General features: G+C 35.5%; 5 protein-coding genes across 16 annotated transcripts; 2 read left to right on the top strand and 3 right to left on the bottom strand.

Annotated features, from left to right (window-relative positions):
• The first annotated feature begins 11,627 nt into the window (after positions 1–11,627).
• LOC128548855 (EMILIN-1-like) lies at positions 11,628–16,795 on the top strand. The gene is made up of 4 exons (XM_053524374.1): positions 11,628–12,339; positions 12,726–12,850; positions 13,924–13,966; positions 15,204–16,795. Exons 1-4 carry the CDS (start codon positions 11,817–11,819, stop codon positions 15,611–15,613), a joined length of 1,101 nt encoding a protein of 366 aa, XP_053380349.1. The 5' UTR covers positions 11,628–11,816; the 3' UTR covers positions 15,614–16,795.
• A 13,731-nt stretch (positions 16,796–30,526) lies between these two features.
• LOC123557479 (uncharacterized) lies at positions 30,527–36,679 on the top strand. 2 transcript variants are annotated; one of them, XM_053525564.1, is made up of 6 exons: positions 30,527–30,651; positions 31,160–31,258; positions 32,192–32,724; positions 33,621–33,779; positions 34,721–34,933; positions 36,298–36,679. In XM_053525564.1, the coding sequence occupies exons 3-6, from the start codon at positions 32,197–32,199 to the stop codon at positions 36,385–36,387; spliced, it is 990 nt and encodes a 329-aa protein (XP_053381539.1). In that variant the 5' UTR covers positions 30,527–30,651; positions 31,160–31,258; positions 32,192–32,196; the 3' UTR covers positions 36,388–36,679. The 2 variants fall into 2 exon arrangements, with proteins under 2 accessions (XP_053381539.1, XP_053381538.1); XM_053525563.1 differs by having other exon boundaries at positions 30,529–30,655.
• Positions 36,680–40,744: 4,065 nt separating this feature from the next.
• On the bottom strand, positions 40,745–69,673 carry LOC123529390 (ELAV-like protein 1-B). 11 transcript variants are annotated; one of them, XM_053525553.1, is made up of 5 exons: positions 69,550–69,628; positions 61,965–61,984; positions 59,343–59,407; positions 57,392–57,454; positions 40,745–44,177 (listed from the first exon to the last, which is right to left on the bottom strand). In XM_053525553.1, the coding sequence occupies exon 5, from the start codon at positions 44,163–44,165 to the stop codon at positions 43,071–43,073; it is 1,095 nt and encodes a 364-aa protein (XP_053381528.1). In that variant the 5' UTR covers positions 44,166–44,177; positions 57,392–57,454; positions 59,343–59,407; positions 61,965–61,984; positions 69,550–69,628; the 3' UTR covers positions 40,745–43,070. The 11 variants fall into 11 exon arrangements, with proteins under 11 accessions (XP_053381528.1, XP_053381527.1, XP_053381530.1 ...); XM_053525559.1 differs by lacking the exon at positions 40,745–44,177 and adding an exon at positions 47,452–51,299; XM_053525557.1 differs by lacking the exon at positions 40,745–44,177 and adding an exon at positions 47,452–51,296.
• Positions 60,998–61,948, bottom strand: LOC128548820 (ELAV-like protein 1-B). The gene has a single exon (XM_053524310.1). It carries the CDS (start codon positions 61,946–61,948, stop codon positions 60,998–61,000), a length of 951 nt encoding a protein of 316 aa, XP_053380285.1.
• A 7,136-nt stretch (positions 69,674–76,809) lies between the features above and the next one.
• Positions 76,810–143,954, bottom strand: LOC123557436 (E3 ubiquitin-protein ligase COP1-like). The gene is made up of 21 exons (XM_045348890.2): positions 143,556–143,954; positions 131,033–131,092; positions 128,669–128,766; positions 127,069–127,133; positions 126,307–126,420; positions 123,847–123,915; positions 122,718–122,777; positions 121,771–121,812; positions 121,099–121,185; positions 116,956–117,067; positions 115,798–115,933; positions 114,491–114,634; positions 113,912–114,020; positions 111,169–111,250; positions 110,565–110,681; positions 105,703–105,820; positions 99,085–99,209; positions 89,162–89,250; positions 87,442–87,501; positions 83,450–83,494; positions 76,810–82,273 (listed from the first exon to the last, which is right to left on the bottom strand). The coding sequence occupies exons 1-21, from the start codon at positions 143,672–143,674 to the stop codon at positions 82,256–82,258; spliced, it is 1,869 nt and encodes a 622-aa protein (XP_045204825.1). The 5' UTR covers positions 143,675–143,954; the 3' UTR covers positions 76,810–82,255.
• Between the last annotated feature and the right edge of the window lie 225 nt (positions 143,955–144,179).

Here is a 144,179-nt window from a genome sequence, read left to right as displayed (position 1 = left end):
TTAGTTCTGATATAGCAATGATCAATCTGATAAATGACCGTGCATGCGCTCAAATTCCAATACAAATACGTGAAAAAGTTTGGGCTGGAAAGTATATAAATCTGGCATTATTGCTTAAACCAGCATCAGATTTGAATGATATTTGCCAAGGTGCTCAGTTAGTTTTATCTCCAGAGGGATTCCTTGAAACAAGGCAGAAATCCTCAAATGCAAAGATCCATTCAATTGAGCAATGGACCGATGCCTTCATTATTTTCATGGACATCTATTTAATCCACAGACCTCAATCTGCAGCCGAGTTGTTGGCGTACATGTCTACAATTCGTCAGGCGGCATCACGTAGAACTGATTACGCTTGGCGAACTTATGACGAGCAATTTTGTATGCCTCAGTTCAAAAGCAGTTTACCCGAATTTCAAATGAATCACCATGTGTTTTCTTTAATAAGGGGCATTGTAGCGTTAACCCTTGCAAATTTAGACATGTGTGCTCATTATGCGGCAATCCCCACCCAAGCATCAAATGTAGCAACAGCGCGAATGCCAACAGCTTTTTTCGCCCCAAAGGGAAATTCAACAAGTTCTCGGGAAAATTTAGAAACTAGTCTGTCACTTGCTCAATCCCCAATAAAGGTAGATAAACTTAGTTTATATCTAAAGAATTATCCTGATCAGGTCGTAGCTACACAGCTGCTCAACGGTTTTGCCTCCGGTTTTCCCCTTCATTATATGGGCCCACGTGTGTCAAGACATGCAAGAAATCTACAGTCGGCATATGAAAAGCCGGAAGTAGTATTTGACAAGTTACAGAAAGAAATACTTGCCGTTAGAGTTGCCGGCCCATTCAAAAATCCACCTTTAAAGAATTTCAGAGTGTCTCCGGTAGGTTTAGTGGCAAAAAAGGGGAAAGACGAGTATCGTTTAATACACCACTTGAGCTATCCAAAAAATAAATCTGTCAATGATTATATTCCCGAGGAGCTTTGCTCGGTTCAATACACCCATTTTGATGAAGCCGTAGAAATGATTGTAAATTTAGGCAAGCATGCATTAATGGCAAAGGTTGACATCCAGTCAGCTTTCCGTCTGTTACCAATTTCACCGAATGATTTTGAATTGTTGGGCATTAAACATGAAGGGAAATATTATTTCGATAAATGTCTTCCTTTCGGGGCATCCATTTCATGCGCAACATTTGAAAAATTTTCAACATTTTTGGAATGGTGTATTAAAGAAAGGGCAAAATCTAAGAACATCAAACATTATTTAGACGATTTTTTGTTTGGGGGTAAAGAAAAACTCTAGACTGTGCACACATTTTGACTGGATTTTTTGAAATATGCCAAGATCTTGGAGTCCCTTTAGCGATAGACAAAACCGTTCAGCCGACAACTGTGTTAGTTTTCCTCGGCCTTGAACTTGATTCAGACGATATGGTCATTCGTATTCCCTTGTCAAAATTGAAAGATTTAAGAGAAAAAGTTGAAAATATGTTGGTAAAAAAGAAGACAACTTTATTGGAAATGCAGTCATTGATTGGTAGTCTTTCTTTTGCGTGCAAGGCTATTCCTTTTGGCAGACCCTTTATACGCAGAATGATAGATTTGATAGCAGGTAAAGCACAAAATAAGAACCATCTTTTAAGGGTTACGCTTGATATAAAAGAAGACCTTAAAATTTGGTCCTCTTTTCTCTCTGAACACAATGGGGTTTCAGTCATACACGATAGTGAATGGTTATCAAACCAACAGTTACAATTGTTCACAGACAGCTCTAGCAAGGGTTTTGGTATTTATTTTAAAGGAATATGGTCATACGGGGTTTGGCCTAACAAATGGATTTTGCAGGATATTGCAATTTTGGAAATGTTCCCAATCGTACTGTCAGTTTTCATGTGGGCTGATTATCTAAAAAATCAAAAGATCGTGTACAGATGCGACAACATGGCAGTTTGCTATATAGTAAATTCACTTACAAGTAAATCAAAAGACATTATGGTTCTTGTCAGACTGTTTGTGCTTCAATGCTTGAAATTCAACATACGCTTTAAGTGTGAACATATTTCTGGTACTTATAATGCAATAACAGATGCTTTATCTAGGCTTGATTTTCAGCGATTCAGAAGGCTGGCACCAGAAGCAGATATATTACCAACCAAAGTGCCGGCACATCTATGGCAAATCTTCAAGTAATAGCTAATCATCTTGTTTCAAATAGTTTGTCAGGTAATACAAAACTTACCTATAGCAAAGCTATTATTTCATTTAAGCAGTTTAACACAGAAATGGGGCTTGAGTTTACACTGCCAATACCTCCGCGGGTTTTGCTCTTGTACATAGCTTGGTTGTACAGGAAAGGCTTGTTATCTAACTCTGCTAAGACATATATATCGGGAATAAGCTATGTTACACCTCAAAATGGTAGCAACGCGTTTTGGTAGTCACTACCAAAATTCGGCCGAGTATTGGTAGCGACAAAATACGTTGCAATGGTACATATGATATGTTAAGGATCATGGAATGGAACGTATTTTGGTAGTTTTTTTTCTACACCGGGGGCTGAGCTCATTTTTGCATTACGCATAAAAGAGAGAGGTAAAAGGAGTGAATGTCTCATAAAAATGGTCGGAGAGGGTGTTCGGAGTTCCTCTCCCGATATATAGTTTTCGTATAAAACAACCAAAATGTAGATTCCCGAGAGTGTGAAAGGGGCCTCAAAAGACGTTTCCTTTGCAATAACGTTGTGTTGTTTTAATGTGTGAAACGGTGTATATATGTGAAGAAGGCACGTGGGTCCTCCACCAAAATATTTTTTAAAACATCCCACATAAACATAAATGGCGAATTCTGTGCGTGTTAAGGGGTCTCAGAAAAATATTTCCGGCAAAAAAAGTTTTTTTCTCTTTAAAGGTGAGGGGTTTCAAGAGTAAATCACAGATATCTTTGAAACACAGCGTAAAAATGATAAAATGTGGGCCTGGGCTTACTTGACTGATTTTCTAAAAATTGAATTCTCCGTCGTTAGATTTTTATTTTTATTTTGGTGTATACATGCGAGTGGTATTTTGGGGTCCTCCTCGGGCAACACATGGAAATGGTGGGTTCTGTGTGTTTAGATGGGTAAGAAATATATAATTTACTCAGAAATGAAGCTTGCTCCGCAATGAGGTATACAATGTCATGTATCTTATTATTTATGTACATATATGCGAATGATTTTCTCTTAATATTTATAGCAGATTTTGGCTTTCTTCTTCATTTGTATACGACGCATTGTGAGAACACCTGCGGCGGGCGGGCGGCTCCAAAAGTTGTTCACTGTCTAATTTGAGCATTTTTTATCCAATGTTCTCTAACAGACTTGGTCAGAATGTTAACATCTGGGACAAGTCCGATAATCAGCCGGATCGCCCCAGTAGCTCTAGAGTTTCGCCCTTTCAATTGCTCAAAATTGCAAGTATTGGCAGCGTCCACTCTTAAACTTAATCAGTCTTATCCAATATCCACCAAACTTGGTCAGTATGCTGATTTGCATTAAATCTTAGTCAATATCTATAACCACTCAGATCATCTCAGTAGCTCTGGAGGTAGGTCCTTCGAATAACTCAGAATTGTGAACGTTGACAGTTTCCGCTCTCTTACATGAGCAGTTTTTGTCCGATGTTCACCAAACTTTTTTTTATTGTTCACCAAACTTGATCAGAGTATTTATGGGCATAATATCTCACGCAAGTTTGATAACCAGCAGCAAAAACTAAATGCTTTCCTTCAGCTTTGCATAGATCTACCCTACAATTGTTTAAATGTTTTGTAATCAAAATAACGTATATTTTGCATGTGTTGTAAAAATGATTAATTTCCATAGAATTAAACACATTAATCACATGATCAGCATTTTCCTATTTCTTACAATTCTTGATTGTGTTTTTCATACATTTTAATTCTTAAACTTGACAGCAGATCTACATACCCTACAATTATTTAAATGTTTTGTAATCAAAGTAACGTATATATGCTTGTGTTGTGAAATTGTTTAATTTTCATAAAATTTAATTAAGAAATAATATATCTCATCCAGTGATTTGTCGTTGAATAAATCATTGTTTGGAGTTCAGATGCGAAGGAATTATATCACGAGGGCGCAGCCCGAGTGATATAATAATTCGCATCTGAAAGACAAACAATGATTTATTCAAGAGCAAATCACTGGATGAGATATGTTATTTCGATTCTAACACGTTAACAAGTACATCCTTGACAACATTCATGAAATATTTGCCCGTTTTCAATCGGTTTCTTTTCTAGCGCGCCGCTATGCCGTTTGACGCCATGACGTAATAACTGTGACGTCAGAACAGTGATTTGTTGTATTATAATTCACTGTTTTCTGCCTTCTTTGTTTAATAAGAAAATAAATCAGATCGTGTTAGAATCTAGAATCAATGGTTATGGCGACCTGTATGATGGTGATAATGGTAGTGATGATAATGATGATAATGAAACTGACAATAATGAAAAATGATGATTGTGGTGATGATATTGAGGATGAAAATAATGATGACGACAGTTTATCTTACTGCGAAGTAAGCTTCGTATAAGATTCCTCAAAACTACATGAAAAGATATATATAATATAGTATATCGTATTTCTGATTTTCGTTTAGATATGTTTAAGACCCCTTATGCACGCTCAGAATTCAACATTTTTGGATTGAACATTATTTCCCCTTTTATCTCTCCCATTCGTGTGTATCATTAAAATGAGCCCAGCCCCTGATGTAGACGAAACTACCAAAATGCGTTCCATTACCGCGCCTCAAAATGGTAGCAACGCATTTTGGTAGAAACTACCAAAATTCGGTCGAGTTTTGGTAGTCACTACCAAAATTCGGCCGAGTTTTGGTAGTCACTACCAAATTGCGTTAGACTGAACAAAGACTAGTGTCTTTGACCATCTTGGTTCCTTTATCACATTTTTTATTTCTAAAATTAACCGCTATTTCTTCCACATTCTAAAAGAATCCTCTAAAGGCTGACTCTTTGCGGGACTTCCTCTACTATTCCTTCGAAAAGGTAGATGCTGGGTCTGAGAATTCCTGTTAACTTAATTATTTCTCAAAAATGCTCTACTTTATTTAAAACAAATCGTATTTGATGGATTCTCCTTCAGACAAATTTTCACTATTTGAATTTGTACGTGCAATGGTAGCATATCAAAGCGAAATATAGAAGGAGTACGCAATTTTTTATTCCTATGACGCAGTCTCTCAACTAATCGTAGCAAAGTTAAAGTATCGGGCTGAGAATCTGTATTCTCTGGCTGATGATCGGTACACTTTATCTGAAAATCAGGAGAATCTGTACGCTCTGGCGCTAAACTTTCAGTATTCTCTGGCGAGGGATTTGTTCTCTCTGGCACTGAATCAGTATCCTCTGGCGAAGGATCTGCACTCTCTGGTACTAAACTTTCAGTATTCTCTGGCGAAGGATCTGCACTCTCTGGAGCTAAACCTTCAGTATTCTCTGGCAAAGGATCTGCACTCTCTGGTGCTAAACTTTCAGTGTTCTCTGGCAAAGGATCTGTTTTCTGGCACTGAATCAGTATTCTCTGGCGAAGGATCTGCACTCTCTAGCGCTAAACTTTCAGTATTCTCTGGCGAAGGATCTACACTCTCTGGTGCTAAACTTTCAGTATTCTCTGGCGAAGGATCTGTTCTCTCTGGCACTGAATCAGTATTCTCTGGCGAAGGATCTGCACTCTCTAGCGCTAAATTTTCAGTATTCTCTGGCGAAGGATCTGCACTCTCTAGTGCTAAACTTTCAGTATTCTCTGGCGAAGGATCTGATTACATGTAAATTTATAAGCGGACGCCAACTTGGACGCACCCGCCCGCTTAGCTCAGTAGGTAGAGCGTCGGTCTACAGATCGCGGGGTTGCGAGTTCGATCCTCGGGCTGGGCATATGTTCTCCGTGACTATTTGATAAACGACATTGTGTCTGAAATCATTAGTCCTCCACCTCTGATTCATGTGGGGAAGTTGGCAGTTACTTGCGGAGAACAGATCTGTACTGGTACAGAATCCAGGAACACTAGTTAGGTTAACTGTCCGCCGTTACATGACTGAAATACTGTTGAAAAACGGCGTGAAACCCAAAACAAACAAACAAAACAGACCAACTTGGACGCTGGTACCGAGGCCACCTCTGTGGAGGTCCTAATGTGATATATGGTTCTCGTTCCAAGTCGCATAAAGTATTTATCCTGAATATTCAGTTATTATAATAAGGCTCATGTTTCCAACATACCAACATTTAGTCGAGTAATGGACAGACGCTTAGCTAATATGCAGCTGAACCTCAACTTTAAAACAAATGTAACAATTCAGGTGTGTACATTTGTGCATTCAGTCCAACGGCAGTCCTACTCCCCGGGGTGTACGAAGCGTTTTTTCCAGCACCAGGTGAACATACGAGAAAGTTATGCCCGGTATACAAAAATACAAGTGCTTGATATTTACTCGGTCAACCTCGATAACTCTCGGTGAATAAATTAATCGGTAACCCTCGGAATTAAATTCACTACGGGATTGGATTATTTAATTGCATTTCACTTCTCTATATTAAACAACATTGAAAACTTCTAAAGAAATTTGGTGGATAAATGTCGCATGTCTACCTTGCATATACTTTTAAAGGTATTATACAGATCATCTAATGTGACCATTTCTAGTGAATCGCTAGAATTTTAACCTCAAACAGTTTATACTTACTTATGAGCGTTTGTGAAACCTGTCCCAGGGTCGGGTCATGCGTCCGACGCATCAAATAATTGTGGTAAACAGTTGTGCCAAGTTCCTTCAATACCTCTCGATATATGTCAAAGTTAGACTCACGTGTGTCCCAACGGTCTTGCTTGACAATATATTTTCAAGATTAAAAGGTCAAGGTCGGATGAGCGATTAGGTTCCATTATGACACTCTTTGAAATAATATTCTCCATTTGTCACAAAATATCTTTTTTTTTTTGCAAATCATGAGATTTTTATTAGTACCGTTTTTCGTTGGATGTGTACATATCCGACGCATTTTGGTACTACAATTCTGTAAACTACCAAATTTCGTTGAGTCTAACGCGTTTTGGTAGTCACTACCAAAACTCGGCCGAATTTTGGTAGTGACTACCAAAACGCGTTGCTACCAATTTAAGGTGCAACAAAGCTATGTGCACAAAATAAATAACCTTACGGATACAACTGCGTCGTTCTATTTTCAACGAGCAATGGTTGGTTTTAGGCGCAGTGGATCACTAAAAGATACCCGCATTCCGATATCAATTGACGTCTTACGACGTCTGATTTCAGCGCTTGATAAAGTATGCACTAGATTTTATGAAACTTGCCTTTTTAAGGCAGTATTTCTCATCGCATTTTTTGGTTTATTTAGAATAAGTGAACATGTTTTTACTTCGTCCGCATTACAGCATTATCCTTTGCGAACAAAAGACATAAGACTGATCCAGAATGACAGTAAATCTTTTGTGATACTGACGCTACGCCATTCTAAAAAAAACCAAAGCGGATCTAGTCAGTTTCTTAGAATAGGAGCTATAGCTAATTCAAATTTGTGTCCATTTTCAGCTGCGGCAAGGCTTTTGGATATCCATCCTGCCAGCGAATATTTATTTTGTCATTCAGATGGTAAACCAGTCACAAGGTATCAATTTAGTGTTGTATTGGAACGTTGTTTGATTTATATTGGTTTGCTAACAAGTAGAATACTAACACATAGTTTCAGGATTGGTGCAGCTACTTACCTCGAGTCCCAAGGAGTTCCGCATAATGTTAACATGAAAAAAGACCGATGGGCTTCAGATGCTTACTTGTGCTATATTCGTTAATTTTGACCGGTAATTTGTTCTTAATGTAAATTTCAGTTGCATGGATTGTGGGTTCGTCTATCCCATTCTGGGCTATGAAACGGGCATTGACACGCTCCTCTAACAATCTAGGCCTCGAAGGTAGAAACATCAAAATCAGATGGCTCACCAAAAGAGGGATGCAGTGGAATGAACTTTTACCGCTTGTAAAATTAAATCTTAGCAGAGCAGCGGACTACCCAGACGTTATTGTGATACATTGTGGTGGGAACTCATTAGTCAGGACACCGAAGGCAAGGCTTATTTCAAAAATTTCTTTCGATATTAAAAAGATATGGAAGTTAACTAAAGAGTCTGTGCCAATTGTATGGTCGAACATATTACCCCGTCTTCGCTGGGGTTCTCTCTGCACTTTACTGCGGTGGTGCCTGGCTCAAAAATATTGAGCTCACCATGGACTGCCCGGGACTGTTCCGGCGAGACGGAGTCCATCTTTCTGACATTGGCCTCGACATCCTGTTATTATCTTTTAAAGAAGTAGTCGAGTCATGCGTTTTTCTTGATAACGACAATGACAAATTCATATTTGACTAGAAACTAAATAATAGTCTTTGCAACATTTAAATAGATGGAACAAATTAATTTAATGATATTCGTAATTAAATTAATTTTAGTGGCTCTTCAACACACATTAGTGCATTTCAGACATGGCATATGGCAGTTTGATTAAGTGTTTATGGGTATTATAATCAAATACTGAAGAACGCTCCGCTATTTTTGGAATATACATGTAACTTTTTGCTATTAATTTGTACCTTTACAGTTGTCGTTGGGGCAAATTGTTGTTCTCTGTTTTTTATGTGAAATTTGATATTTTCTTATTATTTTATATGATTATAGCATATTATGACATAATGATAATCTATATTCTTGCCATATGCCATGATTTTTATAGTATTCATCTTAAAATAAAGTCGCGGCCTTATTCCTTAAGTTGGCGGAAGTGATGTGTTTGCGGGAAGTTTGTTCATGAGCTGCTAATAAATAGAGAGTAAACACGTCTGGCATTGTATTCTGTTTCTGGTGTTTGGTGTGATTATATATAGTGTAGTGTAGTAGTATTGTTGTCACATCCTATGCATATTGTGTTTCTGACCTTTTAACCCTTAGCACCTAAGTTTCTAAAATGTACAGGTGCATCATTCAATTTGGGTAATACCATTTATCATTCGAAGGGGTGTTTACTCAAAATGTACTGACTGAATAGCGAACAGTGCAGACCATGATCAGTCTGCACGGATGTGCAGGCTGATCTAGGTCTGCACTGGGCGCAAAGGCAAAACCAAAATAAATCTAAAAAACATGTCTTTGCTGTTCCTCTAACAACCTGGGTCCCACAAAAGAGGACCCCCTTGAAGAGTTTCCGTCTGTTTGCTTAGTGCAGGTCTGCGCCTTGGTTAAACTCTGTGCTGTTTTTTCCCATTATCCTTGCGGCGGAGCAATTAATTTTGTTTGAAATTAGCGGATTAAAAAATCAGCAATTTTGGTTTTAACATTCTGATTCATCTTGAGTAGTTACCCGCTTATATATATATATATATATATATATATATATATATATATAATATATATATATATATATATATATATATATATATATATATATATATATATATATATATATATATAAGTAATTGAATTTGGTTCAATTCTGGACGTATGGGTTTTTCATTTGGCGTTCATGTGAGTTGTGTGGTTTACTGTATATAAGGAACTATTGTTGTTTCTCCTTGATCTATGTAATATATTAAGTTTTTTCAAATGATTATTGAAGAACGCTCCGCTATTTTTGGAATATAAATTTTTGCTATTAATTTTTACCTTTACAGTTGTCGTTGGGGCAAATTGTTAGCATCAATTTTGTTCTCTGTTTTTTATGTGAAATTTGATATTTTCTTATTATTTTATGTGATTATAGCATATTATGACATAATGATAATCTATATTCTTGCCATATGCCATGATTTATATAGTATTCATCTTAAAATAAAGTCGCGGCCTTATTCCATTTTATAATGTCTTATAGTTGTTTTTAGTATAGTTTCCAGTGCCTGCTAAAAGCTTACCTGCCTTAAGTTGGCGGAAGTGATGTGTTTGCGGGAAGTTTGTTCATGAGCTGCTAGTATAAATCTAGAAAGCTTATTCTTTGAATTCTGCCAAGTAATAGCTCATGCATTGGCTATCCGATTACAGCTTCACTAATTCTTGCCTCCTGTCCATCTACGGCTTCGGCCAGTTAATTATTACCAATGCGTGGAAGTTGATAGTTACTTCCGGTGAATAGACTGGTACTAGTATGGAATCCAGGAACAGTCAGGTTGAATGTCTGAATGCAGTTTGCAGTAAAAAAAAAATAATTATACTTACTCGTCCTTGATAAAATAAATAAGATATAAGATTGTCCTTTCCGAAGTTAACTCCTACATGCTATATCAAGTACCTCAATTTTATAACGTTTTATTTTCATTCTTAAAGGCAATAAACAACGGAAAAGTTGCTTAAATGTTTGAATGTAAAGACAGTGACTATGAGTATTTCATTATTTAGGTAAAATATGTCCCCAATATTACAGTCTACTCCAAAATTTGTAAGACCTTACTTAGAATTATACGCGTATATTGATTTGATAATGGAATACTATTTTAAACGTGAACTCTGATAAGAAAAAAACAATCTGGTTTTGATTAATAGAATTAAAAATAATACCTAGGAGAGATCTCCATACCCTCATCTGCAGAAGGGGGAACCCTCCTACCGCACCTCCACCTCTCCGTTTCCCGGCTCGTATTTGCACTCCCTTGTAGAAAATCCCGGCTACGCCTATGTTTCTTATTCCTGTGGTTTATGTGTCTGTTTGGAATAATGAAATGTTCACGCCAGACAAAGTTTTATCCATGGCCTTGGGCAGATAAAAAAACATAATCCAGTTTCTGCACATGGCTGAACTAGTTTAAATTCAGAGAACCTGCATTAATTTGAAGGACATCCTGTTTCTAAATTTGCTCTTGTTTAAAAACACATGTGGCGGGTAATTTGTTTCCAGGAATAAAGTCTTATTGCGAATTTAATGTACCAAAATTAACTTTTTTCTTTTTGATATACGATAAAGGCCACACCGGTTTTAATAAATATATAAATAGCTCACCAACTGCATGACTTATTACTTCAATGCAAAGGTATTAGTGTTTAGATAACTATTAGAATTTTGTTTGAAAATATGCAGATTATGCATTTTCCAAATCTCCTTACTGGTAGTTTGTTAGAGGTTATATATTCTAACGATTAACATGTATGTAAGTATATGATACGTATTTTTAATGAATATTTGAATAATGAAATATTTGCCTCTTGACTTTAATATCAGATCATTGTGAATCCTGGGTTCTGTAATAAACAATTAATCGCTAAGATAATACACGTTCGTATACATATCATGTAAGAGACTTGTTGTCTTTCTGGACTGCTTTCTCAGAAAGTTTTTTTTTCTCTCTCTCCAAAACCTTGCCAAAATAAGAAAAAAACTATGCAAACACGTTCATGGCCGCTCTAAAAAATGTTGTAAGTTCGGACTGGCGCTAGTTCAGAAACATATTTCAAAGAATGACGCATGCGAACCTGATTATAAGTTAAAAGAGAAAATTTCATCGTTCCTTTAGTTGCAGTGATGCAAAAACATTAGCATGTGTTAAGAAGTGTAAAAAGAAGAGAAGTCAAAATAGTTTTATCATCTGATACAAGGTAGCATTCGTGATATAAGCCGTCTACAAAGTGTTGGCTAATACATTTCTTAAATTTGCAATTCGCCAAAGTCAATAAATCGACTATTAAATAATTGAAAAATATTTTACATGGATATTATTCAAAGCTGAGTGAAACGAATCATGAAACACGTGTATTTCAAGTCCTTTTTATGTGGAGTTCTTTTGTCTTTGTGCTTCGCTGAACATACACCTGACATAGTTTATGATGTTTTATCAAGCAGACTGGACAATGTTTTCTTCGATATCAGGAGTTTAAGAAGTGACATTACTGAGATAAAAGAAAAAGCTGGACAAAGCGGACAGATTCATACAGTGGAGGAGTGCACAGAGTTAAAGCAAATGTTTGAGACTTTCAAGACAGAAATGAATGCAAATTTTGCAAATCTAGAAAGCAAAATAACACAGAAGGTAGATCAATATTTGTACGAAAAGATTACATCGATTTTGGAAAAGCAAAATGATCAAACAAAGCAAGTGGAGAAACAAGATGAAGAAACGACTAATGAAATGAAAACGTATTTGCATGGTATTCGCGGTATAAGAAAAGCTATATCAGTTGAAAAGCAATTACTCCGAAATATAACCAAAAAGTTCAATATAAGAATTGAAGATGTGGAACGGAAAATGTTTGCCTTTGAAAACGGTAGGCTTACACTTTTTGTTTATATGAAGGTGTATCCGGACGAATCAAAATTTTAGTTTCTAAGCGAAAATAACAATAGTGTAGTACACTGTTGCTCCCTAAATGTCACATGGCGGCAATACTGGATGGTTAGAGACCGGCTCTATGGAATACCGCCCAGCTGCTGTACCAAGTACGAAGCTTACACATTTGGCTCTCCGACTTTATAATCAAGTAGTATTCTGCGACAAAAACATAGAAAGCAAACAAAAATCCTGCCTTATTGTGACTTTAACATTATCTAATTTGAATAAAGCCAAAACCCTAATATTCGCTGAGAATTAAATAATACTAATATTTTTGTATGATGAATTTTCAAAATGAAAAGCTTGCTCATTATTTTACAGCATCATGGAAAGGTGATCAAGGCGAGGTCGGTCCTCGAGGTCCCCCCGGGCATAGTGGTACCAAAGGCAGCAAGGGGGAGCGAGGTATTGGACTGGCAGGGCGAACAGGTCAGAAAGGGGAAAGGGTGAGTACACCAGTATAAAGTAACTAGTTAGTGTATATTTCTTAGCAATAAGGGACAGCCTTTAGATGTGGCATCCGTGACATGATGAGAAAAATTATCGAAAGATGTAACAAATTGTCGTAACTGTCAAACCATTACTTCAATAGAGTTTCAGATCGATTGTCCTTACCTTATTATGGCCTATTGTCTTGGGTCGATTTCAAATAATGACAAAATTTGTAAGACTTTTATTTCAAAGAAGTTCCATTAATGCACATCATCACATGTTTCATTATCGTCTAGTAGTATCATAGTATTTTATTTTTTTAATTTTTATTGTAATTTCAAAATAAGAGCCCGGAACCCTCATAATGCTACTCCGACGAATCATATATATTCTAACACGACCAGCAAATAACCTACATACATGTAGAGCAAAACCTATCTCGGGTTATTCTGCAATAAACCACTCGCGTGCAATGACGTCATCCGATCCAGGTGCGTAGCACGGTCGTAAAAAGTAGTTACCATTTTTTCTAACGCTGTTGATACTAGTATGTCGTGTTAGAATCGAAATAACAACTTCCGTTTTTCGTTCATATGCGAAATAATATATCACTCAGGCCTACGGCCTTCATGATATATTCTTACGCATAAGAACTCAAAACACGGGTTATTCTACGATAAACCACGTCTGGGAACTTATTATTTCTTAAATATACTAATTGAATAGCTTGCCGGTTAAAAGTCATATCTATTAGCCTTCTGTCATTCGGACTTCCGGCAGTAGTTTAGACAAATGACCGGCAAACCATTCAACAAGTGATTCATAACATTATATCAGACATCACTTTTCATATTTTTCCTTCAAGATTTCACTTTACCCCAGCAAAATTTGATGTTGAACTATAGACAGGTCAATTGTACAAACTATGTACAGACAACTATTGAAGGAGTCATGTAATAATTTTGGTCATCGACTGTTCTACCAGGCCAAACATAAGTTTGAAAATAGGTGCATTTTAGATAGTTCTCTAAATTCAATGTCACATATGTTTGGTACCATTTTTTACTGATTTGCCATTATATTTCAGGGATACACGGGTTCAAAGGGTCAAAAGGGATCACCAGAATCACGTAAATAAACTTTGACTTATTTCTGTATTTGAATGCATTACAGTTTACATTCTCATTTCAAACTAAGATTAAATAACAAATAACATTTGAATACATGTACATAATTCTGTGTCGCCATTCTTGTATTTTTCTGAAATTCTCACTTCTGGGAAGGGCCTAATGTAATGTTGATAGAACTTGTTGTCCAACCCATTTGCTTTTGTATTGTTGTAATTTTATGTATCTGCTTGCATGCATATATAAGCACTAAATATGGTTAAATCAATGCATTGTTTAAATCCAGAAATTTCAAAGTATTAAGTTAAACATAATTTGTGACCATGTAGACTTTGTTCTATATATACCTATACACATCAAAACGAAACGCTGTGATCATTTGCTATACATTTTGTATAATCTTTAAGGCATGTATACTGTTTAGCATGTCGTCATGGACACGTTATATCCATTACATTTTTGTCTAAAATAAGGTCATTTTTTTCGAAATAAATTAAATATTTCTTTTCGCATTCTAATATGACTAGCAATGCTTAAATCATTACTACGGTATTAGATTGACGTCACTGCCACTTGATATTTAGCGCCATGTAAGCATAAAGAAATAGCGTTTTCAAATTTGATCAAATATTTTACTTGAAAACATTTTTAAAGCAAACTATCACGTAGCAAAACTGTCTTGATCAATTCACACACACACACACACACACAAATTGAGTTGGTTATTCACTGTGTAGCATAATTCACCATTATTTGCGCCCTAATGGAAGTATTCCGCAAGACGTACTACAATATCCTGTCCCTGGGTGTATAAACAAAGGGGCGTGATAACCTACCATTTTGCGCCATACATACGCCAAAACAGTTCTATTATATTTGATCTGAATTTTACAATAAAAGACATATTAGAATCGAAATGATTTATAGCAAAACCCCATTTGAACACTATTTATACACTTGGATGGTTATACGTCGTACGCGCAGCCCTCGTGGAATTATTACGCCCAACGTTTAACCGTGGTTTGCTATTTTTAAAACGTTCGATGTGTTTTAACGTTATCATTTACAGTTCTGAACTTCTGTTCACTGACAGACAAAACCTTGATTTAAGACCAAAAATGTGGAGAAAAATATTCGTGACGACATTTTTAATAAAAATATGTAATTATATAAGTATACATTTCAACATGTACAGCACGTATTTTGTCATGTCATCTGTATTTCTCTTTCGATATTCCAGGATCTTCGGTGTACTTTTCGGTGTCGCTTAAATACGACCAGGTTTTGTCACAAAACACCATTGTAAAATATGACAATATATTAAAAAATAAAGGCGGTGGATACGACCCCAAAAGTGGTAAATTTACAGCACCGAGCAGTGGAGTGTACCTTTTCCTCTTTTTCGTTGAACCTGGGCATGATAAGAATAACATGGCTTTTCTAAATTTATATGTGGATGGGGAATATATAGCGTATGCCATTCACGAATCGCGTCATGATGACCATAACACTAGTGGGGGACAAGCGTATGTTTCCTATATGTCAGCAGGTGACCAAGCTTGGATTCAAACAGGAAATCTCGATCCGAGTGAAGGTAAACATAACATTGCAGATTATGGGACAACATTCACAGGGATTCTTATAAACTGAAACGATAGATGTTGTATTTTGCGGCTTGCATTTTCATTTTTCATATATTATTATTTGGTGATTTATAATGTTATTTATTTACAAGTAATTATATCACGTAGAAAAGTCATTCTGAGAATAATTTTAAGAAATTTGGGTCATTTAAGCGATTGATGTTGGATGGCCATTATTTTCACTTGGCAATTTGAATATATTGTGTAAACAAACTAGACGCTTGCTGTTTCATTAGCAAAAGTTTGCCTAGTGTATGTGAGTATGTGAGTATGCATTTATATATTTGACGTGATACTATTTTAGTATTTAATTAGCATTCTACTTATTCCTTCTCTTTCGTTACTTCTCAAAGTTTTATCAGTGTTTTAATGATATACAAAATGTACTATACTAGTAGTACTCTAGATTAAATTTCATGATGTGTCATTTTACATAACCGTTGGTGGAGCAACATAGTACCGACGCGAGTTAATAAAAATCCTATACTTACGGTAATTTTGTTTACACGTCTTACATTGTAATATACAGGAAGGGGCCTCCGGAGCCGAGTGGTTAAGGTTGCTGACTTCAAATTACTTGCCCCTAACCGGTGTGGGTTCGAGCCTCACATGGAGTGTTAAATTCTTCATGTGAGGAAGGCATCCAGCTGGCTTTGTTACTTTTTGTAGTAAGGTATACACTTTTTAAATGGAAATAGCTGGCCTGAGGAGGTTATTAGCACAACTGCACATGCATTTGCACGTGTATGTAGCCCGCGTGTCTATATAGGTTTAAGTGTGCCAGTAAACGCGTAAGGTACGGCACTGCATTTTAATAAGACGTTTATTATATATCTAAACATAATAACGATTACTCCATTGCTTAATCATATAAAACAGCAACGTAAACGATGGCATTGGGTAAATTGACGTCAAAAATGACGTCACTCTCCCCTGGCTGGCCAATAACCGGTTGTAATGACCTCTTCCAATACAATGCCCACCTCCTATTTTTAAGCCTGGGCTACAGGTTTGTCCTATGTAGTTGTGTTACTATTCATAGAAAGGTATTTAATAATAAACCAGATTAAATCTCATGATGTCTCATTCTACAAAATAGTTTGTGGAGCAATATACAACTGAGGCCAGCTGATAAAAGTCTTAATTCCGATCAAAGTTTGCTACATGTCTTACATTGTAATATTAAAATGCAGAAAAACTGATAAACATAGTTGTATATATGGTTGTTCATTATTGGATTGATTCCAGTTTTTTCTTGGTTTATGCATGTATAACATGTAAATTAGATAAAAACTTTATGAGTAACATGTAATTATGTCTCTGAAATCTCGACATTTTTCCCAGCTCGCTCGCTAAATAGTTTTTTATCGTCCCACGCCCACGCTGTTAAGCTACAGTTACCCTGTTACCCCGTCGGATTACATGTGCGGTATACATACAAGTGAGATACATATGAGTATTGGAAAATGAGTCTTCGAAAATTACACATTTATAAATTCGTTTCCTTGAGTTTGTAAAGTTTAATGGCGTTGATCTCAAATTGAAGTATGTGTATGTGTATATTCATGAGGTAAAATATGAGATTTTCGAGTAGGGAAGAATAAAAGAATAGAAATACACGAAGAAAAGAAAGGAAGTGAAGTACACTTGTAAACTTAACTACCGAGGAATTATTCTGTATCAACAATCATACTGAAGAATTGTGCAAAAATCGATTCTATTATCTTTCCTTGTTTATTGAGATCAACGCTATACCTTGTTGTCTCCCTTCGACCGTCTAGCTAAATATCGATCACTATCGGATATTTTTTAGCGAGTGTTGCAGATCGTTATGGTTCGGCTATCTCCGCTTATCGTATCACGGGAGGTGCCGATAATAAAAAACAAGGATTATAGATTAGAGATCTACTGTAAAAACGTAGTGGGAAGGGTGATTTATTTTACACCAATTTTAAGAACTGGTAAAACAACAACAGCAAATATAGTCATCAACTTGGTTTAATTCTGTTTTTCAATAATGAAAAATACGGAACGGAAAAAAAGAAGACACTACGTTATTTAGTAATAGGCGAGCATAACATACATGTAGATGAAACTACTATTATCTTAAAAAATAGAAAGCAGGAAAAAGTTATAATTTTTAAAAGTACTTACAAACTTGACAATTTCATGTGAAATGCGTTTTTTTATTATTATTACATTCAATGGAGTGAAAAGTTAAGTAATTAATCAATTTATTGCGGAGTGAAAATTTAAGTAATAAATCAATTGATTGCATTTAATTATATTTAACTTGTCAAAATTAATTTTGCTATGTAATGAATATTTGAAAAACAAATTGTCACATACTAATGAAAAATGAACAGAAAAACAAACTAGCAAACATACTTGACAATGTAAAAGGTATCTTTTTATGACACCAGAGCCTGTTAATTGGAAGTGTGACCTATTTGCCCCCGAGCCAGTCATTGTGTAATGAAGTATGTGCGAATTATGACTTCTCAAGGTTTCTCAAAGGGACTGACTTTAACTGATTTAATAAATGTCAGATTTTTTAAATAAAAAGTGAAAACCTAAGAACAAAACAAGCTCGTCATAGCAAAAAGTATTTTAGGAAAGATTTAGGATAATGTGACACTAATGTAGTGTAAAGGTTATTCATAATAATTATCACGAATATTTTTACTAAATGAACAAGGGATTACAGGTTTTTCATATCTTTTAGCGCGTGCTGTACCTTCTTGAGATTGGCTGTGCATACATTAAGTTCAATTCAATTTCGATTTATTGCACAAATATAATGCCTATAGCAAGCGAAAGCATTATATGATATGGAGCAGAGAGAGTACATAATAATTTTCAGGAGGGACAATAAACCAAAGAGCTATAAAAATCTTTGACTAAACTAATAAATTAATAAACGACAATTTTTCACAATGTTGTCACAAAACTTTTATAGTATGATATTTTCACTCTAAGGCGAACCTTCGAACCTTTCCAATGTGTTTTTAATATCGAACAATTAACCTGTATTCAGGAAAAAATACTGTTAATCAAATACAAGTAAAAACTCAATCTCTGTCACATTATATATATAGTTGCAACGTGCATCATGTCTTATGATTTTTTTTATTTATTAACATGATACGTCAGCATCTTTCCCTGTAACATTTATTTTGCGGAAAGCTAGTAATTCCCAAAAACTATGGTCCGCCTTGATATAACTGAAATTATTCCCGCACTGTTATTATCACTTCTATAATTATCTGCAAGAATAAAACGTATTTTCCAAGTTGCACACCTTGTTAATTATAATTGATCACATACCGCTCCATTTGCACAATATCTTTGTCGTTAAACCAGATCAGGAAGGTCTAATACGTATCAGTTGTTCCAGACCAGATTAAAGAAATAATCATTTGAAATTATAGATAATTTACATACTCAAGTTTTAGTAAAATATTTTGCAGAACAATCTTTGGAACACCTAACTTACGGGCGTAATATGAGGTAACAATTTATCTAATGTTTTATACATGCATTTCAAAGACCCTCTGGAATCTCAAATATATGCAGCTGGCGAGGTTATACTATATTAAGAGTAACCTGCAATACATATAAATTCTCTTTGGCGACTTATTACTACCGAGGGACCAGTAAAGGTGGATACTCTGTTTTAACATTAAAACCTCTATATAACACACGACTATCAAATCTGAAGTTGACTTCCTCTTTCATTATGTTATTTATAATGTAAGACTTATTTAATATAGGTCTTTTAAAAATGCTTTTCAAAGAACTCACGTATCTACGTAAGACACAGCTTTGGGAGTTGCACTTTATTAACACAAATATACAACATATTTCTGGACCTTACCCTGCCTGTTAGACGTGATGATTATGAGGTTTAACTCTGTTGCATATTTGTAAAAAAAATGGTTTCCGAAATTTACACCCGAAAACTATGGGCATGTTATTTCATTATAAAATTCGAAATATCAAACATTTTTTTCTTTTTCTTTTTTTTTCTTTTTGTAAAACAAGACGACAAACGACCTTCTACATTAACCATATCCTATATATAACAGCTGGAGGAGTTTTCTCCGATCAAAAAAAATCTTATATGTAATTTTAAACGCGGGAGTCCAGTGTACATAAACAAAAATGACGTCATGACGGCCTAAGGGCGTATTAAATAAAGGGTTCCACAAATAGTATATCCTGAACAGTGATTTGTCATTGAATGAAATTATTGTGTTTAGATTCGAACAAATAACATCACTAGGGCGCTGTCTGTTTTCTGTTGGTTTCTTTTCCAGCGCGCCGCTATGTCGTTTACGCTATGATATAATAATTGTAACGTCAGAAAACATGAATTGTTGCATAACAACACACAATTTTCGGCCTTCTTTGTTTAAAAGGAAAACAAATTGGGTCATGTTAGACTTGAAAATATCACCCAAAACCTTATGGTGAGATTTTTTGTTTGTAATATACATTTTAGCACAAAGCGCAACTTATGAGATCCAGATCTCGAATCGAATACAACATCATCCAGCTGTTACAATAACACTATTAGGTCGATCAGTTTTCTGATGTTCTAAAATACATATGTTTGACTTAAAGCATCTTTTGCGTCATATACATAGCATAGGTCAACTTAACTATTATTACCAGAAAAAAGTAATATACACTTCAAATAGCATTCAGACCTTTGGAAATAGTTTTAAATATTGCACTGCCAACGATTCAATAAGTCTTTTATAACATGACATTAGAAAATTATCTAAACGTTAAGCTTCTCAATGTTTGACTCAGTAAATTTGTGTAGCACTATAGACTATTCATTAAACCCCTAACCGGGAATGGTAATAAAAAGAACAATATGGAGATCCCTAACCGGGAATGGTAACAAAAAGGAACAATATGGAAATCCCTAACCGGGAATGGCAACAAAAGGAACAATATGGAAATCCCTAACCGGGAATGGCAACAAAAGATAAAATATGGAAATCCCTAACCGGGAATGGCAACAAAAGGAACTATATGGAAATCCCTAACCGGGAATGGCAACAAAAGGAACAATATGGAAATCCCTAACCGGGAATGGCAACAAAAGGAACAATATGGAAATCCCTAACCGGGAATGGCAACAAAAGGAACAATATGGAAATCCCTAACCGGGAATGGCAACAAAAAGGAACAATATGTAAATCCCTAACCGGGAATGGTAACAAAAGGAACAATATGGAAATCCCTAACCGGGAATGGTAACAAAAAGGAACAATATGGAAATCCCTAACGGGGAATGGCAACAAAAGGAACAATATGGAAATCCCTAACCGGGAATGGTAACAAAAAGGAACAATATGGAAATCCCTAACCGGGAATGGTAACAAAAGGAACAATATGGAAATCCCTAACGGGGAATGGTAACAAAAAGGAACAATATGGAAATCACTAACGGGGAATGGTAACAAAAGGAACAATATGGAAATCCCTAACCGGGAATGGCAACAAAAAGGAACAATATGGAAATCCCTAACCGGGAATGGTAACAAAAAGGAACAATATGGAAATCCCTAACGGGGAATGGCAACAAAAGGAACAATATGGAAATCCCTAACGGGGAATGGTAACAAAAGAACCAATATGGAAATCCCTAACCGGGAATGGTAACAAAAAGGAACAATATGGAAATCCCTAACGGGGAATGGCAACAAAAGGAAGAATATGGAAATCCCTAACCGGGAATGGTAACAAAAAGGAACAATATGGAAATCCCTAACGGGGAATGGTAACAAAAGAACCAATATTGAAATCCCTAACCGGGAATGGTAACAAAAGGAACAATATGGAAATCCCTAACGGGGAATGGCAACAAAAGGAACAATATGGAAATCCCTAACGGGGAATGGCAACAAAAGAACCAATATGGAAATCCCTAACCGGGAATGGTAACAAAAAGGAACAATATGGAAATCCCTAACGGGGAATGGCAACAAAAGGAACAATATGGAAATCCCTAACGGGGAATGGTAACAAAAAGGAACAATATGGAAATCACTAACGGGGAATGGTAACAAAAGGAACAATATGGAAATCCCTAACCGGGAATGGCAACAAAAGGAACAATATGGAAATCCCTAACCGGGAATGGTAACAAAAGGAACTATATGGAAATCCCTAACCGGGAATGGTAACAAAAGAACCAATATGGAAATCCCTAACCGGGAATGGCAACAAAAAGGAACACTATGGAAATCCCTAACCGGGAATGGCAACAAAAGAACCAATATGGAAATCCCTAACCGGGAATGGTAACAAAAAGGAACACTATGGAAATCCCTAACCGGGAATGGTAACAAAAGGAACAATATGGAAATCCCTAACCGGGAATGGTAACAAAAGAACCAATATGGAAATCCCTAACCGGGAATGGTAACAAAAAGGAACAATATGGAAATCCCTAACGGGGAATGGCAACAAAAGGAACAATATGGAAATCCCTAACCGGGAATGGCAACAAAAGGAACAATATGGAAATCCCTAACCGGGAATGGCAACAAAAGGAACAATATGGAAATCCCTAACCGGGAATGGCAACAAAAAGGAACAATATGGAAATCCCTAACCGGGAATGGTAACAAAAAGAACAATATGGAAATCCCTAACGGGGAATGGTAACAAAAGAACCAATATGGAAATCCCTAACCGGGAATAGTAAAAAAAGGAACAATATGGAAATCCCTAACCTGGAATGGTAACAAAAGGAACAATATGGAAATCCCTAACGGGGAATGGTAACAAAAGAACCAATATGGAAATCCCTAACCGGGAATGGTAACAAAAAGGAACAATACGGAAATCCCTAACCGGGAATGGTAACAAAAGGAACAATATGGAAATCCCTAACCGGGAATGGTAACAAAAGGAAGACATGTAAACCCTGACCCTGAATAGCAACAAAAGGAACGATATGTAATCCTTAACGAGGAATGGCAACAAAAGGAACGATATGTAAACCCTGACCCGAAATGGCAACTAAAGGAACGATGTGTAAACCCTAACCCGAAATGGCAACAAAAGGAACGATATGTAAACCCTGAATTGTAACGAAAGGAACGATATATAAACCCTAACCCCGAATGGTAACAAAAGGAACGATATATAAACCCTAACTCGGAATGGTAACAAAAGGAACGATATATAAACCCTAACCCAGAATTGTAACAAAAGGAACGATATGTAAACCCTAACCTAGAATGGTAACAAAAGAAAACGATATGTAAACCCTAACCCTGAATTCTAACAAAAGGGACGATATGCAAACCCTAACCCTGAATTATAACAAAAGGAACGATATGTAAACCCTAACCCAGAATTCTAACAAAAGGAACGATATGTAAACCCTAACCTAGAATGGTAACAAAAGAAAACGATATGTAAACCCTAACCCTGAATTATAACAAAAGGAACGATATGCAAACCATAACCCTGAATTATAACAAAAGGAACGATATGTAAGCCCTAACCCTGAATTGTAACAAAAGGAACGATATATAAACCCTAACCCTGAATTGTAACAAAAGGAACGATATGTAAACCCTAACCCTGAATGGTAACAAAAGGAACGATATGTAAACCCTAACCCTGAATGGCAACAAAAGGAACGATATGTAAACCCTAACTCGGAATGGAAACAAAAGGAACGATATGTAAACCCGGAATGGTAACAAAAGGAACGCTATATAAACCCTAACCTTAAATGATAACAAAAGGGATGATATGTAAACCCGGAATGGTAACAAAAGGAACGATATAGAGAATAATAGGTTAGTGCCGTAGATGAGAAAGTTTATCTAGCGAGGCGGAGGAAGTTATCGGGTGAGCCGAAGGCGAACCTGATAACGTCCGGAGCCGAGCCAGATAAACTTTCTCCTTCTTAGGTACTAACCTATTATTCTATTTATCTTGTCATTACTTCATTTTCCGATATTTGACAATTTATTTTACAAAAATAAATGTGCGACAACCGTTTAAATGACGTCATATTCGTAATGACGTCACTTATATAATGACGTAACATGGGCGTAGGAGTGAGTTTAACTTTGGGGGGGGGGGCCAAACCGTTTCGACCCGCGGGGGTGGGGGCGGGGGTTAGGCGGCAGCAAGGTTTCCCCTGTGCATTATTCATGACAAAGCCTCAAAGCCTTGTATAGGGCCAAATGGGCCATAGGCCCCCTCAAGCCTCTATGTTTTAGCAATCTTTGAGTTATTCTGATGATACACATACGACTAGACACTGAACTGTCTTAATCAGTCATATTATGTATTGTTCTAATCAAGTGTGCCATTATTTTTACATTCTTCTGTTGAAGCCCTGGACATACACTCAATTAGCACTGCATTTGTCTAACTGTGATATAAAGTTGTGGAAATATCATTTCCCTTGAATGGACAATGAAAAAAAAAATACATAACGTTTACATGCGTAAACAGGCTTAATAGTTAGGCCTACATAGATTTTGCAGACGCTCAAACCGAAACTGTAGTGATTGCGCTCAATGATATATAATTTTTTATAAAATGTAATCAAACAATCCTTGGCGTGGTGCGTACAGATTTCAATACTCACACTATGGAAAAAGACAAGTCAGAATACAAGGGAAGGCCAAATGCAAATCAGAAATAAGGTTGAAAAGAATTATATGGTGCTAAGTAAATGTTGTATTAGACAGCAAGTTATATCTCTTTTCCAAAATAATGGGGGGTGGGGCAAACTATAGTTTGCCCCCCCCCTTCTCCTAGCCCCCCCCCCCTGCTCCTACGCCTATGCGTAATCACCGACGCAGTAATGTGGTTACAATTAAAAATCGCAATAACTTCTTCGTTTTTGAATAAAAACTCATTATTTGACCACTCATTTCCTTAGTTCGGACGTTTCCAACACAATAGTGATGGTTTCAATGCAAAATTTCTTATCACAACAATATCGATCATAAGGTCACATGATCAACTGACCGTATATCACTGGTCACGTGTCAACTGACGGTATATCAAGAAAGATATATGGCACCCTGATATCGGGTCGAAAATACTGCAAGTGACAGGATAAATGTAAAACCTAACCCTAAATGGTAACAAAAGGAACGATATGTAAACCAGAAATGGTAACAAAAGGAACGATATGTAAACCCTAACACTAAATGGTAACAAAAGGAATGATATGTAAACCCTAACCCTAAATGGCAACAAAAGGAACGATATGTAAACCATATAAGGGGACAAAAAGAAAACCTAATGAATCATATACTCGCTACCTTGAACTCAATGATTCTGCAGAAGATGAAGCAACAAGAATAACACAATACGGATAATAGGGTTAAATTAAACAGCACCGATGACCATTATCAAAACTCAATTTCAGTCTTTAAAAGCGTCAGACTTCAATAGGTCTGAACATGAAACATGCCATGTATTTGAACGTAATAAGATCGTGATCGCATATTCCACCCACACAGTTTTTGTACATGCAGCTGCGTTAACTTTTGGTGTCAACCCGGTATTGAAGTACTCCCGGTTTGTTGTATTCAGGAAGTAGTTCTTTGAAATTGGTATGAAATTCAGCGAAATAAGATTTACGCTTAGGACATCAGAGACGATATTGTGACGTCAGAACGGAAAAACTCACATTAAGTTTTGTTACAAATTTTGCCTTAAAATCCAGTTTACTTACAGTTACAGACTATCATATAATCAAATATTGGCCTTTGCTTGGGGTTTCTGGTCTTTACGTCATTCAAATGTCCATTTTTCTATAATTATAGTGGGCAATTTATACATTTTTACTACAAATTGCATGTTTTAAGTACATGACTAATTCTCACGTAACTGCATTCTCATCCATCAGATGTTTGTCAAAATCCCGAGACGGGGAACCACGGTAGACCTCTGGTATGCGAGAATGACGGAACTGCGACAACTGCAGCTTTCATGAATCATTTTATGACCGTTTTCGGTTTCATTCCTGTTTACAACATGTCTCGGCAGTATAAATAAAAAAAAATCAGCGTAACTCGATAGTAAAATTTATTTTCATGTGAGAGAAGTTAAGTCACTGGAATTTTGATACATGCTGTTTAAAACGTGCAGCTCATTAAAACACCTTAAATTTCAGACTAAAAGCATGAATTTTGTATCTTCAAGAAATAACATCCACATTGTACCAAAGGAATCAATAATTTTCCGTAATATTTGTTCAATTTTTCTTACGGAAATAATAAAAAAACAAGCAAACACTTTTTGAGAACTATCTTATTTCGGAGTGTCTACTTCTTTCAATAGCCATAGTAACATGGACGCAATTACTGTATAAGTATATAAGTGTAGGAATAAAAAAGTAATGGTGACAAATGCCCCCGCAGCACCTTGACCTTTGACCTGGTGACCCCAAAGTCAGTAGGGTTGGTGTACTCAATAAGTACTATCAGCATGTGAAGTTTGAAGGTCCTGGGTAAAGTGGTTCGCATGTAAAGTGCCTTCATGCAAAAAGTTAACGTTGGCCCCTGTGATCTTGACCTTTGACCTGGTGACCCCAAAGTCAGTAGGATTGGTGTACTCATTAAGTACTATCAGCATGTAAAGTTTGAAGGTTATGGGTGAAGTGGTTCGCGAGTAAAGTGCCTTCATGCAAAAAGTTAATGTTAGCCCCTTTGACCTTGACCTTTGACCTGGTGACTCCAAAGTCAGTAGGGATGGTGTACTTAATAAGTACTATCACCACGTGACGTTTGAAGGTCCTGGGTGCAGTGGTTCGCGAGTAAAGTGCCTTCATGCAAAAAGTTAACGTTGGCTCCTGTGACCTTGACCTTTGACTTGGTGACCTCAAAGTCAGTAGAGGTGGTGTACTTATAAATTACTATCAGCAGGTAAAGTTTGAAGGTCATGGGTGAAGTGGTTCGCGAATAAAGTGCCTTCATGCAAAAAGATAATGTTGGCCCCTGTGACCTTGACCTTTGATCTGGTAACTCCAAAGTTAATAAGAGTAATGTACTCAATAAGTACTATCAGCATGTGAAGTTTGAAGGTCCTGGGTGCAGTGTTTCGCGAGTAAAGTGCCTTCATGCAAAAAGTTAAGGTTGGCTCCTGTGTCCTTGACCTTTGACCCCAAAGTCAGTAGGGGAGGTATACTCAATAAGTACTATCAGCATGTGAAGTTTAAGGGCCTGGGTGCAGTGGTTCGCGAGTAAAGTGCCTTCATGCTAAAAGTTAACGTTGTGACTAACGAACTAACTAACTAACGAACGAACGAACGGACGGAAAGTTGAAAACTAATATGCCTCCCTTCGGGGGCATAAAAACGTCATCATAACACAGTGTAGTACAGTGTCCCTAAAGTGATATGTTACACACTTTTTTCCACTTAAGTAATGTGAGACTTTTTATTTCGTTTAAACGAAATTTCCTTTTTTAACGAAAGAACTATTTCGTTTTAAATGAAATCATTTCGTTTTAACGAAATAAGTTTAAACGAAATCATTTAACGAAATCATTTCGTTTAAACGAAATAAATGTTATTTCGTTTAAACGAAATAGTTATTTCGTTAAAACGAAATTATTTCGTTTAAACGAAATAATTATTTCGTTCAAATGAAATGATTTCGTTTAAACTTATTTCGTTAAAACGAAATGATTTCGTTAAAACGAAATGATTTCGTTTAAACGAAATAATTATTTCGTTAAAACGAAATGATTTCGTTTAAAAGTGTGTAACATTTCACTTTAGGGGCACCGTAGTAATGCTCAATTCAAATCAAAAATCAAAGCTCGGTCTCGTAACTTAGTACTGCTTGTCCCGTAAGTTAAACTTGTGTCAGTGCATATAAAATTGAATATTCATGAAGTTATACAACATAATTATAAATAAATTCATCTACATACAGTACTTCTTAATATTTCCATGAAATAAAACCAGGAAAAAACGATTATACCATTTACAATTTTTGTAACGTAAATTATATAATTACTTATTTAGATAAATGATGTATAGTTTTAACTTAATTTTTATCTCGTCTTGATACAGTATTATATGAAATTTATCATTACACAATGTCTAAAAAACAATCAACTGTTTGCATGGTATAAAACATATTAAACTAAACAACTTTAGCAACAGTATTGTCTGGAACATTTAACAGAACTACTTCGCACTGTAATGCTTAAAATCAATTACTAACATCGCTCTTTAATAGATTTTCCTTCATCATTTTTGCTGGGGCCGTATTCATAAAGCATCTTAAGTATAAGTATAAGAAATTGATTATTTACTTAAGCATTACTTAGTACGAAATTTATTTTACTTACGTATATTTGTTATTCATAAAACAACTTAATAAGTAATTCTTGGCTTTTATTGTGGACGAAAACATTAAAAAAACAACATTAATTTCTGACAGATACAACATGCACAATATGTTTAAAGTGCTTTCATCTGAAAAACAACACTGTAATCGTACTCACGACGCCATTTTGTTTTCTGACTTAAGTCATTTCTTACGTATCTTAATGGTAATCCTATCTACATCCTATCTACATGACCTACAAACTCATCAAACTCTTCATGTGACATCCTGTCTATATAATTCATATTCTTTCTTTTCTAATTTGCAGTTTTACTTTTTTCCGTTGCTGAGACATCATTTTTTTATTGGGAACCTTTTCTAACAAAATTTTAAGGCTTTCCGATGAGAGCTTTTACATATCCACAAACGAATTTGGGCTTGTGCAGGTAGAAACATTCATGTTTTTCAGGCACCTCTGAACAAAAGTTCTGATGTTTCGAGCAAAGACATACACTTCGAGATGTGAAAAATTGACTGAACTGATCTATTTGGGCCTTAATCTGCAAAAAGTCGAAAACCAATTTTTTTTTACTCTGATTCTTATCTGATTTAAGGTGAAGGTTGTGAATATAATCGTTTAGAATCCATTCCTTTGCTGTTTTGATGGACCGACTTTTACGGCATCACCTTTACCGAGAAGCACGCTAGAATGTTCATCTCTGTTTGGAAATTGCAGGAATTCGCATTTGATTTTCTCAGTCTTTTCTCTAAGTATCTGCTTCTTTTTAAACTTTGAACAGTTCCTTATCAGCATGCTGTAAACGTCTGTTTAACATTGTCATTTTTTTTACGATGTAACTCATTGCAGACTTGGAGCGGTCTTCTGCGCATGCCCGAAAGTGATTATCAATTGTAGCGCACGGCAAAAATATGCATATTTTTGCATGTCCGCATGCATTTAGTGTACAATATGCATAAAATACTGACTAAAGGTTAGGGTTAGTATCACCATGGTTACAAAATACATACATTTAAGATATTTTCGTTCAAATTTAGTTATTCCGGTATGTACCGGAGTCTGTAATTTATACCGGCGCTCCAAGTCTGTATTGAGTCACAGTCTTTTTTTTAACACATGACTTCTTCTTATATTTCTTAACCACCTTTCCAGGTACGGCTTTCTGTACAGCTGGCATTATTATCATTATTAAATCACGAAAGGAAAATAAATTACTGAAATAGTAATATGTGAACAAGCAAGAACCAACTCATTTACGGTTACAACTTAAGGGTTTGTCTTGTAAATTAGAAATATACTTAAAAATGAATATCATCAATAAAATCTGAATACATAGTTATACCTCACGTATTTAGCTTAGTCTGGTTTATAATCTACAAAACACATGGTAGAATCTCTGGTTTTTTCTTCAGTCTCCAACGACCGATAGTGTCTGAAAATAAGTCCGAGATAATTGAGTCGGCTGAGAAAGAGATTCTACAATAAAATGCCGTGTTTTTCGACCACACAATGTTTGTGGAAAAAGAGTATTTTCCTATAGAAATTTATCACTATAATGTATCTATTCATTTTTTAAATAGATGCGAGAATGTAACGAGCGAAACTCGCGTTTTCTTTCTTTTGCATTTGCGAAGGGCGATGGACGAGATCGTGATGTCCCTAACAGGATTCCGTAGATTCGTATCTTTCAAAAGTTAAGATGTAACATTTAACCATCTGACACGTTTTTTTTATATATATATGTCTTAAAATCAACTTGAACAGCGCATATATCTTTAATCATGTGCAAAATAGAAACAACTAGCACAAGGACCTGTACATTTTATTTCACCATATTATAGGCCATATCTTTATTTACGACTGTGCGAGGTTTCATTAATATCTACATTGAAGGAAAAATTCTATTTACTAAAATATTATCAAAATTATGATTTCCCCATAGATTCCCGTTATGAAACTTGTGTGAGATCAAAATTGTTCAAATCAGTCTAGCAAACAAATCGAGCAAATGATCTTTTTTATTTGCCGAACTTTCTAACTGTATACTCTCAAGTCTAGAAAAATCAGGGTTTAATTGAATTCTCCAAAGTAGAAAAATTTTGATCCGGACGTGCAGAAGTACCTTAATATAACCCTGAGATGCCCACTTTGTCATTGGTTTTTGTTTTTAGTTTTTTTTTATTTTCTTTGACCATATTTATATACATTGTATACGTATCTTTGTAAAACTATTATTTAATTATTATATATACACTGCTGTAAGATATTGCTTGTTTATTGTCATACAAAAATGCAGACAATAAAAATGCAGGTCCGGCGAAACTGTTAACTTTGAAAGTGTGCGACACTGTATCAGTAGAAAGTGAAAACAATAGATAAAATATTAAGTAAATTCTACCTACCATTAAATGTTTAAAATCATGTTTTTTTATAATATGTGTAAAAATAAACCAGGCTGCAATGTATATATAATATTGAAATCATTGGTCCTTGACAGAATACACATAATTCATGTGTAGTTAAGTTACGCTATATCATATTACATTAGCGACCGGCATGCGCACTAGCACATTTGAAACAGGGTACCTAGAGACAATTTTGTCCGCCATATTTTATTGAACGTATAAATGGCAAATATAGATATGTGACACTGTAAGAGTAAAGGATATTGCTTGATTTAATGTATGTGAGTAAGGTATTTGTTAATAATCAATGTATAAGATATGTATTTTCATGGGTATAATTCAACTAATTTGCATACCAGTGTCTGACACCTATGTGATGAAAGTTTTAGATTTATTAATTACAAAAAAACAAATATTTTAAAAACTGCATATTAAGATAAAAGGCGTGCGTTATTTGATTAAATCCGTTATTTGAAGTGTTTAATTTTGGGAGGTCAAAGTTCTATATATGGTTATAAGGTAATTGGATTTGGCATCTATTTATAAAAATGTTCTAGTTTTCTATTTATGGTAAGTGTATTCGGTAAAACCAGCTAATAATAGCTAACATTTTGGAAAAACCTGAAAGCTCAAAGATCTTTGTTTAAGTTCATTGCAAAATACTAATTTTAAAATATTATATATAAAGGAATAGGAAAATATAGCATAACTTTAACTCTGTAAGTAGTTTAAAATTGTAACAAGATGTGAATTAGAGTAAGATATTTGTAATTCATCTACTTTAGTACACCGGGTGGGGACCGATGGATTCCTGCACTGAAAGAGGTACTGGAGACGTGGAAGTGAAGGACTGTTCTATCAGTGTGCAAAGACGGTAGAAACAAGTGAGTTCGCCATGTTGATGCGCTATATTTTAGATTTGGTTTTCAAATTTACTCCGGTCCTTGATTGTCGTTTCAAGTTATTATTTATTTCTTAAGCGGGTGTCTCTTGAGAAAAGTATTGATAATTTATCGGTATCTATATATAACTAATTTCATTTTACAGTACTAATTTTTAATTTGTGAATCGAACTTTTTGTTGTTGTTGTTGTTTTTTTGTTGTTGTTTTTTTTTTTGTTACATATAAAGGTGGTTAATCAGATTTTTGTCAAACAACAGATTTCTCTTGAGGCTTAATATAGATTAGATTTTTAATGGCAGCGTTTTAAAATTTAAGTAAAAAAATGATATTTTTAAACATACTTTGCCTAAGGACTGTTTAAAAACTTGCATTAACATATTTTAAAGATTTGCATTAACAAATATATAGCCGATATTCATTAGAATGCTAGTTTGAAAATTTATTATTTCCTTCCTTTGCCTATATACGTTGTGCAACCAAGACAGTACTGGAAATAAATGAATTTAGATACTAGACATCGTTTAAAAATATCCCGATAACCGTCAAATTTTTAAGACTAGAAATAAGGTTCAAACAAATAGAAATACTCAACTTTAAATATTTTTTTTTAATTAATCAAACTGTGAAACATACACTAGTAATAAGGATCTTACACGATGTAGCGGGTCTTTGTGTTCATTAAGATAAATTTCTCACAGAATATACGAAATATGAAAAATGTCACGAAATGCTTTATACGTGTGATTGACTACCTGTAAGATGCCATTTATTGCGTACTGCTTTCTTTATTTTTTGTTAGTATAATGCAACATTTGTTACAGGTAATAATTGTGGAGGGTTGCTTAATTCCAAGTTCTACGATATTATTTTACTACTTACATTAAATGCTAATTATTTTGGAAATTCTTTAACAGCAGACATGTCTGATCTTGAGGACCCTCTCTACAAGAACTGGGTGAGATCGGCACTCAGTTTGAAGTACCTAAAACATGGCATCCATAGTTTTGTTGACCGAATAGCAAAACAACACCACAAGGATCTTCTCTTCGGTTACAGAAAAGACACCGGATGTGCTGCCAAAAGTTGCTGCGAATGTACTTCGGAAAATCTATTACCAGACCATCCAAGAAATGGGTGTATACAAAAATTCCGGTCAAAGTGTTTTTGCAACAATACAGGTGGTCGAAGAAAATGTCCTAACCACTTCTGCAGCAGGTTCTATGATCTTATAGTTCGTGCTCACGACGAAAGAAACCCCATCTGGGCAAACACAGATCCAGCAAGATGGTTCGGAGATCACTGGGCAACATCTCAATGTTTTCTTGGTACTACCGGCTATTCCGATAAACATACAGCTGTCGAAACGGACGCCTCGGGACTTCTTTCCATTATTCTGAATAATATTGAGCTCCGAAGCCATCTTGATTGTCCGGATAATGTGTCAAAGGTAAGGAAAGTCTATATGGGTAGACCTATTAAGTAAGGTAGATAGTTTGATTAAGCACATTAACAAGAAATTTGCAAAAACAGAAACATGAAATAAAAAAGTGATTTCTTCTAAGTTATTCAATAACCAAAACTTATTTTACAAATATGAAATTTGTGAAGTTTTTGGTTATATCAATAACTGATATGTCACAAAATTATTGATCTGTTAGGATTTAATATGTATTAATAGTGAAAAGTCGATACTTTGGTTTTATTGACAAACAATATCTGCAAACATTATATACCATTCTCAAATGCGCTCATTTGATTGGTCGAAATTAGTGCAAGCGCGGGTCCGCAAAAAAAACGATATTGACCTGCAAAGGTGATAATGACTCTGTGATATCATTTTTGTATGAAGTATGGGCCAGTCAGATGAATGCATTAGAGTAGGGCATATAATGTAACAATTAAAGACTTATGTTATGTCAAGATATGTTTTTACGGATCTGTAAGAATGATATTGACCGAGGGCTGCGTCCTCGGACAATATCATTTTTACAGGTCCGTAAAAACACATATTGACCTCAACATGAGTCAATAACTGTATAATATCATGATAATGAAAAAGTCATACCAGTAAAAAAGATCTAAACTTTTATTTTTATACACAATACTTACGAAAAACAGTAAAATGATTTTATCATTTGTGATTTTATTTTAAACGTACTGTCACTGTTATTGGAATATTACACTATGGGATATAACATTGAATTATTGTGTTTCATCCACGGTTTCGGTAGTAAAGGTCACAGATAGAATTAGAAAAGGTGTAATTAAAGATATAAAAAGCGCAATAAATCAAATGATACTGTATGTAAGTAACCATCTCATGGCGCACATACTTTTTTTAAGGCACGAGATATTCGAAATGAAATTATGCACTCTACGTCCTTCGAAGTTGACGATGAAAAGTTATGTTGGTATGTAGATCAGATGATACTTGTTCTTCAAGATAAAAAAGAACTGATAAATGAAGAAGCTGCCAAAAATGCCGTTGTTAATCTGACAAAGGTAAGTTTTACTTAATTAGATCAAATCACTTCTTTTCACATATTTCCACAACAAATTGATAGAAATTATTTCTACACACTGGATGATCAAAGCAACATGACTTTCTTAGTAAATCTTACTACGAAAACGTAGAGTTTTGTGCTTTACCTTTTACAATACATACTTTAAAAATTTGGACCTCAAGCAAGTTTTCAGCATGAGAGTCTATGGGAAAATCACAATTTTGATAAGTACCAATTTCGCGTGTAGAAAACTCGCAGCTGTAAATGGATAGTTTATAACATCGTAAAGCAAAATATGTAGGCGCATGTGCTAACGTGTGAGTTATTTGCCAGTTGTATACATAGATCTCAAAGTGATATTGTTTGAAATTATTTAACCTGTAAACACTTTTATTGTCACATTTTATATGTATTAACATATTCTTCGTTATTCAGTGTTGCGTCATTACTTCCAGCTAAATTGCTAAATTACCGTGCATTTGTTTTGGGCGGAAGGAGGGGGTAGAGTCACACCGATACAATGTAGGTTATGTAGGTTATATGGCAACTCTTATAGCTTTTGATGATGGAAAAAGAACCTAACAGCCTCTCTGAGGATTGTTTTAGGCATGGGCGGCCACTGGGTAGAACCATCAGCCTTACATGAAGAATTCTAAACTTTAAGTGTGCTCTCGAACCCATTTCTATGAGGGGCAAGTGATTGGAAGTCAGCGACCGTAACCATCCGAATAGGGTAGCCCGAAGAACATATATAGCTACCTTAACGAATCATATGAATTCGTTGATATATTAGAAAGTACTGTACGCCTTAAAACATGAAAATAGATAAACACGCTGACTACAGAACCCATTTTCCATATCATCGTGGTTGAAAAAATAAATAATAATCCATAACCTAAAACATAGTCTTTCTTTCAAAAAATATTGCGATTATTTTAGCTTAAAAGAAACCAGATATATATCAGCGAAGAAGATGTATCCGAAATGCGGAGAGGGGCATTGAGTGCTGCCCAGGATGGAATAAAACATATTGAGAAGAAAACAGATGAAGTTATGCACCGCATTGAAGTGAAAAGGAAACAGGTTCATGAAGACATTGATGCACACTTTGCCAAAAAAATGCGTGAACAAGATAAACAAATGGATGACAAGGTATTAATGAAATTGAAATTTTGCCTTAAAGTTAAACACATTTTACAGTACTCTATGATTGATCCTGTACAGGGTATGGTGTAAAAGTATTTAAAAATAGATACAACTTTTATAGTTGGTTAAGTTACTATAAATTATTAATCTGGTAAATGTTTCTTTTTATAATTGTATTGCTTATAGCCATATACTCGTACTAGTATGATAATGATTTAACTACACACAATATTAAAATCACTTTGAAACGGATAAGGCTTAATCTCTTAAATTGCTCCGACAAAAGCAAAACAAGCTAAAACGGCTGTTCTACTTAAAGAGTGCATGAGGACTTGTATTTTCCCATTATTTGTGTTTTAAGTAAATCGATAAATACCTACTAAAGTTAACGTCAGTTTTTAATGAAAACAGTATCAAACTTTTTTAAATCCAACTTCCTCTACTGCAAGACATTTTAACTGAAAAGAGACCAAGCACGTTTGATCCGAGTTTAAATTCAAATTACTTGGCTGATGCAATTGACAAGTATATATAAACGATTATTGAAACCCCCGTTTCTTTTTAAAGTCTTTAAATTCAACAGATTAGTGAGTTTTCTTAATGGAAACAAAAATACAACATTAAACAACGGCCAAAACAAAATTTGAAATCACGATATTTATGGAAGAGACAAACTGGTAAAAATGACAATTACTTCCTTATTTCTGGACAAAAATACGTGTGGCAATATATTTTCTTAGTCAGATTATTACCTATACAGTTATCAGTGTTTCAGCCGAAACCCAAATGTTTGATGCAGACTGTCGAAGCATAAAAACTCAAATCACGTTTGATAAGTGATTATTGTTTTATTTACCAGGAATGATTTCTGTATTTCCATTGTTATTTTGCATAATATTACGTTCTGTTGCTTGCATATTTTTCAGCAAAACGTATATACTATTGCGTTCGGTCAAAAATTGACAGAAGCTATATATAGCAGTGCATATGCAATGTATTTATATAGATCTATGATAAGCAGATACTCACGTGACCACGAATCTACTTCAAATAGCAAATTGACTATCCTAGCAAATAATTTTTGGTGCAGAAATAGGGTTGCAAAAGAATATTTTGTCAATGGTAGTTTTACTATTCGTTTGATAACACTGTGGCGTTATTGTTATAAAATACAAGGTTCATCTTTAAATGAAACTTGACTTGGTATACATCATCAATATAAAGTGCACATGTGCATATTGTCGGGACATACTTGTTAGATTATATATTTGTTTTGAGTTAGCCCCTTTTTACTTCATAATTTTATTCTATGAAGCATTTACAAAGGATATTTGTCGAACAGAATTGTCATCGTTCTGTTACTTTTTCAGAATATACAAACAGTAGATGAAAGTGATGTGGATAATGAAGCTGTTGAACTGACTGCAGAAGAAAAAGGTAAACGTGTTGAACAAATATAAGTAATTTTTCATATACTCGTTCATGAGAATGTCTAGTATATTTTCATAACGCGCATGACAGTGAGGATATTACCCAGCCAACATTCTATATCGGCCCGATATCAAACCGACGTCGTTGTCTATAACGGCCCGATACCGGCTTCATTTTCGGCTGCAAACAGGAATGATGTCGGCCCGACGTCGACAGACAATATCGGGCCAACATCATAATGACATCGGTCCGACATTGACAAACGATATTTGGCCAACATCAAAATGATATCGACCCGATATTGGCAGATCATATCGTTGTCGCGAAAAAGTGTGACACGCAGTGTTTCATCAAAGTGTTCTTCAAATATACACTTCATAAATTCTCAGAATAATTAACTTGAGAACAGATGTGTCTCGCATCATGTGTATGGTGGTTATTTGTTTTTATTAATATAATATTTTTTACAACTATACATACTACATGTTTTATACAGTTACATAAGTCTTCTGTATATTCTTAACACTATTAAAATTGTTCAATTAGAATTTTAAACATATTTATATTTTCATTTTTTTTGTAGATATAAATATTTCTATGGCGGCATTCTACATAAAATAAAAATGCATCTTAATTATAACCTCCCTTTATTACATATAAAATTTTGATAAATACCGTCTACAAATTTTGTTTGGAACCTTGTTTGATTAATTCTGGCATACATCATATTTGCATAATAAATTAGCACATATAAACACTTAGATTACTTTTTCACGTTTATCAATGTTTTGAAAAATATAGCTATATTAGAGAATCCAATATCGGCCCGATGTCAATCCGACTTACGAAATAGTTACACTGACTGATGTCGATCTACCGATTTCAATAGTTTGCGGCAGTTCAACGGTCCGATCTCGGCGATATATGACCAGTTTGTGTCGATTTTTATGAAAATTGGTGAGAATGTGCACCTTGATAATATCTAGGTCAAGATCAGAACTGGGTCATGTGCCTTCAAAAACTAGGTCATTAGGTCAGATAATAGAAAAACCTTGTGACCTCTCTAGAAGCCATATTTTTCAATGGATCTTCATGAAAATTGGGTCATGTGGAGACAGGTGAGCGATTCAGGACCATCATGGTCCTCTTGTTCACTTCTGTGACATGTACCTCATACTAAACTGTACCTCACTCTGTTAAATTCATTTTCTTTTCTTTTTTAAGTTTGTTAACTCTCCCTGATTTTATAAAATGTGATTTTATGCCAGGATGTAAAAATTTTCTTAGACCGACGTTACTTGCATTGGTTATTCTCGATGTTAGCAGTGAAGTCTGAACTTTCCTAACTATGGTGCCTCTAAATAGTGCAATAAGTTGTCTGTGTTTAGTGTAAAAAACAAATGTTATAGACTTTGTAGGTGAAAAATTGACCTCGGTATTGCAATTTTCATACAGTATTTTAAATATCTCAGCATAATATACGTCTACCGGTACATACATTTTAAAAACTGCTGCCTGTGGTTTATGTACAACTTGAAAACTTTCTTTTCTTCAAAATGAAGAAAGAAAGAGATTATTTGCAATTATTTTCCAATATTGTACTTGCTTATGTAAAGAAGTGTTAAGCTAAAACTGTTAATACAACCTGAGAACTGCATGAAATATGTGTTTACCAACAGAATGTGATATGTTGAAAGCATAAATAATTTCTGATCAATATGTTCTATGATGAAGACTGAATTTATATCACCTGGTTGGGAATTTGACATTAATTTAAGTCAGTGTCAGATGTGAAATCAAAATGTATATAATTTTGTATGTAGCAAACAAGTAATCAAATGTATAATCTGGTATACAGCTATATGTGGTATATGATCATGTAAGTACTTGGCTGATTGTGTTTCAATGAAATGTTTTCTGCTCAGTATGAGCATATTTTTTCCAGTTTGTTTGATTACAGTACTGGGGAACTGGCCTTATCTACCATCTCACTGGCTGTTTAATTAGGTTTTTTTAACTATACATGTATATCTGACTTCAACGTACTTTGGTAGATATGATCAGTTCACAGCCTAGTGGTATATACATGTATTCTGCAATTCTTTTTAGAAAAGTTGTGGCCCTTGTGTGGTTTTCTTGACTTGAAATTTTCCATAAAAATACAGCATAGAATAAACATGCGCTAAAAAAGTCAGTTCACAAGAGAAAACCATTCCAGACATCTTGAACCGTTGCTATAAAGTTGTTTCTGTCATACAGTGTACTACTGTGAAACCCCAGTGACTGAGGATCGACAGCCCAGGTACCAGGGCTGTCTGGAGCAATTCATGTGGTTCCTGGCTGTGTTCCTTAAGATGTTTTATGTTTGGATCACTAACCCTTTTCATGCTGGACACGACTTATCCTGCCTTTGTGACCAGTGTGGTTCATGATCAGCCTGCATGTTCATGCAGTCTGATCAAGATCTGCACTGTTCATTATTCAGTCAGTAATTTTTCGGTACGCACCCCTTTTTACAGTTAATGGTACTGTCCAGACTGAAAGATGGATGAGCTCATTATAGAAATTTAGCATGATAAGGTTAAGTCCTGGATAACTCGAGCAGTTTGCTCGTCCCCTTCCAACTTCCTGTGATCAGTGTATTTTGTATTTTTTCTGCCTGTTAACTGTTGTTTACAATTGGAAAAGAAATACTCCCATAACAATAATTTTGTAAATAGATCAATAAACTTGTTATAAATATTTAAAATTTGTCTGTTGTTCTTGCAGTTCTCATTTTTCATTTTAAATCACACGGGACCTGCATTTATTTCTGTTTTAAGTCTGAAACAGATTTGATGTAGCTTTGCATGTTTGATTATCGAAAGTAATGGCGTAACATCATTTTTTTGGAAAATGTAGAGTAACGCCTGGACTTGGCAAATGGAAATGTAGGTCATTTTGTAAATTACATTTGTATTAGCAATCATGATTAAATGTATAAAAACGGCAATGTAGCTATCTTTCTAAACACAAAATACGATATCAAAACATTTGACACATGAAATAATTCAAACTAATGTCTTAAAATTAGCTTGAAATTTGCCAATCTCTTCAACTATGGGCAAGTGAAGATAATGATCTAGCAGCATAATTAAAGGCTGACTGACCTCCAGATTTTGGCTAAAAAGTGATCTTTCTTTCAAATTGAAGTTTGGTCATATTATGAACATTAGAATAAGAGTTTTTGTTTCTATACTATTTTTAAAATGCCAAATCAAAAAAAAAAATGACTGCATCGGGAATTGAACCCGCACCACCACAGCAGTAAATAACTTTTTCGTTGTCGAATAACACTAAGTAGGATTTAATGTTTATTATGCGTCAAATATAGATATTTATAATGTAGGCAAAGCATTACATACGCTGTTCGATCTGCATCTTAGAAAGCGTACATACAACTTGAGATAATGTAAGCTTTAAAAATGTCAATGATAGAAATAAGGTGCATATTGACAAGTTATATAGTGACAGAAGTTCTCAAAAAATTCCTTTAGATTACCTCCCCTGATAATTTTGGTTTTTCATGAGTTATCTCCCCTGAAAACTACAAAAAAAAAAAAATGATTTTCTCCTTTAAATACGGGGAATTTTATATTTCTTTTTGATATTTGTATCAGAATCATATAATGCAGCTTTCTACCACAAAATTTTCTCAAAACTTAAGTTCAGATTCTCATAATCACAGAAATTATATTTTTTCCATAGGCATCAGTGTTAACTTGATACCGATTATCTCACCCCAAAAATGATATAATTTGAAAAATCTCTCGGTGAAAAATTTTAATTTTGAATGTCTTTGAAGTTATGAAGATATGAAATATGTCTATTACACAATGTTATCCCTTTATTTCCAGATATCTAAAAAAAAAAGTTATCTTTTTTGTTGTCAAACTATCTGGAGGCCAGTGCTTTTAAAATCCCTGTAAATAAAGATAATAATTTTTTTTTTTTTGACCCAAAAATGTGTACATTGTCAAACACCTTTTCACCTAGACGGGCAAATACAAAACCGCCTCGGTAGCCTTGTGGTAGAGCATCCGCTTCGAGTGCAGGAGGTTGTGGGTTCGATCCCCGGCCGCGCCGTACCATAGTAGCTTCCTCGCTTGGCGCTCAGCATTAAGAGGGTAGTGCTAGAACTGGTCAGCCTGGTGTCAGTATAATTGTGACTGGGTGGGGTATCATGTCACGTCTACAGCGTGATATTCCAGTGAGGCAGCACTATAAAGTTGGGTATTGTGCTCACTGCTACAAGTAGACACCGTTGTTTATATGACTGAAAAATTGTTGAAAAGACGTTAAACCCGAACACACACACACACACACACAAACAACAACAAAACCAAATTACCAATACAGAAGTTTATATTGTTGGTCCCACTATGGAGATGTCGTTTACAACATGGATTTCTCTTCTACATAATCATTCTTAATGTTTCAAACTATAGACAACAACAAATATAACATGCAACATTTTAAAACAGCAATTTTATGGCACACCGCAGGAGCATGTAATTCTAGACTTTTAGTGTCTAAACACTATAATAATTTCAGGCTCCTGCCATGTAAGTGAAATACGTAGTATCAAACAATTCTTTCACAGTGCTTGTCCTATACAGGAAAAACATCGCAATTTTCAGTTTGGAAAAATTTGATTCAAAGACTGAAATGTTAACACATTTAACGATCATGGTTCTTATTCCAGTAACGTACTATTTCAACAGAATCAAAAACAGCAAGTATGAACTTTAAGCAAATTTTTTACTTCTTTGCTCCAAAAGTATGAAGTGCACATTAGCATTTTGGATTTTGAAGAAAATGTATTTTTGTTTAACACTCATAGGAAACTTACATGTTCATAAAAAAAACCTCACATAATTGGCCAAACTGTGATTGGGCTCTTTTTCCACGTAACATATACAGAAAAAAAAAATATTACGATGTTTCTTCAGGGCAACACTACAATCATATTGAACTTCAGTCTAATGAACACCCGGGGTATATAAACATCAGTCTTCTAGAATATTTTCTGAAAAACAAATCATTATTACAAAACTTCACATTTTTATGTGGGCAAGCCTCTACATACTACAATAATTGTTTTATACTGTCAAACCTGTTGATAAAAGCCCCTGGGAGGAGACAAAATGTGGTATTACAGACCGTCATCTTCATCTAGAGGTGAAAATACATTGTTGATATTTAAATGGAATTTGTGTTGTTTTTTGGCGGTTTTTTTACCAAGATGTTTTTGTACAGAAGTGGTCCTAAGGTCAGGTTTGACAGTATTTTTGTTTGACTTGAGTCAAGCAGACGCAAATTGGTCATACGGCAATTTTTCCAGCTTTCTATGGTGAAGGATTTTAGACTCCAAGATGTAGTGCTCCTCTGTGCATTATATTAGGTAAAGGCAGGCACATGGATACATTTTGTAGAACCGCCGACTTTCCGTAATCTAGTTTAATGCTATGTTCACACAAGAAGGTACTTTCTCAGCCAGGTGTAGGTTCGACTGTAGATAGCAATATCTACAGAATACCAACAATCAAATTAATCCATATTCAAGACAATATTTTACACGTGTTTTATACTATGTATATAATGATAGAAGCCGAGTTCCTCCTATATTTACATAAAAAAAATTACTGTGTGACCAACACAGTAGATGTACTTTTCTTCAAGACAGCACTGTATCTTATAATTAAATTCTGTCAAATACACTAAATTACTATGTTTTAACATTTTAAAAAATGAAACTACATGTGGTTTCTAAATCATCATAAATGCTGAGGCCTGCCAACTTTATGAGAATTGTCAAGTTTACAGTGACATCTGATTTAAAATTTTTACACAATTCACATCTTTGTTGATTCATAAATATTGTTTGTTCAATGAGGTATGCAAAGAGCTTACTCCAAAGCGCAAATGAAGTAAAACAGAAGTTAAATCAACTAAATATATAGCATAAACAAAACTATAAATGAGCCGCACCATGAGAAAACCAACCTAGTGCATGTGCGACCAGTCTGCACATCTGTGCAGTGGTCAGGATCCATACTGTTTGCTTTCAAAACCTATTGCAATTAGAGAAACCGTTAGCAAACAGTATGGATCCGGACCAGACTGCACAGATGGTCTGGATCCATGCTGGTCTCAAATGCACTAGGTTGGTTTTCTCATGGTGCGGCTCAAATAACAACTTAACACCTTTTCTCACCAGAATTGTAGTCTAGCTTGTACAACATCTAAAACAACAGCCCTGAATTATTTATTTGCCCTAGTTACTTTTTTAAATACTAGTACCAAAGTGGATACTAGGAATTTACCCCATTTTTTCGAGGCACTCCATTAACAAATTACTACAGTTTCTCTCAGAAAGTCTTCAAATGACCACTTTAGAATGCACACTAAACTATTTCTTTATGCTAGCTCATTCACAAAATCTCCTTGCCATATCTTTTCAGTCTTCTTTAATAGAACACTTTTAATCTTATCCAATTATAATGAACCTTATAAGAGAACCAATCAGAATCAAGCTATATTATGTACACAAGTCAGATACCTTTCTGACATATATGCCATGGCTTCTATTTTGATCAACTGATATTGATAAATATTTACACGCCTCCTTGTTTTGCTCTGGCAGTTTTTCTCAAATCAAAACTATTGCTGTTCACTGTTTCTTGTGCTTAAATGAAACATTGAGTTGCTTTCCTTTGTAGAAGAAACCATTCAAGCTTTTGATTGCATTTGCAGCTTCCATAGCATTAGCCATGTCGACAAACCCGTAACCTTTACACACACGTCTTTCATTGTCCATCATGACAGTGCACTTCTGAACAGTACCGAATGGTGAAAAAAGGGCCCACAACTCTCGCTCTTCTGCATCGTCTCCAATATTGAACACAAAGAGGGAATATGGACCTGGCCCTTTAGGAACATCAACGTTAGGGCTTGTAACTCCTGAATTTTGGGGGTTGTTCATCCCAAAGAAACCAGTATTTTGGTTATTTGCATTAAAGTTCTGGTTAACATTAAAGTTTGGTACTGGATAGTCATTAGTAGTTGTGTTAGTACGTGCCATAGGGTTGAACCGATTTCTGTTTATCGGTTGATTCCGGACTGGCCCAGGTTGACTCGGTGTAGGGAATCCATTACCCTGTGGAACTGGCGGTGGAAATGGGGGTGGTTGTGTCAAAACCTGTGGTATGACTGGTTGGACTACTTTTGTTGCTTTTTTCGTAGCATCGTCTGCGTACTTGACATACAAAGCGGATGTTGCTCCAGGAACCGTCTTCCCATTCATTTCAGCAATAGCTTTATCAGCTTCTTCCTTTGTCTCGTAAAGAACGAAACCAACATTTCTTGACTGCCCAGTCTGTAAGTCCATCAACACTTTTGAAGTGACAATCTTTCCAAAAGGGTCAAATAGCCTGTCAAGATCAGTCTCTGTGAATGTGCTCGGAATGTTTTTAACGTAAATATTAAACGCCTTTGGCTGTTCCTCATTTTTATTAGCATGCTGAACACGTATTCTCTTTCCATACATGGGCAAACCGTCGAACACCTTCACAGCACGCGCAGCATCGCGATCTGTGTGATACTCGACAAAACCAAAACCATAACTGAAACCAGTGCTTTTATCGCGAACAATCTTGGAAGATTTGATCGGCCCAATACTAAGGAACATGTTCTTGTACTCCTCATCAGTGATAAACTGCGGCAGATAGTTGATTATCAAGTTGTTATTTATATTTTCAGTCGACATCTTTCAATGTGGCTGAAATAAAAAGCTATTTTTAGAGCTATGTGTTCCACTTGAAGAAAACTCTTAGTAAATAAATTCTTCTGTCCCTATCATCAAATTATGCCCAGATTCTTTTCCCATTAAACAAAGAATTACTGAAACTATGTTATTGTGCAACATATGCACTGTGTATACGTCACAAATATTACGTCATAGCGTAAAATGTCATAGCAGCATACTGGAAAAGAAAATCACTCAAAACGGGCAATTACTAGAGATGTAGATAACAGTCCTTAATTTCATGTTAGAACAGAAATAGTAGATCTAAAAAGAGTGATTTGCTTTTGGAATATAATCACTGTTTTTCAGATGCGCATTATTATATCACCGGTCGGCCCTGGCTTTGCCCTCATAATTCCTTCACATCTGAGCTCCAAAAACAGTAATTTTATTCAACAGCTAATCACTGTTGAAATATATTATTTTAAAAGTAGTAGGTTAAAACATTGGCTAAAAGGAAAAATAAATGTGTATCCGTTCCAGTTTAAAGGAAAATTTAACTCGTGAAATAAGTTTATTTTATCCATAAAAAAAGAACAAACAAAAAAACTTACCACAAATATCCTATTTCATTTCAGTTTACCCCAAAATCAAACCTACTATCTAAATAATTTACATACAACAGTTAATTGTTCGAACTATACTCTCTCTAAAAACTAAAACCTTACAATGCAAATTTCAGCTTCTTTTTTTACATCTTCAATAATCTTAAAATTCTATATTGGCTTTATTTATTTACTGATTATAATGAAACTTTCAGTCTACATTACTTTCCACAAAAGCACCATGTTCAAAACAAAATTTCAAAAAAAAATTCTTTGGCCTGGAAATTATATAATATATATTTGGCATTTTGTAAGAGATCTTAAACATACAGTATGTCCCTAATATGCCTCGATCTCCTGACCGTTACAGTGATGTAAATATACCGGATCTTGCAAATTCAGACAAAAACCTTTTACAAATTTTGTGGACCAAACTATCGTCGGCAGATTATCAAACTGATTATCAGCTTTTGTAAATAACTTGGTGGAATTTTTCTCTTAAATTCATCCTTATTTAACTTCTGCTAAGTTTGAAAATAATCATCTCAAAAGAATGCCATAGTAACGCAATATTATGTTTCAGCGGATCTTGTGAATCCAGTTCCTATCCAAAGAGCTACTATACCCCACAATGGAGCTTTGTTTAAGGTTTTAAGTTTTTCCTAGGTTCAAGGGCACTTAACTCGATAAGGCCTGAACTGATTCAGTTAAAAATGCTCCACACATCAATACTTATTAGTGGTCATCTGTACTGTTTCATTGGAATACCTTAAAGTGTGGTTCAAGTCTGCGGCCTTATTTTTTTGCAACATCCTATCAACTGTTTAATAACACTTCCCTTCAAAATTCTTTTGCCAAAGAAAAATTAACAAGAGCTGTTGTAAAATATATGCCACTAAGGGAAAGTTTAACCAGTCGGGTATTTTTCAGTCTAAAGTACACTGTGACCTTGACCTTTGAATCCCACTCACCATGAATAGGGATCACCTACTGAACACAGGGTACCAGCTTTTGAAGTTTGACCACTGATCATGCTCATGTTCTCTCCAGATAAGTTGGAAAACAAGATGGTCATGATGGCCGAATACCTCTCACCCGAGTTTCACAGCTTGCTGAAACAGTTTTGTTAGTCACACAAGGAAAATGTCATTGAAATTATTTTGAAATAGGACCAGTGTTTTCTAACAAGATTTTTGAAATTTCCACTAGATTCGGGCGCAAAATGTGTTTTTTTGTTGTTGGTGGTGTGAGCAATGGCGGGGGGGGGGGGGGGGGAAGGATGCTGACCAGGCCTCGTGTTCACAAAACACTTTTTGGTATTGGCTGATTTAGAGTTTGAAATTTTAATATGAATTTCACTAAAACTTCAAATTTAAATCCAACTGAAACTGACCACCAATACTGAATAGCGACTCAAAAATAGTTAACTTAAAATTTAGTTTTAAACATTCTGTTTAGATATAAATGACAAAGTTTCATTATCAAACTCAGCTGAGACTAACGACGTGCCAGAAAAACATAGTTGACACATGGACAGAATATATTAAATGTGTTATTTAAGCCTACTGCAATTAGAATTCCCATAAGACTGCACAAGTTTATCATCTATGACCAAACTTTCAGCTAACTGATTTTGTGAACAAGGGGCCAGATACTTAGAGACAATATCAAGAAACTAGACAGAATAAAAGTGATTAACCTAATGAATGTTGCTGTACAATTATTTTGAAATCAAGCATCTGGTTGAAAAATGGTCCTGGCCAATTTCATGTCTTTAATGAATACAAATGACTTGAGGAATCATGCAGAGAGTCACCAAAGGAACATTGCTGTGAAATTATTTTAAAATCAGGCAAATGGTTTAAGAGAAGATTTTCAAAGTTGGCCATACAGCCATATAAGGTAAACAAGCATTGCATTCCTCACAGTCATGTTTTTAATGAAACAGAATGATATGAAGGAATTTGGTAAAGGGCCATGCAGGGATCACTTGTGCGGATTTATTTCAAAATCAGGCCAGCAGTTTATAAGACTTAAGGCTTTTCCTTTTGGTTGACAATGCAACCAGAATTCTTAATGGATGGCCTAAATTGAAAGAATCTGGAAGTGGACCACTCATGGAATATTCCTGTTGTTTGGTTGAAAATGACGTTGTGGTTAAGAAGTTATTTTCAAAAGGAACTGTGGATCAAGCAGATGGACAGACATCCAAGATCCAAGCACTTTGTGCTCAGGTAAGCTAAAAAGTTCCCCATGAGTTGACTTTTGGCACTTAAAATTACAATGGCCATACACTGACAAAACCAAACCATCATACTGTGTATTTATAAAGTCTGAAGACTGTGGACCAAAGCAACCGTCTAAAAGCCACTGTGGGCAGGACCTTATTGAACAATTGAGGTCAACTACTACTGACCACAGGCAATCTCCATATTGATATCATGGCCCTTTGGCTGAAGCATGTTATTGATCAAAAGCAGAATGGTCTATTGACAGACAGACCAACTTTAGCAAAACGATTTAGCTGCATCTTTCTTGAAGAAGTACATAGGTACAGAAGGACTTCTGACCTTTTCACTGACAGGGTAATAAATATTTAACAAAGTAACGTAAACAGTGATAGTGCTTTTCACATCACTGCATCACTTACTCAAGTTCTATTAGGCTTAAAAATAGCAAAATACAAAATCATATAAAAGAAGTTCAATTTCTGCATCTTTTATTTACACATGAACACTTGAAATGTATTCTTAACAATGAAAAACTTTATCTTTCCATCAGCTTTCTATGTTTATGCTGTTACAATAATCAACATGTTTCTGCTTTACAGTAGGTGGCCCTAATGACAATCGGCATTTTCTGTTCAATTATGTTTTCTCCATAACCGATTTCTACATTTTCCCCTTGTCACAAAAAAAAAACTAATTTTATGTTACAACCGGAAAACGCCATAATATCACATGAGAATACACAATTGTTCAGAAATTGTTGACTGCCAATATGGGGCCAGTACCTTCACATGGATACTCTGACAAACATCTAGAGGCAGACTGCTTTAAAACAACATCCAACAAAACGTTTTTTTCAAAAATCAGATTATAAATCCTCTATCTGTTTAAACCAAATGAAGTTTCTTTAACATAATCTATTTCTTTTTTGATAAAAAATTTCTAAATAAATGTCACTGATTCAACAAAAACTGGATGTATTTACAAATGAGATGTAATATTTCTGAACAATATCTTTTCAATACTGGAATGGAATGAAACTAAGACAAGTAATTAGAGAAATAAGAATTAATTAACCCAAAATTTATGTAACTTGCAAATACCTTTTTTTTATCCAACAAAAATATACTGTTGTTAAGTAAACACAAAATTACATCTCAGTCAACTTGCAATTTTTTTTCTAGTCTCAGATTCTGCCGACATTGTTGGCAGAACAAAAATGGGAAATATTTCTCCCAGAAAATTGTTAAAATGCAGACTAAAAAGTATTCAACCAATATATAAATTTTTGTTAATTAAGATATGGCTGGTTCTCTTGCCAATTGGTCTGTACTGTACTAGTATCATACAAAGTTGCTACCAGCAACACATCAAGCATTCTAGCAAACTTTACTCACAATTAAGTAATCAAACTTATAAAATATCATACATATTCAATTCACAGCTGCAAGACGACTGGTGCAAATGCACTCAATCAGTATATTTTCTTATCAATTTTTTCAGCACAGTTCACCAAAATTCTGAGTAACATTATAAACTGACAAAATCACCTTAAGAATTTTGCAAAGAAGCTTTTACATAGACATTAATATGATTTTACATGTTGCAATTACAATCATTAAAATGTATGAAAAAATACTTGAAATACTATGAAAAATCTTGTATACACACATGATATAATGTGAACAAGTCCTTTTTTTGATACAATGTGTTACATTCATATAAATGGAAACTTATTGCTACCTGCAATTACAATGATGAGTTGAAAAAGAACAGAATGTGCTTAACTGAACCAAATTTTGTCAGTCACCTAAAAGTAAAGATTTCTATTTATTATGGAGGCAATGTCAGTAAAAGTTCAAATATTTTTGGCATAACTTTCATTTTGCACTTGAATACAACATTTTAGTAACGTATTTTAGTTGAATTTAAGCTTTCTTGTTATATATTATAGTTGATGTAACGCTGCCATAAGGTGAAAATGTAAACTTTATGATATTTACCAATTCAGTGCAATAAAAGTGGAGATAATTTGAAATGTAAAAGATAACTATATCAAGAAAAGTACTTTTTTGTGTAATTTACATAACACTAACTATAAATGTTAAACCTATAGTTCAGCACAGGATATTCTTATTCAACCAAGTAGATTTACTAATTGAAAACAATGAAAATAAGAGTGACGCAAAATTTGAAAAGATGGATACAAATTAATGCATAAAATTGAAAATGACAAAAAGAAATCAAGGACAGATTCAATGAAAACCGAAAAAGACAAAATGAAAATAATGACGATTAGGATTTAAATGAAAACTGACAATTGCAAAAATGACAAACTGAATGAAAATCAATGTCAATACCAATCAAAATTCTAACACTAGTAAAATCAATGAAAAATGACAATTCTGATGATGGAAAATTTAATGAAAAATGACAATGGTAATGGAAATTTCTGACAATGACAAATTTAATGAAAAGTGACAATGGAAATGGAACAATTCTGATAATGACAAATTCAATGAAATTTGACAACTGAGATGGGAAAAGCTGACAATGGCAAATTCAATGAAAACTGACAATGGAAATATCTGACAATGGCAAATTCAATGAAATCTGACAACAGGAATGGACAATTCTGACAATGACAAATCAAAAAGAAATTATTACAGCAAAATCTCGTTCATATAACATATTGTTACAATATATACCAACATCAGAAATTAAAGACAAGTTCCTTTGATAATGGGATTTCTAGTTCATTTTATATACGAAAATTTCTGTTACTACTCCATAATGTGTAATGAGAACATAACAAAACTATACATTTTAAGAGATAATCATTGTTGACAGAGTACTGTTCAGTTTTATTTCAAGATTTTATAGTTTGCATCAGTATCCTTGTTCCTTATTATCGACAAATTTTGATTTATTGACTTCTAAATGGTTATTCTTTATATAATGCTGGCTAGAAATTTGCACCCGTTGTCTCCCTCTTAATGAAAAATCTTTAAAATTATAGCAAATTTTATCCAATCTACAGTTTAAACATGCTAACAATGGGTCCAACAAAAATGGATTCTTATTTCCTGTGTGTAATGTCCATTAAAACAAGCTATTTTTCGATATGCAATTCCCTCCAGAAAAACACTGCAAGTCAGTGGGCTTTCTTTGAATAAGAAAATTTGACGCAATAAGTTTTTTTTTCACCTCACTACAGGATTTTTTATTTCTTCCCGTCAGATTTAATGGACACTTGCAATGGGGCCGTCTTGTAGTAAAAGCCATTCAGATATTCAATTGCATACTTGGCCTCATCCATAGTTGACATAGTAACGAACCCATAACCCTTACATTTATTCTGTGCCTGGTCCCAGATGACATTGACCTTTTTGATGGTACCATAGGGAGAGAAAAGGTTCCAAAGGTCATTTTCTGTAGCATCAATCCCAATATTGTACACAAAAAGGATCACCCCTTCCCCTGGGGCATCCCCACCACCGAACTGATTGAAAAGTGGCACCGGTCGTGGAGCAGACATACCACCACCTCTACCTCTTCCCCCATAACCTCCAGAGTAGCCCCCAAACCCGTTACCCATAGCCCCAGAACCCATAGGGTTATATCTCATACTACCACCCCCTCTAGGGCCCCTCATAGGCCCTCCTTGGCGTGGACCATACCCTGATGCACCATAACCGGGCATTTGACCATATCCCCCATGTGGGGGCATAGGTGGGGCTCTCACTTTCTTGGCATTATCATCAGCAAATTTGATGGCAAGGGGCTGGTTGCCGCCAGGCAGGGTTTGACCATTCATTTCGCTTAAAGCTTGTTCTGCATATTCTTTTTTCTCGAATAACACAAAGCCGACACATTTCGACTGACCAGTTAAATGGTCAACAAGTATTCTAACCTGTATAATACTGCCGTAGTGGATGAACTGATTTTTAAGAGTCTCTTCGTCATAATTTTGTGGGATATTCCTAATATACAAGTTAGCTCCCTTGGTGTTCTCACCAGGTGGCCTAGCAAGTGCCACCTTAATACGCTTATGCTCAATTTCGCAACCATTCAACTGTTGAATTGCATTCTGGGCTTCATGCGGTGACGAGTACTCGACAAATCCGAACCCGTAGCTGTACCCGCTGTTCTTATCTCTGATAATCTTGCAGTTGACGACTTTCCCAATAGTCGAGAAAAGCGAAAACATTTCATCGTCCGAATACGTCTGTGGCAGGTAGTTTATGATCAAGTTTGTCTTGTTTTCCTGCTGTTCGCCAGAATCTTGGTTCCACATGATGAGATCTGTGTTGTCTAACCTGCTTAAGGTAAGTATTTTAGCATGTTAAAAAATCAGTACAGGTTAGCTCCCTTGGAGCAAAACCACCATAAAGACTGAAAAATTCTTTGGTTTGACATCATTTTTCACCAGTATTTCAGGTATGTAACAGAGGGTAGTTAACAACTTGATTTCTAGGATTCTTTACCGGAAAAGACTCATTCTATGAACAACTTCGCGACATAAATCATAGGTGGACTGAATGACTTCAGACACAATCTCTTCAGTGTAATCGTAACACTCGGGGATCCAACTAACAACCTCTCAATTCCAAGTCTCCTGCTCCATCTATTGGGCTATTAATGCAAGTTATTACAGAGGATAACAAGAGCACTACTGATGATTTTTCTGTCTCTGTATAATAGAAATATTGTCCTACCCATGATTTTCTAAGTCCAAAAGGGGCCATAACTCTTGCAAAAAGCAATGCAGAGTTACGGTACTTATTGTGCAGTCAGCTTTTAATGGCGAATAACTGCTCCAAGTTTTAAAGCAATAACTTTGACCATTAAGGAGAAAGTTGACCTAAACGCAAAACTTAACCAAGAAATCTGATATTTTCTAAGTCTAAAAGGGGCCATAATTCTTACAAAAAGCAGGATGGAATTATGTTTCTTGCTGTACAGTGTCAGCTATTGATGGTGAACAAGTTTTTCAAGTTTTAAAGCAAATGCTTTGATAGTTTAGGAGAAAAGTTGACCTAAACATAAAACTTAACCTGGCAACGCCAACGCCGATTAAGTGATGACAATAACTCATCATTTTTTTTTTCAAAAAATCGGATGAGCTAAAAATGTGAAGTACAGAACTGTTCCTTTTATGCAGATTTCCGCTTTTTCATATTATGACTGTCAGTTAAATCTATCAATTGTTCTTCATTTACATTACAGCAATAAACAGTTCCCTGCAAGTAACCGACAACTGCCACACAGTAATGTAGGGAAAACTGCCACACAGTAATGTAGGGACAACTGCCACACAGTAATGTCGGAACAACTGCCACACAGTAATGTAGGGACAACTGCCACACAGTAATGTCGGAAAAACTGCCACACAGTAATGTAGGGACAACTGCCACACAGTAATGTATCGACAACACATTTTTGTTTAGTGTTATAACATCTGCAGAATCCCAAGGGACTGGCTGGTACTCAAGCTTGGTAGGACTAGAGGGCCAAAGTATCCCTAAAGGACAATGCTGATGTTACAACAAGAAACAAGCTTGCATTAAAGGCACTGATCTCCATATTGTACAAAAAAAAAAGAGAAAATTTTTAGATATCAGGCAACTATTGCTATGTTTCTCAAAACAGCTTTGAAACTTTCTTTTTAACAGATAGTCTGTTATGAATACACAAGAGAAGTAGTTATTTTTCCATTCAAAATTGGAAAGCTTTTGTAATGAGGTTCTAGATGTAAACTGTCTCAATTAATTACCTCTTGTGTATTGGTCAAGGTAGGGAAGTTTTTATTGTAAGGTGGTGCAGGGTCAATTCCAAATGTTTTTTTTTTATTTTAACATTTTTCAAGGCAGTTTAGAAACAACAAGAGCTGTCACTAATGGTGACAAATGCCCCCGCAGCACCTTCACCTTTGACCTGGTGACCCCAAAGTCAGTAGGGGTGGTGTACTCAATAAGTACTATCAGTATGTGAAGTTTGAAGGGTTCGCGAGTAAAGTGCCTTCATGCAAAAAGTTAACGTTGGCCCCTGTGACCTTTGACCTGGTGACCCAAAAGTCAGTAGGGGTGGTGTACTCATTAAGTACTATCAGCACGTGAAGTTTGAAGGTCCTGGGTGCAGTGCTTCACGAGTAAAGTGCCTTCATGCAAAAAGTTAACGTTGGCCCCTGTGACCTTGACCTTTGACCTGGTGACCCCAAAGTCAGAAGGGGTGGTGTACTCAATAAGTACTATCAGCATGTGAAGTTTGAAGGTCCTGGGTGCAGTGGTTCGCGAGTAAAATGCCTTCATGCAAAAAGATAATGTTGGCCCCTGTGACCTTTGACCTGGTGACCCAAAAGTCAGTAGGGGTGGTGTACTCAATAAGTACTATCAGCATGTGAAGTTTCAAGGTCCTGGGTGCAGTGGTTCGCGAGTAAAGTGCCTTCATGCAAAAAGTTAACGTTGGCCCCTGTGACCTTGACTTTTGACCTGGTGACCCCAAGTCAGTAGGGGTGGTGTACTCAGTAAGTACTATCAGCATGTGAAGTTTGAAGGTCCTGGGTGCAGTGGTTCGCGAGTAAAGTGCCTTCATGCAAAAAGTTAAGGTTGGCCCCTGTGACCTTGACCTTTGACCCCAAAGTCAGTAGGGGTGGTGTACTCAATAAGTACTATCAGCATGTGAAGTTTCAAGGTCCTGGGTGCAGTGGTTCGCGAGTAAAGTGCCTTTATGCAGAAAGTTAACATTGGCCCCTGTGACCTTGACTTTTGACCTGGTGACCCCAAAGTCAGTAGGGGTGGTGTACTCAATAAGTACTATCAGCATGTGAAGTTTCAAGGTCCTAGGTGCAGTGGTTCGCGAGTAAAGTGCCTTCATGCAAAAAGTTAACATTGTGATGAACGAACATACTAACGAACGAACGGACCGACAGTTGAAGACTAATATGCCTCCCTTCGGGGGCATAAAAATTCATGTTCTAATGTTTATATTAATATAACCAAACTTCAAATTTAAAGAAAGATCATTTTTGACCAAAATCTGAAGTTCAGTCCCTTTAATGATATCCTAGCAAAAACAATGTATATATATCCTGAGTTAGTCATTCAATGACATTAAATTTCGATGAAATGCCCTAGATGTCAGTGTTGTTTTATCATGATGATGTCAATTCCTTTTGAACTAGAATTGTGTACATGGGGCATGAATGCCTCCATATGCTGTGCCACCCTCTAAATATTTAAGTTTTCAGACTATCTTCACATGAAGGATGTTTGACTAAAAGTTTGAAGCAAACTGCATTCTGGTAAGGTTGTGCGTCTGAGTTTTAGAAATAAATATCTCATTATTCGGAAAACTAGAGAATGCTACAAACTACGAAACTCCAATAGTTTCATTTAAATATATAGAATTAATACTTTCATTTTCATCTTAAGTTTGAGATTTTATACAATCTATGATAAGCCAAAGAACCATTTCTGAATGTTTCTCACATGTCGAAATAATGCATTTATTTAAAGATTTCTTGCACTTCATGGTACAACAAGCTGTCACTATTACTGACAAATGCCCCCACAGCAACCCTTAGGATTAGATGAACATTTGTGGTAGGGTTAGGGTTTGTGACCTTGGCCTTGACCTGAGAGACCCAGATCATAAGCGTGACATATGTCAAAAATTATTTTCAAATCCCCCCCTATGAATGTTGAAGTTACAGTCTGGACAAGAATATACACAGACACACACACAAACATGGACGGACGACAGAAAGACAATGCGCATTTTAAAATGCCCACCTTCGTATAACAATCCAAAAATTAACAAATATGTAGATTAAACATTTTAACTGGAGACCACCAGTACTTTTGCAGTGGCATTTTCTTGTTACAACTGACGCTTTGGGTTCCTTACCAGTAACTTTTTCTCTGGAAGTGTTTGTAAACTGCTGTACATGAATAAACAAAGGACAAATTACTCCAGACGGACTGTCTTTTGGGAAGAATCAAGGCATTTCTAAATTTCTAAAATGGACTGGTCCATCAATCAATTTGGGCAGTATCACTTCTTATTCAAAACAGTGTTCACAGAAAATTTACTAACTGAATAGGGAACAGGGCAGACCATGATCTGCACAATGGGAAGGCTGATCTTGCAAAGGCAGAATCACTTGCTACCAGCAGGCTAAAGATCATTGACAATAAACTTGATAAAATATTATAGTTGTTATGACATACATTAAAGTACAATGCTGATAAATTATCAATGATAATAATAACCTATTATAAAGATACATTTGTATTACTATCCAGTGCAAGGGCTTGACCACTGAAAAAATTTCTGCATACGACCATGAAAAAATTTCTGCATATGACAGCACAATTTTACATTGTCAATTCTGTGCCACATCAACCTTAGAACTATTTGTCATACAACTAGCCTATCAATTTCATATCCCATGCACAGCAATTTGCAGCAAATCCTTGAAAACCGCTCACAAGACTATAGTTCTTTATGGTATTAACCTTTAGCCTGCTAAATTTCTAAAACAGACTGGTCCATCTTTAAATTTGGGCAGTACCACTTGTTTATCAATTTGAAAGGGATGTTCACTGAAATTTTACTGACTGGATAGCGAACAATGCAGACATAATCAGACTGCACGTATGTGCAGGCTGATCTTGGTCTGCACTGGTGGCAAAGGCCAAATCACTTGACGCCAGCAGGCTAAGGTTAATAAATCAAAACATTAATTTTTATTTCCGTGCAAAACTTTTCTCAACATGGCAATTGAAGACTTGCAGAACACAAAGTAAACCATTGGAAAAACCCTTGCACCAGAGATAAGATAGAAGTTCAATAATAATTTATTAAAACATAAAAATAATTATAATATATTACACGAGGAACAGTCCATATTACAAATATCCTCCCTTTAAAATAACAGTTGTCCACACTCAATTTATATTTAGCCAGTTCAATGCGTTTTCCATCAGTTTACCCCAACCAGTGTTCTTGAACCTGGTACCACGTCTAGTTTCTACAAGTAACTGACTTTTACCCTACATGTATCAGAGGTAGATGAGTATGACATAAAACATTTGCCTCACCCAGCGATCAAACTTTAAATCTTTCCATTCATATCTTTTCAGACTTCGAAGTACTTCCATAAATCAATAAAGTTTATATCAGATCTTAAAAATTGCAGAAGGACATTCAGAACATTTTAGGACATACATGTAACTCGTATGCCAGAAGGGCAAATCTGTACAATATCCCACCATTTTGTTGAGCAACAAAAAACATTTTAAATACAACGAATAGCTTTCATACAATAACTGAAGTAAAATAGAATACATCTATACAGATTTTATAAATAAAATAAACACAAACTTGATGTTAAAACAGGTATAAAATAAACATAAATAACTAGGTAAAATACGCACATGAATGTTGCTCATGAAGATAACAAGGGCTGGCTTAATTTAAGCATCTGTATCTCCAGTAGGTTGAAAAGTCCCCCTTAAACCATCAGAACAGTCAAAGAATTGCTTTAATTAAAGAGTTTGCATGGGAGATCAATCTCCTAATCTGAGATTTCTGATAGTAATCCGCACATAAATCAAGTCCCTCCTCTTAAAGACAGCCTGTACTTGTGGTAGTCAAGGTTGAAAATAAATGACCAATTTATTTTCAGTCATCATCAAATGTTTTATAAATAATGGCATTTTGAATTAACCCCCACAAGGAAAATTTTTTCTCACCAGTACCAAGACTAAACACAGGCGAATGGTTTAAAGTTCTGGAATATTATCCAGAGTTTGGCAAGCATTTCTCCGAGACTGAATCACAAACCTGTTGTCACTGCATATCTACTATAAGCTGTAAACCAACTACAACCATTTTATCGTCATTTCACGACGCAGAAGACATGATTGTGTAAAGTTTGAAAGCATTTAACCAAGTAGTTTTATAGAAACCTGCTTACATGCAAAACTTTAACCTGAACTTTGTAAAGCTGATGCCGACAACAGGGTGATATCAAAAGCTCTACTATTTGAAAATTTCAAACAGTCAAGCTAACAGCCAGGCAGTATATGAAGGTTTACTTACAATCCAATCCTCATGAGCAACATTTTACATACATAACAATTATATAAGTTATAACACTTACTTTATTTACTTTAAAATAAAACATAGTACTGAAGGAATCTCTCTTTATAAATCTATACATGATAAACACAATATGTACACATATTATTGTTCTACATTCCCCAATAAAAATACATTCATCATACTGAATACTTGTACAAAATAGCCATATGATATACAAAGTACATAAAAGTCTAATATAGGTATGTAACATAATACATTACAAGTGTTCAAATTTCTGTTTTAAAAAAAAAAGGAAAAAAATTACCTGTTTTACGTCCTTGATAAAAAATGCAGAAATTGTTGGAAAAAACTCTTCTTGTGGAAAAATCTATGAAAAAAAAAATGCAAAAAAACATTGTTAAACAAACATCAATTATTGCATTATAAAACATGATTATGTTCAGTAAAAAATGGTCCTAGAATTATTCTTTAACCAGTATTTACCTGTTGAAACTCTCGGACATTTTTGAGTATCATACATATTCAATATGGATCAATATTCATTGGGGTTTTTTTCATGGTTCTTTTTCAAATCAAACAGCAGTATTTTTATTATAAACTACTGGCTGATAATGTTTACATTTTTCACTTACCAGTTCTTAAATAAAGTTTACCAGCCCGAGTTAAAATCTCAATTTTCAAAGAGCATCCAAAAAGAGTAAACATTGTCATTAAACAAATGTTTTGTTGGGTTTAACATCTCACCGTCACAATTAGAGGTCATATAGCAACTTGCCGGCTTTGGTGGAGGAGGAAGACCCCCAAGTGCCCCTCCATAATTTTTTTCAGGACGGGCACCTGTGTAGAACCTTCCACCTTCTGTAAGTCAGCAGGATGGCTCCCTCACATGAAGAATTCAACACCCTAATGAGGCTCAAACTTACATTGGTGCGGGGCAAATTAGCCGCTCGGCTACCTTAACCACTGGGCCACAGAGGCCCCCTGTTCAATTCATTTCATGCTTTGCTAATGTAATAACATTTCTAACATCTAAATATGAACTTCTAATCACAGAAGCCATTGCCATTGGTTTTAAGTGCGTTATTACTTAAAACAAGAAGCTGCCCCCGGGGGCATCCTTGTCGATACAAAGCAACCTAAGTCCAAAACGAGGTCAAGTTCAAGGTCAAACTGAGGTCAGGTGATGTCTGAAGATGAGGAATGGTCACAGGTTACATCTGCATTAGTATCAAGTCATTCTAGTAAGGGGTATTGATGCTAGACGAAACGGTCCCATTTGGTTAACCTCGTATGGACAGACGAACAGGACAATCACTAGATGCCGGGGGCATAAAAAATGATCATGGCAAAGACCCAATGGCTGTTCTGCAGGGGCTGTTCCTGTCTCCCTCTAAGAAAATGTCTTTCAAATTGTGAACTTCTCCCCTATTATGGACTCAACACCAGAAATTTTATTCCACTCTGGCCAAATGTCACGAAAGACAGACACACCCCACTTTCCTTCTTTGAGAAGACACTTGTTCTTTACTTTTCGAATTCACATATTATATAAATCTGACACGTACTGAATAGTTTTTGAGGTTTGAGTGGTGAATTTCAGATCACATGGACATAAAGGTTTCCAGTATTTACAATATTTGAAACAACTCTAAATGTAGATTCCTTGCACAGAACTGACTCCTTTTTCAATTACCTGATATAAACACGTGTATTCCACTTTCATATAAATGCATGGCTAGATCTTTTTTTTTAGATGTCACTGTTCATGTCAGTAAGTTGTCAATGGCTTTCAAGACATCCAAGGGTTTATAATTTTGTGCAAGTAAATTTCATAAATTGCTATTACTTTATATAAAATATGCCAAATGGTCAGTTGAATTTTTCTAATCAAAGCAGTATACCAGTGTTAAAAACGCGCCCCTTCCCCTGCTCAGGTTTGGGTACCAGTCTCAAAACGCATTCTTAATATTGGTCAACTTAGTCTCAGTAGGTTCAAAGCAGCCAATCAGATGCTCTTCTTCCAAGACTTTGGAGATGCTGGACTCGACGCAGATGAAACTATCCCCCAAAGCCAAGGATAAAACTGAGTTTGTAAAAATATATATGAATTTGATTGTGGCCACGGTACAAAGCCTCATCCAATCTGAACTTCCAACAAGAGTCCTAATTAAAGTGCCAATGACATTTCCTAAAACCTAAAATCTGGGTCAATATATCAAAACCAAATTTCTGTTAAATGGACAAAAAAAAATTACCTGTTTATTTCTGGTCGCCTATCAAAAAACTTGGATTCTTGAAAAAAATTCCCACACAACTCACACTAAAATATGAGAAAAAAAGAAAAAAACATGAAAATTTTAGCAAAATAACTTCAAGAAAGCAATGTAAGGATAAAATTTTAAGCTGGAACTGGGTCACTCCATTGGAAAAGTCACATGTAGCCTAAAAAAAAAAGAAAATTACAAATGCAATCATGCAATTAATAAAAATGTATTTTTCATAATTTAGGCAGTCGATGGTAGACAAGTCACACAGCTGCTTCCTTCTGAAGTGGAAAGGTTAAAAGCTAATGCATTTTTTTTATTATATTTCCACCATTTATTCTGGCAACAAATTTCAAACCAAAGAAATAGTTATTTCCTTGACTAATCAAAATCAGGTATTTCTGAAACCAAAGCCAGTTTGCAAATTTTTCAACAAAATACTGTATTCCCTAACCAGAACATCTCCTTGGTTTCCCAAAATTTATCGGGATCAAAACTGGCCAAGATGTCAGCTTGATTCAGATTTGTAAAGAAATACATAAAATAAATTGGTCGAGTAGGGAAAACGCAAGTTTTTTTGTGTTATAACACCTGAAAAATCCCTGTGGATCAGTTGGTGCACTAAGGTGAGGGACACAGAGGGTACCAACATATCCCAAGGGATTCTGCAGATGTCTTGACACAAAACAAATGTGCGCTAACGCTTTTCTAGCATAAAACGTGTAAAAACCTAAAAATTAATATCTTGTCCATCAACGAATTTACGTCATTAAATGTTCATGAAACGCATAAGACTGTCAGCGTTGTTTGATCAGGCTGACATCATTTCTTTTTGAATTATCTGTTACAGGATTGTAAAATACTTTTACGCTTTGCAGGGGAACGCACATACATTAAAGTGTTAACGGCACACTTCCGAGATTCTCTTTGTTAACAAAAGTTTATTGTTAAAACATTCCCTGAAACGACAAAATGGCATATTTAATTATTTATGCTAGAATATCATTTAAAGCATTTTCTATCAATTCACTTTATTGGATCTTAAAAAATAATGGAATCTGTAAAGGAAAAACAGTTTTACCAATGTGCCTGTTTTGTAACAAAATTTTATTCATAAACCATTTTCTTCATGAAAATGTCAAGCATTTAGCAAGAAACACAATGAATCGTTATAATCGAACTATACAATGTATGAAGTGTCCATAAAATTTTCTGACCAGTTTTTTCTTATACTGGCATCTAATGATCTATCTTTTCAAGGTTCACTGTGAAAACTCCTTTGATATACTCAATATGCTTGATAGAGTACTTTTAAATATTGGGAAAAAATCAAACCTACTTATAAACAAGTCTTCTGGTGTTTATATTTTTTTTTTTTGTCTAAAGTTCATCACAGTTCATAAAGTCCTAAATGCAAAGAGCGAGAACGCATTTTCTACAGATTCTCCTGATTTGCCCCTTAACCTACATTTTTTTTGTACTGTACAAAACATTAGAAAAAAATAAACAGGTAAGTGGCACGTGCTTCTTGCCTTAGTGTCACAGGTTTAATACAGAATAGTATGTTAGTATATGTGCACAACGTAGACAACATCTAGCAAAAACGTTTTGTCGAAAAGCTACCACAAGATGTGTTTTCTTTTAATTTAACTGTATTTGAATCGGACCTGCAACTGTCTACCCCTATAAAACATTCCATCCATTGTAAAAATTGCATTTTCAGCTGCCTGGTATGTATCGAAATTAAGAAACGCGTAACCTTTACATAACTGGGTATTCATATCGCGTACAATGTCTATTTTCTTCAGTCCACCAAACTGCGCAAACAAATTATAGATCTCTTGTTCACTGATATATTCTCCAATGTTGTACAAAAACACACAAGAAGGATTTGGCCCTTGTGAAATGACGGGTTGAATTGTACGACCATGACCCTGCTGAGAATGGGGTCGAGCCACCGCGTATGGGTGGGGTCCCCGGGGCTGGGGTGTGGGATGTTGCTGGTCCGATGACTTCTGCCACTGAGGCCAAGTCTTTGGTTTCACACTCTCTTGATCTATCTTACATTTTATCTGATCATTAGAGTTGTCTGGCTTAAAGCCATTCATTTCACTCACAGCTCTTTGTGCATCGGCCCATTTCTCAAAAAACAAAAACCCCATCCTACGAGATCTGCCAGTAACACTGTCTGTCAATAAACGAACTTTTACTATATTCCCAAACTTAGTGAACATGTCTCTAAATTCCTCTTCCGAAGTTTTCGATGGAATCTTATGTACTGTAACTTTAGTTGACTGTTTAATAGTGTCATCAACTGGTTCTGAGAATGCGACTCTCAATTTCTTCTTCCCCAACTGCAAGCCATTGACTTCATCTATTGCCTTTGCTGCTTCTTTCCGGGACCCATATTCCACAAAGCCAAATCCAATGCTTTTGTTAGTTTTCTGATCTCGTCTCACACGCGCTGCTTTGACGGTTCCGTAAGTTGAGAACATAGATTTAAGCTCCTCATCAGCTATATAATCTGGTAAATTGTTGATAATCAGGGTAGTGTGTTGTGCCATTGGGCTACCAAAACGTAAACCACCAGTCGCCATAGCAACATTCACTTACCGATCATAAGTCTGTATGCTCTGAAAATACACAATATTTTCAAATTTAAAATTTAATCACTGGCATCCCCTTTTTCGTAACTAATGTTTATAATCCATTTTGTAATTATTAATAAATCAAAACTACATTGTATTTAGCATGAAATGAACACTTTTGCGTGAGTGGCTGCACTTTTTAAGTTTTCCGATTGGATTACTTCTGCAATAGTTATTTTTTCCTTACATATTCCCCAACAGTGTGATTTACAAACTTAAAACAGAAACAAATGAATGCAAGTCTCAAAATTAAGCAGATTCACAGTATGTACAAATATGTCCATTGACATAAATTTGACAACCACATTACAAAATATATCATCAATTCTAATTGATTTGAATGAATTAAGAATATACATGTATGTATAGTACGAGACAAAAGTTATTTAAAAACAAGAGCTGTCTCCATAGGAGGACACATGCCCCCGATGGCACTTTGAATGAATAGTTATGGCCGATGTTCGAGTTTAGGACTTTTGAACTACGGACCTGGGTCTTGCACGCGAAACGTCGTCTTACTGTGCCACACATTCATGCGTAGTTATTTTAAAATCCATGCATGAATGACAAAGATATGGACCGGACATGCCCATCATTGCACTATCATGAAATATGACCTTTAACGTCTAAGTGTGACCTTGACTTTTGAGCTACGGACCTGGGTTTTGCGCGCGACACGTCGTCTTACTGTGGTACACATTCATGCCCAATAATTTTAAAATCCATGCATGAGTGACAAAGATATGGACCGGACACGCCCATCAATGCACTATCATGAAATATGACCTTTAACGTCTAAGTGTGACCTTGACCTTTGAGCTACAGACCTGGGTCTTGCGCACGACACGTCGTCTTACTGTGCCACACATTTATGAGTAGTTACTTGAAAATCCATCCATGGATGACAAAGATATGGACCGGAAACGCCCATCAATGCACTAGCATGAAAAATGACCTTTAACGTCTAAGTGTGACCTTGACCTTTGAGCTACGGACCTGGGTCTTGCGCGCGACACGTCGTCTTACTGTGGTACACATTCATGCCAAGTTATTTGAAAATCCATCCATGGATGACAAAGATATGGACCGGACACGAAAATTGCGGACAGACCGACAGACGGTTCAAAAACTATATGCCTCCCTTCAGGGGCAAAATAATGCTTATTTTTAGATTTTTTTTGACAAATCCATGTTGTTGTTTTTTTCTTTAATGAGAGAAACGAAAATTTGCTAAACAAGGCCAAACACTTCTCTTCATGCTATACATAACAAAATACCTTGATTAATGCACATGAATACAAGTGTGTTGATATTGAATAAAACAGTATCACATTTAATTAGTAAGACCATAACACGACTGATTACAGACATAAAAATTTCCACTGTAAAATTGGATTTATTTGTCAAAGCCAGTAATCACTAGAGGTGCTTTTGAGAAAAGTTCATGTCTCCCACAACTGCCTAATCATCTGAACAGTAAGTCTGTCTTTATATACTGTTTACGTGTTAGAGTAAGCGGCCTATTGGTAATTCACATGTTGGAGTAACTGGCCTATCAGTAATTATGTTCAAGGGCCATAATTCCAAAGTGCCTGGGCCGATTTGGATAGTTATCGGACTTTGCCGAGGACTTATTGGCAAACATGTTTTGTTCAAGTTTGGTGAAGATCGGATGAGAAATGTTCGACTTATGCGGACAAGATTTGTGAGACTGAACAGACAGAGACAGACTGACAGACACACACAGACAGGAGTAAATCAATGTCTCCCACTCTTTATCCAATTTTTTATTGTTTTAAAGTAAATATGACACCATTTAACATGATAAACTTTTTAAATTTACAATAAATTTACTAGTTTCTGTTTTATGTTTCCACCAAGTAAAAGCTTTTTGTGAATTTTCAACACGAATAAAAGCAACGCCATATAAATTATTCATAAATATACAAAGAAAGTTTGAATTTCAAATCTGGACAAACACAAATATGTGATATAAATACATTATAATTATCAACACATATAACATATTGCTCTTTCTTTCTAACACTTTTCTCAAACATTTTCAAATGCAGCTTTTCTTTTACATAAAAGCAATCCGAGGAAGATAGCATCAACACTAATTAAACATAGTCTCTTTTTTGACCTCTTTTAAGCTACTAGACCTGTGAAGACAATTTTATATTTCTGGTAGTGATAAGCATTCCCCAGAACTGGAATTTAGCATGCCCAAACTCTAAATGCTATTGGAAAAATGTGTGTGGTTTTTCCAGATGCTCGCAAATTTTTGTGAAGTGCCAAAAAATAGTCAGATAAACATTTTAACTCGATTTCAAAATGACCAACTTGCAAGGTGCATCAAATCTTGAAAAGAAAAAATCAATTTAACCAAATTTCTTAAATCAGAATTTAGAGTATCATTTGCATTAAACTCGACCAAGAGTTGTCTAAGCAACATCAGTATGTTTGATGACTGGAAAGTATTCTGTGAAGTTTCAATCGAATACATAAAGTAGACTATAGTTAATGAAGTACAATGTGATTGTTCTGCGCAAAACTCTCTAGAAGATATTTATCCGCTAGAAAATGTTGCATTTATTCTTCTAGGTTTTCAAGAAATAATGGATGAAGGAATATATTTTCTTTTTATTTCAAGAAAATAACCCACTGATCACTTGACTGTGGGACTTTACATTTTTCAATAGAAGTATAATTTTCTTATTAAAAATATGAGCAAGGGAATAAAAGCCAATAAGGCAGACATGTCCAAATCATGGGATTACAGGCACCAAACACCTTATAAATGCCTTCAGAAAGAGAGAGCGAAAAAATAAATACAATTCAATAAAATGAAAATATAATATATATTACCTTAGCAGAAAAAGGTCTCGAAAAACATTTTGTATGTCCATTTTGCAAAAAAACTTCTGCGATGATAGCCAGTGAAAAGAACAATGAAATATGAATGCATACATATAATTTACAATATACATATTATGAAATATACATAATAATTATACACATAACATCAAGCAATTATATAGTCAACAAATTAAGCCTTCAAATACGACAAATTACAAAATACATAATAAATTCTAAAAGGAACATCTTATATTGTTCATCTGGTCTACATAATACATATGGTTTGTTTGTACAATACTAGTTCAAATATATATCAGCCTAGTCCAAATGCTAGGTATTTCAATAATATTAAAAACAACAGCTGTCCGCTCTACTATTCGAATCATTGTCCCAGAAGCTGAAATATTACCCTAATTTAAATCCTAAAGGGGATATAATTTTGCAAAGTACATATCAGTTGAGACTTGATGCCATCACCTAGTTTTATAAATCAAAAGAAACATGTGAAGTGTTAATTCAATATTTGCACTAGTTTTTCAGATAGTATGTTGCATGCAAACCTTTAACTAGGCATAGGAAATAGACATCAATATAATTGCACCTTTACTAATCTTACCAGGTGATCTGTATTACAAACTGCTTCTATTGTGACATTTTGATACAAGCAAAACTGTATTATCGGCACTATAAGATATTTACTGGTATTTAATTTTATTATCGGCTTGTTAAAAGTTATTTTTTTTACCGTAAGTAAGTTGACAAAATCATATGGAGCAGGTTTTGCGGGATAAATCAAACACATAATGAATACATCCTAAATGTTTCTTTTGTGCAAAAAAATATGATATTGTGTCTGAAACCGTTTTCATTTTCCACTCAATTGTGCAATTGCAAGGGAAGTAAACTAATAGATATCTCTGCTTATAAGTAATAGCCCAAAACATTCTTTGTGAGTCACAACTTTAAATTAGATATTAAAACTGTTGTTATTGATACTAACAAAACTATTATAAATTTCACATTTGTGAAATCACTTTTTTGGTTATTCAAGGACTTGGAAATCAATTTCTATACTTTATTTCTGTATTTCTATCAATGAAAATTTTAGGGTCTATCTCTACTTTTGACCTGGATTTTCTTTTCTAAGTCCAAAAGGGGACATAAAATGGCCATAATAAAATATAATAATAATATAGTATCCAGAACTAGCCACCTCATTAACAAGTTACCTACCGTGCTGATCGGACCGCGGTAATTTCAACTACCGTATTTTGGGGCGTATAGGTCGCACTTTATTACTCATTTCGCTGCCTGAAAAAGTTCCTGCGACTTATACAACAGAACAATGCCAGCAGTTTTTTTTTCAGGCCAATTTTCCGGCTGTGTCTCTCGCAAAATTAGGTGTATCTGTTTCAAACTAACAAAATGGTAAAAAAGAGCTGTCTCCGTAGGATGACACATGCCCCCGATGGCACTTTGAATGAATAGTTATGGCCGATGTTAGAGTTTAGGACCTTTGACCTACGGAGCTGGGTCTTGCGCACAACACAGCGTCTTACTGTGTCACACATTCATGCATAGTTATTTTAAAATCCATGCATGAATGACAAAGATATGGACCGGACATGCCCATCAATGCACTATCATGTAAAATGATCTTTAACGTCTAAGTGTGACCTTGACCTTTGAGCTACGGACCTTGGTCTTGCGCACTGCATGTCGTCTTACTGTGGTACACATTCATGCCAAGTTATTTGAAAATTCATCCATCGATGACAAAGATATGGACTGGACACGCCCATCAATGCACTATCCTTTAACGTCTAAGTGTGACCTTGACCTTTGAGCTACGGACCTGGGTCTTGCGCACTGCATGTCGTCTTACTGTGGTACACATTCATGCCAAGTTATTTGAAAATCCATCCATCGATGACAAAGATATGGACCGGACACGCCCATCAATGCACTATCCTTTAACGTCTAAGTGTGACCTTGACCTTTGAGCTACGGACCTGGGTCTTGCGCACTGCACGTCGTCTTACTGTGGTACACATTCATGCCAAGTTATTTGAAAATCCATCCATCGATGACAAAGATATGGACCGGACACGCCCATCAATGCACTATCCTTTAACGTCTAAGTGTGACCTTGACCTTTGAGCTACGGACCTGGGTCTTGCGCATTGCACGTCGTCTTACTGTGGTACACATTCATGCCAAGTTATTTGAAAATCCATCCATCGATGACAAAGATATGGACCGGACACGAAAATTGCGGACAGACCGACAGACCGACAGACTGACAGACGGTTCAAAAACTATATGCCTCCCTTCGGGGGCATAAAAATATCAGTTTCAGCAGCGTTTCAAGGAATAGCGGTTATTTTCAATAAAGCATATCATAAATATCCCATACATGCCATTAAAATTACGAATGACTACAATTCAAAGCCGTCATTGCAGTCTGAATTGTTTGTATCTACTTTTGTTTTACTAGATCTACGCCTTTGACAGGTACATGTACACAGAGTTGGATAAAATCCGGACAGATCCGTCCTCCATTCCAAACTTTGTTTATAATAATTCGAAGTGTAAAAAAAACTGAAAGATAAAATTTGTACTTTTATTTTTACATAAAAATCCCCACCCCCCACCAAAAAAAACAACAGATATTTTGTTATCTTTTTTGCACTCTGAATCAAAGGAACGCAAATATTTACTTAATGCGGTAAGGTGTTAATAACTGCTGTGCAAACAATTCACACTTTAACTTGCATAATTACAGAATGTAAACACAAGCCGACTGCCACACAAATATTTCGAAAGGATGTTGCCTGATGTTGTCTAACTGTTCCCAATTATTTTAAGTACAAATGGCATTCATTTTCAAAGGGAAACAACTTTTTCCGATTATTTTAAGTAATCTTTGAGAAAAAGTTGTCTCCCTTTGAAAATGAATGCCATTTGTAAAGAAAAAAAGATAAACAATTGCTGAAAACTATGTTCCACCTTGTTACGTGAAAATTCACCACTCGCACGCTATTGCAAATGCATCAAAACAAACATGTGTAACAGTTCTTTGAAAATGGTGAGTTTTTAAAGGCGTTTAACTGTCCGGAAGTGGAGCCCCTTTAGGCAGCCCTTTTCCGGAATTCAATGTTTATATCAGTATACTGACACTTGTTTCGTAAAGTAATATACATGTTTTACATGCTGTTCAATTTTCATGTCAAACAACTCTTTCTTTCTATGATTTGGTGTTGTTTGATTTTTGTTTCTCAAGGCCTCCATCGAAACCTTAACCAAGAAATCTGATATTTTCTAAGTCCAAAAGGGGCCATAAATCTTGCAAAAAGCAGGACGGAGTTATGTTTCTTGCTATACAGGGTCAACTTATGATGGTGAACAAGTTTTGCAAGTTTTAAAGCAATAGCTTTGATAGTTTAGGATAAAAGCTGACCTAAACATAAAACTTAACCAAGAAAACTGATTTTCTAAGTCCAAAAGGGGCAATAAATCTTGCAAAAAGCAAGATGGAGTTATGTTTCTTGATGTACAGGGTCTGCTTATGATGGTGAACAAGTATTCCAAGTTTCAAAGCAATAGCTTTGATAGTTTAGGAGAAAAGTTGACCTAAACTTAAAACTTAACCAAGAAATCTGATATTTCCTAAGTACAAAAGGGGCCATAAATCTTGCAAAAAGCAAGATGGAGTTATGTTTCTTGCTATACAGGGTCAGCTTATGATGGTGAACAAGTATTCCAAGTTTCAAAGCAATAGCTTTGATAGTTTAGGAGAAAAGCTGACCTAAACATAAAACTTAACCAGGCAACGCCGACGCCGACACCGACAACCGCTCAAGTGATGACAATAACTCATCATTTTTTTTCAAAAAATCAGATGAGCTAAAAAACACATCTTCTTTTCAGACTCAAGTCGGTTCCCAATACAACCGTTGGTACAAAACAGTTTGGTCGAATATAACACTGTACAGCGACTTGTACGCTAGAACTTAAAATTTTCTGACCATTTCCAGAGCAGAAATTATGTGCGTACTATACATTACCGCGACCAATACACACCAAATACGGTTTTATTTGTACTCGCAATAAAATTTGTGTGATGTTTTTATCTAGATATCTACTAGCATAATATTTTCGTTAAATCTACTCGCATAATGCGAGTGCAAAGATTCTTTTCCTTTGCATGTGGCATTCCTAGTTAATTCTAGAGATGTAAGTCACAAGCAGGGATTCAAACATATATCTGCCAGTGACAACAATTACATGTCAATGTAGATGCAATACCTACAAAATTTAAGCAAAAAATATAACTATCTATGAACTACCTTTATGAAAAAGAAACATGACCTAAATTTTCATATTTTTTCATATCACTAAGTTTTTAGCAGCAATGTCATCAAGTGTTACAACCTTTTACAGACTCGCTGTCAGGTTTTCTGATTATCAACACCACAATCTCCAATAATGACGAAAAACAGGACTATAGAAGTATGTTTTTTTTTAATCTGCTAAATTTTACCCCACCCATTTTCTTATAAACACAAGGACAATTTCTTTCAAATTTCGACGCATTAGAATGAATGCATTTTAACGTTAACATGTGTTCAAGTCGAATAATGGTTTGCGCTTTGCTTTTGCAAACTGACATTTCAAAATTTGATACGTACCAAGAGCTTTTATCGATTGAATTTCTTAATTTTGTGGCACGCCGGGTCGAGAAAATGGCGGATGTCTGACGTCACAAAAATTAATCAATTTGCGGACGACTTTTATAGCCTGACGATATCGTTATAGTCATCAGTTATACAGAGGTTGAACACTACTAAATTAGGCTATTCCTGGTTTTATCGTCAATTTACCTGTTTTCATTCTCTGTTTATTTTAGCTCCAGCTCGTGAATGATATCATCACTGGCACTTGCAATGAATTTGGTATATAAGTAGTCCAACTCATGACGTAATTATCACTTTCATTTCATTTCAGCCTGATATTACTAGAATCATGGACTGGGACTAGTATATAGTAGTCCGTATCCGTGACTCTAGATACCTCTCCTGACGGTCCGTCCACAGAGGAGGTAACTAGAGTCACGGATTGGGACGAGGACCATGATGTGGTAGAACTATTTTAAGTTTCAGTCAAATTCATTAAGTAATAACAAAGATAATATAGTGAAAGTGCACCACAATTAACCTGAAATTCAAAGTTAAAAGGAGACATGTTTCATGAAATATTGGTGCAAGAGATATGGCCCATGTGTCATATGATGAGTTATGATGTGGTATCACTATTTGAAGTTTGAATGTAATATGCTTGGTAATAACAGAGATGGAGCGAAAGTGCATAAAATCTTGAACCTGAAATTTGAAGTAAAAATGGGCATAATTCATTGAAAATTGGTGCCACAGTTATGGACATATATTATAGTTATGTGACATTATTAAAAATATATCTGTACAAGTGATTTAAATGTGTTATTCCGCCTATATGAATTCAATAAAATTTAACCCCCAAAAATGTGAGCAAGTGATTGAAAAAAAAAGCTTAATAACTCCTGTTTAATGTACTCTTACCATTCTTGAACGTTTTGAGAAAAAAATCTTGTAAACAGTGATGTCATTTTGCTTTTGTTTTAATTAAGAAAATATGTTTCTAAAGTGTATGGATATTTGGCCTAATTAAAGTACCACTGAATTTAACAGTTTTCAAACTTAGTTCTTAATTTTCCTGCCATTCAATATTTTATCTGGCTTTGAGAAAAAGACAGGCTTTTAATTAAGTATAAAAAGTAATGAATATCAAAATCTACCTTAGCTTAATAGGTTCAAAAACTTTAAAGGCTCTTACATCATTAAACTAATTATTAAATTATGGATTTTCGTAGGTGGTTTACAAACAAGTTATTGAATGTTGGGTCATGACGAAAATACATGTGTTTGAAATTTGATATTTATTTCTTAAGATGTGTTGCTTTATTAACAAATTCATTATTTTTTTAAATATCCAGGTCATCACTTTACTTGGTAACAATTTTATCATGTTCTATAAAATTCATTAATTGCATGTAATTTCCCAAGATTCCTTATGGATTTGAAAACTGGTAATTCAATGGTATATAGAGTCCACATACTGTTATTTCAAAATTAAAAAAAACCTGACTACTGTATTTCCATTAAGAATTATATCTCTACAATAGGAAAAATAAAGGAAAAGGGTGTGTTAGCTTTTATCTAAGAATGCTATGCTTCGTTATCTACAACCACCCTAATTAAAATCCTTTAAACTTCTTTCAGTGTCACTTTTTAGTCCATAAAATTCTTACCTCAGGTTTATCTAGCAAGTGATAGGAGCACAAAGATTTATAAATATGCTACAAATACATAATGAAACATAGCAAAGTAATGCTAAACTTCGTTTGGAGATCTACCGACATTAGGCCTTTTTCAAATAGCATGATACTTTTCACGAACGCTCAATTATATTGGGGCTGTTATGCCTTAGATGGCAAAATATTCCGAGAAAACTCCTGGATTTGACATTTTTATTGGATTTTTACTTCCAATGAAGTAGACCAACATTATTCGTCCCTTGTATTCATGCAATATCGTGTAAAAACGTAAAATGATGCCGCCTTAATCATCCTAGGTAACAATAAAAAAAAAACTCGCATGCCTGTAATAGATCTTATTTATTTTGATGGGTTTAAAGTCGCACCGATACAATTATAGGTTATATGGCGACTTGTTGCTTTGGGTATTGTAAAATCACCCCATGGATATCGTGCCTGCTTTTTGTCTTTTGGCAGTTCCTGTGATATGCAGGCTCCATAACCTCAGATCCCCTTTCTAAATTCCAGTTCGTTTAGTTCTGCTCATTGTTTTCTCGTTTAGGGCAAACCCATTATTTTATTTGGGGACCATACGCCTCTTCTCATGGAATTACATGCAAGTGTATCATTGAAGGTTCCATGAATACAATACAATACAATACAATAAGTTTTATATTTATAGTCGGTTCAAAAGCTCTTCAGAGCTTATGTTTTGTAATGTTGTCTTCTTGCCGACTTAAAATAAAACTTATTGTATTGTATATTGTATCGTATATAGCAGTGTGTAAATGACGCCATAAACTGCCTCCATGATCAGCGATTTTCTTATATTTCAAATTGCCATATCTTTTTCAATAATGGTCCGATTTTAACAATTCTTTCAGCGTTATGAAAGGCTTGAGAATGGCTTTCATATGACATTAACTTATTGTCAGGCTTTCCCTGTCCTTTAAAACACCCTTATACCAGGCGAGTTGCAAATATTTGTAACGTCATTAATTTTTGTGGGAAATTAATTTTCAATACCAATAGGCAAGCAAATTCCCTTTCTTTTTCTTGGTAACAGGAAATCAATGAATTCATATCTAAACAAAATAGCCATTTGGATCACATTCACCTTTACCCTGCTAAATTTTTAAAATGGACTGGTCAATCATTCAATTTTGGCAGTACCATTTATTATTCGAATGGGTGTTTACAGCCTACATAGCAAACAGGCACGGACATGCAGGCTGGTCTAGGTCTCCGCTGGCCGCAAAGGCAGAATCACATGCCACCTGCAGGCTAAAGGTTAACTTGGTAATGTTATTTCTGAGCAGACACTTGCTGATAATGACCTGTCATGCATCTAATAGCAGTGCATTTTTATGCCCCACGCATATAGCAGCTGAACTGTCGCCATATGGTTAACCAGATTTTACCATTTTACCTACAGCCCACAATAATGACCCAATCCTCACACTTAAACCTTGTGCGAAGACCTACAAACTTGACCCTCATATGACTTTCACTTTAAAACCTTAACTAACAACGTTTTTGGTCCTACAGCCCACATAAATGACCCAATTTAGTTCATACTCACTCAACAAACTTTGTGGCAAGACTTACAAACTGACCTATAAAAGGTAAAGGTATTGTTTATTATAGTGTCACCCCTATTGAAAGGGTCAGCCAATTTGGCTTACGAGACACCTTTATTGTGCATACCAATTACCTCCCAACTCCTACCACTATGCAAAGCGCCAGGCGGATAGAAGTTGGTAACTATTCATTTAACTAACTCGTGGCTCATGGACCGGCCTTTTCGGAACGAGTCCCATGACAAACATCCCCCGGACAAACGCTCCCAATGGGGTTTGGACCTTCAACCTCTCGATCCCGAGGTGGATGCCTTAACCACTGGGCCACGGTGACCTATATATTGATGACCTTGACCTTCATATGATCTTCACCTTAAAACCTCAAAAACATCTTTGGTCATATATCCTGGGGCGTGATTTTGTCTTTTGAGAACGCAGCTCCTTAAGCAACAGCAGTCACATGACCTTTGCTGCATGTATCAGTCTTGAGCTCCGCATTAAATTTATCCTTGCAGGTTCTAAGAAATTTGTTCAACACATTTATTTCTCTTTCTATTCAGCCAGCCATCCAGGGATATAAATTTGCAAGACACTGAAAAAGTCACTTTTTTACCTCTTATTATCTGTTACGGTTCAATTACATAACAAACTCCATACAAAAAATCTCGTATTTTATTTTTTTATGCATCGTCAATATAATTCAAAATTACTAACAGAAAAATAAATACAATGCTATCTCTAATAAAAACAGCACATGTGTAGTGATGAAATCTTTTAGACACAAACTGAACTTAAAAACATCACTTCAAAATAAACATCTTCACCCAAGTCATCATTCTCTACATGGCAAAATATGCACATCAGACATTCATTCTTTTCTGTCAATTCACTTCAGTGTTTTCAATGAAGATACCAAACTTAGTTTCCAGTTCTGAATAGCTTTTAGTTAAGATAATACTTCTAGAAAGTTTTGCAAGAAGCAGAACAGCTGATTTAACAAGAGCTGTCACAGAAGATAGTGCACTTGGCTATTTTTATGCTCGATAGTAAAATAGGGCACATCTGGGGAAGCTGGCGTTTAATTGGAGAAATTAATGAGGCAAATATTGATGAGAGTCAAATGAATTCAAATACGGTGAAAATCATTTAACATTCGTGGGGGACTAATTTTCATGGATTCTGTGGTTGAGTCAATCCACAAAATTTAATCCAAACGAACAAGTAAAATTCCCATTTATTTTATGTTCAAAGTTGAAATACACAAATTCATATCCCCACGAAATTGCTGTTTTGACCAAAACAATGAAATTTCCTGCTCACAAAATTAAATGAGTTTACAGTAATAACCGAGACAGAGTGAAAGCATATCGACATGAACCAAGTATAAAAAGGAATATAATTCATGAAATATTTCAGAAGCAGTAATGAACCACGTGTCATTCTCTGTGGCAAATAGGAAGGAACAACTATTTTAAATTTGAATCAAATCCATCTAGTAATAATGGAGATAGAGCAAAAGTGCATCACAACTTTAACTCAGAAGTAAAAAGGGGACATAATTAATGATTAATGAAATACTGGTGCAAGAGTTATAGCCCTTCTGTCAAATGATGCGGGTGATGATGTGGAATAAGTTTTTCAAATTTGAATCAAATCTATTTAGTACTTACAGAAATTAGTACTGACAGAGGTAGAGTGAAAATGCAACAAAACTTTAAACCTAAAATTCTTAGTAAAAAGGGGGGATAATTTATGAAATATTTTTGCAAATGCTATGGCACTTGTCTCCCATGAGGGTGATGATGAGGAATAACCTTTTATAAGTTTGAAGTTAACAGAGATAAAGTGAAAATGCATCAAAACTTTAACCCAGGTGTGGACATGAAGCTCTCCAATGCATGTACCTGGTATAGAGCAAAATTTATTTCCTAAATAGTAGAACTATTTCAGTTCAGGGCATTTCAGATCAAAAAGTGTACAAAAGATTTTACCATTTCTTAAACATTTTCCTGATAGACATATTATAATGAAAAACAAACTGGCTTACTTTGATTGTCCAAACATCGCAACGATAGTTACTGTTTATCATCTGGTAATCCTATGAGTGCTATAAATTAGTCAATGAAATCTATACAAATTATTGGTTCCTGTATTGTTATTTGCAGAGCTCAAGGCTGGGACTGACCTCATCTTTGGAAAGTGTTGAACATTAGCTAACACCTATATATACTGCTACAATCGTTAACTATCTTAACAATATCATCACAAGTATGACTGACATAAATGATAAACATGCACAATAATTAGAAATTTTCTATTACCTGACCCAAAGTACAATGTTAGAATTATGAAATTTACTACAAAATAAGACCAACTACTTTCCTTTTTTTCTAAGCATGCCAATTTCAACCAGCACCTAATGAAAACAATTTAATTTTCAACTGTCAATTTTCAACCTTATTTCATGTAATGTCAGATATCTTACATTCATGCCTAGTTACATCAATATCCCACCATGCATGAAGGTAAAAATGCTCCAGACAAGCTTCAATTTGACCTCCAACTGTGACCTTGACCTTTGAGATAGGAACATGGGGTTTGTACATGACACTCCTTCTCATTGAGGTAAATACTCATGCCAAATATAAACAAATTTGGTCCATGCATGTCAAAGTTATGGTCGGGACAAACTTCAATTTGCCCTTTGACCTCCAACTGTGACCTTGACCTTTGAGATAGGAACATGCCGTTAGTGCCTGATAAACGTCTCACTGAGGTTAACATTCATGCCAAATATAAATAAGATTGGTCCATTCATGTCAAGGTTATGGTCCGGACAAAATCGGACGGAAGCACGCATGCACATACACCGACCCGCCAAAAGTGACAACTATATCGAGCTCACCGCAAGCGGGCTCGTCAATAAATGATGGTGTCTACTTGGAGGAGTGAATGCAATGCCAAACTTTACAGTGCTGCCTCAATGGAATATCTGTCCATAGAATGGTGTGTCATAACAAGCCGCTCAATGAAATTATATCAACACTAGACTGACCGGTCCTAGTACTATCCACTTTAAGCTGAGCGGCAAGCAAGGAAGCTACCAGTATCATTTTTCACATCTTTGGTACGACACGACCAGGAGGCAAACAGAGACCCACTACATTCGAAGCGGGCCCTCAATCACTAGAATTCCTAGACAGTTATAACTGTGACATCACAACTATATGTGCCGGTTAAATTTAAGGACATTGCCATTTTAAAAAGTTTCAGAACAGGATTGGCTTTGGTAATCACAGTGCTGCAGACGTACACTTTTCTCTCAAATCTCTCATCACATTTGCTAGTTCAAATTTGGAAAACAACACAAAGAATCAAAAACACTAAAAAGACTAGAAAAGCAATACATTAACATATGTAATAGATATGCATAGTTGTGTAAATGGTTTAATCATTTTCTCTGGCTTTCTAAATTAATTAAATGAATCCTCAGATTAAATGGTTACTTTAAGGTAGTTCTGCATGTTTGATAAACCGGAAGTAATGGCATAACATCACTTATCTGGAAAACGTAGAATAAAGCCTGGATTCGGCATACGGAATTGAACATCATTTTACGAATTTATGGCAACAGGTTAGTGAATTTACTACAACAGCAATGTTACTATCTGTCTAAAGTTAAAATACGAAAGTAAAACATCTGATACATTAAATAATTCCAAAAAATGTCTTAAAAATGCTAGAAATGCGCGCATCTCCTTAATTGTCGGCAAATACCTCAAAAACAAGCACACAGTCTGGCACACCTTATTTCGCCATATTATAGGCCGTATCTTTATTTACGACTGAGAGAAGTGGCCGTATCTTTATTTAGGACTTAGAGAAGTTCCATAAAAATCTACATTGTAGAAAAAATTCTGATCATAAACATTTTATCAAAATGGGTGATTTTCGGATAGACTCCTATTGCGAGGCTAAAATTTTGAAAATGCGAGGCTAAAATTTTGAAAATCAGCGTAGCAAAAATTTCTAAGTGTATTCAAAAGTTTTGAAAAATCAGGGCTGAATCAAAATCTACATTGTAGCAAAAATTTTGATATGAAGGTGCAGAACTACCTTAATCAAAAATATTTCTATCTCAGAATTTCCTCAATCACACATATAATTTGGGAATGCTTTTTGTGTTCCAATGCAACAGGACTTCTTTCAGGCTGGTATGAAGATACATAACCAAACTAAAAAAATACAAAACAAGAGTATGGAAAACAGTCTCATAGTATAGCCTTGCCATTGGTTAATTTCAAAACTGTGCAACCAATCAGATATGAGAGTTTTGAAATTGGTTCCCAAAGTTCAGTTTTGTAATGAAGGAGCCTGGTTTAAGTATGATGATTTGTATATATCAATAAAACTCCCATCAAATTGAATGCATTTTAACCTTTAGCCTGCTAGTTGCAAGCGATTCTGCCTTTGCGGCCAGTGCAGACCAAAATCAGCCTGCACATCCATGGTCTGCACTATTCGCTGTTCAGTCAGTAAATTTGATGTGAGCACCCCTTTGAATAATAAGTGGTACTGCCCTAATTGAATGATGGACCAGTAAAATTTAGAAATTTAGCAGGCTAAAGGTTGATTAAAAGTTGTCTAGCAGTTTAAAAAAAGAGCCATTTTTACAGTCAGAATGAAAATAACAGCAAAATGATCAAGCCAGATCACAAAAAATGGTACAAATAATATAACAGAGTGGCAGACTGTCACACAATACGCTTCGCATCGAATTTGGTCTAATTCAAGGGCCATAATCCACGAGTGCCTGGGGCAATTTGGCTGATTATCAAACTTGGCCGAGATATTTTGCCCACAAATATTGTCATCAAGTTTGATGAAGATCGGATAAGAACTCTTTAACTTAGTGGGCGGACAAGGCTAAATTTGCAGTTTTTCAAGTAACTCAATGGCCATAACTCAGAGTGCCTGGAGGGATTTTGCTGGATATAGAACTTGGCCGAGATATTATGCCTATAAACATTGTCACAAAGTTTGTTAAAGATCAGATGAAAACTTTGACTTAGAGGGCAGACAAGGCTGAAATTGCAGATTTTGAGTATTTCAAGGGCAATAACTCAAGAGTGCCTGCATACATGTCAAGTTCCCAGGACAATTTTCCGGGAGATATCAGTTGAAAATCCAGGAGTTTTATCGACCGCTATTTTTTAGGAAATTTTAGGTCAAACATGAAACTGTAAAACATATTAGATCTAAACCATATCCTTTCTGACCTGATTAATTGATTTGAGCAATGGTTTCAGGGGTTGTAATTTGCATTTTATCCTTATCATGCTGGACACTATTAATTCTGCCTTTGCAACCAGTGCAGATCATGATCAGCCTGCATATACCTGAAGTCTGATCATGATCTGCACTGTATGCCATTCAGTCAGTCACCTCTTTTAACAGTTAATGGTACTGTCCAAATTGAAAGATGGGCAAGTTCATTATTGAATTTAGCAGGGCAAGTGTTTAAACATTTTTTTCAAAAAAGTATTGATTTAAATTTATTCAATTATTATCTTTTAATAAGCAGAGGAGAATAGTATCCAGTGAATAATCTGCAGTCTTTTTGACATTCCTAGAATTTTAGCCCACGAGCAGTAGCTAAAATAGATTGGAAATTAACCTATTTCACCATTTTGACTTTATATAGTTTTAAAAAATTAGAGTTAGCATTTTTACTCAATAAAAATGAAAATAAAAATATAAAATCATAGCTGTTAAAAATGTTTAACCTATTTTCAAGTTGTTGATACTTCTGCCATTGGTGGTAATGATTCACATCACTCCAATTTATCTACTCGATTTCAAACGTATTCAAATCTTTTCCCATCTAAAATTTCCATATCATGACATTATGTAAACTCGCCAATTAACACAATCTAAAAATAGCCCATACATACACCTGTCTACTGATGTCATCAGAGCCTGACCTTGTTAAACTTTTATTGATAGAGTGATAAATTACATCAGCCACAGTGTGTAATTAGTGATTTAATATTTGATGCTTGGAATTTTGGCCACTGGAATGTAAAAACTGTCTGGCTAAGGCTGGCATCTGTCCAAAATTACACTAAAGGTATGTTTATTATGGAGAAATGATTTTGAGGGAGATATTTAAGTTTTCCGTATGTCCGGGAAATTGGGTCTGAATCCGGGAAACTCCCGGATTATCCGGGAAACTTGACATGTATGTGCCTGGAGCGATTTTGCTTGTTATTGAACTTGACCGAGATATTATGCCCATAAACACTGTCACCAACTTTGGTGAAGATCAGATGAAAACTGTTTGACTTAGAGAGCAGATATGCTTTTGGACGCTGACCGCCCGCCTGCCCACCACAGGTGTTCACATAATACGCCCCACTCTTTCAGAGATGGGCGTATAAAAAGGTAACATCACTATTTTTCTGTACATTTTTTGTGCCAATATACGTAACAAAATATTATTTTAACAAACAATATTTTCTGCCAGGTCATTGTTTAAATAGACATTTTAATAAAAGATTACTACATCCTGTAACTTGGTGTAAATGTCGTGTGTATTAAATATACTGGTACTTCATTCAGTTTCAAACAGTTTCAACAGTGCCAACATTCATAGTTTGCTGACAATGACCAGGTAGCAGAGGCCAAAACTGAAACTTTATGGTTTGATCACAATCAGAAATTTATATTACTTTACTGAGATTAAATAACAGCATTTATAGAAACTAGATTTTGATGAAGGGCAAAACTGTGAAATTTCCATGCAAATTTTACAACTGAAAGTACTGAAAACATACATTACTATAGTATGATTTGAACAATGTTTATGCCTTTCTAAGAACAGCAAAAATGTCCTAGCTAGAACACTGGGAAGTATCACAGTATATGTATGGTTTCACTGAAAATTTATCTAGACAAGAGCTGTCGGAGGACAGCAACGCTCGACTATTTAACAGCCTTGTCGCTTGAATGAATAAGAAAGTCGAAAAAGGGGCATAATTTAGTAAAAAAGTAAAATAGGGTTATGGAACCTGCATAGTGCTTATCAGCTCATGACAGTGGACAAGTGTATGAAGTTTCAATCCATTCCCATTAGTGGGTACTGAGATACCAGCTTACATATAAGAATTTAACCCAAAAACTCCTAAGTTGAAAAAGGGGCATAATTTTGTAAAATGCAAAGTTGAGTTATTGACCCTTTGCACTGCACGTCATATCATGAAAGTGAACTAGTGTGTGAAGTTTCAATCCTTTCCCATTAGTGGATACTGAGATACCAGCTTACATACAAAAACTTAACCAAAAATTTCTATGTTGAAAAAGGGGCATAATTTTGTAAAAAATCAAAATAAAGTTATGGGACCTGCTTTGTGCATGTCAGATCATGACAGTGAACAAGTGTGTGAAGTTTCAATCCATTCCCATTAGTGAGTACTGAGATACCAGCTTACATACAAAACCTTAACCAAAAAATTCTAAGTCGAAAAAGGGGCATAATTTTGTAAAAAAGCAAAATAGAGTTATGAAACCTGTGCAATGTAAGTCAGTTTATCACAGTAAATAAGTGTGTGAAGTTTCAATCCATTCCCACAAGTGGTTACTGAGATACAAGTTTACATACAAAACCTTAACCAAAAATTTCTAAGTCAAAAAAGGGGCATAATTTTGTAAAAAAGCAAAACAGAGTTATGGAACCTGTGCAATGTAAGTCAGTTTATCACAGTGAATAAGTGTGTGAAGTTTCAATCCATTCCCACAAGTGGTTGCTGAGATACCAGCTTACATACAAAAACTTAACCAAATCGGGACGCGGACGCGGACGCGGACGCCGACGCATGGGCGAGTCCAATAGCTCTACTATTCTATGAATAGTCGAGCTAATAAAAACATATGATTAATTAAAATACCTGATGCTCTATATAAATTATAATGTATCATTTTGAACAATTACAGACCGTCTCTTGCTTAATTTTATCAACCCTGCCTGATGATGTAACAGTTTTACCTGTTGCCCTCTATGACAAACTGTTTCATGTGCAACAGAGATATGTACAGCAACACCATATCCATGTCTTATCAAGAGATATAACAACCAACATTGCATTAAGAGTTTGGTTCATCAACAGCTGCCACACATACGTTCCTTTAAATCTACCATTCCATGAATTTTTTCTATAAATTAGTTTGGCAGTATTTCAAGGAACAGTCGAGACTTTTTCCCTTTGGTATAAATGTCATCATTATAAGAATAATTGCTTTTATTTTTTATTTTATTTTGTTTGATTTAACGTCGCACCGACACATGATTGGTCATATGGCGACTTCCAGCTTTAATGGTGGAGGAAGACCCCAGGTGCCCCTCCGTGCATTATTTCATCACGAGCGGGCACCTGGGTAGAACCACCGACCTTCCGTAAGCCAGCTGGATGGCTTCCTCACATGAAGAATTCAACGCCCCGAGTGAGGCTCGAACCCACATCGATGAGGGGCAAGTGATTTGAAGTCAGCGACCTTAACCACTCGGCCACGGAGGCCCCCTACTTGCTTTTAAGGCTTGTGTTAAGACAGTTAGGTAGAGCCTCCTTACTGATTAAAAAGTTACTCTGGAGCTGGACAGTCCTATCTGCACTCTGCATGAACAATCAGTGAAAGATTCTTGCATTGATTCTATAGTATATATTTTATACATAGCACTTCAATGACTGTCTTAGATTTTCAGTGCAATAAGACATGTTTAACGACTGTTTTAGACGTGAATTTCTAATGCAAAAGTTTTTTCAGTGGTACATGTTGTATTTTTCAGTCTATATTTCTAAATGGATGCCTTACCTATACCAGAAAAAAATTCATTACAATTTATGTATAGTATGAATTTTCAGAGAAATCCAAGTCTGTCTATAAAGAGCAAATTTTCAGTGACATTCCAGAGACGTCTGAAGTATTTTTTTCCTCTCAGTCTCTCAAGATATCATATTTCATTGTTTATTCCTCAAATTCATAAAAGTAGCAGCCTGGTCCATGTCTTCTATAAATAGATCTTCAAAATGTCTAAAAATATCTGGTTTTGAGCAGTTCAAGGTGAATGCCATTTGCTGATTTACTGTTTCTAATGAACATATAGCCAACATGAATACAAAATTTCTAAATATAGCTGGCTTCCAATGACAACCTCAGATTAAGGTCACTATAAATAGATCAGTGGATTCCCTCCCAGCATTGAAGGTCATCTACTGTTGATGTTAAGTTTATTCCTCTGCGTGAAAACAGGGGAAAAAGTCCTGGAGCTATATATTATAGCTTATTTGTTCGGGATATCCCAGTATTGCATGTTCTATAAATAGTTGGTATCCCTGGTCTATAAATAGCTGGTATCCCTGGTAACAAGGTCAAGAGGTAGTGTTGAGGTCATTGATTTATCACTGCAACTCACACAAGCTCCAATACCTAAAATAAATATATTTGAATTTACTCTCAAGATCAGTAAGTATGAAATATGGCAGTAAATTTGTACAAGTGTAAAAGTCATCACTGAATTGCATTTTGAAGTGAAGCGATCTTAAAAGGGTTTCCTTGTGCAAAATGTTAGCTACACATTTTTAACCATGACACAGAAAAATTTCTGAAATTCAAACAGAAATGATATTTTTAATAACTTTTCATGTTAAGTATCATTCTCAGTGCTTTTTCATCACCTTGGAATGCCATCAACACCAATACAATTGAGAAAATGTTCTTTGAGACTGTCTAGATTGGGAAAAACTGCAAGTTACCATAATTCTTATGAACATATTTCGTGTGTGTAACATATGCCAATATGGGATAGCATTTTAATAATTTTTACACAATAAAAGTAGCAAAACTATTGTACCACAAAAGGAGTTAAAAACCATTTGCTAATTTTGATACGCAAACTTTTTTGCTTTGGGACTGCCATCTTTGACTAGATGCAGCTTTATATGGGGGAAAAAGCCCTGATTCTGACATAAAACCCCATTCCAGAGTTCCAATTAATCTCTTCTGACATAGCTGTATTTCAGTACTTTAAAGGACAATGTATGTCTCATGATGTGCCAATTTAAATTTATCTTTATCCTAAATCTGTTCACACCCTTTCCAAGTGTATTTCCATTAAAAAGTATCCACCATTAACCTAAACTGTATTCCAGGATTCCTAATGTACACAGTAAGTAACTGACAACTTGCAGATTTAAATCTGTTCGGTGGTGGAACAGAAAAAAATCTTTAACAGATTGTAAGCGAATTATCACAGAGAACACACCGGTGCACCTTGGCAAAAACATTTTGTCCGCCCCTTAGCTATTGCTCTATCTTCACAGCTAACCAGGCAGTCTAATCAAAAAGTAACCAATAATTTTAGATACTTTGAAATCATTTAATTTCGTGCGCATAAAATTTCATGGTTTAATCTGAACAGATAATTTGTAGGTATATAATAATTCAAGTCCGTTTATACGGATAAAATAAATTGAAATTTTACCCATTTGTTGGGATTTAATTTGGTGGATTTAGGTTACCATAAAATCCATGAAAATTATTCCTTCACCAATATTAACAACTACACATTAAAGGAAAAGTAAAAACTTTAACAACATTCTATACCTTCACTGTTCCTTGACTATTTGCTGCAACTACCACATTTGATCCCTGAAGAAGACAAATTTTATGTTTACATGTTATAGTTTCAACAATTATAAAGATAAACTGTATACATCTGAAGTTTTAATTACTTCTAAGACTGACTGTATACATGTGAAGAACGAATGCCTTTAAAGACCGACTATCAGATTAAAAGAAACAAGTGAATGAAGTATTGCCATGCAATACAAAGTCCCCTACTGGAAGGCACCTAATTTTCTCTACTGCAGTATAACATAATGAACTGATATCTGTCAATGATGTATAAACAATATTGTACTACATATACAATATGTTATAACAACACACTTGGATTACAAGAGATCACAGAGTGATCTTGGCGCCCACCAATGTGCCATTTTCGAGTGTTCCAAATTTCAAGACTTACTGACTAGCTCAAGGTCAAATTTCATTTCCGTACACAACACTGTGCATGTGGTCCAAATTCGAAAGCTGTAGCTTGAGAAATGTGAAAGTAGGTCACTAGATCAATCTTAAGGTCAAAGTTTAATTTGGTAAACAAACTATGCAAGTGGTCCAAATTTGAAGGCTTAGCTTGAGAAATGTGTAAGTAGGTCACTAGGTCAAAATCAAGGGTCAAATTTCACTTCAGAACACAAATCTATGCATGTGGTCCAAATCTGAAGCCTGTACCTTCAAAAATGTGAAAGTAGGTCACCAGGTCAATGTCAAGGTCAAAGTTTGTTTCGGTACACAATCCTATGCATGTGGTCTAAATTTGAAGCCTGTAGCTACAGAAATGTGAAAGTAGGTCACTAGGTCAATCTTAAGGTCAAAGTTCATTTCAGTACACAAAACTATGCATGTGGTCCGAATTTGAAGGCTGTAGCTTGAGAAATGTGAAAGTAGGTCACTAGGTCAAAATCAAGGTCAAATTTTATTTCAGAATACAGAACTATGCATGTGATCCAAATTTGAAGCTTGTACCTTCAAAAATGTGTAAGTAGGTCACTAGGTCAATGTAAAGGTCAAAGTTTGTTTCGGTACATAAAACCATGTATGTGGTCCAAATTTGAAGGCTGTAGCTTGAGAAATGATAAAGTAGGTCATGGGTCAAAATCAAGGTCAAATTTCATTTCGGAACACAAAACTATCCATGTGGTTCAAATTTGAAGGACTGTACTTCAAAAATGTGAAAGTAGGTCACTAGGTCAAAATCAATGTCAAATTTCATTTTGAAACACGGAACTATGATATGGTCCAAATTTGATACCTGTACCTTCAAAAATGTGAAAGTAGGTCACTAGGTCAAAATCAAGGTCAAAGTTTTTTCAAGTGCACAAACTATGCATGTGGTCCAAATTTGAAGGCTGTAGCTACAGAAATGTGGAAGTAGGTCACTAGGTCAAAATCAAGGTCAACTCATGTCAAGGTCATCTTGCCACTCAAAAATATAAGTCCAAATTTGAATGTTGTAGTTACTGACAAGAAGATTTTAAAAGCTTTTTTCCTATATAAGTCTATATGAACCATGTGACCCCCGGGGCGGGTCCATATTTGACCCTAGGGGGATAATTCGAACAAACTTGGTAGAGAATCACTAGATGATGCTACATTACAAGTATCAAAGCCCTAGGCTTTGTGGTTTGGACAAGAAGATTTTCAAAGTTTTTCCCTATATAAGTCTATGTAAACCATATGACCCCAGGGTGGGGCCATATTTGACCCTAGGGTATAATTTGAATAATCTTAGTTGAAGACCACTAGATGATGTCACATACAAAATATCAAAGCCCTGGCCCTGTAGTTTTGGACAAGAGGTTTTTCAAAGTTTTTCCCTATACAAGTCTATATAAACCATGTGACCCCCAGGGCGGGGCCATATTTGACCCCAGAGAATAATTGATCATCTTAGCTAGAGGACCACTAGATAATGCTCATACCAAATATCAAAGCCCTAGGCTCTGTGGTTTGGAGAAGAAGGTTTTCAAAGTTTTTCCCTATATAAATCTATGTAAATTATAGAAATAAACAAAGGGCCATAACTCACTCATAAATTGTTGAACCAGTCTGATTTTCAGGGGGACACAACTAGGGTACCAATACATCATTCTGACAAAGTTTGGCCAAAATCCCCCCAGTAGTTTTTGAGGAGATGCGATAACGAGAAATTGTTAACGGACGGACGGACGGACGGAATGACGGACGGACGGACCACGGACGCAGAGTGATTTTAATAGCCCACCATCATCAGATGGTGGGCTAAAAATGTGCATATATAAAAACCCACAGCTGTTTTCATATTGAATTTTTTTGGCTGATTATAAAAATGTTATCATGTAAGTTATTTATAGTAACAAAAAAGGGAAATTAATCTTAAAAAAAAAAAAAAAAAAAACTATTAATGAAGTCCACAAGCCCTTTTCCAGGAGAGTTTAGGTCAAAATACCCAAAAAATTTGGAGGGAAACATGCATGCGGGTCCCCACAAAAAATGTGGTTAAATTTTTCTACCCCCAAAAAAAAAAGTTAAAATAAAATTATTTAGTAAAAAAAAAGGGGAGAAATTCTAAAAAAAGGGTGTATGGGGGGTGAACATTTGGTCCAAGTTACATCAAAACCCCCATGCGAAGAAAAAATTTTCCTAAAAAGTTTTTTTGAATTTGACCTTGACCCAAAATAGACCTTGCCTTTAGCCCTAGTTCTTGGAAGACATGTTGTTCATCGGGGAATATTTTGCCAATGTATCTAATCCTGCTTTGATGACAAAGTTAACCGGAAAAAGGGAAAAAAAATCCTCTTGACTTTGATCTCAAAGTGTGCCCTTGCCTTTAAGCTAGGGTACTGGGTTTTGCCATGACAGTCGTTCCCCCAGGGAAACATTTATGCCAAGAAAATATTTTTAACCCCTTTTGATGGAGACAGATTCTGGATCGGACGGGGAAAAAACCCCTTATTGCCCTTTGACCTCAATTTGTGCCCTTGACCTTTAGCTAAGGTCGGGGTTTTGGCAGGCGTGGTCTATCAGGGGAAACTTTTGGGCCCAAAAATATTAAAATCTTTCAGGAGGGCAGGTTATGGACGGGACAGGAAAAAAACTCTTTCCCTTTGCCCCCCAATTGTGACCTTGCCCTCTGAGCTGGGGTCGGGTTTGCCATGGACACGTCGTCTCATCATGGGGAACACTGTGCTAATGATATTAAAATCCCTTTGAATGTCAGAGTTTTTGGAGGCACGAAACGACCCCTTTAGCTATGTTAAAATTTTACTGTAAGTGTGACCTTGACCCTTTTAAACAGGGGTTGAAAGTGTGCATGACACATGTTTTTATGAGGTACATTTTTGACAAGTAATATTAAAAACCCCTTTATAGATGGGGAGTTAGGAGGGGAAGAAAAACCTTGTTGCCTTTGACTCAATTGTGACCTTGACCCTTTAATCAGGGGGCCAGGTTTTGGCACGAACATCATCTATCATGGGGAAAAATTTTTTTCCAAGTAATATTAAAAAACTTATGGATGGAGGGTTTAAAGGGCCGGAGAGGAAAAAGCCCTGTTTACCTTGACCCCAATGTGACCTTACCTTGGTAGGGGTGGTTTTTCGCAAGAACGTCGTCCATATGGGGAACATTTGTGCCAGTAATATTAAAATCCCCTTTATGGATGAAGGTTTTGGGCCGGGCCGAAATTTCGGGCGGGGAGGACGGACGGCGGACAGCGGCGGAATGACGGAAAAGGCTTCTATAGTCCCGAAAGGTTTTCAACAGTAGGGGGCATTAGTGTTTGTACGGGATAACTTACATGTTCTTTAAAGGGGGAAACATTTTTAACTGAAGCATAAAACTCCCTGATAGTCACTTTTCACTGCCAAGCAAGGTCCCGTACCATTTCCCAAAAAAGTCTTTTGGTCCCGAAAAAATTAAAATCCCCTAACTTATAGACTGAAAGCTGTCTAAGACTGGTTACCAAATGAAATTTAAATTTTAAAAAAACTTACTGGTCGCCAGGCAACAGCACTAACAAACTCATTTGCATCATCTTCCTTCTTTTCTTTCTCCTGAAATACGAAATCAGAGAACCAGCTACAGACTTTCAGTGCTTTGATTATCAAAAATGAGTTTCAAGGGCCAAAATGCTGAACACATTTTGTTCAAGTTAGGTGGAGATCGGATGAGAAATATGCAGACAAGATTTGTGACAGAAAGACAGACACACAGACAGGAGTAAATCAATATGTCTCAGAGACATAATCAAGAATTGTAACATTCAATATAGAAGTCTTTGAGAGGGTGTCTTAAAGGTTAATTTAAATATTAATTAACAAGAGTGCAAGAATGTCACAATATACGCCCGTCACAGCAAATTTCTTTACTCTAGCACCTGTATTTGCAAATGGAATTTTAATTTTGTGGTTGTTTAGTAATAACTAAGTGTTTTGTTTTTCTAAGTCCACAAAAAAACTCCTTACCAGGTAGAGATACCTTAAAATACACCTAAAATTGGAAAGTAACATCTATGTTGTACCACAGAAAAGTGGTCTTGGTTTTTCCCTACGGTCAATTATAAAAAAGTTACAATATAAGTTATTTATAGTAACAACTAAGGGAAGTTAAAAAAAAAAAAATTGTTAGTCCTCACAAAAATCTTTACCAGGTAGAGACTGGTCAAAATACACCTCAAAATTGGATGTAGCATGCATGTTGTACTACAGAAAAGTGGTCTCGATTTTTCCCTACGACTAGTAATGAAAAAGTTACAATATAAGCTATTTATAGTAACAACAAAGGGAAGTAATTCGAAAGAAGGGAACTGCGCATGACACTTCGTCTCATGATGGTGTATAATTGTGTCAAGTTACATCAAAATCCCTCCATGCATGAAGAAGAAATGCTTCGGACAAAGTCATTCTTGTATCTGACCTTTGGCCTCTAAGTGTGACCTTGACCTTAGACCTAGGGACCTGGTTCTTGCGCATGACACTACGTCTCGTGGTGGTGAACATTTGTGCCAAGTTATATCAAAATCCCTCTATGCATGAAGAAGAAATGCTCCGGACAAGGTTTTCATTCTTGTATCCTTTGACCTCTAAGTGTGACCTTGACCTTAGACCTAGAGACCTGGTTCTTGCACATGACACTCCGCCTCATGGTGGTGAACATTTGTGCCAAGTTATATCAAAATCCCTCTATGCATGAAGAAGAAATGCTCCAGACAAAGTTTTCATTCTTGTATCCTTTGACCTCTAAGTGTGACCTTGACCTTAGACCTAGGGATCTGGTTCTTGCGCATGACACTCCTTCTCATGATGATGAACAATTGTGCCAACTTTCATCAAAATCCCTCTATGCATGAAGAAGATATGGTCCGGACAAAGTCATTCTTGAATTTGACCTTTGACCTCTAAGTGTGACCTTGACCTTAGACCTAGGGACCTGGTTCTTGTGCATGACACTCCGTCTCATGATGGTGAACAACTGTGCCAAGTTTCATCAAAATCCCTTCATGCATGTAGAAGATATGCTCTGGACAAGGTCTGTGGACGCCGCCCGCCCGCCCGCCCGCCAGGGGCGTTCCCATAATACGTCCCGTTTTTCAAACGGGCGTATAAAAATGAAAACTTGCAGAGACAGCTGTTTTTCTTGTTGCGAAAGACTTTCTATACTAACTGCAATTTTACCATTTTTCTGTAATTCTGATTACAGTAAAATACCACTTACCAGAACACTTCTCACTGTGTCAAATTTGTAAGTGAGCAGCTGTTTTGACAATCCTTTGTAGTAAATGTATAAGGAATTATTCTCACTCCCTAAAAAAAATAACATAACAGTGAGTTATTCAAATCAAAACACAATTGCATTACTCCTATTTCTTCAAATCAGCTTTAAATTCCATAAGCTTTTCATTTTATGTTAAAAACATCTCGAGCAACTGTCCAATCAATGTTACACATAATTTTATTTCTTCATGTTTCACCCCTTTCCCATTGACCCCAGATTTGGAGAGAATGTGCGCAGAAAAATGCTGAATATTATTTGGCAAAGAAAAAAGTAGGCATTTGCTTTATTTGGGACTTTCAATCGACACTGTCAATATTCTATATGGCTAAATATTTCCCTATTTGGAACATTTACGCGTCAAAATTCCAAATATTTAGAATAAGGACTATGTTCCAAAACCTCAAGAAAAAACTCTGTAAATGTATATTCTGACTTACGTAAGCAAAGGAAGACAGAAATAATCAGGTACATAATTGAGATGAGGGTGTGTCTATTACAGACAATACATGATACAATGTCTACAAGAGGGTCATAATGACCCTGGATCGCTCACCTGAGTAATATGAGCTACAGGTATCAAATGTCAAACTGATGCAAAAATATTAAGAAATTAGGTCAGTAGGTCACATTCATGGTCACTGAAAGCCAGTTTTAAGATCAGTGTGCAAACTGTATATGTCACCAAAATTTCAAGGCTGTATCTTAAAAAACAATAAAGTAGGTCGTGGTGGGGCCTCTTTTCACCCAAGGGGCATAATTCAAACAATCTTGTTAGAAATCAACTATGCAATGATACATAGCAAATATCAAAGGCCGGGCCTTGAACTTTCGGACAAGAAGATTTTTCTTTCCTACATGTCTATGTAAAACTTGGGACACCCTGGGTGGGGCCTTTTTTACAACTGAGGGGCATAATTTGAATAATCCTGGTATAGAGGACCACTAGGCAATGCAACATACCATATATCAAAGGCTGAGGCCTTCCAGTTTCAGACAAGAAGATATTTAAAGTTTTTCCTATATATATGTATATGTAAAACTATGAACCACAAGGGAAAGTCCTCTTTTCCCCACAGGGCAATAATCTGAACAATCTTAGTAGAGGACCATAAGGTAATGCTACATACAAAACATCAAATGCCTAGGTCTTGTGGTTTCAGACAAGAAGATTTTCAAAGTTTTTATCCTATACAAGTCTATTTAAACCATGTGTCGCGGGCCTGGGCGAGGCAATATTTGACCCTATGGGGATAAATTGAACAAACTTTGTAAAGGACCAGTAGATGATGCTACATACCAAATATAAAAGCCCTAGGCCCTGTGGTTGTGGACAAGAAGATTTTCAAAGTTTTTCCTATTAAGTCTATGTAAACCATATGACCCTAGGGGGATAATTTGACCTAACTTGATAGAGGACCATTAGATGATGCCACATACCAAATATCAAAGCCCTAACTACTGTGGTTTTGGACAAGAAGATTTTCAAAGCTTTTCCCTATATAAATCTGCATCAACTATGTGACTCCCGGGGCAGGCCATAGTTAACCCTGGGGGATAATTTGAACTAACTTGGTAGAGGACCATTAGATGATGCCACATACCAAATATCAAAACCTTAGCTACTGTGGTTTTGGACAAGAAGATTTTTAAAGTTTTTCCTTTCAGTTGCCATGACAACCAGTGTTCTGCATGGATTTCAATTCTTTGGGCAATTTTCATAGGGTGGCACAAGGATCATTTCTGTGAAGTTTAGTGTAAATCTGCCCAGTTGTTTTGAAGAAGAAGGTTTTTGCAATTTACAATACAGCCATATAGGGAAAATAAACAGAATGGCTTTAGGCAACCTAGGCAGTGTTCGCGTTTACGGCGTAAAAGTATCTAAATACGCAACAAATTTGGTTGGTACGCAAATTTTTCAAGGCCATTGCGTACATGGGACGCAAAGTAAAAACGGAACTGAATGTTTTAATTTAAGGGGGAATGGTACTTTGTCAAAATTTAAGATTTGCTAATAGTCGTATATACCAAAATAAACTTGAAGATATTTCAAATTTGTATCATCATCTTTTAGAGCGATAAACATGCGTATGACGTTACCATGACGTCGCAAACATGACCCGTTTTCGCGCTTTTTACGTCCGTTAATGGTAGCACTAAAATGGTATAAAACTCGATACTACAAACGTATTGTTGGCGTCAATGCATTAGATTATATATCAAACGACAGAATAAAGCAATTTCTTAGTGATCATTAACATGAAAAGGTATTTTCTATCCGAATTTTCGAAGGAGGTTCGAAAACAGACATTTGGTTGTTTAAGAAAATTCAGGGAAAAAATCGCTTCTGATCCATTTTGCAAAAAAATGGCCCGTGGAATTTTTGCCAATTTTTTGTATGTAAAAATTCATTATGTTGTTAATGGCTGTGCCAAAATAGAAAAAAGTTCACCGAAGCGTTTTTCTAGTACAACCGTTTGAATTAGAGCATTGTGACGCAGTAAACAACGTCGCTTAAGACATGACGAAAGCACGTGAATATTTACATTATTAGCCTTATTTTTACACCAGTGGTTGCAAAGATGGTGCTCTCCATACATATGTGGAACTATGTTTTCTAGCGCCTGTATTAATTCAGCTTCTCCTTTTTCTTCAAGATTTATTGAAACTCACTTAGCACTGGAAAACAAGCTTGCAATGGAAATTATTTTCTATTGTTAATTGTTCTTTTAAAAAAAAATATTCAGGACAATTAAAATGTAGAGTAAAAATATGTTTGTACATCAGTCCAGAATTGCTTGCCTCTTTATGCAACTGAGCACGAATATCGGGCTCCATAGCTTTTACAGAATTGCTCCATTTTTTTTGGCATCTGTGAAGTTGACCATATTTAATTGTTTTCGTGTAAACTTTGATAAGTTTTCACACAGTTATTGTTACTTTCAAACATTACATATGTTGCAACAATATTTGTTACTTATTTATAAACTTGAACCCATATAATAAAACAGTTATTGACTGTTAAGCCATCGGATATGATGTGATATTCAACGGAGGAGGACAATATTGACCTCTTCCAGTGAATACCATAGCATATCCAATGGCTCAAGGGTCAATAATAATATAATTTTCAAAACGAAATTAACATAAATAATTGACAAAAAACTCAATAAAAATATTGCTCTTTTTCACTCTAACTTTTAGAAAATTATTAAACTTATATAGCAGTCATAGATAATTATCACTCACACGGGTGTGTTAAATTTACATATATATTATTTTTTATGTGTATTTATATTTATGTAATAAGTTGCTTTGAAACAAACAATATTTTGATGGCAAATTTATATTTATAGATAGATTTATTGATAATATTTCTTTAGTGCTGATATTTACGAGATTATCCCATTTTTGTTTTCATGCAAAAATATAGCCAAGGGAGACAAACAGATACTGATTAAGTACGGCTGTTATATACATTCTTATTACAGAAACACAACCTAAATTATAGATTTGTACCAGCATCGTGTTGACTTGTCAGGAAATTATCAGTAGCGCGGTACGGTGACCTCGGAAAAGGGCGCATAACATGCGAGATTGTCGGCTTATATGGAAATTCCAAATGAATTCATATTATTGTTTGTTTTGATTGATAGAATCCTGTTTTAACGGCCCTTTCAGTATTTCAGTTATGTCAGGCAGGTAGACAAGCTTACTGCCGCTCATTGGCTGTTTTTTATTAAAAATATAAGCATTCTTAATTTATTAAGACCTATTATACAGCCATTCTATTCAAACTTATTCTTTCTAAAATACGTGTAAAATAAAAGCTCAGTACATAATCCAGGATCGGGAACGGATTTAGCATCTTTTTGAGTGATCGTTCTCTAGTGTATACTGCTAGTTTCTATTTGGATCAACATTGCAAACTTTAATATATTTTTTATTGAATTTTAGGAAAGACAATATTGTGAAACAAGCCGCGACGGCATATGGACGAACATTCATCATTCTATATCGTTATGTCGTCATGTAAACGGAAGGGGCATGTCCGTGATGGCATGTTTAAAATTCATAATTTAGTCGTTTCTATTCAGGCTTTTTTCCCCGTCCTGTGCAACAAATAACTAATAACAGAAATATTTAAATGAAATGAGCCGCGCCTTGTGAAAACCAACATACGGTGGCTTTGCAGTCTGGTCAGGATCCATGCTGTTCGCTAACGGTTTCCTAAATTGCAATAGGCTTTAAAAGCGAACAACATAGATCCTGACAAGACTGCACAAGCTGGTGTGGATCAAAGCTAGTCGCAAAGCCACTTTGTTGGTTTTTCATGGCGCGGCTCAAATAACATATGTTAAAACAGGTAGAACGGTATCCATTTATGTAAATGTTTTGACGTGTAATCTTTGCAAACAGTACACGGCGGAATCTTAAAATTCATACGTAACATTCGAATTTTAAAATTCCGTTGTACTGCTTGCAAAAGAAAAATAACGTATATATATAAAATGTCAACTTTTAGGACTGCCTACGTGGTCTGATTCACTGAGATATCTCACTGATGGAGGACTGTAAGTTCGAGCCCCGCTACCGAACATGGCTCTTTATGTGAGAACACTTGGTAGTTTGTGTCGGAAGTTAGGGGTTTAGTACTGGTCGTTCCCAGGAACAATGTTTAAGGAAACTACCCGCCATACTGTTGAAACGAGCGTAAAAACTTGATTCAGAAAATTAATCAACTTTTTTAACAGTCTTATTACCGTTTCTATAAATCTGCCTTTAATTGTATCATTAATACAATTTAAACGAAATTCACATCCGGATAGAACTGTGCGGAAAAGGTTCTGTAAAATCATTCTAGGAGTTCGTCCTCAGACTTCCAATGCTGCTGTTCTTGGTGAGCTTGGTCTTTCCCTCTTTCTGTTATATGTAAAGAGCGATCTCTAAAGTATTGGTTAAATATAATGAAAACTCCCCAGTCACTTGTACACAAAATTTTTATAGAACAGTGTGATTTGTTAAATAACAATATTGAATCTACTGGGCTTCAGCTGTTTAAAAGACAACTGGATATCTTAGGATATAGTTATTTGTGGAATAATCAGAACTATGATATTAATTATATGCCAATGTTAAAACAAAGATTACGTGACCAGTATGTACAAGACTGGAATGATGTGATAAGTAACCAGTCCAAATTGTTTTATTATAGAAAGTTTAAAAAGGTGTACAAATTTGAAAAATATTTAGATGTAGTAGGTAACGATTTACATAGAAAAGAAATGTCTCGTTTTAGGCTTTGTTCTCATAATCTTGAAATTGAAAGTGGAAGATTTTCTGGAGTTGAAAGAAACTTACGTGTTTGTAAACTTTGTACACAAAATGTAGAATCTGAATATCATTTTCTGGTATGCTGTCCAATTTATAGAAATCTTCGTCAAAAGTATGGTATTGTTCAGTCATTTCCATGTATAAATAAATTTGCAAGGACATTATCTTCAAGTAATAATAAAAATATAAGAAATACAGCCAAATATGTATATTATGCTATGCAATTAAGAAAGGAAAAACTTACAGATATTGCTGCTTCTTAATGATTAATATATATATTTAGAACCTATAGTTGTTTTTTTACTGTATATTTTGTGATATCTTGGCCATCCTTTTTATTTCTGTAAATGGCCAAAGGTATATTGTATATGCCGATATGCCAATAAATCTGAATCTGAATCTGTATTTTAATTATCCCATGCTTACCTAATGCAGCTGCAACGTTTATTAAATAGGGGTTCCGTAAAATGCCGTAGCATTTTAGATTTTACATTTTAAAATGTAGTACACTATATAGACCATACTTAGTTTCGGAAAATAGGTTTTTTCCAGTAAAGTCTTTGTTTTGAGTTTAACACCATTTTTTCAACAGTTTTTCAGTCATATAACGGCGGGCTGTTAACCTAACCAGTTTTCCTGGATTCTGTACCAGTACAAACCTGTTCTCCGCAAGTAACTGCCAACTTCCCCACATGAATCGAGAGTGGAGGACTAATGATATCAGACACAGTGTCGTTCATCAAATAGTCACGGAGAACATACGCCCCGTCCGAGGATCGAACTAGCGACCCCGAGATCCGTAGACCAACGTTCTTACCTATTGAGCTAAGCGGGCGGGCTTCAGTAAAGTCTTTTTCCGCATATTTTGCAACCATTGTCAAATACATTACCAAAATATGCATAATCGACGATTCTTCTATTTTGCTTTTCTCCGTTTTATTATCACTCCCGACACTCCCTTTCTTCAAAAACTTAACTTTTCTAGCCTTCTGAACTGTCCGTATTTATCGCGACTTATTTTAGAGAGCAGCTGAGTTTGAAAAAGGTGCATGAAGTGGCTATTGAAATGAACATCAAGAACTTCTAGTAATTTAAAAGATACGCACTTTTCAATGAAAATATTTTGGAATACTGCATGTTATGAAATGTGTAATATTTTTACGATTAGATTGAAATATTTAATTCATGTCTCATAACTGCTTGTTTATAGGTTTCCAGGTAGAATTATGACAAGCCATTTAAAATAAACACATGTAACGTTACATAACGATTACATGTCTTTTAAACGACGCTGCAGTAGTCAAGTTCAAACGGTTTTTACTACAAAAACGCTTCGGTGAACTTTTTCTATTTTTGGCATAGATATTAACAACATAATGAATTTTCACATACAAAAATTTGGCAAAAATTCCACGGGCCAATTTTTTGCAAAATGGATCAGAATCGATTTTCTTCCTGAATTTTCTTAAACAACCAAATGTCTGTTTTCGAACCTCCTTCGAAAATTCAGATAGAAAATACCTGTTCATGTTAATAATCACTAAGAAATTGCTTTATTCTGTCGTTTGATATATATCTAATGCATTGACGCCAACAATACGCTTGTAGTATCGAGTTTTATACTATTTTAGTGCTACCATTAACGGACGTAAAAAGCGCGAAAACGGGTCATGTTTGCGATGTCATGGTAACGTCATACGAATGTTTATTGCTCTAAAAGATGATGATATCAATTGGAAATATCTTCAAGTTTATTTTGGTATATAAGACAATCAGCAAATCTTAAATTTTGACAAAGTACCATTCCCCCTTAAAGACAACAAATACTAATCACGATGTCGGAATCCCAATTTCATTTTCAGCAGCATTATTTTCTAAAAATAACACAGAGTGACGTAGCCTGTAGTCATTCAGTGACATATTCAGACTGGTTTAGCGTACTGATCAAAATCTCTACTTATCAATGTAAATTATATGGAAACAGTCCAGGTACTTCTTGCATTGCAAACCGAAAGTAAGATGGAGTCTCCGGCAAACGCGAACACTGGTTTTATTTTTCAAAGCAGGGCTTTAGCTAGAGGTCGACATGAGTGAAATTCAAGTCGCCGAATTTTTGTTATTCATCCACTAACAGCCTATTGTGGTACAGCATGTTGACACTTTACTCGAATACACATGGCATAATTTCGCCTCTGTCTTCTGATACAGAGAAGTTTGAAAGCAATTATAATGGTCGCTGACACCTTAAATTTGATCAACTAAACAGTAGGGATTTAGAGCGCTCTATATTACATTAACTTGTACATTCTCCTTTGACTTTTCAAAAAATTATCTTACCTTGAATAATTTCCTTAATTCCACGTTATTTGAATCATTTTACTCCGAACTTAGAAACATATCACTGACACTTTCTGTGACGAAAATAACCTTACTGAAATTTACACAAATTTCTGACAACTGCTGCAGAAACTGGGTTAAACCACAGGAGTCTGAAATTCTATCAATAAGACCATAGAAGTCTATCTTTACAAAAAATACCCCCTGTATATATAAAATAAACACCAGGAATGAAACGTCAAAAACCCAGGGTCCACTGAAAATACGCACGGAACACAGGGTGATCGCAATTTAGCGAGTGTAGTTAAGAATTAACACTAAAATACACCTACCACACTCGACAGCATTCAAATCTGATACACTTCACAAGAGTAATCAGATATTTTCTGAGGTTTTCTGAGATTTTCAGCTGTCGCCGAAGCCATTCGCTGACGTCACAACAACAACAACAATTACAGCCCCGAGATAAAGATAAAATACTTATTTTATCCTTTAAAATTTGTACATCGAGTAAATAGGTATTAGAATATTTATATGTTTACATCAGTCTATAATATCCCCTAGATTCCTTTTGCAATAAAAAGATAATTTACAAAATTTGATTGGGAAAACCTGTAAAGGGAGGTTACTCTTGGGATAATCCATTTTACGATGCAGAGGAATATCTAAATTTCAGTAGTAAAATTTGATACTTGGTGTACAATGACTTTTTTATATGAATAGAGCAATATGAAAATGTCTGTTATGTTATTTGAAGGTAAGACAGTACGGGAATTGCTACTTTCTGTAACTGTTGTTATTGTTGTGACGTCAGCGAATGGCTTCGGCGACAGCTGAAAATCTCAGAAAACCTCAGAAAATGTCTGATTACTCTTGTAAAGTGTATCAGATTTGAATGTTGTCAAGTGTGGTGGGTGTATTTTAGTGTTATTTCTTAACTACGCTCGCTAAATTGCGATCACCCTGTGTTCCGTGCGTATTTTCAGGGGACCCTGGGTTTTTGACGTTTCATTCCCGGTGTTTATTTTATATATATAGGGGGTATTTTTGTAAAGATAGACTTCTATGGTCTTATTGATAGAATTTCAGACTCCTGTGGTTAAACATGATTGACAACTTTTTCTTTTGATGTGTGCCCACATTAGGGGATCAAAAGGACCGTGTTACCCTTTGTGTGACGTCACTTCTGCTGATGTCATGATGGCATGTATTTAACTCACACAGTCAGTTCTAGTACAATATTGCTTGTTTTGACTAAACATTGCAATAGGAGCTTGATTTATTTTTTGCTGGGCTAATTTTAGAATATGAAATGATCAAACTGTTTTGAAATTGTATTCATAGACCTAACTAAAAGGTGTTTGGTTTTGGCAGTGATTAGGAATTTAACTGGAAAAAAATACTTAGAATTACAATTTACAGTCAGTAATCACATTATATAAATTCACAAGAATGAGAAATTAGATTAACAAGGATAAGAAAGCAGATTCACTGATCTTTTCAGTTGGTTTGTTTTATAATTTGATAGACTTGAAAAAAAAAAGATTTAAACAAAGAAGTGCCTTTTTCCGTAAAATCTTAGTCTAGTGCTTAAACCTGTTAAAGTAACTATTAGCTGGTCAAACCCATTATATTTGATGTAACTTTGTAGATTCCAATATTTTTATACCTCTTATCAGAACTGGAATGCATTTATGAAGTTAAAGAAGAGGTGTTATTTATTGTGAAACATGGACATTTGTCAATATTGTAGCCGCAAAACCTGGGACTCGACCATATTTGGCTGGGACTCAACATTTTTGGGAGTACTGAGTCCCAGGGACTCAGTGAAATTTTCAGAAAACGCGAACACTGCTAGGTCACCTAAAAATCGTTTCTACAAAATAGTTTCGAAATCTGGCTAATAGTTTCTGACAACAATATTTTCAAAGTTTTTCCTTTCAGTTGCCATGGCAACCAGAGTTCTGCACGGAATTAAATTCTTTAGGCAATTTCTAAAAGGGGCCACCAAAGAATCATTCCTGTGAAGTTTGATATAAATGTGCCCAGTGGTTCTGAAGATGAAGATTTTTTACAAATTGTTGACAAATGACTCATGACGGACGAATGACATTCAGTGATCACAAAAGCTCACTTTGTCACTATGTGACAGATGAGCTAAAAAGGCAGAAAAGATGAAAAAGTTTTGTACATACCACATGCCACATAATCACCATCAGTTGCGAGGCCAACAAAGTTTTTCTCATTTATATGCCCGTTAAATGTTCTAACTGAGGTAGGCTTTGACGTGGTCCATAATTTCAGCTGGGAATCTGTAGACCTGCAAACAATAACCATGATAGTAAGTTTAGCTGGACTTGATATACATTACACATTGCATTGCATTGCATTGTATTACAATACATTAAATAACATCACACCAGAAAGTCAGTATTGTTGAAACAATAGGAATGTAGATCTGTAACTGAAACAAGCCACTTCATTAACAGACTAGGATAGCCTTATACATGTAGGATTGTACATTCCTTTCAAGGTAATTATCAAGTTGCACTTGTAACTGAAAATTGCCATTGTTATAAAAGGCTGTACTGCCAATCAGTCAATAAAAGTTTAAATTAACAAATGGTGTTTACTTTTTTTACATAAAAAATCTCTTTAACAACCTACATATCGGCACCAACAAATAGTTTTACAGTTTTGTTTAATACCACTAGAAGTTGTATGGCTACTTTCAAGCTGCAAATGGTGCAAAGAAGACCAAAAGTGTCCCTATTGACATCTTTCAGGGCACAAACAGGCACCCCGAGTTGAATCAATGACCTTTCATAAGCTAGATAGATGTCTTACTCACATGAGTAAAATCCTACTCCCCAGGGTCAGGTTTCGAAACCATAGCAGTGCTAGGCAAGTGACTCGAAGTCAAAGAGGCCCCTGCTATAGTATTTTATCAACAATTTACCTTGAATATCATTACAAGAGGACCATGATGGTCCTGAATCGCTCACCTCTTTCCACATGACCCAGTTTTGAGTATGACGTCGTTTTTTCTATTATCTGACACAGTGACCTAGTTTTTGAGCTTGTGACCCAGTTTTGAACTTGACCTAGATATTATCAAGATAAAAAATCTGACCAATTTTCATGAAGATCCATTGAAAAATATGGTCTCTAGAGAGGTCACATGGTTTTTCTATTATTTGACCTATTGACCTAGTTTTCGAAGGTACGTGACCCTGTTTTGAACTTTACCTAGATATTATCAAGGTGAACATTCTCACTAATTTTCATGAATATCTCATGAAAAATATGGCCTCTAGAGAGGTCACAAGGTTTTTCTATTTTTATACCTACTGGCCTAGTTTTTGACCGCACGTGACCCAGTTTCGAAACGGACCTAGATATCATCAAGGTGAACATTCAGATCAATTTTCATGAAGATCCATTGAAAAATATGGCCTCTAGAGAGGTCAAAAGATTTTAATAATTTTAGACCTACTGACCTAGTTTTTGACCGCAGTTGACCCAGTTTCAAACTTCACCTAGATATCATCAAGCTGAACATTCAGACCAACTTTCATACAGATCCCATGAAAAGTATGGCCTCTAGAGAGGTCACAAGATTTTTATTATTTGACCTACTGACCTAGTTTTTTATGGCACGTGACCCAGTTTCAAACTTGACCTAGATATCATCAAGGTGAACATTCTGACCAATTTTTATGGAGATCCATTCACAAGTATGGCCTCTAGAGAGGTCACAAGGTTTTTCTATTTTCAGGGTTTTTTTTTTACGACTGGGGGAAGAGGCCCCAGCCTGTCATTGGGGGAAGAAAATAGCGCGCGACGAGCAGTTTTGGGGGATTTTTCCACTCAGGGGGGAATTTACAATTATGCATAATAAACACTTTAAACTATGTTTTTATTACATATTCTTGCAACTTTTAGCAACTATACACACTGTCACTTAGCAATAGATGGACTTGCACTAATGTTCACTTATCATTGTAACAAGGTGGGTGGGGAGAGTTGAAATGCTCAAATCATTGAATATTTAAAGGTCACATGCTTTTATTCACAAAAAGTCATCATATTATTATTAAATGCATACTTTTGTTGGCTTTTTATTTCAATTGTACTAGAAAATCTTGTAAGAAAGGATAAAAAAAGTCCGAAAATCACGATCGCGAAAACGTGTGACAAATATGAAAAAAAACGAAAGCAAACATTAAAAATTCTTGATAAAATTTCATCTTTTCACCAGAACTATTCCATACTTATAATATCTGATTACTTAAAACATTTATATTTTATTTTGCTCTAGCAAAATACCTCGGCAAAGATAATAAATTTGCGTAACGGCCGACCGGCTTATTTAATCGAACCAAGCACATAAAATAATTACTTTAAATTAACAACACATTTTACACAATACAGCATAAGCTGTTACCGCTAATTAACAAGAGGTACAAACACGATAATCTGACGCTGCATTGTTTATCAATCATCTATATTACATACTGATGATAACCACGTGTCAGTCGGCGCGTGGAGTGATTGACATCTGTCAGTAGCTAATTAACATACGACGCTCCGCCTACTGTCATACTTACGCTGGTGTCGACAAACAGTATGAAGTTCACTGGGATTTTGATTGACAAGGGGCAGAGCTTTTGAACTCGTTACGCATCAAAGAGTATTACCGCGAGACAAGCAGACGCCCACGGCATATTATGTGCGGGTCAGATACGAGTTTTTATCGATTTTCGCTGGTCAAAACCGGAACCTCGGGTCCGCTGAATGCTCTTCTAACATTTTTCTACTATTTCTAAAGGTTTTCACACCCATTTAAAATTGTGAAAGACCGTCTGCAATTGTGAACGGGTCTGATATTTGGTCGGGAAAATCGCTGGGAGTAATCTCCATTGCTTTGTTTACGGTTTTGGAGGGGGGGAATTTCGGACGTAGGGGAATTTCGACTGCGGTAGGGGAAATCCTTGGCTGTGGGGGAAATCCTCGGCTGGGGGACAAGGCCGATATTCGGCCTCTGCTATAGAATAAAAAAAAACCCTCATTTTTAGACCTACTGACCTAGTTTTTGACCGCACATGACCCTGTTTCGAACTTGACCTAGATATCATCAAGATGAACATTCAGACCAATTTTCATACAGATCACATGAAAAATATGGCCTTTAGAGAGGTCACAAGGTTTTTCTATTACTTGACCTACTGACCTAGTTTTTGACCGCAGTTGACCCAGTTTCAAACTTCACCTAGATATCATCAAGCTGAACATTCAGACCAACTTTCATACAGATCCCATGAAAAGTATGGCCTCTAGAGAGGTCACAAGATTTTTATTATTTGACCTACTGACCTAGTTTTTTATGGCACGTGACCCAGTTTCAAACTTGACCTAGATATCATCAAGGTGAACATTCTGACCAATTTTTATGGAGATCCATTCACAAGTATGGCCTCTAGAGAGGTCACAAGGTTTTTCTATTTTCAGGGGGTTTTTTTTACGACTGGGGGAAGAGGCCCCAGCCTGTCATTGGGGGAAGAAAATAGCGCGCGACGAGCAGTTTTGGGGGATTTTTCCACTCAGGGGGGAATTTACAATTATGCATAATAAACACTTTAAACTATGTTTTTATTACATATTCTTGCAACTTTTAGCAACTATACACACTGTCACTTAGCAATAGATGGACTTGCACTAATGTTCACTTATCATTGTAACAAGGTGGGTGGGGAGAGTTGAAATGCTCAAATCATTGAATATTTAAAGGTCACATGCTTTTATTCACAAAAAGTCATCATATTATTATTAAATGCATACTTTTGTTGGCTTTTTATTTCAATTGTACTAGAAATCTTGTAAGAAAGGATAAAAAAAGTCCGAAAATCACGATCGCGAAAACGTGTGACAAATATGAAAAAAAACGAAAGCAAACATTAAAAATTCTTGATAAAATTTCATCTTTTCACCAGAACTATTCCATACTTATAATATCTGATTACTTAAAACATTTATATTTTATTTTGCTCTAGCAAAATACCTCGGCAAAGATAATAAATTTGCGTAACGGCCGACCGGCTTATTTAATCGAACCAAGCACATAAAATAATTACTTTAAATTAACAACACATTTTACACAATACAGCATAAGCTGTTACCGCTAATTAACAAGAGGTACAAACACGATAATCTGACGCTGCATTGTTTATCAATCATCTATATTACATACTGATGATAACCACGTGTCAGTCGGCGCGTGGAGTGATTGACATCTGTCAGTAGCTAATTAACATACGACGCTCCGCCTACTGTCATACTTACGCTGGTGTCGACAAAACAGTATGAAGTTCACTGGATTTTGATTGACAAGGGGCAGAGCTTTTGAACTCGTTACGCATCAAAGAGTATTACCGCGAGACAAGCAGACGCCCACGGCATATTATGTGCGGGTCAGATACGAGTTTTTATCGATTTTCGCTGGTCAAAACCGGAACCTCGGGTCCGCTGAATGCTCTTCTAACATTTTTCTACTATTTCTAAAGGTTTTCACACCCATTTAAAATTGTGAAAGACCGTCTGCAATTGTGAACGGGTCTGATATTTGGTCGGGAAAATCGCTGGGAGTAATCTCCATTGCTTTGTTTACGGTTTTGGAGGGGGGGAATTTCGGACGTAGGGGAATTTCGACTGCGGTAGGGGAAATCCTTGGCTGTGGGGGAAATCCTCGGCTGGGGGACAAGGCCGATATTCGGCCTTTGCTATAGAATAAAAAAAAACCCTCATTTTTAGACCTACTGACCTAGTTTTTGACCGCACATGACCCTGTTTCGAACTTGACCTAGATATCATCAAGATGAACATTCAGACCAATTTTCATACAGATCACATGAAAAATATGGCCTTTAGAGAGGTCACAAGGTTTTTCTATTATTTGACCTACTGACCTAGTTTTTGAAGGCACGTGACCCACTTTCAAACTTGACCTAGATATCACCAAGATGAACATTCAGACCAACTTTCATACAGATCCCATGAAAAATATGGCCTCTAGAGAGGTCACAAGGTTTTTCTATTATTTGACCTACTGACCTAGTTTTTGATGGCACGTGACCCAGTTTCGAACTTGACCTAGATATCATCAAGGTGAACATTCTGACCAATTTTCATGAAATCTCATGAAATATATGGCCTCTAGAGAGGTCACAAGGTTTTTCTATTTTTAGACCTACTGACCTAGTTCTTGACTGCACGTGACCCAGTTTCGAACTTGACCTAGATATCATCAAGATGAACATTCAGACCAACTTTCATACAGATCCCATGAAAAATATGGCCTTCAGAGAGGTCACAAGGTTTTTCTATTATTTGACCTACTGACCTAGTTTTTGACGGCACGTGACCCAGTTTCGAACTTGATCTAGATATCATCAAGGTGAACGTTCTGACCAATTTTCATGAAGATCTTGTGAAATATATGGCCTCTAGAGAGGTCACAAGGTTTTCTATTTTTAGACCTACTGACCTAGTTTTTGACGGCACGTGACCCAGTTTCGAACTTGACCTAGATATCATCAAGGTGAACATTCTGACCAATTTTCATGAAGATCTTGTGAAATATATGGCCTCTTGAGAGGTCACAAGGTTTTTCTATTTTAAGACCTACTGACCTAGTTTTTGAAGGCACGTGACCTACTTTCGAACTTGACCTAGATATCATCAAGGTGAACATTCTGATTAATTTTCATGAAGATCTCATGAAATATATGGCCTCTAGAGAGGTCACAAGGTTTTTCTATTTTTAGACCTACTGACCTAGTTTTTGACTGCACGTGACCCAGTTTCGAACTTGACCTAGATATTATCAAGATGAACATTCAGACCAACTTTCATACAGATCCCATGAAAAAAATGGCCTTTAGAGAGGTCACAAGGTTTTTCTATTATTTAACCTACTGACCTAGTTTTAGACGGCACGTGACCCAGTTTCGAACTTGACCTAGATATCATCAAGGTGAACGTTCTGACCAATTTTCATGAAGATCTTATGAAATATATGGCCTCTAGAGAGGTCACAAGGTTTTTCTATTTTTAGACCTACTGACCTAGTTTTTGATGGCAGGTGACCCAGTTTCGAACTTGACCTAGAGATCATCAAGGTGAACATTCTGACCAATTTTCATGAAGATCTTGTGAAATATATGGCCTCTAGAGAGGTCACAAGGTTTTTCAATTTTTAGACCTACTGACCTAGTTTTTGATGGCACGTGACCCAGTTTCGAACTTGACCTAGATATCATCAAGATGAACATTCTGACCAACTTTCATAAAGATCCAATGAAAAATGTGACCTCTAGAGTGGTCACAAGCAAAAGTTTACGGACGCACAGACGCACGCACGGACGACGGACACCGGGCGATCACAAAAGTTCACCTTGTCACTTCGTGACAGGTGAGCTAAAAACAGAAATAAAACATAATCAAATAAGATTTCAATTACTTGAAACTGGTTACAGTTAAATGCATTTTTTTGCCAGAAATGTTACTTCTTTGTCGTGTCACAATTAACTTAAACAGTAACCAGCCTGATATTATTCCTAAAATCGTATCTGTGCAGTTTGATCATGATCTGCACTGTTCACCACTCAATCAGTATCTTTTTGGTAAGCACCCTTTTTAACAATTAATAGTACTGTCCAAATTGAAAGATGGACCATTCATCACAGAAATTTAGCAGGGTAAGGTTTAAATGGAGTGAAATACAGCATATTAAACTAAATGTGTTTCCAACTTACGCAGAGACTAGTTCTGTGTAATTGAGAAATTTGGTGTATGAGACGGCTTTCTTGTGTCCACGGAACACCATGACCGGCTGTTTCTGGTTTCTGAGATCATAGTAATGTACACAATGGTCTGAAATATAAGTATATGTCATATCATTGCAGCTCAGATTTTCAAAAATTGCACTGAACACTGTAAATTTCAGAAAAAAAGTCAGTAGAGGTCAATAAAATCCATCAATATCACATCTAAGATGAAATTTAAGAATTTAAGTTGATAAAGTTTAAGAATTCATTGTATTGGTATAAATCTCTTTTTACTCTGTCAAAATCTAAATAATCATGGATTTTCATTTTCTAGAGATAAAATAAATGAGAAGTGCATTTGTTTGTTCAGAGCTGAATTTGGCTGATTAACACAACCAGAAAATGCATAAAGTAATTTTCTCAACAAGAGCTGTCCATAAGACAGCGCGCTCCACTATTCGGGGTTTGATAGTAAAATGAATATATGTCTGAATAAGAGACCTCTACTTTAAAAGGAAGATACACCAAGGGGCATAATTCCATCAAATACACAAACTTGAGTTATTAGGATTATTACAACACATGCAGATGATAATGATAAAGATATATTTTGAGTTTCAAGTCATTATCTTATATAGTACCAAAGTTATGTCCAGAAAACGAAGTTTGTAAAAAAATTTAAGTATAAAAGGGGCATAATCTGGTCAAAAATACAAACCAGAGTTATGGGGATTGTTACCATACATGCAGATGATGATGATAAAGATACATTTTAAGTTTCAAGTCTTTATCTTATACTGCATTTAAGTAGTATCCATAAAGCAAGATTGCAACAAGAGGACCATGATGGTCCTGAATCGCTCACCTCTTCCCACATGACCCAGTTTTGAGTATGACGTCGTTTTTTCTATTATTTGACATAGTGACCTAGTTTTGAACTTGACCTAGGTATTATCAAGATAAAAATTCTGACCAATTTTCATGAAGATCCATTGAAAAATATGGTCTCTAGAGAGGTAACAAGGTTTTTCTATTATTTGACAAATTGACCTAGTTTTCGAAGGTACATGACCCTGTTTTGAACTTTACCTAGATATCATCAAGGTGAACATTCTCACTAATTTTCATGAAGATCTCATGAAAAATATGGCCTCTAGAGAGGTCACAAGGTTTTTCTATTTTTATACCTACTGGCCTAGTTTTTGACCGCACGTGACCCGGTTTCGAAACTGACCTAGATATCATCAAGGTGAACATTCAGATCAATTTTCATGAAGATCCATTGAAAAATATGGCCTCTAGAGAGGTCGAAAGATTTTCATAATTTTAGACCTACTGACCTAGTTTATGACCGCACGTGACCCAGTTTCAAACCTGACCTAGATATCATCAAGATGAACATTCAGACCAACTTTCATACAGATCCCATGAAAAGTATGGCCTCTAGAGAGGTCACAAGGTTTTTTTTATTATTTGACCTACTGACCTAGTTTTTTAAGGCACATGACCCAGTTTCAAACTTAACCTAGATATCATCAAGGTGAACATTCTGACCAATTTTCATGAAGATCCATTCACAAGTATGGCCTCTAGAGAGGTCACAAGGTTTTTCTATTTTTAGACCTTCTGACCTAGTTTTTGACCGCAGTTGACCCAGTTTCGAACTTGACCTAGATATCATCAAGATGAACATTCTGACCAATTTTCATACAGATCACATGAAAAATATGGCCTTTAGAGAGGTCACAAGGTTTTTCTATTATTTGACCTACTGACCTAGTTTTTGAAGGCACGTTACCCACTTTCGAACTTGACCTAGATATCATCAAGATGAACATTCAGACCAACTTTCATACAGATCCCATGAAAAATATGGCCTCTAGAGAGGTCACAAGGTTTTTCTATTATTTGACCTACTGACCTAGTTTTTGAAGGCACATGACCCAGTTTCGAACTTGACCTAGATATCATCAAGATGAACATTCTGACCAACTTTCATGAAGATCTCATGAAATATATGGCCTCTAGAGAGGTCACAATGTTTTTCTATTTTTAGACCTACTGACCTAGTTTTTGACCGCACGTGACCCAGTTTCGAATTTGACCTAGATATCATCAAGATGAACATTCTGACCAATTTTCATACAGATCACATGAAAAATATGGCCTTTAGAGAGGTCACAAGGTTTTTCTATTATTTGACCTACTGACCTAGTTTTTGAAGGCACGTTACCCACTTTCGAACTTGACCTAGATATCATCAAGATGAACATTCAGACCAACTTTCATACAGATCCCATGAAAAATATGGCCTCTAGAGAGGTCACAAGGTTTTTCTATTATTTGACCTACTGACCTAGTTTTTGAAGGCACATGACCCAGTTTCGAACTTGACCTAGATATCATCAAGATGAACATTCTGACCAACTTTCATGAAGATCTCATGAAATATATGGCCTCTAGAGAGGTCACAATGTTTTTCTATTTTTAGACCTACTGACCTAGTTTTTGACCGCACGTGACCCAGTTTCGAATTTGACCTAGATATCATCAAGATGAACATTCTGACCAACTTTCATACAGATCCCATGAAAAATATGGCCTCTAGAGAGGTCACAAGGTTTTTCTATTATTTGACCTACTGACCTAGTTTTTGAAGGCACGTGACCCAGTTTCGAACTTGACCTAGATATCATCAAGGTAAACGTTCTGACCAATTTTCATGAAGATCTTGTGAAATATATGGCCTCTAGAGAGGTCACAAGGTTTTTCTATTTTCAGACCTACTGACCTAGTTTTTGACGGCACGTGACCCAGTTTCGAACTTGACCTAGATATCATCAAGGTGAACATTCTGACCAATTTTCATGAAGATCTTGTGAAATATATGGCCTCTAGAGAGGTCACAAGGTTTTTCTATTTTTAGACCTACTGACCTAGTTTTTGATGGCACGTGACCCAATATCGAACTTGACCTAGATATCATCAAGATAAACATTCTGACCAACTTTCATAAAGATCCCATGAAAAATGTGACCTCTAGAGTGGTCACAAGCAAAAGTTTACGGACGGACGCACGCACGCACGGACGGACGACGGACACCGCGCGATCACAAAAGCTCACCTTGTCACTTTGTGACAGGTGAGCTAAAAAAGTTCAAGTACAAAAGGGATATAATTCTGTCAAAAACACAATTAGAGTTATAGGGTATGTAGCCACACATGCAGATGATAATAAATAAATACTTTTAATTTCAAGTCATTATCTTTTAAAGTACCAAAGATATGTCTATAAACAAGGCTTTCGAAAAAATTTAACATGAAAATAATTCAAAGTAAAACTCCTTGGTGACCTTGACCTTGGGTATAATGGGCCCAGCCCCTACACATACTTTGTATGTATGCTGGACAATGTTTATTTGAACTTACAGTAGGGTATAAGCAAAAGTAACAAAGATATGACAGAAAATAAAAGGTTGCTAAAAAACTTTAACCTTAAAAATAACCTAAGTATAAGACCTTTGTGACCTTGACCTTGGGTATAATGGGCTCAGCCCCTATACATACATTGTTTGTATACTGGACAATGTTTATGTGAAGTTACAGTAAGATATAAGCAATAGCAACAAAGCTATGACAGAAAAACAAAGGTTGCCGAAAAACTTTAACCTTAAAAATAACCTAAGTATAAGACCTTGGTGACCTTGACCTTGGTCATAATGGGCTCAGCCCCTATACATACTTTGTTTGTATACTGGACAATGTTTATGTGAAGTTTCAGTAAGATATAAGCAATATTAACAAAGTTATGACAGAAAAACAAAGGTTGCCGAAAAACTTTAACCTTAAAAATAACCTAAGTATAACAGCCTGGTGACCTTGACCTTGAGTATTATGGGCTCAGCCCCTACACATATATTGTTTGTATACTGGACAATGTTTATGTGAAGTTACAGTAAGATATAAGCAATTGTAACAAAGATATGACAGAAAAACAAAGGTTGCTGAAAAACTTTAACCAAGAAGGGTCACGCCGACGCCGGGGCGAGTAGTATAGCCCCCCACTATTCTCCAAATAGTGGAGCTAAAAATGTTAAAGGTATACTTGACCCAAACATAGCAAATTGTTTCAAACCTAATGCATAGTACTGTTAATACAATAAACTTGTACATTATATATTTTACATTAACTTTATGTAGTAACTGTTTTATGTTTTCAGGTATGAAATTTGGGTCTAATATACTGTAAAATCATTTAATTTCGTGGGCATGAAATTCTGTGGTTTTGGTCGAAATGGTATTTTCGTGGGGATATGAATTCGTGGATTTCAACTTCTGAACATAAAATGAAAGGGAATTGTACTTGTTCATTGGGATTAAATTTCGTGGATTGACTCAACCACGAAATCCACGAAAATTAGTCCCCCACGAATATTAATTATTTCACAGTACCTTATAATAACAAACATTTAACCCTTACCCAGCTGGCAGCAAGTGATTCTACATTTGCGCCCAGTGCTTACCAAGATCAGCGTGCACATCCATGCAGTCTGATCATGGTCTGCACTGTTTGCCATTTAGTCAGTATCTTTTTGGTAAGCATCCATTTTAACAGTTAATGGTACTGTCCCAATTGAAAGATGGACAAATACATTATAGAAATTTAGCAGGGTAAGGGTTAATTTTTCAATATAAATGAACGCAATATCCTAAAACACAAACACTTAAGGTTCGTAAATTCTTAACACCGAAAAAAGAAGACTGCTTACCATGAAAACACTGAAGAAAGCCTTCGTAAAAATTATTTGCACAATTATACGGATATCAAACTCTGGTGTAAAACTTCTTACCAGCTGATCCAAATGCTAGATGGTATCGACTGTCAGGGTTAAATTTTACACAACAAACATTTGCCTTTGCTTCTATACTCGTTATAGAATTTTCTTCATTTGTTGACCATAATTTCACTGAAATGAAGAAAACCTACATGTATATGACCATCATTCAACTCCTAATGTTTTTGTTTAATAAGGGAGATTTAATTTACACATCTTTGCAATAAGATTTCAATTATGTATGCTAATCCAATTACATTCAATGAATTAAATTAGTGCTGTGTTCAGTTTCCAACAGATACCTTTCACTGAAAAAAATTGTGCAGCTGTTTATAAGAAAATTTCATTTGACTATAAGAGATAACAATGGTTTTAAAACATATAGAAGGATCAAAATAGATCATCTCATTGACTTAGGTTATTAAAATAAGTTTGGAAACGAGTATCAAAACTCTAGAATCTGATTGGTTGATTCTTAGTTCAAATTTTGAAATGGACCAATGACAAGGCAACATTCTTGGACTGGTCTCCAAATTGAGATTTTTAACCTTTGAATTAAGTGAGATACTTACTAATGGGAGTATTGAGTGTACGAAGGGAAGCATTGAGTGTACTATACCTTTTGCATCATCTGATCCAGATGCTATCTGCCCTGGATCCATCCGGTTAAAATCCACACTCCAACATCTTTTCTCATGCTCCTAAAAATAGAAACAGTCACTTTAACATTTTACCATAACTGTGATACATTGTACCAATTTCTATTGATTAGTCAAGTTACATCAGTCAAGATTATACCCCTATTTTTTTTTTGCTTTTTGAGACAGGTCCAAATTGATGAAAATTGCAGCTTTTAACATCTAAACTGGGAATTTTTGACAACCAAATTTACAATAGCCTACTACTCCTATTATATTTCATCAAATTTTGCTGTATAATACACAATTCCAGTTCAATAAAATTTAAACATTTTTCTGGCTCATTTTTCTAAGCTGAGATCGATTTATTTCATGATCAAAATGTTTGAAAAACAGTCTCCACCTGCTTTGTAAAATTCCCATATCTAATCCTGCAATATTGTGTAGCTCTGAAAGTTTGGTGATATTACCTCTTTTGCAGAGTCCTTTCAGGAAATTTTAGGTCAGATATTGTGACAAGAGGGTTATGATGACCCTGAATTGCTCACCTGAGTAATATGAGCTGCGTTTCAAATGGCAAACTGACGCTAAAATATTAGAAAGTAGGTCAGTTGGTCACATTCATGGTCACTGAAAGTCAGTTTTAAGATTAATGTGCAAAACTGTACATGTCATCCGAATTTCAAGGCTGTATCTTAAAAAACAAGAAAGTAGGTCAGTAGGTCAAGGTCAGAGTCAAGTGACTCCTAATTTCTTGGGGTCATCAGGTAATTATAATTAAACAGTCTAGGAAATATCATCTGATAATTTTTGAAGTATTTATTTCTAAATAACTCGTAAAACATGTGACCCCGAGGGCGGGGCCTCTTTTCATCTAAGGGGCATAATTTGAACAGTCTTGTTAGAGATACACTAGGCAATGCTACATACCAAATATCGCCTAGGCCTTGAACTTTCAGAAATGAAGATTTTTATTTTTTCCCTATACATGCCGTGTAAGTCTATGTTTAATTTGGGACCCTCAGGGCAGGGCCTCTTTTCATCCCAGGGGCATAATTTAAACAATTTTGGTAGAGGTCCACAAGGCAATTAAGCATACCAAATATTAAAAGCCTATGCCTTGCAGTTTCAGGCAAGATTTTTAAAGTTTTTTTCCTATATGTCTATGTAAAACTTGACCACCCCCCCCCACCCCCCACCCCGGGCGGGGCCTCTTTTCACCCCAGGGGCATAATTTGAACAATCTTGGTAGAGGACCAAAAGGCAATGCTTCATACCAAATATCAAAGGCCTAGGTCTTGTGGTTTCAGACAAGAAGATTTTCCAAGTTTTTTTCTATACAAGTCTATGTAAAACTTGGGACCGCCGGGGCAGGGCCTCTTTTCAGACCAGGGGCACAATTTGAACATTCTTGATAGAGGACCATTAGATGATGTCACATGCCAAATATCAAGGCTGTATGCCTTGCAGTTTTGGACAAGAAGATTTTTAAAGTTTTTCCTTTTGATTGCCATGGCAACCAGAGTTCTGCATGGAATTCAATTCTTTGAACAATTTTGAAAGGGGGCCACCCAAGGATCATTCCTTTGAAGTTTGGTGTAATTCTGCTCAATGGTTTTCAAGAAGATGATTTTTTTAGAAAATGTTGACGGACACACGACGGACGACTGACGACACACAACAGACATTTAGCAGTCACAAAAGCTCACCATGAGCCTTTGGCTCAGGTGAGCTAAAAAGCTATCTTTTTTTTATTGGGAATGGGCCAATTTACCAGTACAAAACACATATGGAAAAAGATGGCCGAGATATACAGTCTTCTAAGTAAGACTTGTCACTGGATACAGCGGTTTTTTCCCAAATGATTAAGATTTAAAATATATAATGCTTGATGGATTATAATTTTTCAGCTTCCTTGGATAGAGTTATTCTAGGCAAGAGGACATTTGTTTCTTTATTCCACATTAGATTTCCATATTATTTAATTCTGTAAGCATGAAATTTAACAAGAGGGCCATGTTGGCAATAGATCGGTCACCAGACTTACATTGCTTGCTTGAACAGTTTTGGTAGAAGGGTATGTCAGGAAAATGTCAGGCTGTGAAATTATTTTGAATTAATGCCAGTGTTTCCTGACAATTCTTTTTTAAAAGAGTCTAATAAATATGGGCAGGTAATGCAAGAAGATTTTTGAAGTTTCCACTAAATATATATTTGGAAAAGTGACCATGTCCTCTTGTTGCCATGTTTTTTGACAAATCAGAGTAACATGAACAATCTTGGTAGAATGTTACATTAGAACCATTTGTGTGAACTTAGTTCAAATTCGGACTGGCATTTTAGGAGAAATGTCATTTGAGTTTTTTTCTATTTTAAGCTGTGGCAGCCCCTATGTGCAACCAAGTAGAGCAGTTTACATAATTTTTGAAAACCACAAAAGAAACATCCATGCCAAGCTTCACCAATTTCAAACACATATTTTTCGATATATTGTCTGAACAAAACTGTTCACGGTCGATGCCAGCAAGACGTTGGATGTAGAGTGGTCAAAATAGGCATTTTCAGTCTGCATGACTTCATGCTTAAAAACTTACAAAAAACAAAAAAAAACCAAAAAAAACAAAGAATTTGAAGGGAATTTTATGTGTTTACTGGGATTTAGGTTTAAGCACCAACAAAAATGAGCCCAGTAAAACTAGTTGTAACTTTAAAGTACATACGTACCTGAAATATTTTTGTTTTCTGTCCTGTAAATGCATCCCACAATGTAATAGCCCCCTCATAATCTGCACTTGCCAACATACTCTTGTGGTAAGCGCTCCAAGTTACACAGCTGAAAGCACAGTTTTCTATATTATTTGTGCCTGCATGTAATGTTATTTTTCAATTGCAACTTGCAACAGTGATTCCACCAGAAGTGGTTGGTAAATTTAGCTAGAAGACAGTGCAAGATATACAAGATGCTCCATTTCCAGAAGCTTCCTTGGTTTGGTCGTTTGTTTTTAGTGAAATGCACCAGTACACAAGATTCTTATCCAAAGATTTGTTATTTCAGCTGAAGGAAGCTTAATTCTCTTAACGTCACTTAGCAGGTTTAGATTTTTACTCACATTTGTAGTAGTTTGAGTAGCTGGCTTTCAACAAAAACCTGTGGGTGTATTGCCCTCTGAGATTTCTAACAACCAAACTGGCTTGTGAGGGATCGGCAATTCTGCCCTGGTGACCGCCCACGCCCGAAACAATCTCTAGAGGGGTACAAGTGGTCTCCCTTTAATTTCAAAATTTGAAAAAAAAAAACCTTACCTTATTTTAGAATTACATGTCATTTCGCTGATTGGGTAATGTATATCTACAACATCTTTTATTACGGTGCCATACTCAAACACTTTTATCTTCTTTGTCACACCGGCAATAGCAAAGAAATCACAGTCACGATCAAACTCTATACTGTAAAATAGAGAAAAACACGGTGTACATAAATAGACTGACTTAGTAGCATAAACAAACAGATTGCTTTGATAACATCCTTCATTATATAGATATCCCTTTTTGACGGTTATTCGAATATGACCTTTTAAACACACAACTATATGACAATGCTCACTGTGGGGAATCACATGTTCAAAATAATCTGTAAACCAAAGTAAATTTAAGCAAGTTTTGCTCTAAATCTAAAATATAGCTTATGTTTTGGCAATGTACATGTATTCTATATCTACTCAACATACATTTCAATTACAATCACCCTCTAATTACTTTGACCACTCCCAAGGAACTAGGACTTCTTATTTCAGTAAGTGTTCGTAACAATTGGAAATCTATCATCATTATAAACCACAAAATTATTTAACAACTTCTGTTAGCCATATGTTGGGTTAACCGTTATGTTTAAATCTCATATCTTAACATGGTAGGGAATTCATTCATGTTCTGAAAATATCATTATGGTTTAGAGATTATTTTGATCATGTGATTCTCCACAGTGAATGCTGCAGTGGGATTATGAACATCACAGGAAGGAAAAGAAAAACTCTCAGATTCTACAATGAAACTAACTGAAACATCTATACATTTCTATCTAACCTTTACAAAAGCTATTTAAGAAAGAGAACACATTTGCATTTAAGTATCAAACTTAAGTGTTTATGTCACCATTGATAGCCTAAACTGAATTCTGCGAAATCATTAAATTCTATGAGCATGACATTTTATAATAATGGTTTGGTCATAAATAGCTATTTCGTCTGCATATGAATTTGTAGATTTCAAACACTGAATATCAAATGAATGGCCATTTTACTTGTTTGTTGCAATTTAATTTTACCGCCAAATCATCAAACTTTAGTCCACCATGTATATAAATGATTTCATAGCACAGACTTTTGTAACAAACAGGACCTTCACTGCCAGGTGCTATTCAGGTTGCCAAGTTCTAATCAGTATTCGAGCCTCACTCTGCATTCTGATGCAGAAGATTTTGCGGCTCTGCCATGACACTTCTCCATGTCTGACAAAGTGCAGTAGGATAAAGACATGACAAATACAGAAAACAAACACAAAATAATATTTGTCTTGAGACCCCGACAGAATAAAAACAAAAACATTCTCACCTTGAAACAATACTTGAACTGTTATAAATATCACTTGCATAGCTTAGAGTGGCTAGAGGCCTAAATGAACTGAAGCGAGTAAATTTAGAGAGACTTTCTGTGAAATCTTCTAATCCCCCACCACTTTCAGGATCACCTGAAACAGAAAATGCAACATGAAATCTGAAATCGAAGTGTCAAACATTTCAACAACATTAAATCACTCATTTCATATTTATAAACAGACATAAATATCTAAAAGAAAAATATTTCACTTCACAATGTCTCTTTCCTGTTAAAAAGCTCACATGACAATATGTTTGTGTGCTTGTTTGTGTTAAAGGCCACTCTTTCAGCAGTATTTCAAACATGTAACAGAGTTCAGTCACAGTAATTTTACTAGTATTCTCTGCTAGTACCTCACTTCTCCACTTGTATCAGAATCAAAATCATCATGGGGGAATACACATTGCATCCAAGGATCTAATTTGTAATCTCTCAATTTATAATCTATGAGCTCTATCGCTGTATCTGGGTAGACTAAGTAGTTTAGCTTTAACAACACAGGCTCTGTGAAATCTGTTTACACTTATAAAGAACAAACAAGAGCACTGCCTTAAGAGTGCAGACGCTCATCTGAGCTTTTTGTCTCTATATAATAGCCCTACCTGTATGTTTTTATGATATTTTCTATGTCCAAACTGACCAGAATTCTTGCAAAAAGCAGGATGTAGTTATGTTTCTTGCTGTACACAGTCAGCTTTTTATGGTGAACAAGTGTTGCAAGTTTTAAAGCAATAGCTTTGATAGTTTAGGAGAAAAGCTGACCTAAACATAAAACTTAACCAGCTAATGCCGTAGCAGATCAAGCGATGACAGATGAGCTAAAAACTGATCACTTCCACATATTGTACAGTAAACACTTCCATAATCCAGCTAGATGACTTCCTTACAATAACAATTCTACACCCCCATCCTAGGTTTCCACAACAATAGATTTGAGCTGCGCCATGAGAAAACCAGTCTGGTCAGGATCCATGTTGTTTGCTAATGGTTTCTAATTGCAATAGGCTTTGAAAGTGAAAAGCATGGATCCTGACCAGAGATGCGCAGGCTGGTCTGGATCCATGCTGGTCACAAAGGCACTATGTTGGTTTTCTAATAGCATGGCTCATTTACCTGAGTAATCATCTTTGCGTATACTGAAGTAACACTGCTGAAGATCATCAAAATGCTGGTTTACTTTTTTCCGCCTTGATGCTACAGATGTTTGCAACCAGGATTTACCAGACTACAACATGCAAAATAACAAAATTTTAAACCTTTCCATGCTAAAGTTATACAATTAACTTGTCCATCTTCCAATTAGGAAGTACCATTTAAGAAATAAAATGATTTTTTTCGGTGTTCATGCAAAATGAATGAAAAATATAATAGGCAAATCCATGAATTGCGCTAGCAATTCATGTTGAATTTCCCGATTCTATTCTGTCATTCATTTCGCATGAACACCAAATATTCTGGCCAAATCTTAATGAAACTTTGTCAGAATCTTACCTTGGAGGAGTTTGATATTGGAACATCTGGGGTCAAAATCTAGGTCACCAGGTCAAATCAAAGGAAAAGCTTATTAACATTCTAGAGGCTACGTTCATGACTGCATCTTCATGAAACTTGTCCAGAATATTAATCTTGATGATCTTTAGGTCAAGTTGGAATCTGGGTTGGTTGAGGTCAAGTACTAGGTCACCAGGTCAAATAAAAAGAAAAGCTTGTTAACACTATACAGGCCACATTTATGACCACATCTTATTGAAACTTGATCAGAATGATTATCTTGATGATCTTTAGGTCATGTTTAAATCCAAATCAGGTGGGGTCAAAAACTAGGTCACCAGATCAAATCAAATGTAAGGCTTGTTAACTCTCTAGAGGCCACATTTATGATAATATCTCCATGAAACTTGGTCAGAATGTTCATCTTGATGATCTTTAAAGAGAATTCCGATAATTTTTTTCCTTTCATAGAATTTTTTTAAATTCATATATATGATAGGAAAATGTGTGCTGAAAACAATGAACAAATAAAAATAATAGGTCACCAGGCTTGTTTTTGTGAAAAATTGCTTTGAACACACCCACTGTTGCTGAAACTGCCAGCGATTTTTGAACATTTTCATAATTTTCTGCTTTTTTATAAATACCAACCAAAATATACATCCAGGCAGCACAATACGGTTTTTTCTTATTACAGATTTTATCATATACTTACTTGATATCACAGTCATATTTGCAATACTCTATCCTTACAATGATGGGTACAAATGAAACAAGAGGGCCATGATGGCCCTATATCGCTCACCTGTTATCATTGCACTTGAGGACAAGAAGGTCCTCAGAAAAAATATCTAAGTCCAAAGGACAGGAACAACAAAGGGAAGAAATTTAACCAAAAAGAAAAAAAAATTCTTACAAGGTACAGATATGTCAAAATACACCTAAAAATTGGAGGTACCATCCATGTTGTACCACAGAAAAGTGGTCTCGGTTTTTCCCTACGGCCAATAATAAAAAAGTTACTAAAAATAAGCTATTTATAGTAACGTAAAAGGGAAGTAATTATAAAAAAAATATTGTAAGTGAACAAAAGAAGGATCTGCCAAATAAATCTGTTGACATAAATGAAATTTCAGATCAGTATCTTCATTAGTTATGGAGATATTCCCATTTTAATTTGAAATAAAGGGAGGTAATTTGACATAAAATCAGTCCATAGTTATCTACCCTGATTGGCTCAGTCCAACTAATGACAATAATGAAATTTCAAATAAGTCCTATAAGTACTTACTGATATAAATCCATTTTGATTACAATCAGGGGAGGTAATCAAGATATAAAATAACTCTGGAATCTACGATTGGATCTGATTTGTCATGGAATCCAAGATTTATTGTTGTTGAAGATATTTTGGAAGTTTGTATCAAATAAAACCATAAATGAAGTCTCTATATGGCTGCAAAAGCCAAAATAGCCAATTTTGGACCTTTAAGGGGCCAAACTCTGGAACCCATGGGAATCTGCCATTCAAGAAAGATCCAAGATCTTGTGGTAATACAAGTTATGTGCAAGTTTGGTAAAAATCAAATCATAAATGAAGTTGCTATTGTGCAGACAAGGTCAAAATAGCTAATTTTGGCCCTTTCAGGGGCCATAACTCTGAAACCCATTACAGGATCTGGCCGGTTCAAGAAAGGAACCGAGATCTTATGGTGACACAAGTTCTGTGCAAGTTTTATTAAATTCAAATCATAAATGAAGCTGCTATTGTGCAGACAAGGTCAAAATAGCTAATTTTGGCCCTTTCAGGGGCCATAACTCTGGAACGCATAATGGAATCTGGCCAGTTCAAGAAAGGAACCAAGATCTTATGGTGATACAAGTTGTGTGCCAGTTTGGTAAAAATCAAATCATAAATAAAGCTGCTATTGTGCAGACAAGGTCAAAATAGCTAATTTTGGCCCTTTCAGGGGCCATAACTCTGGAACCCATAATGGGATCTGGCCAGTTCAAGAAAGGAACCGAGATCTTATGGTGATACAAGTTGTGTGCAAGTTTGGTTAAAATAAGATCATAAATGAAACCACTATCGTGCAGACAAGAAATTGTTGACGGACGCACGGACGCACGGACGGACGGACGCACAGACGACGGACGAAGGGCGATCACAAAAGCTCACCCTGTCACTATGTGACAGGTGAGCTAAAAAAAAAATTGTTTCATATTTACTTTTGTGAACTTTTTTCAATGAAAAATACCCATAGTGAAGAATATTTTTTTAAATTTTGAAAAAACTCTTTCATAGAATTTTTTCCTTTTTTTCTTGTGTATAGATAATTGTATTGTGAGCATAAAAATGGCTAAAAATGTATGGGTCACCAGGCTAAATTTTATGTTAAGACCGCTAGAAATCAAACTCCTGTTCGGACGGAAATGGCGCTAACCTGCCCAAATTGATTACATGTATGTCTACTAAAAGTTTTAAAAAAAAGTTTTAAAAATTCTTAATTCTTTCTATAATTGCATACTAAATAATCTGAAAGGTGATATTGTCTTATCAGTACTAAGTCAATTATCTTACATTATATGAACAACACTGTCTTTATACTAAAATGCGATGTGAAAACACAACCACAAAAATAGCAAGATACCCGTCAGGCATGATACTTGTCAATACAACATAAACCAGTATCAACATCTGATTACTGATATAACTTATCAAAAATGTTATTTCATTCAAGATTCCTCATATTTAAGATTGTCTGTAACATGTTTCAACAAATGTTGACTTCAGTTCAGTTTTCCATAGAAAGTGTCGGCTGCGCAGAAAGATGCGCATTAAAAACTATAGGAATTCCCTTTAAGTCAAGTGCAAATCTAGGTCAAGCTGGGTCAAAAATTAAAAGTAAAGCTTTTTTAACACTCTAAGAGGCCAAATTTATGACTATATCTTAATGAAACTTGGTCAGAATGTTTACCCTGACAATCCTTAAGTCAATTTCAAATCTGGGTCAGGTGGAGTAAAAAACTGGGTCACCTGGTCAAATCAAAGGAAAAACGTGCTGACACTCTGGAGGCAACATTTATGACTGTATCTTGACTTGGTCAGAATGTTAACCTTGATGTTCTTTAGGCCAACTTCGAATTTGGGTCATGTGGAATGTGACCTACTGACCTACTTTTTTGGGGTTTTTTTAGATACAGTTTTAAAATTTGGATGACATGTACAGTTTAGCACACCAATCTTAAAATTGACTTCAGTGACCATAAATATGACCTACTGACCTACTTTCTGAATATTTTAGCATCAGTTTGACATTTGAAACATAATAGCTCATATTACTCAGGTGAGCAATCCAGGGTCATCATGACCCTCTTGTTTACTTTAAGGCCAATGTGATTTTTTCATAATTTTAAGGGCCTTTTGATTTTTCCATAAGTCATGGGATGTCCAAACTTACCTAACTTATTATTAAAGAGAAGAAGAAATGAACAATTATAGTAAAATGTTTATTCTGAACTTCATTAGTATAAAATTCTGTAGTCTTTGCTATGGCAACTATTTCACAGAAACTTTAATTCATCAATTATTACTTTTAATGATAACATAACTGCAAATTTTTCTTGTGCAACAGAATTTAATTTCTAATTTACGGAGCAGTCTGAGTAAAGTATAAAGACAAATCCATAAAGTTTGTCAAAACCTTTAATAAAAACTTTTCATAATCAAGCCCCAAAATTTTTGGGAATGAAAATGGAACTTACATTTTTACTGCCATTGAAACCATCTTGACTTATCATAGAACTTCCTGATGCCACAGTTGGGTCAAAACTATTTGGAACTGAGTGGTCCTGAAAGAATACAATGACGTTTTTTTAATTTAATTGCCTTTCTATTCAGCTCTGTAGGTGGGAGAAAAAGTGAATGCAAAGGATACAATTGTGATTGCAAGTCAAGAAGGACTCGGTGGCAATTTGACAGAAGGCCAAGTATGAAGTATTTTTTCTCCACCTTTGAATCAGGTAGGGAAAGTGTCACTATATTTTACATACAGATTTGCTCAGACTCAACGAACAAATATGCTCGACTTATTGACAACTTTCAATGAATGGAATTTTTTTTTGTTTTTCCAATTTTTATTTCACTTCAGTACATTGACATTACGGTAATACATACATGATCATTATATGGATATATTACTTATTGACATTATATTTTAACATTACATATTTATCCATGTAATTTAACATAGTAAGAGGAAAAAGTATACTTTTAGTACATAATGTCAATCCCTGAAATGTTTTTCAAATATTGATGAGTGGATGGAAAAAGATAAATGAATAATGAGATGATGGAGTGTCTTTTATAGAAACAAGAGTTGAATGGAAATTCTGCTGAAAAGAAACAAGTCTAATTTTGGTATAGAAAGTACTTACAGGTAAATATGGGTATTTTTGTCTGTGTTCATTTATTCTGTCCTGAAATAGAAAAGAGTATTGGGTTTGCACAAGATTATCTCTTAAAGGTATTTATATTTTGTATTTTGTAAATGGTTGAGATTTTAAAGGGATATACTGAAGGTGTACTATATGTATAAATAAAATTTCATTAAACCAATATTTTTCACATTTCATTAGCATACGTAGTTAAGGAAGCTCTGCACACCTAACAAACTGGCTGTGATGGCGTAATATCATTTATCCAGAAAACAAAGAATAACGTCTGGATTCGTTGCACAAAAAATGAAAATCATTTTAAGAATCAATGGCAACATGTGAGTAAATTTTTTACAATTGCATTGTTACTACCTTTCTAAAGTTGAAATATGATATTACAAGAGATCACAGAGTGATCTTGGTGCCCGCCATTGATCCATTTTTGAAGTACTAAATTTGCAAGACTAACTCAAAATCCTAAAAGTAGGTAACTATGTCAGATTCTATGCATGTGGTCAAAATTTGAAAGCTGTAGCTTGCGAAAAGTGAAAGTAGGTCACTAGGTCAATGTCAAGGTCAAAGTTTATTTCGATACACAAACCTATGCAAGTGATCGAAATTTGAAGGCTGTAGCTACAGAAATGTGAAAGTAGGTCACCAGCTCAAGATCGAGGTCAACTGATGACAAGGTTCAACTAGCCACTCAAAACTATACAGTCATGTGGTCCAAATTTGGATGTTGTAGGTTAAAGACAAAAAAGTGGGTAAATAGATCAAAATAAGTGATCTTCATCCTAAACAGAGAGATGACACCATTACAAAATAGTCAAAGTCTATTGAACTTACATAGTTGTAGAGTTTTTACTTTTTTTAAATACCAGAAGTAAGCAATATCTAGTAATATTTTTATGAAGTTGATGCAATGGTAACCTGATATAAAAGTTTACCTCTATTGTTCTTACATCTTCATCTATGATAGAAATTTCTCTTGTTAGCTGATCAAGTTGCTGAAAAACAACAATATCATAATACACAGATTCTACATATCACAGTCTGAATAAAAACAAGAATACTGTACATATAACACTGTACTATTGCACACAGTCATAATACAGTCTGAATTCGACAAGAATATTTTATCTACAACACTGCCCCGGAGTCCAACAAGAATACTGTTTTTATAATAATGTCTAAATTCATCAGTAAACTGTAGACATACAACACTGTCTGAATCCATGAGAAAGTCACAAGTATGAAAACTTCATTATCAGGATCTGCCTTAAGTAAGAGTATTATTTATTGTTTGCAACTCTAAAATCTCTCCCATTATGTAATGGTTCAAAATTATGATCATATCAGGGTTTTCCCTAGGATTTCAATTTGTGGGACATGATGTCCCTTAGGTCTGTATTTGAGGGGACATACACCTGATAATAGGGGACATTTTCAATATTGTTGAGAAATTTTATTAACTGTAGTTTTGTCCTGTATTGTATAAGAACAAAATTTGGAATAAAAACAGTGAACGTCAATTCATACAGCCATTCATATTTACTCAACCAGGACTTGCAATAATGGTGCGTAGACTGCAAAGAAATTTTCTTTGACTCCGTATTTTGATGAATAACTTCAGTAGACTGTGTTTCCTACATTATAGAACCATTTTTCAGCAAGAAAAAGAAACGATAGCCAGTCCAAAAGATATCCGAGTCACACAGACAGTTATCAAAATGTACTGTATAAAGTGTCTTGCTTTTAAACTAATGAAAAAGGAACTACGACAATGAAATTATCATAAAGGACTTTTTGCGGGACATTGAGGTCGCACTCCTCCCGATTTTTAGGGACATTACTGCCAAAAATCGCCTAATCATGCGCTTTTTACACGGAAAGAAATACCCTGTCACATTACCTAAAGGCTCAATAGTTCAGAACTTTACAATGGATTTAAAGAGGCTGTATGTTAGAATTGACTGCAAGATATAATGCAGCAGGATGAGACAGATCTACATATAGGCCAAGTTGCTTTGAAAGAATGTGCTCAGCCCTGCATATAAAAAACAAAAGTAGAGATACCTCCTGTTTTCTTTCTCTGACTTGTACAAGGAACTCCTTTAATACAGTATTCTGTGCTAGTCTTCCATCCTGTAATAGATCAGATATATAGCTTGTAACATTTAAAATGTTATTATTTTATGCAGTTTAATAGTATAATATCATGAACATAGGTGGCCTGCTAAACATTTCTGCCAGCCTAGTAAACTCTTCCCTATCGAAAATTTGTTGGTTTAAATCTTGGACTAGGTTTTGTTCCCTGTAAAACTGACAAAAATAAAAACTTCCAGTAGTGTTGTTTATCCTCCAACCTATCCCATACCGAGGACACTGTCAGTATATATAGCTAAAAGATTAATAATTTATTAAGAATCCAGAGAACACAGGTTACATTAACTGAATTTCTTACCATTTTTTTTTCACAAAGGGGGATGTTTGTTGGACTTAATGTCACACCGACACAATTATAGGTCATTATCGTCATATGGCGATTTTCCAGCTTTAGTGGATTATTTCATCACAAGCAGGCACCCGGGTAGAACCAAAGACCTTCCGTAAGCTAGATGGATGGCTTCCTCACATGAAGAATTCAACGCCCCAAGTGAGGCTCGAACCCACACCGATGAGGGGCAAGCGACCGTAACCACTTGGTCACAGAGGCCACATGATGATGTCTGGTATTTACATTTTTCACACCTTCAATTGAAAGGCACTTTTATCAGCTGGGTCTTGAAACAGGTATGAAACCGAACGTTACTGTAAAGTTGGTTTTGATTGCACCTTTCCTTTTTTAACTTTTCAAATTTAACTAATCGTTCAAGCGTCCAAGTGTTCATAATATCCGTCATGTGCACATTTAAAAGCACTAGATAATAGCCAATAGAACTTCCAAAAACCATGTGAAATGAAAAATCCATGGCTCCGGGCTTCATTTTAAATCAGTAAGAACATTTTCTTTCAGAGCAGTTCAAATAAATTGCATTCAAAGCAGCTTGTCTTTTATTTCTTTAATTTCAGCCAATTATTACTATCAATACAGTGGGCATTAAACTGTTAAACAAGCATGCAAATTAACTAAAATTTTCTCCTTCTGATGTGCTTGCATTTATAAATATTTGTTTGCAGATGTAAAGCTTGATGGGGAGGCGATGACAATTCAAGAAAGTGTCATGTTCTCAGAGTATCTATAACTTTTGATGACGTTTTTCTTAAACTTAAACATCTGTTAAACAGCGACAGCGATTTACACACAGTCATTTTAAGCTGTGAATGTCAGATTGTTAACAAATTCAGATTGTTAACAAATTCTCAGATTGATAACAGATTTTCAGTGCATATTATATTCCAATGGATGTGTTTTTCCCAAAAATTTTGATACAAGATAAGGGTTGCATAATATACATGCTACAAAAATATATTCAAGTGTTTACAGTACTACTGAGAAATGCTATAAAGCTCTACTTAACAAACAGACAATGCTTTTAACACAGATTTTCGCTTGGAAAAACAACAGCTGTCACTATTAGTGACAAATGCCCGTGAAGCTGCCCAAGAATGCTACAGTTGTCTGCGCAAAAAAAACTACACATCATTCTGTGACCTTGACTTTAACCTAAGAGACCTTAGTCATAAGCGTGACAAACTTTTTCAACATGGTTAACATTTCTGTCAAATTATTTTCAAATCCCTTGATAAATAGCAGAGTAATAAACTGGACAAGAAACACCTTTGACTTCTAAGTGTGACCTTCACCTTGGAGCTATGGGTCTGAGTCTTAGTCTTACTCATCATGTCATCTCATAGAGAACATTTATGCCAAGTAATTTCAAAATCTTGACCTTGCAGCTAAGGTCTGGGTTTTGCACATGACACGTCATCTTGTTATGGTTAACATTTATGCTATGTTATTTCAAAATCTCTTCATGGATGGCAGGGTTGTTGACTGAACACGAAACAGACCATGTTAACCTTTGACATCTAAGTGTGACCTTGACCTTGGTGCCAGGGGTCTTGATCTTGCATATGACACATCATCTTATTATGGTGAACATTCATGCAAAGTCATTTCAAAATCCTTTTATGGATGGTAGAGTTACAGCCTGGACAAGAATTTACACGGACTGACAGTGTGATTTTTAAGACCTGATCCAGCCCTACCTTTTAACCTTAAATTGTCAATGAAAAAGCATGAAAATCCTGACTATGAACAGTGACGCCTGTCAAAATAGAGTCTATTTTATGTATAATTCTATATTAGATACCTGTGGGTTTGCATGCAAAAGTGTGGCGGATGGCGTTTAACTGTTACCTATAGTAATCATTGGTTGCATACACACAATAGAATTTGAATAGCCCCGGAACAGGGCTTTAATATGCCCACCTTTGGGGGGCATAAAAAACTAGCACAAAAACATCTTTATAGAACACCTGTGCTAATTGCCTGGAAAACAACAATGTTGAATAACTTAACCACCCACTTACATCTTCCAGCTGTTGTTTCTTTGAGTGTAGCAGTTCTAGCAGGTTGTTTACATTGGCGAGGTCCATATTCTCCTCCATAACCAGCTCAGCCAGGTCCAATGATCCTGGTACATTCTACAACACAGTGATATAGCACGTTTTTATTGCTAAAATAATCTCAAGAAATGAAAAATACATTTTACCTGCGTTGCTGTAGTTAACTGAGATATAAATTCATTAATGTTCTTACCCGCCCACGCAATAGGGAGAGCGTCGATCTACCAATAGAGGGGTCGTGAGTTTAATTCTCTGGCAGGCCATTTACTTATATACACTTATATATTTTCTGTGACGGTTTGATAAAAGACACTGTGTCTGAAATAATTTGTCTTCCAACTCTGATTTATGTGGGGAAGTTGGCAGTTACTTGCTGAGAATAGGTTTGAACTAGCACAGAATCCAAGAACACTGGTTAGGTTACATAACTGAAATACTATTAAAAAACAGCGACAAAAACAAACAAACAGGTTAAGTTCTTAAAAAATTTAACTTGCTCTTCAAATCTGAATATTTTGGGTTTGGTAGTAGTGTTGTATTTCCATTGATTTTGGATTAGGGTCAGAACCTCTCCAATTTGGGAAAGTACTTTGTTAAACATCAAACCTTGATTATCATGGTTAAAGAAGTGGGTTGTTTTTTTTTCACTAAAATGTTGAATTAAAGAAAAATTTGTCCCTTATTTTATTAAGTTTACATATTGCATATTATAAAAAAAGGACTGACCTGATGATCTAGTCGTATCCTTTTATCGTCTTGCCGACTTCGGTACTTCAGAATCAATTCATTTACTGTAAAAATTCAGAACAAATGTTTTAACAATTTTGCCGTAATTAAGACATAATATCAAATAGTTATAAGCAGAATTTTCAATACAGTGCAACCTCTGTAGAGCAACACCCTTTAGGAGATACAAATACTGACTGTTATGTCGAGGTTGTTGTTCGAGAGAGGTAAATATTAAAGTATATTTCAGCTTAGGAAAAGTTTAATGATGTTCTTATATAGAAGTAACTGCTTAAGAGATGGCTGCTCTGGAGAGGTTATTCTGTAATGACAGTTGAACCTACCCACCCAGCCACCTGTATTTGGAATACACTTCCTTCAGCAAAGGCCCTTTTCTCCCATCAATTTGGGAATGTCACCAACACCATTCGAATCAAGAAAATGTCAGAAATAGTCGTTATTGGGAAAAATTATCATAAAGCATTTTAAAGTAAGAAAAGCTCTTTGACATTCTGCAGGCTCAAAAATCCTTTGTTAATGAAGTGACGGTCACATTTTTTTATATGTCATCGAACATAAAACATAGCAATTTCTTGTTAAAATCCCATTTTTGATAATTGTTTTCTCTTGTTATTGCAAAATGCTGAATATTAAGTAACTTAGTTGGAAGTTTCATTGAACACTTTTGTTTTTGATTGCCTCCCTTTATTGCTGTTAATTAAATCATGTGCTGTAATGAGTATCTATTTGTTTGGTTTAATGTTGCATCGACACAATTATAGGTCATATGGCAGGGGTGGCGACATCTGATTTCAACTTGCTTGTCCGTTTTTGTCAATTGCTATTTTGTACTTGTCAGTATGATAGATATAGAGTAAATTCTGGTCAAATTTCACTTGTCCGTAAAAGGTTTGGGACAACTTGGGCAATACGGATAAATGAATTTGCAACCCTTGTATGGTGACTTTCCAGCTTTGATGGTGGAGGAAGACCCCAGATGCCCCTTCATGCATTATTTTATCATGAGCGAGTACCTGGGTAGAACCACCGACCTTCCGTAAGCCACCTGGATGGCTTCCTCACATGAAGAATTCAACGCCCCAAGTGAGGCTCAAACCCACATTGGTGAGGGGCAAGTGATTTGAAGTCAGCGACCTTAACCACTCAGCCATGGAGGCCCCTCTTGTGCTGTAATGAAAGTAGTGCTTTATAACCATGTAATTATGCTAATCATCTACTGTGAAATCATTAATATTCACTGTGGACTAATTTTCGTGGATTTCATGGTTGAGTCAATACAAAAAATATAATCCCAAAGAACAAGTAAAATTCCCATACACTTATGTCCAGAAGTTGAAATCAGCGAATACATATAAATCATATCCCCACAAAATTGCTGTTTTGACCAAAACCACAAAATTTCATGCCCTGGAAATTAAATGATTTTACAATATTTGGACAGCAGTTTTATCTTCTTTTTTTTTTACATTAAGATAACTTAAACATGTATGCGAAAGTCAAATGTAAAATTTCATTTTTTCATAAGGGAAAAATATTTTTTGTCAGTCTATGTGTTCTAATAGGTTAATTATCAACTTACACATAAAATTAGGGAATATGAAATCTGGACTTTCTATCACAAAGTTACACTTTGGGCATCTGTTAGCTGTCTCCAGACTTGTCTTAATACACTTGTAGCTGCAAGAAAAAAAGAGGACCAGAATCATACCTAACTTTAAAATGAATACAGACGAGATGCATGCAAACGTTACCCTCCAAAAACAAAGCTTTATAGCATATTTCTCCATTTGATTTGAAGCTGCGAAATTAAAGATATCTAACGCACATCTTTTACTAAAATATTTTATCTTCAGACAGTTACTTCAAATTCTGAAAATACTTGACAAATATATTTATTTTTCAAGTTATATAAATTTTAAATACACACATACAGTGATTCATAACTAAATGTCATGGAGTATCAGTCGATTATCAAAAACTTCCCGTTCTTTAGTTGAGTAGTACTAGTGAAAATGCGAACACAATTTGACTGTTTAGTTATATATGTATCAACTGTGTGCTATTTTAAACCTAATGCTGTTCGGCCAAAGAAAAGAAAGGTCCATTTCCTGCCTCTCTACCTACCTTCCTTTTTTACCCCCTACACTAAACTTTTTATTTCGGATAATTTTCTGCCTTTCGATTTTTAAAAAATGTTTCCATTTCATTTTAAACCTTTCGCGTTGTTTTGCTGAAATACGCGATTCTGATTGGTTGGCAATTATATCAAAGATGGTAGCGCCTGTGTTGCCGGCTTCATCATTTTCTGGGCTTCAATTTAAAGCTTTTTTTGCATTATAAAACGGCAAAAAAAATTAAGATCACAAATTAAATGATGACATATTTCACCAGTATCATGATTTACGACAGGAGACCGGAAACGAACCTACCTTTTTGGGCTTTAAAACAAATAAACCTGTTAATTTGTGCTTTCTTAAAGTTATTTGTATTACTTAATGGCTCATATTTTCAAATACTGGTTTTGTCGTAAATTCACCACTTTTTGCGGTTTTTCATAAATATTTCTTTCGTTTTACAATTGATTTTTACAAAATTTCTACCATAATTTATTATGTGCTTTGATACAAGCAACATTGATTGTTATCATTAACGGCCGTTTACAACATGGTAAACAATGCAACCGCGTTTAAAATAACAGTCAGGTTTAGCCTCCACATTTTACCTTCTAGAGTTTGTAAATATTCGGCCACTTTTTAAACATAAAGTTGGTTGTATTTTCAACATTTTCTTGGAAATAAATCGATGCTACAGCCAAAATTGTTCTTTTTTCAACAAACTGCAATCAATTTTCAATAGCATACCTCGTGGGAAATATTTGCCAACAGAGACTTAAAAAGCGCCTGTCATCCTTCTCACACTAGAACGATGTAGTTTAATTTTTACGTCACTGTTTATCACACATTCTAGCATAAAACTGCTGTTCTTGTCACTTTTCAGGGGTGTTTCAACAGGAGAGTAAAGAGAATCTCTCGCTTACATGCTATTACAACACCTTTTTTATATATGCGCATTCCGTGGCAAAGCATAAACGTATTACGGCCTCAAGACGGATAATTCAAAAGGAAATGACGTCAACGTGAAAAGAAAACAACGTAGACATGGAAATTCAATGACGCTGAGGGACAATATATTCATTTTCTTGGTTTTAACGCGTTTTATGCTAGTTAGCGCATGTTGTTTTTGTGTTATAAAGTTTAGATTTGAATTAACCCTTGCCGGGCCTCGGCAAAAACGAGCGAGTGCAATGATGTCACGCGATCCGCGAGACAAAATATTTGCTATTTAGAGTACACAACTTTAGAGGACAACTTTTTTTCTACCCACCTCAACTTGTTGTTTTTTGCCAACTTTGTTGCTAACGCAAGTGCTTGTGATGACACAGATGTGTTCTCAAGCATCTGGCTCGAAAAAAAGCTTTAAAGTGGGTGGCCGAATATTTACGACCTGGCCGAATTTACGACTCGAACCAGTATGAAATATAGGTCTAAACTTTGATTTACATATTAGTATGGTATTACAATTAATTACATTGGTATTTATCTGTTTTTTAACGCAACAATCTTAAAATAGAATTTCTTTGAGAATCAAATGGGTAGTTTGTTCCCAACTGCCAAATTCATCGGGAAGAATTTTTATGTCTGCTCCAGTTTCAACAGGTACTATGACCCAGCCGGGCTAAACCTTACATACAGCGGAAGTTTACCTTCTTTGAGCTCTAATCAAAAGCCAAAGATCAAATCAGCAAACTTAACCATATCTATTACCTGTGAACAGTCATCTTAACCAACACATTTACTTTAATGCCCGATATATAACTTAAAAAATCTCAAATGAAATTCTAGAATGTTGGGATATGTAAGCAATGTAAATTATGTTCACTTACCAAAATGTATGTCCACACTTTGTCATATGGGCCTCATCTATCAAATCAAAGCAGATTGGACTGGAAATAAAAAATTCTTTAAATTAAAAGTACAAACTTAAGGTATTAGATCACTAATAGAGAACCTCCTTTTTGGAGAGTATTCGTTCCTACCATAAACCTACTTTTACTGCAATTCTTAGGAGGGCGTAGGTTCAAACCCCACTGGGACCAATTTTTTTTTTTGCTTATTTTCCTTTTTTCTAGTAAGATTTATCTTTTTTCGAGACTTATTATTGATTTCTTGTATGAAAATGGAAAAAGATGAATCTTATAAGCGATTTCTTGGTGTTCAAAAAAAAGTGAATTTACTACTTAAACAAAAGGGGTACATCTTTAAAAATATTGGGTTACATGCGGTGAAAGTTCTTTATTTTGCTTTCACTCTTAGATTATATATTGTGAAAGAAATTTAGGTAGGTTTTATGTCTGCCCTAAGATTATTTTGAAATGGAATAAGCAAAATTCAAAACAGAAACACAGCATTCGACCTTATTTTTTCAATGCTGAAGTATGAATTCTGTCTCATTAAATCCGTTTACTTGAGGCACCATAGAAAAAATGATACTGACATTTTTATTTTGTGTTTTATAATTGTTTACCAATAGTCTGATGTTTCTTTTATTAAAATTATTGGTAAAATGAGTTCTCTGCAAACGTTTTGGATAGTGGCTATCACTTTGAAATTTGTCTCTACTTGAGCTTGAGGAGATACCATAAGTTATACAAAATTTATAAAAAACGGCACAGTAAAAGTTGTTTAACAAAGGCCTGAATGGCCTGAGTCGGCTAATGATTGATGTACTGAAAGTATAGTCTACCAGTTTCAGTTTGTTTTTAGTTTTTTTCTTAAAATTTCATAACACAGCTCGATATTTACCCAAAATATTATATCCGGATACGATTACACTTTTTTCCAGTTTGAACAATATATTTTACAAATTGTGATGATACGAAGACATTTAGCAGCAACAGGCAGTATCTGACATTGAAGTTTACGGTTAAATTACCTTTTATTTAAATCTTTTCATAAAAAAGTTGTTTCGTTTCGCCAAACATAGACGATCTACTTTCGATTTCAAAAACTACAAGAAAATACAATTTAATGTTTCGCCGATTTGTTTATTTCTCGAAAAATAAGAATTAAAATCATTTTTAATATCAGTAGTAACTAAACAAACCAGTAAGAGCTTCTTCTTCCGATAATTTATCCGTTTACTGACTGCAAAATTCAACCCACGCAAAGTTTATAGAAATCATACGATGCGTGTTTACGTTCAATGTGGGAGAATTAAGGCTGATCGGCTATGTTACCTAACGCATCCAGACGATTCAGATTTTGTTTTTAAAAAAGCATTGTGTGCGTTTCTGTAATTTTATATACGTTTTTATATGCTTAGAAATTATTAGACATGCGTATTTGCATTATTTCTATACGTAATTTACGCTAATACGCATCTTATCTGGAGCCCTGCTGGAACTATTTTTTGTCTTTCGCTGGATGTTACCCAAGCTTTGTAAGCCTGCGCAATTCTTAAAATGCACATTTATGCTTAATGAGTTACATTCGAGAATTGCACAATTACAAGTCATAAATATGACAGATTACATCGTATATTGGTCATAGCAAAGGGAATTGACACAACTTAACTTCATTCATGCAGTGAACTGTTTGAAGTTTGAGAAATCTAATGGAACTAAATCCCTTCACTGTGTTATTTGGTCCATTTAGAGAATCGTTGGATAGCAAGGACTCGTCAAAAGGCTTTCAGCCTTTAGCCGACTCAAAAATTGCAAAATAGTGCAAGATACGGTTACCTTTCAGAATATACCAAGCAAAGGCCATTTTGTAAACATTACTATTAGTGCTCTAATACCTTAACAGATGTCTATGGGAACTTACACATAAACATGAAAAGAATATTAATTTGGCTAAAATACAGGTCAGAGTTATGGGACTTGATGCTATCAGCTAGTTTTATAACGCCAGAGACAATGCGAAGTTTCATTCAATATCTGCATTTGTTTTGGAGATAGTAACCTGCATGTAAAACTTTAACCAGGATTTTCTAAGTACAAAAGGGGGCATAATTTGCTCAAAATACACGTCAGAGTTATGGAACTTGACCCAGTGAGGTTGGTAATTGACCTAGAAAAAGAAAAAATACGTTTCACAGCTATATGCCTTTAAATGATAGCTGTATGTTCTTGCATGCAAAACTTTAACCAAGGTGTGACGCCTACACTGATGCCAGGGTGAGTAGAATAGCTAGACTATTCTTTGAATAGTCGAGCTAATTATAGACTCGATGTGTGTCAAAAACATTTTTCCATCTCAGCTAATTCTGAGTTTGAAATCTTAATATCAATTTTACTAAAACTTCAAGGTTAAATTCCAACTGAGACTAAATCATCAATACTGAATAGGCATTTGAAAATAGTAATTTACATGTAGATTTAAACATACTATTTAAGTATAAATCCTAAACAGAACACCAGGTCCCAGAGACATTTGACCTCCTTCCACACCCAAGCTACCTCAAAATACACCCTCCCCTTCCTCAAAAATACCGCCCCTCTCCATCAGGTCCCTCCAAGTACCTCCCCTCCCATGTATCTGTAAAAAAAAAAACCTCTCCAGACTTGAGAATAGTTTTCACAAGGATTATGGTCAAATGTACCCACATGGTGAAGCCAAAATGTACCCACCTTGTTCAGTGAAAATGTACTCAAAAAAGTCAAAATGTATCCACTTAAACACATGTACCCAAATATTCCAGGTAACATTTATAAGATTTTAGATTTTAATTCAATGATACGAGTTATAAACTTAAGTTTTCACACAATCACTAATTATTTTATTACCCGAAATTATAACCAGAAGACAAGTAACATTGACATTTTTACATGTTTATTTGTACATTTCAGATATGAATACAGTCACATATTTCAATTACCGGCGCGTAAGATACTGTAAACAGTGCTAATTCAACTTATGAAATATTCCTTTCAATATAAAAGTTATTATCAATATTTTGGCAGAGTATGGCCACTCCAATGAAAGCTATTTGAAAAACCAGTCGACCGGGAGGAAACCAGACGTACTCGTAAAGCACCACGTCATTGCTCCACGTTACCTGCAGAGCAACAAGCAGCGCCACACGGACGCAAGGGATACCACAGTACACCACAGTAAATTAAACATCCCCCAAAACTCGACGTTACCTGCAAAGCAATGAGGAATATTTAGCGGACCAACGGAGCAAGGCAACGTACTGTGGTTCTAAGCAACGAACAAGGCTACAGTACACAACAATATTTAGCGGACCAACGGAGCAAGGCAACGTACTGTAATTCTAAGCAACGAGCAAGGCTACAGTACACCACAATATTTAGCGGAGCAAGGCAACGTACTGTACTTCTAAGCAAGGCAAATACTATAATGAGCAAGGCTACAGTACACCACAGTAAATTAAATATTCCCCATAACTCGACGTTACCTGCAAAGTAATGAGGAACATTTAGCGGACCAATGGAGCAAGGCAACGTACTGTAATTCTAAGCGAGGCAAATACTATATGATGAGCAAGGCTATGACATCAGCAAGGCTATGATACATTTAAGCAAGGCTAGTCAGATATTGCCAAGGCACTAGAGCAATACCTTTAATATACACCGTAACATCCGTACCATCAAAACGTCCCAAAGCACGCCCGATCGCCCCCACGGTCGACAGAATTTTTCCAGGCCCTTACAATTAGGAGTGACATAAAAATAATTGTATATAAATATGGAAATGATTAACTGGAATTTTAATAATAAAAATTATACATGTATTAATTCTAAATTGTCCTTTTGATTTCTCATAAAGCCACAGTCCAGAAGAATGATATCATTTCAGATTTGTCTGTTTCACAAATTGTTTGTAGCCCAGGAATCCGTTCAATTAATGTCTGTGGAAAGTACCTGGAGTCTGATCACTTCCGGAGTTGGCACCCAATGGCAGCATATTATCTGCAACATAAATACTTCACAAAACAGTCAGATTGTCATAACAGAATTAAAGATACAAAATATAATGAACTGTAGTATACAACAACTTTTATTATTATTATTATTATTATTTATTATTATTATTACTGGGGTGTGGCGGGTGGGCAATTTAACATCGATCTGAAGCGCTAGCCAATACACCTTTAGTTCAACTGAGAAGATTGCACGTGCTCTCGATTTAATATAACGCTCGAGTGGTTCCCTGACGAATAGGCGTTTATCATTAATCTGTTATGTTTAGACAAGGAACTAGAAAACTGGATTACTTGACAACGACGATAGTTTATAGCTAACACACCTAGCAACGAGATAGCTATAAATTTCGGGAAAAAATAAAAGTAATTATTTTTAGGCAAAATAATTTTTTATTAATTTTCACATCTTCAGCTGCTGAGCAGAGTACTTTCAAGCCTTGACATGCTGTAAGTTAATGGAGTGACACCTAACTTAATTACCCACATGACTTTCTTTAAAGTTCTAAAATCATCAGTTGTACTGTACTTCTATTACTGAATACAATGTAATTTTTCTGTAACATCATCTAATATTCAAAAATCAATAACACAAGTCTGATTTAATTGTTTTTATTCTCTCCTAATTTTATTTTAATAAATATGCATGTGCAGCTATTATTTTATCAGAATCTTGGTCAACAAATATATATTAAAAACATTTTATACACGTAATGTGCAAAATAAATAATATGAGAGCTGCATGCAATGATGTGTTCACCACAATATGCGTTCTCCCATAAGATGTCGTCCAGTATCGGTGACACTACATCGTCACTAAGAGATACTTGTCATTGTTGAACAGCAAAATATCCCACTAATTTGTTTGTTTGTGCTGCAACAATGCTTTCTTCTGCCCTCTTTTACATTTTATCAGCGTAAAGAAAATTGTTTACAAAGCGTTAAGCGTCCACATACAGGGCACTAGTTTGGCCATTTTTGGGGCCGAATATGGGTACCATTCCCCTCATAAAATAATATGTTTTTTTCCCCTTTCTCAGAAGAAAATTCCCCTGATAACAGGTGTTTGACACAACTATATATGAACCCTCTTTCAAGTTGTATTATAGTGCCTCTAAGGAAGAATACTGCTTCAATATAGTTACATTAGTTAACAAGAGCACCGCCTTGCGGGTGCTGACGCTCATCTGATTTTTTTTGTGCAATAGAAATATTGTCCTACCCATGATTTTCTAAGTCTAAAAAGGGCCATCATTCTTGCAAAAAGCAGGATAGAATTATGTTTCTTGATGTACAGTGTCCACTTATGATGGTGAAAAACTGTTGCAAGTTTTAAAGCAATAGCTTTGATAGATTATGAGAAAAGTTGACTTAAACATAATACTCAACCAAGAAAATGATTTTCTAAGTCCAAAAGGGGCAATAATTATTGCAAAAAGCAGGATGGAGTTATGTTGCTTGCTGTACAGGGTCAACTTATGATGGTAAACAAGTGTTGCAAGTTTCAAAGCAATAGCTTTGATAGTTTAAGAGAAAAAGTTGACCTAAACATAAAACTTAACCAAGAAATCTGATATTTTCTAAGTCCAAAAGGGGCCATAAATCTTGCAAAAAGCAGGACGGAGTTATGTTTCTTGCTGTACAGGGTCAACTTATGATGGTGAACAAGTGTTGCAAGTTTTAAAGCAATAGCTTTGATAGTTTAGGATAAAAGCTGACCTAAACATAAAACTTAACCAAGAAAACTGATTTTCTAAGTCCAAAAGGGGCAATAAATCTTGCAAAAAGCAAGATGGAGTTATGTTTCTTGATGTACAGGGTCTGCTTATGATGGTGAACAAGTATTCCAAGTTTCAAAGCAATAGCTTTGATAGTTTAGGAGAAAAGTTGACCTAAACATAAAACTTAACCAAGAAATCTGATATTTTCTAAGTACAAAAGGGGCCAAAAATCTTGCAAAAAGCAAGATGGAGTTATGTTTCTTGCTATACAGGGTCAGCTTATGATGGTGAACAAGTATTCCAAGTTTCAAAGCAATAGCTTTGATAGTTTAGGAGAAAAGCTGACCTAAACATAAAACTTAACCAGGCAACGCCGACGCAGACGCCGACGCCGACACCGACGCCGACAACCGCTCAAGTGATGACAATAACTCATCATTTTTTTTCAAAAAATCAGATGAGCTAAAAATGACTGAAAACAGTAGTAATAAGTGTGAAAAGTAGTAACATATATATGGCTAAAAACTTCCCCTTTTTGTCTTAAAACGACGAAAAAATCCCCTTTCTAAGGGTATGGGTACCTGTCCCCAAAAGTTGTCTAGTGCCCTGAAATAACACTGATCAGCCGATTGAATGGTCTTGTGATTTTTCCGCTAAATTGCAACCTGTTTTGTGGTAACATATAACCGAATTGCGTTTTAGTACACACTCTGTATGAATTTAATTGGGTTTTCTGCAATTTTATTTGCGCAAATACACAGCTTATCTGGAGCTCTGGTCCTAGTCAATCACAACTATTTTATTCAGACTGAATTAAAACATTCAAACACTGAATATGAAATGTCTTGTCAATCAAACACTGGTGCATAAACATGCATTAGTTTCATTACGAGTTTTGATGTTGTCATACTGTTCCAACATATTAAATGTCTTGGTCTGCATAGACCTCACTTTTTTTGGCTTCCTATCTTAGACAAGCTTTCATTCATATATACCGTTCATCTGTAATGTCGCGGTACTTGACATTCGACGTAACAACATTAAACAAGAAACAACACAACAGTGTATTTCTTGTCTTTACCACAATATTTCATGTCATATGCATCAATAACTGTGTGGAAATGAATAAGATATCATTCAAGAAACATCCATGTGTACTTCGAACAACAATAGTCAGTCACTGTTATCATGTGACGTCACATCACTAATGTCGCGGTTTAGGTCAATAATTGTGTCAATCAAACTATCATAGGTTTAACAAGAGCTGTCCGTAAGACAGCCAAGCTCGACTATTCGAAATATTGTCACAGAAGCAGGAAATCATTACCCAAAATGTTAAATATCAAAAGAGTTTTAAGTTCGAAAGGGGACATAATTTGACCAAAATGCATATCAGAGTTATGGGACTTGATGCTATCAACTAGTTTTATAACCCCGAAGAAACATGTTAAGTTTCAATTCCATATCTGCATTAGTTTTGGAGATAGTAACTTGCATGTAAAACTTTAACCAGAATTTTCTAAGTCCAAAAGGGGGCATAATTTGCCCAAAATACATGTCAGAGTTATGGGACTTGATTCTGTCAACTAGTTTTATAACCCGAAGACACATGTGAAGTTTCAATTCAATATCTGCATTAGTTTTGGAGATAGTAACTTGCATGTAAAACTTTAACCAGAATTTTCTAAGTCCAAAAGGGGGCATAATTTGCCCAAAATACATGTCAGAGCTATGGGACTTGATTCTGTCAACTAGTTTTATAACCCCGAAGACACATGTGAAGTTTCAATTCAATATCTGCATTAGTTTTGGAGATAGTAACTTGCATGTAAAACTTTAACCAGAATTTTCTTAGTCCAAAAGGGGGCATAATTTGCCCAAAATACATGTCAGAGTTATGGGACTTGACCCAGTGAGGTAGGTAATTGATCTAGAAAAAGAAAAAATAAGTTTTAAATCCATATGCCTTTTAGTAATAGCTGTATGTACTTGCACGCAAAACTTTAACCAGAATTTTCTAAGTCCAAAAGGGGGCATAATTTGGCCAAAATACATGTCAGAGTTATTGGACTTGACCTAGTGATGTAGGTAATTGATCTAGAAAAAGAAAAAATAAGTTTCAAATCTATATGCCTTTTGGTAATAGCTGTATGTACTAAGTCGAAAAGGGGGCATAATTTGGCCAAAATGAAGGTCAGAGTTATGGGACTTGCTGCTATCAACTAGTTTTATAACCCCGAAGACACATGTGAAGTTTCAATTCAATATCTACATTAGTTTTGGAGATAGTAACTTGCATGTAAAACTTTAACCAGAATTTTCTAAGTCCAAAAGGGGGCATAATTTGCTCAAAATACATGTTAGAGTTATGGAACTTGACCCAGTGAGGCTGGTAATTGACCTAGAAAAAGAATAAATAAGTTTCAAAGCTATATGCCTTTAAATGATAGCTGTATGTACTTGCATGCAAAAACTTAACCAAGGTGTGACCAAGGTGAGTAGAATAGCTAGACTATTCTTCGAATAGTCGAGCTAAAAACACTAAATATAATTCAAACATTGAAAAGCTATCTAAGTCAAAATAACAGGAACATTCAAAAGTCATTAAACGCCAATTTAAACGTTTTATATTGTCTGTTTACATTGCACGGGTATGAAACGTTGCCTGCGGCACAAAATGTGCCGCACTGAAATGAAGGCATCGCGCCTCCGGCGGCGCAGGCATTGCGCAGGATGTTTACAAAAATAACGAGCAAGATGAGTAAAATTGAATGTTTTTGGTTATTGTCTTTTTACAGTAAAAACCTTTTAGAAATCGGGGAATGCAGCGGGATGTAGTTGTGTCTTGCCGACAAATCCATGCCCAATTTGTGAACAAATATGTAATATTGTTATTTTGCGCGTGTTTTTCATCGGATACAGTAACGTGAAAATTACAAAAGCAGTGAATATTCAGAGTCATTTCACCTCCTGCTGGAAAAGAAATGATGTATTTCTGCAGTATGTCATATAAAGACATGATATCTGATCGATTGAGATAAAATACATGCCTAGGAAAAGGCATATCCCCTCGTTCTGCCGACTTTTCAGTCCAGTGCCGCAGGCATCTCGATGGTGCCGCAGACATTGTGAGAGGCGCAGTCATCTTGAATATTACTCACACTAAAGCTGCGAGTAAATCAATTATTCTCTAATCTCAATTATCAGAACAAAAATACAGATTCAGTATAGGTTTAGATTATGTATTTTGACAGCAAATATCTTTACATTTTTCGCGGAGTAAATGCAACATTTCTATAGTGTGGATTTCCTCTTGTTGTACCCATCAGGCTTTGGCATGGAACGAAACTAACACATACATTTAATAATCGTACAAACGTGTTATTCAAAACTAAAATACTCAGCTTTCCGAAACTATTATTTAAAATTATGATTCTAAATGTATATTATTCATGTTTTTGAATCCAAATGAATAGTGTAATTAATTATTCTAAAGTCGGATCACAATAATTCTTATTTTATAAAGCGATAAAGCTATAACTCTGATATACCCATGGTCCATTAAATAGTTTAGTTCAGCTTCAAATAAGGGAAGGTGGGTGGGTCCTGATGTGTATTGCTGTCAAAATTCTAGCCTCAAGTGACGGCTACACCTGTGTAACGCTTAAATACCCCCGAATTACCACGAAAACCCCGTTCTACATTCCCGCCAAACAAGATCAATAAATTACCGTACAGCCTGATAATTTCGACCTTCTAACATGTATTGAAGTACAAAAATATCAATAACAATGTTGTTCCTCCAGTTATTATAGTAGTAAGACAAATCTTCTCAATCCGAACTTTGTAATATAAATAGCTATTTTAAGAAGTTTGCAGTATTTTTTCTCGCTGTGTTTGGGAATGGGGCCAGGGAAAATCACGTCATTTGTATCAAGTTGGGATTCGTTTTCTCCCGTAAAATAGCAATATTCAATTACCAAACATTCCCATTTGTAACAATTATTGATGCTTAGTTCAAAGCAAGGTATGAAAATCAGCATCCGAGCACAATAACTGTCATATTTTTTGCCATTTTTCAACCAGTTTTAACGTTTTTGTTGTTTTTTTTTACAGTTTAGGCGTACTTTTTTATTAGCGGCGAGCTGAATTTCCCGGCTTAACTTGTTCTAATCGTTTGTGAAATTCTACAAAAATATCAACGTATTTTACTCACTCTTTGTCGTTGAACTATGATTTAGGTCTGTGCACTGACTGAACACATAAAGTTTTCGTCTGATCATAAGGTGAAATGATTTTCTTTTCCTTTTTATATACACTAAATGCATGTACATCCATCTGAAAATATAATATAAACAAGATATTTAACTATGGATAACTTCATTGCTTCTTTTCCACACAAAACTTGGGAACGGTATAGTTTTAAGGGAAGTTTCATGTTTTTACGTTTTTTTGTGTCCTTTTTGCGAAACAAAACTTGATGCTGAAACAAAAACATCAAAATTGGTTGAAAACTGACAAAAGTTATGACAGTTTTTGTGCTCAAATGCTGATTTTCATACCTTGCTTTGAACTAAGCATCAATAATTGTTACAAATGGGAATGTTTGGTAATTGAATATTGTTTTTCAGGAGAAAATAATCCTGATTCGATACAAAATGACGTGATTTTCTCAACTGGGAAGCACCTGGTCCCATCCACCAAAAGAGCAAGAAAAATATTGCAAACTTCTTAAAATAGCTATTTATATTACAAAGTTCGGATTGAGAAGATTTGTCTTACACAATAACTTGAAGAACAACAGTGTTATTAATATTTTTGTACTTAAGTTACTTAAATACATCTTAGAAGGTCGAAATTACACGTACTACCGACTAAAATAGTATTCAAGATGACTGCGCCTCTCACGATGTCTGCGGCACCATCGAGATGCCTGCGGCACTGGACTGAAAAGTCGGCAGAACGTGGGGATATGCCTTTTCCTTGACATGTATTTTATCTCAGCCGATCAGATGTCATGTCTTTATATAGTATACTACAGAAATACATCATTCCTTTTACAGCAGGATATGAAATGACTCGGAATAGTCACTGCTTTTGTAATTTCACGTTACTGTATCCAATGAAAAACACGCGCAAAATAACAATATTACATATTTGTTCACAAACTAGGCATGGATTTGTCGGCAAGACACAACTACATCCCGCTGCATTCCCCGATTTCTAAAACGTTTTTACTGTAAAAAGACAATAACCAAAAACATTCAATTTTACTCACCTTGCTCGTTATTTTGTAAACATCCTGTGCAATGCCTGCGCCGTCGGAAGCGCAATGCCTTCTTTTCAGTGCGGCACAGTTTGTGCCGCAGGCAATGTTTCATACCCGTGCATTGGCACTATCGAAAATATTCTCCTCTGGGCAGCGGATACGCCAGATATTTTGCAAGTAAATCACAAGGTCGCGAGCGTGGTCATAATGTAGCGGAGCCTTAGAATCATACTATTACTTAATATTTTCTATTTGATAGTTATCTAACATGTTAAAATTCACTGCTCAGTATCATGGATGTATTTTGAGGAGATGGTCAGGGGCCCCCATCCCTTCCTCCCCCTTAAAATCCGTCGAGTTAAGACGTTTTGATGTTTCGCCTGATACCGATATTTCATTCATTTTTGTGTAGCTGGGGGATGTTACTTAAAATTTTGTGTCCTCTAACCTATAGGCGGGACTTAATTTGCATAATTAATGAGGACAAATGCCGATCAGCTGGTAGACGAACTTATAAACATTGCAAATATTTGCTTAATTCATGGATTTTTGCAATAGATGTGTGAAAAATACGATTTTAATAAATACTGACAGATATTTAGCAATGTAACTGCAGGTAGGAACATTTTTGGCCAGCATGAGTAAAATAGGTCACGAACTTCCCCGGTAAACAACACGTAGGTGGCGCAACTCAAATACCGCGAGATTAGCGATGACGCGAGATTAGTGATGTTGAGTATATATGTCCTTTTCCTTTAAATGTATCATTTTGATAATTATTTGTAAGTAAATGATCAATATTTGCATGGATACATTTTGACTTTCACAAGTGGGTACATTTTGACGTATATATTTTTGGGTACATTTTGGTAAGCATGATTTGACCTGCACCCTTCCATGCTACACAAACAATATACACCCTGTTCCCTTTATCAATTAACCCCCCTCCATCCACAAAAACAAACGGCTTCCATAAAAGAACTGAAATTGTCCACACTGCTGCATAGAAGAAACTGCATGGACTTAATACAAGTTTTTAAAATCATAGAAAATATTGATGACATTCCTATGGATGGTATGTTTGAATTTGCAGACAATCAAACCCGAGGTCGTAACAAAAAGTTGATAAAACCCAGATGTTTGAAAACATTTCGTCTTAGATCATTCTGTGTTCGTACAATTGATATGTGGTACAGTTTGCTTGACAATATTATCAGTGCTAATAATTTATTACAATTCAAGACACGGTTGGATAGACATCATGGTGATACTAGATTTGATACCAGTAACATTTATTAATCAACCATCATTATGACTCTATTGTTAACAACCATTTTACACCGGAAGTGTACTAGTAATTTGGTAGAATACTTTAATAGACGTAGAAGACAAGTTCCAGGACTCAAGAAGATTCTACAAGACCAATACAAGTATATGGGGGAATAATTTCTGGAATAGCCAATTCCTACCAAAGGAAGTCACTATCTTTGTCCTCGTAGGAACCAGTGACACCATTGAAAACTGGAGGCTGCGTGCGCTTCCGCCTTCTAAGTGATGACAGAAGAGGTTGCTGTGTTCTTCCTGACATTTTCAAAACAAGATCTGAACTTAGACTTTATAGATGTACTGCCTAGGGAAGAAAATTGTGTAGGTGCACAAGTCGCATATTTGCAGAGTTTGTCATATGTTGTCGGGCAAATTTTAGCGATTTTATGGGTTGGCGATTTTAACCTCCATTACGAAATGATTAACTGAATAAATAAGTGTAAATATAACATAACGTCAAAAATGCAATGATCCCCAATTCTGCATTTAATGGGAAAACATTTTTGTTATTGTTCCACAAAATTTTCAGACGTCGTGAGAATGGTCACGCATGCGTGAAATTGATTTCCTGTGTATCGTTCTAACATCAATTCGTGATAACTATACTTCGACGATAGGTACAAACACACCAAATACTAAAATAATAAACAAGTCAAATGGTTTATCGCGGTAAGAAATTTGTACAAACCGGACAGAAGTTGCGAAATTGTCATTTGTGCAGGAAAGAAGCGTTTACCATAATGTCCAGTACTGGACAGGTATAGTGA

The sequence above is a fragment of the Mercenaria mercenaria genome, chromosome 15 (assembly GCF_021730395.1).
Source record: "Mercenaria mercenaria strain notata chromosome 15, MADL_Memer_1, whole genome shotgun sequence".
NCBI lineage: Eukaryota > Metazoa > Mollusca > Bivalvia > Venerida > Veneridae > Mercenaria > Mercenaria mercenaria.
This window is presented reverse-complemented; position numbering and strand designations above follow the sequence as displayed.

Bases quoted from the DNA above. Each gene is read 5' to 3' on its own strand.
- LOC128548855 (XM_053524374.1), top strand. From the start codon at position 11,817: ATGAAACACGTGTATTTCAAGTCCTTTTTATGTGGAGTTCTTTTGTCT. The intron at 12,851-13,923 runs GTGAGTACACCA...ATTATATTTCAG, and splicing joins CAGGTCAGAAAGGGGAAAGG to GGATACACGGGTTCAAAGGG. The intron at 13,967-15,203 runs GTAAATAAACTT...TCGATATTCCAG, and splicing joins AAAGGGATCACCAGAATCAC to GATCTTCGGTGTACTTTTCG.
- LOC123557479 (XM_053525564.1), top strand. From the start codon at position 32,197: ATGTCTGATCTTGAGGACCCTCTCTACAAGAACTGGGTGAGATCGGCA. The intron at 33,780-34,720 runs GTAAGTTTTACT...CGATTATTTTAG, and splicing joins CCGTTGTTAATCTGACAAAG to CTTAAAAGAAACCAGATATA. The intron at 34,934-36,297 runs GTATTAATGAAA...TTACTTTTTCAG, and splicing joins ATAAACAAATGGATGACAAG to AATATACAAACAGTAGATGA.
- LOC123529390 (XM_053525552.1), bottom strand. From the start codon at position 44,165: ATGTCGACTGAAAATATAAATAACAACTTGATAATCAACTATCTGCCG.
- LOC128548820 (XM_053524310.1), bottom strand. From the start codon at position 61,948: ATGGCGACTGGTGGTTTACGTTTTGGTAGCCCAATGGCACAACACACT.
- LOC123557436 (XM_045348890.2), bottom strand. From the start codon at position 143,674: ATGTCAGGAAGAACACAGCAACCTCTTCTGTCATCACTTAGAAGGCGG. The intron at 122,778-123,846 runs GTATCTCTACTT...GTTGTTTTTCAG, and splicing joins TCAGAGAAAGAAAACAGGAG to CAACTTGATCAGCTAACAAG. The intron at 110,682-111,168 runs GTATAGTACACT...TCTTCATTTCAG, and splicing joins TGGATCAGATGATGCAAAAG to TGAAATTATGGTCAACAAAT.